At 35.0% G+C, this 144,179-nt stretch overlaps 1 protein-coding gene and 1 pseudogene across 1 annotated transcript; both read right to left on the bottom strand.

Annotated features, from left to right (window-relative positions):
- Positions 1-32,470: 32,470 nt before the first annotated feature.
- Positions 32,471-123,826, bottom strand: NDUFS4 (NADH:ubiquinone oxidoreductase subunit S4). Its single transcript, XM_019736232.3, has 5 exons — positions 123,672-123,826; positions 87,258-87,336; positions 59,915-60,087; positions 54,521-54,594; positions 32,471-32,687 (listed from the first exon to the last, which is right to left on the bottom strand). The coding sequence occupies exons 1-5, from the start codon at positions 123,767-123,769 to the stop codon at positions 32,584-32,586; spliced, it is 528 nt and encodes a 175-aa protein (XP_019591791.1). The 5' UTR covers positions 123,770-123,826; the 3' UTR covers positions 32,471-32,583.
- LOC141570710 (ragulator complex protein LAMTOR2 pseudogene) lies at positions 43,482-44,095 on the bottom strand (annotated as a pseudogene).
- Positions 123,827-144,179: the final 20,353 nt, after the last annotated feature.

The following is a 144,179-nucleotide window of genomic DNA, read 5'->3' as shown; positions in this document are numbered from 1 at the left end:
ATGAGATCAATACTCTTTACATAATAAAAATTAATTGGTATTTGTCTTTTTCACTGTGTCATTTGCACTGATGGTACAAAAACAATGATGGGAAATTGTTGTTTGACAAAGTGTTAAAATAGATTTCCAAAACAGTGAAGCATATTCAAATATTTTTCACAATTAACAATTTTTTAAACATGAGAAAACATTTTTAGTACCATTTGTAACTAAAATTATTTTTTAAGGAAGAGAAAAATTGCTGGTGTCTTAACATAGGTGAAGGTAGTAGCACCAAATATAATATTAATTATTGTAATTTTCACATACACTCAAAAAGAAAAGACAATAATTTTACTCAAAGATGAAGAGGTGAAAATTAACTTCATTTAAATAATTGCCTTGAGTACATGTATTTTTACTATTCTGTGTGATGAAGTGGGAAGCACATTTGTTGCAAAGTGAAGTATAATAGTTGTCTCAAGGAAAAGCACTTGTGTGGTTGTTGTGAGTTATTTGCTGAACTAGCCACTTTTTTTCAGGGAAACAATTTTTACTTGAAAGAACAACTGACTATAGATAAATTATAGTTATTTGAACTAGGATATTTGGCAAACCTTTTCTCAAAAGTGAATGAAGTGAGTTTGTCACGTCAAAGATACAACTGATAATATTTTAGTCAATGGCAAACTCTGAGCTTTCAAGTAAAATTTTGAATTTTGGAAAACGTTCCAATGTTGTAAGCTTAACAGTTTCCCAAATACTTAAAAGACATTTTTAATGAAACTGGTACTGATATTAATGAATGTGATTTTGGGGAATATTATATAATGCAGTGTGTCAAAATTTGGAAAATAATTCAGTGACCTAATATTTTACGAATGACCAATGTATAATGTTATAAAATCATGCAACTGTAAAAGATTCAAAGTACAAGATAAACCAATGGATTTTAATGCAACAGAAAAGTTCATTTTCTGTTGATTTCTGTGATAGGATTTCTAACTCCACATTGCAACTAACCTCTAAGCAAATGCCATGTGACAAATAATTATTTGAAAATGCTATTATAAATATCTTTTCCAACTACATATCTGCATAAGGCTGGATGTTCTTCATGTACTTCAATAAAAACAACATATTATTAAAGGGAACCCTTTTGCAGTGTTGGTGGGACTGTAAATTGGTGCCGTCACTATATGGAAAACAGTATGAAAGTTCCTCAAAAAATTAAAAATAGAGCTACTGTCTGATCCAGCAATTGCTCTTCTGGGTTTTTATCCAAAGAAAATGAAAATATTAATTCAAAAAGATACATGCAGGCCCATGTTCATTGCATCATTATTTACAATAGCCAAGATATGGAAGCAACCTAAGTTTCCATCAATGGATGAATAAATAAAGAAAATATAATATGCACACTCACACACAATGGAATATTATTCAGCCATAAAAAAGAAGGAAAATTTGCCATTTGCAACAACTTGGATGGACCTAGATGGTATTATGCTAAGTGAAATAAGTCAAACAGAAACAGACAAATACCATATGATCTCACTATATGTGGAATCTAAATATAAATAAATTCATAGATACAGAGAACAGATTGGTGGTTGCCAAGGGTGAGGAGCAGAAGAAATAGGTGAAGGGGGTCCACAGGCAAAAGTTAAAAGAAATTAAAAATAGAAGACTCACTGGCTTTTTAGTGTGTGTGTGTGAGGACAAAGTAAATGCAAAAACAGATATATGAATCCTATTGTATTCTATTAGGCTAGATAAAGAGATGTGTAAAAATGTAAAGCAATACCACTTTTCTCACTGAATATTTTTTTTGAAAATATAGTTCTTTCATAAAATGTTCTTTGTTAACATGTGATCGGTTTATTTTTATATATTAATAATTATATTAATAAAGTTAATTAATAAATTTAACATATTGATAATTTAAACTTACAGAGTAATTTTAAATTTACAGAAAAGCTGCAAGAATAACAGTACAACGAATATCTATATACTCGTTATGTAAATTCAACTTAACATTGTATCCCATTGGTTTATCATGTGCTCTCTCGCCTCACTTACGTCTTCCCCCTATAATGTACAAACACACATGCTCGCGTACGTAGAGAGAGAGAGAGAGAGAGAGAGAGAGAGACTGACTGCTTTTTAAAACTTTATCCTTAAATACTTCAATGTGTATTTCCAAAAATAGGGATACTCTCTTTCATAACCATAGAATATTTTTTATGTTAGTAAATTTAATCTTATTACAGTATTTTTACCTAATCTATTATCTGTAGATTAAGTTTAAATTGAAAGTAATCCCCTTTATAAAAATTTTCACATTTTTCTAGTTTCTCAAGGTAGAAGATTAAGTTAACGATTTGAGATTTTTTTTTTCTTTTGTAATGTAGCATTTATAGCTATAAATTTCTTATTTGGTATTGTGTTTTTATTTTTATTTAGCTCAAAATATTTTTTAATTTCCCTTGTTATTTCTTATTCCATCCATCGCTTATTAGATGTATATTGTTTAATTTCCACATATTTGTGGATTTCCCAAATTTCCTTGTGTTGTTGATTTGCAGTTCCACTGTGGTCAGAGAATATTCTTGGCATGTTTTCAGTCCTTTTAAATTGAGGCTTGTTTTATGGCCTAAAATATGGTCTATCTTGGATAATGTTCCATGTGCACTTAAAAAGAATTTGCATTCTATTGCTGTTGGTAAAGTGTTTTATAGATGTATAACACTGGATTGTTTTTGGGTGTGGGGGTATTTTGAGGGGGATTATATGTATTTTTTTAGATTCCACATACAGTGAAATCATATAGGTTTGTCTTTCTCTGTCTGACTTACTTAGCATAATGTCTTCAAGGTCCATCCATGTTGTTGCAAAAGGCAAGATAGTCTCTTTTTTATGGTTCAATAATATTCCATTGTATATATAGTCATGTGTTGCATAACAATGTTTTGGTCAACGATGGACCACATATATAACAATGGTCATGTAAGATTATAACGGAGTTGAAATTTCCTATCACCTAGTGATGGAGTGCAATGCATTAGCTACCTGTTTGTAGTGATGCTGCTGTAAACCTACTGCGCTGCCAGTTGTATAGAAGTACAGCACATACAAGTATGTACAGTACATAATACTTGATAATGATTGTAAACAACTATGTTACTGGCTTATGTATTTACGATACTATTCTTTTCATCATTAATTTAGAGTGTACTCTTTCTACTTATTTAAAAAAAACAACTATTTACTATAAAACAGTATGTCGTGTTACGCCGGCAGCAGCCTCATACATCTCGTGTTTACAGTCTCTTGATTGCATCATTTTCTCGTGTTTGATTTAATCTCATGTTGTTTCATTCAGTAACACGCTGCGCAGGTTTGTAGCATAGGAGCGGCAGGCTGTACCATCAGCCTAGGTGTGTAGCAGGCTGTATGGACCATCTAGGTTTGTGTGAGTGCATTTTCTGGTGTTCACACGACATTGACATCGCCTAATGACTCCTTTATCAAAACGAATCCCCATTGTCAAGCAGTGCATGACTTGTATATTCCACCATTTTTTATCCATTCATCTGTTATTAGACACTTCGTTTCTATGTCATGGCTATTATAAATAATGCTGTTATAAACATGGAGGTGCAGATCTCTCTTTGACATAGTGTTTTCATTACCTTCTAATATATTTCCAGAAGTGGAATTGCTGGATCCTATGGTAGTTCTATTATTCATTTTTTGAGGAAACTCAATACTGTTTTCCATTGTGGGGTACCAGTTCACAATCCCAACAACAGTGCACAAGATTTCACTTTTCTCCACATCCTCAGCAGCACTTATCGCTTGTCTTTTGGATGCTAGCTCTTCTAACAGATGCGAGATGATATCTCATTGTGGTTTTAATTTGCATTTCCTTAATCTTTAGTGATGTTATTTTTTCATGGGCCTGTTTGTATTATAATTTGTATATATTCTTTGGAAAAATGTCTGTTCAGGTCTGTCTTTGCCCACTTCTAATTGTATTATGTATTTTTGCAATTGTGTTGTATGAGTTCTTTAAGTATTTTGGATGTTAACCCTTTGTGAAATACAGTTGACCCTCAAACAACACGGGTTTGAACTCCACAGGTCCACTTACAGGTGGAGTTTTGTTTCAATTAACCTGCATAGTTCAATTGATTCGAGCAGTTCAAACCTGTGTTGTTCACATATCAATTCCACAACTGGGAATTCGAGGATGCAGAGGGCTGACTGTAATTATATGGGGATTTTCAACTCTGCAGGTCTGTGCCCCTATTACCCACATTGTACTAGGGTCAACTGTATATGGTTTTCAAATACTTTTTTCCATTCTGTAGGTTGTCTTTTCATTTGGTTGATCAATGCTTTTGCTATACAAAACTTTTTTCTTAGATATAATTCCACTTGTTTATTTTAAATTTGCTTGTGTTTTAGGTGTCATATCCAAAAAATATTTGCCAATATCCATGTCAAGGAGGTTTGTTCCTGTGTTTTCTTCTGGGCGTTTTATGGTGTCAGGTGTTACTTTTAAGTCTTTAATCCATTAATATTTGTGAATGGTATAAGATAGGGGCCTATTTTCATTCTTTTCCATGTGAATATACAATTTTCCCAGCACCATTTATTGAAGAGACAGTTTTTACACAATGGAGTATTCTTGACTCCCTCGTCAAATAGTAGCTGACCACATATGCATGGGTTTATTTTTGGGCTCTCAGTTCTGTTCCATTGGTCTATGTCTGTTTTCATGCCAGTACAACACTATTTTGGTAACTATAGCTTTATAATATAGCTTGAAATCAGGAAGTGTGATGCATCCCTCTTCTTTCTTAGGATTGCTTTGGTTACTGGAGTTCTTTTGTGGCTCCATGTTTATTTTAGAATTGTTTTTTCTACTTCTGTAAAAATGTCCTAGGGATCTTGATAGGGATTGCATGGAATCGTTTTGGGTAGTATGAACATTTTAACTAATTCTTCCAATCCACGAACAGGGGATATCTTTTCATTTATTTGTGTCATCTTTTTTCATTAACATCTTGTGCTTTTCAGTGTTCCTCCTTGGATCAGTTTATTCCTGAGTATTTTGTTTTTGATGCTATTGTTAATAGCATCTTTCATGTCATTTCTTTTACAAATATTCATTGTTAGTGTACAGAAATGCTGCTGAGTTTTGCATATTAATTTTGTACCCTGTAAATTTACTGGGTTTGTTGATTAAATCTCATGGTTTTTTGATGGAGATTTTAGGGTTTTCAATATATAAAATTCTGGTATCTATGAATAGAGAATTTTACTTTTTCCTTTACAATTTGATGTCTTTTACTTCTTCTTGCCTGACTGCTCTGGCTAGGACTTTCCAATACTGTGTTGAATAGGAGTAGTGACAGTAGGCACCCTTGTGTTGTTCCTGATCTTAGAAGAAAAGTTTACAACTTTTCACCATTGAGTATGATGTTAGCTGCGGGCCTGTCATATATGGTCTTTATCATATTGAGGTGTGTTCCTTCTATACTGAATTTGTAAAGAGGTGTTTTTTTTTTTTAATCTTGAACAGATTGAATTTTGTCAAATGCTTTTTCTGTATCTATTAAGATGATCACAATTTTTAAATTTTATCCTTTTAATGTGATACACCACATTGACTGATTTGCATATGCTGAAATATTTTTGCATCCCAGGGATAAATCCCATTTGATCATGGTGAATGGTCCTTTTAATTTGATAGTGAATTCAGTTTGCTAATATTTTGTTGAGAATTTTTGCATCTATATTCATCAGGGATATTGACCTGTAGTTTTCTTTTATGGGAGTGTCCTTTTCTGCCTTTGGTATCAGGGTAATGTTGGCCTCGTAAAATGAATTTGGGAGTGTTCCCTCTCCTTTGATTTCTTGAAAGAGTTAAGAAGGATTTTTTCAATTCTTTAAATATTTGGTAAAATTCACCAGTGTAACCACCTTGTCCTGAGCTTTTCTTCATTGGGAAATTTTTTATTGATCCAATCTCTTTACTATTAATTGGTCTGTTCAGATTTTCTATTTCTTCCTGATTCAATCTTGGTAGATTTTATGTTTCTAAGAATTTTTCCATTTCTTTTAGATTATCCAGTTTGTTGGAGTCCAAACTCTTTTGGTGTTTTGTATTTCTGTGGTATCAGTTATAATGTCTCCTTTTTTATTTATAATGTTGTTTATTTGGATATTTTCTCTTTTTTCCTTGGTTAGTGTAGCTAAATGTTTGTCAACTTTGTTTATCTTTTCAAAGAACCAGCTCTTAGTTTTGTTTATCTTTTCCTTTTTTTCCTGTTCTCTATTTTATTTATTTCTGCTCTAAACTTTATTATTTCCTGACTTCTGCTAACTTTGGGCTCAGTGTGTTCTTCTTTTTTTCAGTTCCCTCAGGGACAGTTAGATCATTTTTTTTGGTATGCTCAGTGTCTCACAGATCTCTCAGACTCTGTTCATGCTTTTTCATTATTTTTTTCTTTCAGTTCTTCAGATTGGATAATCTCTATTGATCTATGTTTAAGTTCACTGATCTTCTGCCAGCTAAAATCTATTGTTGAATCCCTCTAGTGAATTTTTTTATTTCACTGATTGTATTTTTCAACTCTAGTATTTTTGCTTGGTTCCTTTTTCTAAAACAAATAATTCTATCTCTTCATTATTATTCTTGAATTAGTGATTCATTGTTATTATACTTTAATGTATTAAATATAGATTTCTTTTTTCTTTTACCATATTTATAGTAGTTTATAATCTTTATTGACACCAATATCTTAGTGTCCCAAAGGCAGTTTCTATTCCCTGATTTTTTTTTTCCTCTGTAAGGGGTACACTTTTCTGTTTCTTTGCATGTCTCATAAATTTTTTGTTGATAACTAGATACTTTTAATAATATATTATAGCATCTCTCAGTTGTTATTCTGTATCACCACTCAAGGCTTGTTGTTGCTGTTTTTTGTATGTTTCTTTCTTTACTGACTTGATTTGATGAACTTTGTGAAGTCTGTCTCTGTAGTATGCAGTTTCTGATGTATGTTATTGCTCAGTTGTTTTTCTTCTTTATTTTTAGGGTTCCTAGGTGTTGTCGATATCCAAACTATGATCACATTAAATTTATAAATAAACTTCAGGAAACTGACATCTTCATGATGTTGAGGTGTCTTATCGAAACAACAAAGGATGTCTTCTCATTTGTTCGAGTCTATTTTTATGTCTTTCAGGAATATTTTAAAATTGTCTTCATAGAGGTTTTGGACAGTTCTTATCACATTTATTCTTAAGTATTTTATCTTTTACATTGTTTATTTTTGCTATTATAAATGAAATTCTCTCATCTTTTTTAACATCTAACTGATTCTTATTTCTGTATATGAATGCTATTGCTTTATTTGGTAAAAAAATACAAAAAAATTTGCCATCAAACATTTTTAATTGCATAGTTCAGTAGTGTTAAGTACATTCACATTGTTGTGAAACAGAAACAGATCCAGAACTTTTTCATTTTACAAAATTAGAAGTCTATATCCATTAAACAATAACTTCCCATCTACCAGCAACCACCATTTTACTTACTGTGTCTATGAGTTTGACTAGTCTAGATACTTCAAATAAGTGGAATCATGTAGTATTTGTCTTTTTTGTGACTGGCTTATTTCACTAAGCATGATGTCCTCAAGGTTCATCCATGCTGTAGCATGTGACAAGATTTCCTTCCTTTTTAAAGTTGAGTAATAGTCCACTGTAAGTCGTATACCACATTTTGTGTATCAGTTTAACTGTCAATGTACATGTTACTTCCATCTTGGGTTGCTTCCATCTCTTGTCTATTGGGAATAGTGATGCTATGAACATGGATATACAAATGTCTCTTCAAGACCCTGCTTTCAATTCTCTTGGAGGTATACTCAGAAGTGAAATTGCTAGATGATATGACAGCTCTATTTTCAATTTTTGAGGAACTTCCATACTGTTTTTCATAGCATGCACAATTTTACAGTCTCACCACCAATGTCTAAGGGTTTCAATTTCTCCATCTCCCCACCAACCCTTATTTTCTGGTGTTTTGACAGCAGTCATTCTAACACATGTAAGGTAACATCTCACTGTAGTTTTGATTTGCATTTCTCTGATGATTAACAATGTTGAGCATCTTTGCATATGTTTTTTGGCATTTTGTATATCATCTTGGTCATTTTTTTAATCACATTATTTGATTGAGTTGCTAAATTTTTTAATAAAACTTTTTAGTTGTTTCCCTAGAGTTTTCAATATGCATTTTTGCTAATCTAAATCCAACTTCAACTAACACTATACTGTTTCACATGCAGGGCAGATACCTTATAACAGAGTACAGTATTAACAATTTCACCCTCCTGTTCATTATAACATTGCTGTCATTCATTTTTTCATCCATATGCCATCATCACCCAGTACATTGTTGCCATTACCTTAAACAGTTATCTTTTAGCTCAATTAAGAAAAGACAAATGTTTTACTTTAATTTGTTCCTCCTCTAATGCTCTTCCTTTCTTTCTGTAGGTAAGAGTTTCTGATCAGTATTGTTTTCCTTTTCCGAGAAGAATTTCTTTTAACAGATGTGTTGGCAACAAATTCCCTCAGGTTTTCTTTGTGTGGGAAAGTTTTTATTTCTTCTTCACCCTTGAAAGGTAATTTCACTGGATACAGAATTTTAGTTTGCTGGGTTTTTTCACTGTCAATACTTTAAATAATTCCCTTCATTTTCTTCTTGCTTGCATGGTTTCGCACAAGAAGTGTGCCATCAATTTTATCCTTTTTCATCTATAGGGAAGGTGCTTTTCTTCCCTCTGGCTTCCTTCAAAATTTTCTCTGTGTTTAGTTTTCTGCAGTTGGAATGATATACGTTGGTGTAGAGTTTTCTTGGTATTTATCCTGCTCAGTGTCCCGAGCTTCCTGGATCTGTACTTTGGTGGCTAAAATTAATTTTGGACAATTTTTCAGCCATTATTACATCAAATATGTCTTCTGCTTCATTATTCTCCTTTGGTATTCCAAGTTCACATGTTATACATTTGAAATTATCCCCCAGGTCTTGGATGTTTTGTTTGGGGGTTTTTGTGTTTTGGCATTCAGTTTTTTGTTTTTGTTTCAGGTTGGGAAGTTTCTATTGACCTATCTTCATGCTCATTGCTTCATTCATCAGCTGTGTCAAAATGATGAGTCCATCAAAAGCATTTTTCATTTCTGTTTTTGGTTTCTGGTATTTCTTTTTGATTCTTTATTAGGGTTTCATCTATATACCGACTTATATTATCCATCTGTTCTTGCATGTTGTCTTTTTTCAGTTAGAGGCCTTCATATACTAATCATAGTTATTTTTAAAATTCTTTTATGATAATATAAACATATTATCTGAGTCTGGTTCTGATGCTTCATTTGTCTCTAGATTTTTGTTGTACCATTTGGCAAGCCTTGCAATGTTTTGTTGAAACCCAGACATGTTATGTCAGGTAATAGGAACTGAATGGCATACATCTTTAGTGTGAGGCTTTATGTAAATCTAAGTAGAAGTTGGGCTTTGTATAACATTTGCTGTAGCTATCTGTACCAGAAACTCAAGTTCCCCTAGTGTCCTTGCTTTTGCCTCTCGTTATTTTGGGGCTTGCCTAAGAACCCCTCATAAGCTAGCGTCTACATCTTTTAGCTCTTTCGGGTGTAATCCACTGTAACTATACTGAAGCTGTGCTGGTGTGGTGGTAAAGAGTCAGGAAGGGTAATTATAATCTTATGATTAAACCTCAGTTTTTTAGTGGACTTCTGTCCCAATTCTGTCACTTTCACATGTGTTTCTTAGATTTTTTTTTTCTCCTTTGCCATAGAGAGATGGGAAGCCTAGAGGGGGTTAGCGTTAGAGAAATGCCCTTACCCCAGATCGGATAAGGCTCGTTGGGCCTCTGTTAAGGATAACATTCTAAGTGTAATGCACAATGTTTACTCTTTCCGTCTCCCTGCCAGAGACATGAGGGACTCACTCTTGGCACTTCACCATAAGAGCTTTGTGGGATTCCTAGACATAAACCTATAAAACTGTGGTGGTCCCCCATAAAACTGTGGCGTTTAGGAAGTTCCAATTCTCAAGCTAGTCCATACTCAGTGTTCAGCTGAATTTTTGAAAATTAACATTTAAGTGTTCCTACCAGTTTATGACTCCAATAGCTTTTCCAGATGAGCTGATCTCAGCCATGACTCTTTAGATTATCCTTCTTTCCAGATTCTGGTGTGGATGTCTGTTCTGTGACCTTACTTCTCTGATGAGTAGGAGGACCTCAGTTCTCTGATGGGTCCAAGAATAGTTGTTGCTTTTCAGTTTGTCGAATTTTCTTTTGTAAGAAGGGGATTAATAACTTAACAAGCTCTTCACATGTTGGAACCAAAACCAAAAGTCACTCATAACTTTAAAAGTGTAAAGAGGACCTGAGACCTAAACATTAGAGAACCACTGTTTGAAGCCATCATTAAACTCTATACTGTAAGATTTTTCTTTTAATAAATAAACTCTTGAGCTCTGTACAGCACGGCACCTATACTCAATAATGTACCATATACTCATATACTTAAAGTTTGTTCAGAAGATAGATCTCAAGGTAAGTGTTCGTAACAAAATAGTTTTTTTAATTTATAAAAAGAGATGAGGAATAAAATACTTCAGAACTATTACAGCAGGAAGATTCTACAATGCTAAGGCCTCATTTCACATTCAGTATTTCAGACAAAGTTTTTCTGGATCAGATATATCTCTGGTGAAAGGAAGGTCAATTTCAGGCTTACTGAGATCTGATGATGTCCCATGTGTTTCTAATAGCTGCTCTAGGACCTGCCCCATACTTGCCCTACTGTGTTTCCCTGAAAATAAGACCTAGCCAGACAATCAGCTCTAATGGGTCTTGTGGAGCAAAAATTAATATAAGACCCGGTCTTATTTTACTACAATATAAGACTGGGTCTTATATAACATAATATAAGACCAGGTCTTATTTTACTATAAGACCTGGTATATAATATAATATAATATAATATATAATATAATTAATATAATTAATATAATATAATATAATATAATATAATATAATATAATATAATATAATATAATATAATATAATATAATATAATACTGGATCTTATATTAATTTTTGCTCCAAAAGACAATTAGAGCTGATTGTCCAGCTAGGTCTTATTTTTGGGGAAACATGGTAGTTGTCATTCAATTGATTAACAACTGAGGAAATATCCTTTTTGTGTCTGAGGACAAATCTCAAATTTTCAAGGGGTGCCCATTTAATTTATATTTTATTTATTATTTTTTTAAATTGATGTATAATTTACAACATTAGTTTCTGATGTACAACAAAATGATTCAATATTTGTATATATTGCAAAATGTTCACAATAAGACTAGTTAACCATACATAGTATGTTACATAGTTCACCATACATAGTAACAAATTCTTTTTTGTCTTGTGATGAGAACTTTGAAGATGTACTTTTAGCAACTTTCAAATATGCAATACAGTATTATTAACTATAATCGCCATGCTGTACATCACATCCTCATGGCTTATTTTATAACTGCAAGTTTGCACCTTTTGACTCCCTTCATCCATCTCACCCACCCCTATATGAGACTGGTAACCACCAATCTGTTCAATCTATGAACTCAGTTTTTTTGTTTTGTTTTGTTTTTCTTTAGAATTCCATCTACGTGAGTTCGTACAGTATTTGAATTTTCTATTTGACTTATTTCACTTAGCCAGTGCACTCTAAGTCCATCCATGTTGTTGCAAATTGCAAGATTTCCTTCCTTTTTATGGCTAAATAATATTTGTGAATGTGTGTGAGTGTGTGTGTGAGACGTTTTCTTTTCTTTCTGTTTTTTTTCGTGTACAAGTCATTTATTAAGGAAGTGCTCCCTGGAGAAACCAGCGAGGGAGTGGGAAGGTGGATAGGGAAGAGGAAGACCCCAGTGAGGGTGCTGTTTTGGCTGAGGTCCCTGGGTTAGGCTGATCCCTGCTGAGCACCGAAATGAAAACAACACTTCAGTGTTTGTTTGTTCCATCTTGAGGCAAAGTTGCTGGGCTTCCATTCTCCCACACAGGGCCTGCTCTTAGTTGTTCGCACCCAGCAGCAATCCTCTATGGGTCGCAGATGCCAGCATTAACAGCAAGGCATTGGAAAGCTGGGGGATGAGCTGACAAAGGATCCCAGGGGACTTAGGTGCAGTGGCAGCAGCAGTGTCTTTTACAGAAGGGAATTTGTAAAGGAGAAGGTGCTTCCTCTCCCCACCCCAGCACTTCAAGCCAAAAGGGGGGCCCCAAGGGAACCACTCATGGAGACTGGGGCTATCTGCATGCACGGAGCCTGGCTTCTCTCCCATCTGGCCATAGTTTAGTGGGATGATTGCCGTGTGCTTGGCAAATTGCTGGACCTTTCTAGATTAAAATAGTATTTCTTCTATTGAATTGTTACGGTTGGTTCAGGTAAAGTACATAGCAGAGCGCCTAGCACAGAGTAAGTACTCAATAAATTAATATTGTGTTATTTCCCAAGGCCTGATTCTTGCTCTTCTTCCTGTCGCTTAGTCATCCCTCAGTTTTGGTTTTCTGTCCATGTTGAGGAGTGGCAGGCTAGGGGTGCGGAGAAAGGGGAAAAGACCAAGGCAGCAAAGCCAGGCTAAGGAGGGCATCTCTCTGTGAGAGGGTCTAGGATAAAGAAAAGAGAGAGAGGAAAAGGAATTGGCAGTGATGGAAATGTTACTATGTATTGGTGCCTTGGGACTTTAAATATTAGTCATGTGACTTTCCTTTTGTGTTTTATTTTCTACATAGCATCATTAAGAACTGAATTAGATTGTTGGTTTTTTTTAATTAAAGTTTATTGGGGTGACAATTGTTAGTAAAGTTACATAGATTTCAGGTACACAATTCTGTAATACGTCATCTATAAATCCCATTGTGTGTTCACCACCCAGACTCAGTTCTCCTTCCATCACCATATATTTGATCCCCTTTACCCTCATTTCCCACCCCCAACCCCCCTTACCCTCTGGTAACCACTAAACTATTGTCTGTGCCTATGAGTTTTTGTTTCTCCTTTGTTTGTCTTGTTCTTTTGTTGTTTTTGGTTTATATACCACATATCAGTGAAATCATATGGTTCTCTGCTTTTTCTGTCTGACTTGTTTCGCTCAGCATTACTCTCTCAAGATCCATCCATGTTGTCACAAATGTTCCTATTTCATCTTTTCTTACCGCCAAACAGTATTCCATTGTGTATATATACCACAACTTCTTTATCCATTCATCTATTGAAGGACATTTTGGTTGTTTCCATGTCTTGGCCACCGTAAACAAAGCTGCAATGAACATTGGAGCACATGTCTTTATGGATAAATGTTCTCAGATTTTTTGGGTAGATATACAGGAGAGGAATTGCTGGGTCATATGGTAATTCTGTTCTTAATTTTTTGAGGAACCTCCACACTGCCTTCCATAGCAGCTGCACCAATCTGCATTTCCACCAACAGTGTATGAGGGTTCCTTTTTCTCCACAGTCTCGCCAACACTTGTTACTATTTGTCTTGTTGATGATAGCCATTCTGACTGGGGTGAGGTGATATCTCATTGTGGTTTTTATTTGCATTTCTCTGATGATTAGTGATGTTGAGCATTTTTTCATATGTCTATTTGTCATTTGTATGTCCTCTTTGGAGAAATGTCTCTTCAGGTCCTCTGCCCATTTTTCAATTGGGTTGTTGGTTTTTCTGTTGAGTTGTATGAGTTCCTTGTATATTTTGGATATTAACCGCTTATCGGAGACACTGTTTGCAAAAATCTTCTCCCATTCAGTTGGTTGCCTCTTTATTTCGTCGATGGTTTCTTTTGCTGTGCAGAAGCTTTTAAGTTTCATATAGTCCCATTCATTTATTTTAGCTTTTACTTCCCTTGCCTTTGGAGTCAAATTCATAAAATGCTCTTTGAACCCAAGGTCCATAAGTTTAGTACCTATGTTTTCTTGTATGCAGTTTATTGTTTCAGGTCTTATGCTTAGGTCTTTGATCCATTTTGGATTAATTTTGGTACAAGGTGACAGATAGCAGTCCAGTTTCATTCTTTTGCACACGGCTTTCCAATTCTCCCAGCACCATTTATTGAAGAGGCTGTATGTTCTGCATTGTATGTTTTTGGCTTCTTTGTCAAAGATTATCTGTCCATATTTATGGGGGTTTATTTCTGGGTTCTCAATTCTATTCCATTGGTCTGTGTATCTGTTTTTTCTGCCAATACCATGCTGTTTTGATTACTGTTGCCCTGTAGTACAAGATGAAGTCAGGGAGCGTGATACCTCCAGCATTGTTCTTTTTTCTTAGGATTGCTTTGGCTATTTGGGGTCTTTTGTGGTTCCAAACAAATCTGATGATTTTTTGTTTTATGTCTTTAAAAAATGCCAGTGGGATTCTGATGGGGATTGTATTAATCTGTATATTGCTTTGGGTAATACAGCCGTTTTAACTATGTTGATTCTTCCAATCCATGAGCACAGAATGTCTTTCCATGTCTTTGTGTCTTCTTCAATTTCTTTCTTTGAAAAATGTCTTATACTTTTCAGCATATAGGTCTTTCACAACCTTGGCTGAGTTTATTCCTAGGTATTTTATTCTTTTTGTTGCAATTGCAAAAGGAAGTGTTTTTATTTTTATGTTATTTCCTTGTCTGAGATTTCATTGTTAGTATATAGGAATGCAATGAACTTTTGTATGTTGATTTTTGTAGCTGGCAACATTACTGTATTTGTTTATTGTTTTTAATAGCTTTTTGGTGGAGTCTTTAGGGTTTTCTATATATAGCATCACGTCATCTGCAAGGGGTGACAATTTAGCTTCTTCATTCCCAATTTGGATGCCTTTTATTTCTTTGTCTTGCCTGATTGCTCTGGCGAGGACTTCCAACACTATGTTGAAAAGCAGAGCTGACAGGGGACAACCCTGTTGTGTTCCTGAATGTAGAGCAAAGGGCTTCAATTTTTCACTGTTAATTATGAGATTAGCTGAGGGTTTGTCATATATGGCCTTTATTATGTTAAGGTATTTTCCTTCTATACCTATTTTATTAAGTGTTTTAATATAAATGGATGTTGTATCTTGTCAAATGCTTTTTCTGCATCAATTGATGTAATCATATGATTTTTTGTCCTTTGTTTATGTGATGTTTCACATTGATGGATTTGCGTATGTTGAACCATCCTTGTGCCCTGGGATGAACCCCACTTGGTCGTGATGAATAATTTTTTTAATGCATTGTTGCATTCGATTTGCTAGAATTTTGTTTAGGATTTTTGCATCTGTATTCATTAGAGATATTGGTCCGTAGTTTTTCTTTTTTTGTGTTATCCTTACCAGGTTTTGGTATCAGGGCAATGTTGGCCTCATAAAATGAGTTAGGGAGTATTGTCTCTTCTTCAATTTTTTGGAAGAGTTTGAGTAGGACAATATTAGATCTTCTTTGAAGGTTTGGTAGAATTCACTAGTGAAGGCTGGTACTGGACTTTTGCTTTTGGGAACGTTTCGGATGACTGATTCAATTTCCTGACTGGTGATCGGTCTATTTAGATTTTCCAGTTCTTCGTGATTCAGCCTAGGAAGGCTATATGCTTCTAAGAACTCGTCCATTTCTTCTAGATTATTGAATTTTGTGGCATATAGTCCTTCATAGTATTCTTGGATGATCCTTTGTATTTCTGTGGCATCTGTGATGACTTCCCCTCTTTCATTTCTGATTTTGTTTATTAGTATCTTTTCTCTTTTTATCTTAGTGAGTCTAGCCAAGGGTTTGTCAATTGTATTAATCTTTTCAAAGAACCAGCTCTTTGTCACATAATTTTTTCTATTGTCTTTTTGTTCTCTATTTCATTTAGTTCTGCTCTGATTTTTATTATTTCCTTTCTTCTGCTGACCTTGGGTTTCATTTGTTCTTCTTTTTCTAGTTCTTGAAGGTGTAATGTGGGATTTTTCATGTTTCTTGAGATAGGCCTGTAATGATATAAATTTCCCTCTTAAAACTGCTTTCGCTGCATCCCAAAAATTTTGGTAGGATGTATTTTAATTCTCATTTGTTTCTATGTATCTTTTGATAGCTCCTCTTATTTCTTCTTTTACCCAGTCATTCTTTAAAAGGATGTTGTTTAATCTCCATATATTTGTGATTTGTTCTGTTTTCTTTTTGCAGTTGATATCCAATTTCAAAGCCTTGTGATCAGAGAATATGCTTGGTATGATTTCAATCTTCTTAAATTTGCTGAAGCTAGTTTTATGTCCCAATATATGGTCTATCCTTGAGAATGTTCCATGTACACAGAAAAAAATGTATAGTCTGATGTTCTAGGATGAAGTGCTCTATAAATGTCAATTATGTCCATTTCATCTAATGTGTCATTTAGGGTTGCTATTTCATTATTTATTTTCTGTTTGGATGATCTATCCATAGCTGTCAATGATGTATTTAGTTCCCCTACTATAATTGTGCTTTGGTCAATTTCTCCCTTTAGTTCTGTTAGTAGTTGCTTGGTATATTCTGGTGCTCCCTACTTGAGGGCATAAATATTGATGACTGTTGTCTTCTTGTTGTATAGTACCCTTTATCATTATGAAATGTCCCTTTGTCTCTTGTTACCTTTTTTATCCTGATCTGTTTCATCTGGTATCAGTATGGATACACCTGATTTTCTCTGGATACCATTCGCTTGGAGTGTCAATTTCCACCCTTTCACTTTGAGTCTATGTTTGTTCGTGTAGCTCAGATGTGTCTCTTGGAGGCAGCATATGGTTGGGTTTAGTTTTTAGATCCAATCTGCTCCTCTGTGCCTTTTTATTGGTGAATTCAGTCCATTTACATTTAGGGTCATTATTGATATGTGAGGATTTCCTATCATTCTATCTTTGGTTTTCTGGTAAGACTGTATCTCCATTGTTTGTCTTTTTGTTATTGTCTTATTCCTGTGTGGTGGTAGTCTATGATTTTCCCCTCTGTTTCTTCTTTTATTATGCTCTATAATTCAGTTCTGGATTTTTTTTGAGTGATTACCATTAAGTTTATGTAAAAGAAAGTTTCATATTTAGAGTATTCCATTTTCTTCAGCATGCTTACTTTCTCCAGTCCCATATTCTGGTTCAGGCCTTTACTCTCCCCCCTTTTATGTTTTGGTTGGTGTGTGATGTTTTCTTTATCTATTCATTCATTGATGATCATGTAGATTGTTTCCATATCTTGGCTACTGTAAATAATGCTGTAATGAACTCGGAGGTGCACATATCTTTTTGAGATAGTGTTTTTGTTTTCTTTGAGTAAACACCCAGAAGTGCAATAAACACCCAGAAGTGGAATTCCTGGATCATAGAGAGTTCTATTTTTAATTTATTTATGAACCTCCATAGTGTTTTTCATAGTGGCTTTACCTATTTACATTTCCACCAACAGTGAACAATGGTACCCTTTTTGCACATCCTCACCAGCATTTATTATCTCATCTTTTCTTATGCTGGACATTCTATCAGGTATGAAGTGATATTTCATTGTGGTTTTGATTAGCATTTCCCTGATGACTGGTGTTATTGAGCATTTTTTATGTACCTGTTGGCCATCTGTATGTCTTCTTTAGACAAATGTCTATTCAGATTGACTGTCCATTTGTAATCAAATTGTTTGCGTTTTGCAATTAAGTTGTATGAGTTCTTATATTTTGTGGATATTAACCCCGTATCAGATATATGGTTTGCAAATCTTTTCTCTCATTCAGTAGGTAGCCTTTTCATTTTGTTGATGATTTCTTTTGCTTACAGAGCTTTTAATTTTGATGTAGTCCCACTTGTTTGTTTTTGCTTTTCCTGCCTTTGCTTTTCATATCAAATCCAAAATAACATCGAGACCAATGTCAAGGAGCTTACTATGTTTTCCTTTGAGAATTTTATGGTTTCAGGTCTTAGATTCAAGTATCTAATCCATTTTGAGTTAATTTTTGTGCAGAATATAATGGTTCAATTTCATTCATTTGCATTTTGCTGTCCAGTTTTCCCAGCATTTATTGACGAGACTGTCCTTTTCCTACTTTGGGCTCATTTGTCATATATTAATTGACCATATATACATTTCTGGTTATTTCTGGTCTCTCCATGCTTTTCCATTAACATTTGTATCTGTTTTTATGCCAATGCCACACTGTTTTGATTATAATTATGACATAGTAATATAGTTTGAAATCGGGAGCATGATGTCTCCAGCTTTGTTCTTCCTTTTCAAGATTGCTTTGCCTATTGAAGTTCTTTTGTGATCCCATACAAATTTTAGGATTGTCTGCTCTATATCTGTGAAAAATGCCATTGGAATTCTGATAGGGATGCATTGAATCTGTAAATTGCTTTGGGTAGCATGAAATTTTTAGCAATATTAATTCTTCCAGTTCACGAGCACAAAATATCTTTTCACTTCTTGTGTCTTCTTCAATTTCTCTTATTAATGTCTTATAGTTTTCAAAATGCAGGTGTTTTACATCCTTGGTTAAATTTATTCCCAGGTATTTTATTCTATTTTTTTTTGTAATTGAAAGTGGGGTTGATTTTTTATTTTTTATTGCGGAATATTGGGGAACAGTGTGTTTCTCCAGGGCCCATCAGCAACAAGTCATTGTCCCTCAATCTGGTTGTGGAGGGTGCAGCTCAGCTCCAAGTCCAGTTGCCGTTTTCAATCTTAGTTGCAGGGGGTACAGCCCACCATCCCATGTGGGAATTGAACTGGCACCCTTGTTGTTAAGAGCTCACACTCTAACCAATTGAGACATCCGGCCATCCTGGGGTTGATTCTTAATTTATATTTTTAATAGTTTGTTACTAATATATATATATGTGTGTGTGTGTGTGTGTGTATAGGCAACAAAGTTTTGTATATTGATTTTGTGTCCTGCAACTTTACTGAATTAATCTATTCTAACAGTTTTTTGGTGGAGTGTGGAGGGTTTCTGTGTATGTCATTGCAAATAGTGACAGTTTTACTTCTTCCTTTCCAAATCAGATGCCTTTTATTTCTTGTTCTTGCCTAATTGCTCTGGCTAGGACTTCCAATAGTAGTTTAATAAAAGTGGTGAGAGTGGGCATCCTTGTCTTGTTCCCCATCTTAAAGGAAACACTTTCAGCTTTTCATCATTGAGTATGATGTTAGTCACGGCCTTTATTATATTGAAATACGCTCCTTATATGTCCACTTTGTTGAGTTTTTTTTAAAAAAACATAGATCAATGTTGAATTTTGTCAACTGTGTTTACTGTCTCTATTGAGATGATCACGTGATTTTTATCCCTAATTTTATTAATGTGTATCACATTAAAGATTTGCAGTTGTTGAACCATATTTGCATCTCTGGAATATATCCCATTTGATCAGAGTGTATGATCCTTTTAATATATTGTAGAATTTGGTTTGCTAATATTTTGTTGAGGATTTTTGCATCTATGTTCATCAGCGATATTGGCCTGTACTTTTCTTTCCTCGTGGTGAACTTGTCTGGTTTTTGTATCAGGGTAATACTGGCCTCGTAAAATGAGTGTGGAAGTGTTCCCATCTCTTTTATTTTTTTGGAAGAGTTTGAAAAGGATTGATATTAATTTTTCTTGAGTGTTTGGTAGAATTCACCAGGGAAAATGTTTGGCCCTTGACTTGTTTGTTGGAAGATTTTTGATTACTGACTCAATCTCCTTATTAATAGTCCTTCTGTTTAGATTTTCCATTTCTTCATGATTCAGTCTTGGTAGGCTATGTTTCTAGGAATTGATCCATTTCTTCCAGGTTGTCGAATTAGTTGGCATATAATTGTTCACAGTAGTCTCTTATAATCCTTTCTGTTTCTGTGGTATCAGTTGTAATATCTCCCTTTCATTTTTGTTTTACATATTCGAGTACTTTCTTGGTTTTGTTTTTTGTTTTTTGTTTTTTTTTGGTGAGTCCAGTAAAATTTGTCAATTTTATCGTCTCAAAAGAAGCAGCTGTTAGTTTCATTGATCTTTTCTATTGTCTTTTTAGTCTCAACTTCATTTATTTCTGCTTTGATCTTTGCTACTTACCTCCTTCTACTAACTTTGATCTTCATTTGTTCTTCTTTTTCTAGTTCCATGAGGTGTAAAGTTAGGTTATCTGAGAATTTTCTTGTTTCTTTATGTGGGCATTTATACCTATGAACTGTCATCTTAGAACTGCTTTGCTGCAGCCCACAAGATTTGGTATGTTGTATTTCCATTTTTATTTGTCTTAAGGTATTTTTTCATTTCTTTTTTGATTTCTTCTTTGCCCATTTGTTGTTCAATAACATATTGTTTAATATCCACATATTTGTGAATTTTCCAGTTTTCTTCTTGTAATTCATTTCTAGTTTCATAATATTATTGTTGGAAAAGGTGCTTGATATGATTTCAATCTTCTTAAATGTATTAAGACTTATTTTGTGGCATAACATATGATCTATCCTGGGAAATGTTCCGTTTGCACTTGTGAAGAATATGTATTCTGTTATCTTTGGATAGAATGTTCTGTGTTTATTTGTTAAATACATCTGCCTAATGTGTACTCTAAGGCAAATGTTTCATTGTCGATTTTCTGTCTGCATGATCTATCCATTTATGAAAGTGGGGTATTACTGTCCCAACTATTATTTATTACTATCTATTTCTCCATTTACTTTTGTTAATATTTTCTTTATATATTTAGGTGCTCCTATATTGGTTGTATATTTACAAAGGATGTATTCTATTGTTGGATTGACCTGATTTACCATTGTGTAACGCCCTTGTCCTCTTATTAGTCTTTGTTTCAAAGTCTACTTTGATTATAAGTATAGCGACCCCAGATTTCTTTTGGTTTATATTTGTATAGAATATCTTCATCCATCCCTTAAATTTCAGTCTGTGCGTGTCCTTACACCTTAAAAGAGACTTTTGTAGGCAACAAATAGATGAGTCTTCATTCAGCTACTGTGATTGGCAATCAGTCTTCATTCAGCTACTTCATTCAGCTACTGTAATCCATTCAGCTACTGTAATTGGAGTAGTTTATATTTAAAGTAATTATCAATAGGTATGTACTTATTGCCATCTTGTTAATTATATCCTGATTGTTTTATAGTTCCTATGTTCTTCTTCTCTTGCTTTCTACCTTTGTGGTTTGGTGACTTTATTTAGTGGTATACTTAGATTCTTTTCTCTTTATTTTTATTGTATCTATTATAGGTTTTTCCTTTGTGATACCATGAGGCTTACATATAACAACTTATATTTAGAACAGTCTTTTAATCTTCATACTAATTTTATAAGTGATTAATCTGCCACCTCTACTATATATTACCTTTACTAGTGAGGTTTATATTTCATGTTTTCCTATAACTAATCAGCACACTTTCTTTTTAGCTTAAAGAACTCCCTTTAAAATTTTTGTAAGGTGATTTAGTGGTGATGAATTCTTTCAGCTTTTGCCAGTCTGGAAAACTCTATCTCTCCTTTAATAGTTTTTTAAATTGATTTTTCAATTATAGTTGACATAAAATATTGTATTAGTTTTAGGTGTACAACATAATGATTACACAGTTATATACCTTATCAAGTGATTACCCCAATAAGTCTAGTATGCATCTCGCATCATACAGTTATTACAATATTATTTACTATATTCCCTATGATATACTTTACAACACCATGCCTTTTTTTTATAACTGACAATTTGTACTGCTTAGGTGCCTTTTCACCTTTTTCACCCATTTCCCCCAACCACCCTCCCATCTGGCTATTATCAATTTCTTCTCTATCTTTGAGTTTGTTTCTGTTTTGTTTTATGTTTTAGATTCCACATATAAGTGAAATCATATATTTCTCTTACTCTATGTAACTTACTTCACTTAGTTTAATACCCTCTAAGTCCATCCATGTTGTCACAAATGGCAAGATTTCAGTCTTTTTTATGGCTGAATATTATTCCATTGTACGTATTTACTTCTTTGTCTATTCATCTATCAGTGGTCACCGCCATTGCTTCCATATCTTGGCTACTGTAATTAAAGCTACAATGAACATAAAAGTGCATAACCTTTCCAAATTACTATTGTGGATTTCTTTGGATAAATACCAACAAGTGGAATTGCTGAGTCATTCGGTAGTTCTATTTTTAATTTTTGAGGAAACTCCATACTGTTTTCCATAGTGGCTGTACCAATTTACAATCCCACCGACAGTGCATGAGAGCTCTCTTTTCTCCATATCCTTGTCAACACTTGTTCATTGACTTATTGATGATAACCATTGTGACAGGTATGAGGTGATATCAATTTTCATTTCCATGGTGATTAGTGATGTTGAGCATCTTTTCATATCTACGTTGACAATATGTATGTCGTCTTTGAAGAAATGTTCATTAGGTCCTCTGCCCATTTTTTAAATTGGATTGTGGGTTTTTTGTTTTTGTTTTGGTGTTGCGTTGTACGAGAATGACTTCCTTATATATTATGGATATTAACCCATTATTGGATGTATCATTTGCGAATGTCTTCTTCCATTCAGTAGTTTGTCTTTTCATTTTGCTATACAAAATCTGTTTAGTTTGATGTAGTTCCATTTGTTTATTTTTTTCTTGTTTCCTTTACTCAAGGAGATATATGCAAAGAAATATTGCTAAGAGCAGTATCAAAGAGGTTACTGTCTATGTTACTTTCTCAGAGTTTTATGATTTCAGGTCTAACATTTAAGTCTTTCATTCATTTTAAGTTTATTTTGTATATGATGTAAGAAAGTGGTCTAGATACATTTTTTTTTGCATGTATCTGTCCAGTTTTCCCAACACCATTTATTGAAGAGACTGTTTACCCCATTGTGTATTCTTGCCTACTTTGTCATAGATTAATTGACCATATAGGTGTGGGTTTATTTCTGTTCTCTATTCTGTTCTATTGATCTATGTGTCTTTTTATGCCTGTACCATGCTGTTTTGATTGCTATAACCTTGTAGTATAGTTTGATAATCAGGTAGTGTGATACCTCCACATTGTTCTTTCTCAAGATTTCTTTGGCTATTCATGGTCTTTTGTGGTTCCATATAAATTTTAGGGTTATTTGTTCTATTTCTGTGAAAAATACCATTGGTATTTTGATAGGGATTGCATTGAATCTAGGGACTGCTTTGCAAAGTATAGAAATGTTAACGATGTTAACTCTTCCTATCCAAGAGAATGGTGTGGCCTTCCATTTACTTTTACCTACTTCAATTTCTTTCTTCAGTGTCTTATAGTTTTCCAAGTACAGGTCTTTTATCTCCTTGGTTAAATTTATTCCTAGGTATTTCTTTTGATGCAATTGTAATGGGATTGTTTTCTTAATTTCTGATAATTTGTTATTGGTGTATAAAAATGCAACTGATTTCTAAATGTTAATTTAGTATGCTACTTTCTTTATTTATTTAGTTCTAATAGTTTTTTTGGTGGATTCTTTATGGTTCTTTGGGAGGGGCTCCTGTGCAGGCCAAGGTCAGCCATTGCTTGTGCCAGTCTTGGGGCTGCTTGATAGGATCTATCAAGTTATCTGGGGTTAGTTGCCACTTTTGCTGGGTTTGGAAGTGCTTGGGAGAGGCTATGCTGTGAACCAAGGGCAGCTGTCATGTGTGCTGGGCGTGGGATCCTTTCCTGGGCATTGTGATGTGAGCTGATGCCAACCAGGCTTGTGACCACTTACTTGGAGCTATGTCACCAGACAAGACTGGCTGCCACTTTTTCCAGGCTTGGGGCCACATGATGGGAGTTACAACAAAGTTGAGGCCAGTCTTCAATATTGCTTTGCATGGGGCCACTTGGCAGGAGCTATAATGCATGCTATTATTTCTTCAAATAAGTTTTCTTCCCCTTTCTTGTGCTTCTCCTTCTGAATCCCTATAATGCAAATGTCGGTCCACTTGGTGTTGTCCCAAAAGTCTATGCTATCTTCACATTTTTTTTCATTCTTTTTCCTTTTTGCTGCTGTGATGGGGTGAGTTTCACTGCCTTGTCTTCAGGTTCATTGATCCTTACTTCTGCTCCAACTACTGTTGAAATCCTTTAGTGTATTTTTCATTTGAGTAATTGTACGTTTAAGGTCTGTGACTTCTATTTGTTACTTTCTTATATTTTCTTTGTTAAAGTTCTCATTTTGTTCATCCATTGTCTTCCGAGTTCAGTAAGCATTTTTATAACCATCATTTTGATACCTTTATCTGGTAATTCATTTAGGTCTGTTTCATTATGGATTTATTTATTCCTGAGGTTCTCTTCTTCATTTGGAAAATATTTTTTTGTTTCTTCCTTTTCCTGACTCTGAGTTGGTTTCTATGCCTTAGATAAAACAGCCACACTTCCAGTCTTGAAGAAGTGGTCTCAGAGATAATCCTTGTTTTAACTCTGCCCTAGCACTTGGTTGTCTCTCAACCCCTTGTCATTATCCAAGTAGTCTATTTTATTTTTAATGGTTCCCACTAACTGAGGGTATGTCAACACTTTATTTTTTTAATATGTTAACTACCTTTTGAAATGTGGCTGTTTTCTCATCTGGAATTCTCTCCGTAGCTCTTTGAGAGGTGTAACCTAGAACAATATGCAATGAGTACTTGAAATTTTAGCTGAAGTGATTCTTCACTTATTCCAAGTAATTCTTTGTTTGATGCAAGGTGAAAGTGTATTATCTGCTCCCATGGCCCTTTCATACTGTTACAGATTTACTTGATTCATATTCATCTTATGGTCCTCTGTGATTTTTCATCTTCTCCTTGTGAGCCATTTTCTTCCTTCTTATGTAAAGTTCAATCACTCCCTGTCTTGAATTTGTAAAATTTGTATTTCCCAAGTGTACTGTACTGTGGGCCCTTAGGTGAATTGCCAGTTGTAAGAACGAGTAAAGCATGCTTTAATTATGCCCTATATTACTTTAAACTCACATGTACCAGGTTTCCCCAAAAATAAGACATAGCCAAACAATCAGCTCTAATGCGTCTTTTGGGGCAAAAATTAGTGTAAGACCCGGTATATTATATTATTTATATTATGTTACATTAATTATATTATATTATATTATATTATATTATATTATATTATACCTGGTCTTATGTTAATATAAGACCGGGTCTTATATTAATTTTTGCTCCAAAAGACGCATTAGAGCTGACTGTCCGGCTTGGTCTTATTTTTAGGGAAACTCGGTATTTATGAACTAGGAGGTTGACTCTCACCAGAACCCAACCATGCTGACACCCTGATCTCAGACTTTCAGCCTCCACAACTGTGAGAAATAAATATTGTTTATAAGCAATCTAGCTTGTAGTAGTTTGTTACAGCAGCCCAAAGACAGAAATGTATAACACAAACCACTGACATCAATTATGCAAACTAAAATGCAACCATTCATGAATTTTATCATTGTTAAGAAAACCAAACAATAATGTATATCCTACAGATGTAACTAAGTTATAAAGATAAACTAAGTTCCATGTTGTGACCACCTTCTTTGATTTATGTAGATTTCCTTCATTGATACATACTTTATCATCTTGAGAATTATAAAATCTTCATTCTTAAATTTTTAGGAGCTGAATTACTGATAACTGAAAAATATCAGCAGATACACACTGTTAACCTATTGTTGGCAATTTTCTCTAGATATAAAGATTTCATTTAAAGGTAAATTTGAGTTAGATATTAAAAGCAAAATTAATTATGTCACTCTATACCCACACATTGTTTCCGCTGCTTACCCATAAACCATTAATTAATTCAAGTATTCACAACAGACCAGTTAAGTACTATTTATCCTAAATTATAAGCACAACTTTAAAAGTTAAACTGTTCATTATTTTACCTCAGTCCTTCTCATCTGTAGGCATCCTGCTTTATCTTAATGTCTCACATACTGATAAAGGTTTAAAACTTTACTTAAATGAGAAAACCTAGCAGGCATGCAGAACTTGTAGCCTACTGCCTGGCCACAAATATTTAATAAATGATGTCCATTTTCATGAAGGAAAGTGTCCAAAATTTATGAAGTATCTACTAAGTACTAATTAATGGAATGGCATTTGATAAGGACACTAAGACACAGAGAAGCATCAGTGGCACATCTGACATTTGATCTAAGGGTTGTCTTATTTAGGAATACTGTAATTTTGGTTCTTCTCTAAATGGGATATTAAATCTGATGAATTTATTTACTTTATTAATTTTTTATTTCCTTAAACTTTTCTTGGCTCAAGCAGGCCTAACTTCATCACAGTTAGGTCAAAATGGGCACGTGACCACTATAAGGAACTATTCAAAAGGAGGAGCCTGATGAAATAAAAAAATTGGTTTTGTGAACCTTGAATAAGCTCCTCCCTGTTCCACAACTAATTTAAATTAGATCTATTATCTTTGAAGGTATTCCTAAAATGTAATCAATATTTCACAAAAATACTGATAACTATGTACCATCAAACAAAATTGGCAGATAGACTGAGTTTAGAGTGAGGTGGTTCTGGGGCATTTTTCATGACCATTTTTCCATTATTTTGGATTAACTGAGTGAGTCGTAAATGTAGTCACAAGTGTATTTATAAGAGAGAGGCAGAGGGAAATTTGACCTTAAGGAAGGAAAGCAACCAGACCACAAAAGCAAGATGTTTTTGGCTTTGAAAATGGAGGAAAGGATCACCAGTCCTCGAGTCAACAAATGCAGCTCTAGAATCTGAAAAAGGCAAGGATATGGATTCTCCCCAGAACCACTAAAAGGAGGACCCTGCCAACAGGGCCTTGATTTTGGTCTAGCAAAATTGATTTTGGACTTCTAATCTCCAAAGTATAGAATAAATGCGTGTTGTTTTAGGCCACCAAGTTTGTGGTAATATGTTACAGCCACAAATAGGAACTAATATAAAAACTCAAGAGCCTCGTATACACTAGAAGAACCACATTTTCTTTATGAAATTGCATCCAGTTTTGTTCAATTTCCATTTCTGATATTCTAGTAATCTTGATCCTAAACACCTAGCAACCTAAAAAGAGATACGTGGCCTTTAAGCCTAAAGATAATCTTTTTTATTTAAAACATCCTTTATTGGCTTCTTCTGTTCCTTATTTACCACCTCTTCCTCTTCATTTACCAAAAATATTTTCCCCAAGGGATTTTCCTTGACCATTCCTTTCTCTTCGCCATTATGTTGTACTTCTTACTGTATTCATTGCCATACCTTTAATTATTACCATACTGCCCAATGCTCTTGGCCTGTAGGCTAAATTCCAGACCCACATTTCCAATGGTCTGATGTGAATCTTCAGTTGGGCAGCTTATTGGCATCTTGCATTCAGTGTAACTAGAAATGAATTCATCTTCCCATGCATAGATTTATAAACAAAAAGCCAAGTAACACCAGAAAATGAATGGTTCATCAAATAAGGTATGTTAAGAATTTTGTTTTGTTTCGTTTTACACAATAATGGAAAACTAGAGACATATCTTATTTTTTGGTTTTCACAGATGTCAATTTTGAGTAACATTTCTTTTAACATTTCCTCACTTTGTCATGTTCCACATGGACCATCCTAGTCATGGTGCAAATAACTGCAGGAATGGAAAATCTGACTTTTAGACTATCCTGTATATGAATTGTAACAACACAATCTTCCAAACCAAGTACCAAAAACATTATAGTTATTTTTCTGTTTATCCATTATAAGCCATACCAAATGCTCATTTATCATGCACATCACCCAAAGTGCTGCTTTGACATGAGGTTTGTTTAATGTTTAAATCAATTTCATTGACGTATAATTTCCAACATTAAAATGTACAAAAATTTTTAAAAGGTTTAAAAAATTTCAATTACAGTTGAGATACAGTATTATACTAGTTTGAGGTGTACAACATAGTAATTAGGCATCTATATATATCTTATGAAGTGAATACCCAGATAAGCCTGGTACCCATCTAACACCATATGTAGTTACACTATTATTGGCTATATTTCTTATGCTGTACATTACATCCCTGTGACTGTTTTTATAACTGGCCATTTGTACCTCTTAATCCCTTCACCTTTTTAACCTATATCCCCAATTGCCCTCCTATCTGGCAATTATCAATTTTTTTCTCGATAATTATGAGGGTGTTTCTAATTTTTAGATTTAACATCCTATGGTATTTGTCTTTCTCTCTCTGACTTTGTCACTATGCAAAATACCTTCTGGGTCCATCCATATTGTCACAAATGGCAAGATTTCATTCCTTTTTATAGCTAATAGTACATTTTCTGTGTGTGTGTGTATGTGTGTGCCATTTCTTTATTCATTTGTCTATCAGTGAACATTTAGGTTGCTTCCATAACTTGGCTATTATAAATAATGCTACTATGAACATATGGGTGCATATAGCTTTTCCAGTTGGTGTTCTGGGTTTCTTTGGATAAATACTCAGAACTGAAATTTCTGGGTCATATGGCAGTTCTATTTTCAATTGTTAGAAAAATCTCCATACTGTTTTCCATAGTGGCTGCACCAGTTTACAATCCCATCAAAAATGTACGAGGGTTCCCTTTTCTCCACATCTTCACCAACACTTGTTGTTTGTTGATAAATTGATAACCATTCTGACAGGTATAAGGTGATATCTCATTGTGGTTTTAATTTGCATATCCATGATGATAAGTGATGTTAAGCATCTACAAGAATGCCTATTGTCCATCTGTATGTCCTCTTTGGAGAAATATCCACTCAGGTCCTCTGCTCATTTTTTTAAATCTAAATGGATTGCTCTTTTTTTTTTTTTTTTTTTTTTTTTTGGTGCTAAGTTGTATGAGTTCCTTATATGTTTTGGATATTAACCCCTTATAGGGTGTATCATTGGCAAATATCTTCTCCCATTCAGTAGGCTGTCTTTCATTTTATTGATGGTTTCCTTCACTGTGCAAAACTGTTTTAGTTTGATGTAGTCCCATTTAGTTTTGCTTTGTTTCCTTTACTGGAGGAGTCATATCCAAAAAAATAAATGACTAAGAGTGGTCTCAAAGAGTTTACGGACTGTTTTCTTCTAGGAGTTTTATGGTTTTGGGTCTTACATTTAAGTCTTTAATCCATCTTGAGTTTATTCTTGTATATAGTGTAAGAAAGTGATTCAGTGTCATTCCTTTGTATGTATCCGTCCATTTTTCCCCAACATCATTTACTGAAAAGATGGTTTTTACCCCACTGTTTATTCTTGCCTCCTTTGTCAATAGATTGACCATATAGGGATGTTTATTGCTGGGCTCTCATTCTGTTCCACTGATCCAGTGTGTTTTTATGCTAGTACCATACTGCTTTGATTATTGTAGCCTTACAGTATACTTCAATATCAGGAGGCGTGGTATCTCCAACTTTGTTCTTCTTTCTCAAAATTGCTTTGGCGATTTGAGGTCTTTTGTGGTTCCATGTAAATTTTAGAATTTACATGGAATCACAAAAGTGAAAAATGCCATTGGTATTTTCATAGGGATTGCACTGAATCTGTGGATTGCTTTGGGTAGTATGGACAGTTTAACAATGTTAAGTCTTTCTATCCATTAGCATGGTATATATTTCCATCTATTTCTCTCCTTCAATTTCTTCAGTCTTAGTTTACTGAATACAAGTATTTTACATCCTTGATTAAATTTATTCCTCTGTATTTATTCTTTTTGATGCAATTGTAATGGGATTGCTTTCTTAATTTCTCTTTCTGATAGTTTGTTATTGGAGTATAAAAATGCAACCGATTTATGAATGGTAATTTGTATCCTGCTACTTCACTGGGTTTATTTTTTAGTTATAATAGTTTCTTGGTGGATTCTTTAAGGTTCTCTCTACATAGTATAAAGTCATCGGCAAGTAATAGCAGTTTTACTTCATGCTTTCCAATTCAGATACCTTTTCTTTTTCTTGTATGCTTGCTGTAGCTAGGACTTCCAACACTATGTTGAATAAAAGAGGTAAAGGTGGACTTCCATGTCTTGCTCCTGATCTTAGAGAAAAAGCTCTTAGCATATCACTGTTGAGTATGACTTTAGCTGTGGGTTTCTCATATATGGCCTTTATTATTGTCGAGGTATATTCCCTGTATCCCCACTTTGCTGAGTTTTCATCATAAATGGATGTTGGACTTTGTGAAATGCTTTTTCTGCATTTATTGATATGGTCATGTAATTTTAATCCTTCATTTTGTTTATGTGGTGTATCATGTTAATTCATTTGCAGATATTGAACCAGCCTGTATCCCAGGAAATCCCACTTAATCATGCTGTATGACTTTTTAAATGTATTGCTGATTTAGGTTTGCTAATATTCTGTTGAGGATTTTTACATCTATGTTCATCAGGGATGTTGTTCTATAATTTTCTTTTTTTGTACTATCTTTGTCTAGTTTTGGTATCAGGGTAATGCAGGCCTTGTAAAATGAGTTCAGGAGTCTTCCCTCTTCAGTTTTTTGGTACTGTTTTGAGAAAGACAGGGATTAATTGTTCTTTAAATGTTTGGTAAAATTCATCTGTGAAGTCATCTGATTTAGGGTTTTGTTTGTTAGGAGTTATTGATTACTGATTCAATTTCATTAGTAATTATTGGTTTGTTCAGACATTGTTTCTTCTGATTCAGTTTTGGAAGACTGTAGGAATTTATCCATTTCTTTCAGGTTGTCTAATTTGTCAGCATATAATTGCTCATAGTATCTCTGGATAATCCTTTGTATTTCTGTGGAGCTGGTTGTCTGTTTTCTTCTTTCATTTCTGATTTATTTGGGCTCTCTTTTTTCCTTGATGAGTTTGGCTAAAGGTTTATCAATTTTATTTTTCTTTTCAAAGAACCAGCTCTTGGTGTCATTGATCTTTTTTGTGGTTCTCTTATACTCTATTTTGTTGATTTCCACACTGATCTATGTCATTTGCTTCATTCTAGTCAAGTTGGGCTTTGCTTGTTCTTATTTTTCTAGTTCCTTTAAGAGTAAGGTTCGATTGTTTATAAGAAATTTTTCTTGTGTCTTGAGGTAGGCCTGTACTGCTACATATTTCCTTCTTAGAACTGTGAGGGCTGTGTCCCACAGATTTTGGGTCATCGTGTTTTCCTTTTCATTTTTCTAAAATATCTTTTGATTTCTTTCTTGATCTTCTTAACGCATTCACTGCTTACTAGCATGTCATTTAGCCTCCACGTTTTTCAGTTTTCTTCTTGTAATTGACTTCTAGTTTCATACCATTGCGATTGGAGAAGATGCTAGATATTTCAGTCTTCTTACATTTATTGTAGATTGTTTTGTGGCTTAACATGTGGTCTCTATCTTGGAAAATGTTCCATGTGTCCTTGAAAAGAATGTAGACTCTGCTGCTTTTGGATGAAATGTCCTAAAAATATCAACTAAGTCTATCTGGTCTAAGGTTTCATTAAGACCACTGTGTCCTTGTTGACTGTCTGGATAATCTATCCATTGATGTCAATGGGGCGCTAAAGTCCCCATCTGTATTACTATCAACCTCTCCCTTTATGTCTGTCAGTATTTGCTTTATATGTTTAAGTGCTCCTACATTGGGTGTGTAGATGTTTACAAGAGTTATATCCTCCTGTTAAACTGATCCCTTTATCAATATGAAATGCCCTACTTTTCTCTTGCTTTAAAGTACTTTATCTGATCTAAGTATTGCTACCCCAGCCTCTCTCTGGTTTCCATTTGTAAGAAATATGTTTCCATCTCTTTACTTTTGGTCCGTGTGTGTCTTTTGATCTTAAGTGAGTTTCTTGTAGAGAGCATATGTGTAGGTCTTTTCTAAATCTATGTCTTTTGATTGGAGCATTTAGTCCATTTACATTTATGGTAATTGATAGACATGTAGTTACTGCCTTTTTAAAAATTGTTTTCTGATTATTTTTGTAGTTCTTTGTTCCTTTCTTATTCTCTTGCTCTCTTCTCTTGTATGCTGATGACTTTCTTTAGTTTCATGTCTGGATTCCTTTCTCTCTATTTCTTGTATCTCTCTTGTAGATTCAAAGAAGCTTAGACAATATAAAGTTCTAATTAAAGACAAGAACTTCAATAATAAAATCTGGGTTTAAGTTTATCAGAATGCAATGGAATCATGAATTTCTCTACCCATAATAAAACAAACGAATTTCTAAGACAGCATTTTGATAATGATGGCTGGTTGTTTATAAACACCATTAATTTGAGAATAGCTATAAAAAGCAAGTGCAAAACTTCAATGTTGCAGCTGATTTCAAGTGTTCCTTTTTAATAGATTTTAAGTACTGAAATTTCCTAGAAGTATAATTGCCTCATCTCCTTTCTATGTAAGAAATTGTAACATGTTCAATTTGAGACATGAAAAAACATAACAGACTCCACAAAATGTATCTGTAGTTTAAAGGTCGTCTTTATTAGGAGATTAAGAGATGTATTATACATGGACTATAAATACTGCACAGCTGACCTTATTCAGTCAAGTACAGAGATACAGTCAGTGCCAATCTATTTTGTGGATACTCTTGTTCTTTTATTCCAAGAAAAGTTAGCGCCATAAGACTTGGACTTGGGTTTTGGAACCTTCCTCTCTTCAACGTCATAGCTCCATCCTAGAAAACAAAACACAAACCCACAGGAACAGAATTAAAGAACATACCTGAAGGACATAGTAAGCAGAGAATAATATTCATAAATTTAAAGTTCATTTATCATCAGGAGTACATGTCAACACATCTGAAATATAAATACTTACTTAGTAATTTGTTCTCTTATAATCCTATGTGACAAGAGGGCTCAAAATATTGCCTGACGATGATTTACTATCTCTCAAATTAAAGATGTAACCCATAATTTGATTTTGCCTGCTTGATATTCGTTGTTCAATTACTGATGGTTATATACTATATAAAATTTTCCATTCCTCTATGTGAATATGTGACTTCTTAAAAATTGCAATCAGGAGCACTGAACAATAGAATCCATCTCACTGTTTTCTAAAAGCTAGTGCCTTTATACCAGTTTGGAGCTCACTCAAAGCAATACAGAAAAACATATACATATTTATCTGTATAAATCAGAGTTGGAATAGACCACAAGAGATCACTTGGTTCAGCTCCCTAAACTTATACAGTCTAATTAAACTCAAAAGGTTTTTCAACATTTGTATCAAGGGCTATCTACATTAGAATCCCACAGAAGTACTTAATAATGCAAATTCTTAGGCTTAACCAAAGGACCATTGAATTAGAATCGCTGGTGGGGACCTGGTAATCTGCACTTTACTGATCTCAGGAAATTTTTATGCATCGAAGTTTGAGAATCATGGGTCTCAACTGTTCTCGTCTGACAGTTTCTATCTTCTCTCCAAAGCCTTTCACTGTGTTTTATAATTTTGGTAACTAGATTTATTCATGTCTTCTGTTTTAAGTTTAGTTCTTCAGTTCTCTTAAGGTACAGGGAACAACCAAATCAACATCTTCCTCCTTGAAAATATAATTTAGTTACCTTTCTAATTCCCTAGTCAAAGCAACCTCTATAACTTTCACTCTTCTTCATAAGATCCATTTTCCATCCCTATAATTGATCATTCTTCTCTCTCAGGACTTTCTTCAAATAGTTCATCTTGAAACATCTGATTCGTGACTGAACCATGTAATCTGAGTATTATATAATCTAAGTAAGCTTTTTTATCTTGCAAGTTGTCATGAGTTCTAGTGCTTCTTGGTGAATCTAGTATTCGCTGCCACAAAACTTATGTTTCAATAGCCTCTTAGAATTCAATTTTACCACAAAATTGAAGCCTATGAAATTCAAGTCATCAAAGTATACTGCTACTGTTGCCTATTTCAGTATCCAAAAAGAGGAAACAATTAATTAATTCCACTTCTGGAACTCCTCTTCATTTGCTATAAGGAAATGGAGAATCAGGAAAGCAAATGAAACAAATGATTAAAAAATACAAATGAAACATCAGAATCCATTGAGAGAAAATATTGATTCAATTCACTTGGTTAACATTACCTTACTTTCAGAGTAAATGTTTTGAGTACTTTTCTACCCATTAAAAAACGAAATCACAAAGCTATATTTTAAAAGGACCTGAACTTATAAGTACATTAACAGGTGGTTATTTGTGTTTCAAAAAATTGACTAAAAGGCATAAGTATAGTACCTACTTCAGAGGGTGTCATGAGGACTAAACAAGCTAACTCATGTTAAGTGCTCAGAAAGCACCTGGCACTTGATCACTTTTTGAGTACTATGAGAAAGATACTTTTTTCTAAGATCTTTATATGAATTAATAATTCCTTTATATACCTGAGAAAACAGGCGCAGAGTGGTTAGGTAACTAGCACAACGTCACTCAACTGGGAAGGGGCAGAATCATGATATAAACACAGCCTGATTCTGGGGCCTGTGTCTTAACTGTACTGTCCCTTGTGATTTATAGATGCACTAGGTAAATGATAAGCTATTATTTCTCCCTCATATGTAATTTGTAACTTCCTAACAATACATCTTCTATGTGAAGTATTAGTGTAAATAAAATTTCCATCACATTGGAACCCATTAATTTTGAATTTGTGATGCTCTGCGTCTAGTGAGGTATAATTTGGCGTAGTTATTAACTATAGAAAGGGGTCTGGGTAAGCAAATTAATACTGTAAACTGAGCAGAATAACTTTAACATTATAAACTTCTCAAGTACTTCCTTCATTAATCAACAAATGATACCGGTAACTATAAAAAATAATTCACAAAGCAGGTAAACAATAATAACATTTAATGAGCATTTGCTATTCATTTAATAAATAGTATTGTCTACTCCATGTCAGGGATTGTTTAGACTCTAGAGGTAAAGTAGTGAATAAAGCCGTTCCCAAACTTCAAGTCAGTAGGGAAGGAGAAAATAAGAAAACAAAATTAGGTGTTACACTAATACCTATGATTAAAAGTACGTATTATATGCTAATGAGTATTAAGGAGAAAACATGTTAGAGAGGATAGACAGGAAAGCCATCCTTCACTTAGAAGGTCATATATTTGAAGGTCAGAGAGTGAGTCATGAATATGTGGGGGGGGGGGGGGGAGAGCTTGCAGGCAAAGAGAACAACAAGTACAAAGTCCTGGAGGCAGGAATGCCTGGTATTCTATAGCCTATGTTTTTGGTCCTGTGTTAAGTACTTTAAATGTATTTTTATTGAGTTTTAAAATCGAGTTCATAGGTTGCCTGGCTTATGAGGTAGGCATTCTGTATACACCAATTTTACATTTAATTATGAAGAAAAATAAAGCATAGACAAGATAAACAACAAGCAGCCTAAAACCAACCTGGCTAATAAGTGGCAAAGCCAGGCTTTTAACCCAGGTTGACTTTAAAGCCATGCACCAAACCACCTCATAAATAAAAGTGCACTTCTTTAAAAATACCCTGTAATTGCAATTTTTACCTATTTCACCCATTTCCTTTCAAGCTGTGCAATTTCATAACTTTTTTCTATTTTTGTAAATGTGTTGAAAAGACTGTTTTTAAGAATCCCTGGAAAGTAAATCTACATCTCCCACGTGTTCCCCACCAGTTGTAGAGAAAGGAAATGGTTGCTAGCGTAAATTCTATGTCTGGTTATAACAATGGTCACTTACCCAAGACCTTCATGATCTTTTCTTACCAAACGATGAGTGAGAGAACCTATCTATGTTCCCTCTCCACTCTGCCTCCCTGCCTCCCAACACCTATTCTCCAGCCCAATAAAGATATTGCAAGAGGAACTGAAGAAATGAGACAGTACTTGGAAATATTTTGGAACTGGTATTGCATACAAACACATACCTGATAATCATGTTCTCATTTACATCGTTACTTAATCTGTCTTTCAACCACCAGAGAAAGAACCTTTTTTTTTTTTTTTTACTGAATCAGAATGCAGACATAGGTCTATTATCTGGTCAGTTCATAGAGTCTCAATGCTGTCAGGGTCACTGCAATGTGAAAAGACTGGGGTTTTGTACACATAAAAGAACAACTGGTTTGGGTTTTCTCCTGGTAACTAAGGAGTGAGCTGGCTCTTGAGAACTGTGAGCCAGATTATACTTGCTGTTGATGGTGATAACAACAATAAATAGAAGTATCATTCTAGGGATTGGAATGTGGATGAGCACAGCACCCTGTGAAGACAAACAGAAACACCCGTGGAAGGAACCTGTATTTGCTAGTGGTAGCCACGTCTACATTATTACTCTACCACAGCCAGCAGGACTGTTAGGATGAGTGGGGGGAAAGTTTCTTTCTCTCACACTTTTTTTGTAGAAAACAACTTTGTTTCCAAAGCTGCACAAGCAACTCTGCTTCTCTGATTTAGTGAAAGCAAAGAAAGGTACAAAGAAGTCTAATGACATTTCACAATAGAGACTGAAACTCAAGTCACGGTCTACGTATACCTCCCTTTGGATTTTCCAACCATTCAGAAAACTTTAATACGTAGGACTGATGTTACAATAAAAATTTGCTCTTTTCTGAAACTTGATTAAAAATCTAACCATATTTCCAAACATCGCTTTCCAGTGTTTATCTTACTTATAGTAAGTGGCTGGATGAACAAATGTATTGGTCCCACTGTACTTCACAGCATAATCTTCCTCAAATTATTTTTGTAATATTGTGGCAATATAAAGGCTTCCAGAGGAGCCAGCAACAAGTTTTAGACAAAAAAACTGTAACAATAACACTTGAAAAAAGATACCAAACATTTATACTTAATGGTAAGTTACATGAATTGTACTTATCTACTTCCCATTTGAAACAACTTCTTAAAAAGAAAGAACATAATATGACTTACAAGAAATAACATACAGAAATTTAAGAATGGAATCTTATTTGTGAAATGTTCAAATTTCTAGAAGAATTTCTTTTCAACCCTAAAATAAGGGTGTTTTTTGTTTTTAAGGAAATAAGTCAAACTTCATTTTCTGAAGATCACAGAGGTGAAAACACTTGCACTCCCTGAAGAATTCTATAAAATCAAGGTGTAGTCTACAACAGTGGTCCCATATGTTGTTCTATTAGGACACTGAAAACCAGCCCTTGCTCCTCCCAGCTGTGCAACAGAAGAAGATCAAAGCAACTGAGTCCAAGGCAGCTGCCCCAGGGATGGGGTAAAGCCCCTAAGCTGCCCTCACTTCCCACTGAGGAAAAGAGCCATATGGCATGGATTAACCACAAATCCAACCACCAGCACCTAACTGATGAGAAGCTGACTCCTTCACTGTTTCACACACTGGAATGCTTTCACAAAAACATTCTGAACTTTAAGCCCTAGTATCAGAGAAGTACTTCTGGCAAATGCTTTAGTAAACTTAAAATGTGATCTGTAATACTCTATACTCAAGTTTTTCCCCCAGAAATATACCCATTTATTTTGTTGATCTCCAGACTGGGGTTGGGATATTCTACTTCCTATGATATGAATGTTTGGTATAATCTTTTCAAATGCCACCAAAAAAGAAAAGCCTCTGCACGAAACCAGACCACAACAATTAACTTGTGAATTCCGTAAGAGACAGAAAAAAGAAAATTAATTCTATTCATTTTTATTTACAGAACTATGTTATATTTGGTTCAGTAATGCAAAAATACAGAGAAACATTTATCAGTTCTCTTATTGCTTGCGAATTATGTTACCTCTAGTAAACTTGATTCAAGTCCTGCAAAAGGTCTTGCTCCTCTAATAACCTAATCTCAGACCCTGACTTTAGTTTGGAAGTGAACAGTTAGTTTTAATGATTTTTCTACTGTCCATTTGTGTACAAAGCAAGAACTACCACATACTTTGGCACAAACTAATATAACTGGCAGTCAGTGCTAACAGAGGCATGGGATCAGAATAGCAAAGGTTTTGGGAGGCCAGAGCGAGGTATGTGGGAACTTGGAAGGTTTCAAGATTCCTCACGAGGCTATGTATCCATATTATGCCTCGATAAAAGCGAAGCATAAACCTAAAATATGACTTAAAGGGTAAGGAGGAGAAAAATTTTAGTAATTTCACTTAAAAAGTCCCTCTACTTTGGAATTCCCAAGTATCTTATATTTGGCGGGAGGGGTTCAGAATAATTTAAAACTATCTTAGATTTTAGTTTAGAAAATATTATGGAGGTGAAATAACAGTGTTTTGGATACATTGGCAAAGCAATTCGTACCACAAAAATTACATAAAATGATTTAAATAAGCAAATAAGGTGAAATGTCAGGCACCTGAAATATTAGATTAGAAACATCTCACACCTGCAACACTTCAAAAAAAGACCCCCCTTAAATTTTATCTTTTTAAATAATATAGTTGCTATACAGTATTAATATTTCCAAAGCAGTAATTGGAACCACATTATTCAGAATTTGCCACAAAACAAAATTGTTTGTGTTCCAAACGTATGTTTGAAAATCAGTCACTAGAAATTTAAAACACATTTCTCTAGAGAAAGAAACTATACAATTATAGATGTCCAAAAATCACTCTGAGCTTTTGATGTAATTGGTCTGTGCATAGGGATTTCCAAAATCCTATTTAACCCATAATATACTAGGAACCCCACTAAGCCACCAGGTAGAACACTATCTCTATGAGAAAAAAAAGATTTCACACTTCCAACAGGGAACCTAAGGAATTCATCTCTCTTTGTCAGAGCCTTAGCAGTCAAGTTGGAACACAAGACACAAGACAGCTAGTAAGTACCTGGGGCTGGGGATTAGGAAGAAAGGGGTATGTAGGAAAAAATGGAAAACTATGCATTGTCTATAGCAGGCAGATCTTAGCCTTAGTTCTATCCATTGTTTCTGAGTTATTTTGCAACTCTTAAGCTGTAGGTATAAATAAATAATCCTTGTTATTTGCGGATTCTGCCTATTTGAGAATTCACCTATTCACCGAAATGTTTTTGCAACTCCCAAATCAATATTCATGATGCTTCCATGGTCCACTCATGACATGCAGAGAGCGGTGATTGATCAATCTGAGTCACCCAACACACATGCTCCCAATGAGGTCAAGCAAGGCAATGCTCCACCGCCTTGTTTCACCTCATACTGTAAACAAGGGCCCTTTTCATGCTCTACTTACAGCCACATTTTTTGCATTTTTGTGCTTCCTGTTGGTGACTTAAAACAGTCTCCAAGTGTAGTGCGTTATGCGTTAGTACTTTTTAGTGTTCCTAAGTGCAAGAAGGCTGGGATGTGCCAGTGTGTGTTAGCTAAGCTTCGTTCAGGCAAAAGTTCTAGTGCTCTCAGTTGTGAGTTCAATGTTCATGAATCAACAATATACATTAAACGAGGTGTTTTTAAACAGAAATGCACATAAAAACAAGGTTACGTACTGACTGGTTGACAAAATTTTGTGACCAAGAGACTCACAGGAATCTAATCCTGTATTTTCCCAGGAGCAGTATTTCAGAATCTGCTACTTTAGTGTTTGTGGTGATTTTATAGAACATAACTACCGTGAATAACAAGGATCAACTCTAATTGATATAGATACATAAATTGTCTGGTCTCTCCACCAAAAACCAGTTTTGTCTCTGTTTGCAATTCATCATAACATCCCTTTACTTTATATAAATTTGAGCTGTACTATTCCTATGAACTGGTTATAACTTCTGCCTCACTCTCTTCTTTCATGCTTATTTACAGCTATATTAGAGTCATGATTTTATCTTAACAATTTTGGCAGGTCCACCAAAATGCCTAATCACCAACCAAAGCTGGGCAAACTTCACCAGAAGTAGTGCACCTTATTTTTACGCCTAGGTACACCTTTTCTTGGCTCCAAGAGGTGAACATAGAACTTCGCTGACTCTCCATTTTTCTAATTTTAATTTTGCTCTCTAGTATTCTTGGGAATTGGTTTTACAGTCTGATTATTTGATGATTTAAGTGGATTAATGGTTTTACAGATCTAGTCTCTGTTGAATAGAAAAGACAGAAAATCTGGTTTGTCTTTTCTGTCTACTTGAGCTCAAATAAGTGAAGAATCTGTACTCACTGAGACAAGAGCAGCTCTTTAGTATGGACCAGTGAACTTTCTAATTCTGTTTACTAATTAACCCAAAGCTAAAATTTTAGAATTGAAGTTATACGCTCTCTGGGTGACTATATGTCTGTCTGCAGGTCTGCCAATTAAAGGCCTTTACTTCTTATCATGTGTGTAGGTCATGTTTTTCTACCTCCAGATGGTATTGATGAATTATAAAATCTCTTTAAGGGGCTCTGTTCTGATTAGACTGTAGAGAAAAATAAGCAGTTACATAAGTGAAATAGTCCTAAAATTCTCAGAAAACAAAGAAACTGACCTTATTTGTAATGTGTTATATTTTTAAAATATTCTTACACGACCTGAAAAACGTTAAAGAATTCAAGTTCAGATAGCATAGGTAAATCTTTGGCAAACAAGACAAATTTAAAAATTTTGGTTTAATAAAAATAGCTGTTTTCTCTAATTTACCAGTTTAAATATAATACAAGTATTGATTTTTCTTTCTACTTGGATATGTTCTTTCTAAATTTATAGAAATTTACTGATCAAATAAGCTGGCATTATTCCTGTTTAATGTTTACAGTCCTGAAAAATATAAATTTGTGTTTATCCAAAATGATTAATTATTCTGACAATTTTACTTCAATAGTAATCATGTTTTGTAGTATATCACCATGAAATGAATTTCCAAGATCTCTGGGTAACTTAAAACCTTAGATGATATTAATGGATTTATTAGATACCTAGATTATTTCTAAAAGTACTGAACATTGATTACTAAGCAAAAATTTAAGTTTATATACTTTTGCTTCTTATTTTTACATGCTACAGAGTGGCTGTAGCTTTGGATTAGTTAGTGGACACATTCATTTTTGCAACGTGGAGAAGCTGGACTATAAAGAATGCCTATAGTTATAAAACGTTATGTGAATTTTTGAGTTTTGCTATTCTACTAAAATGCCTGTGTGTAACAGTTTTCAATCTGTTTATGAAATTGAGCAACTGTGATTAAAAGATAATATACAGATATCTGTATGATATAGATATCTATCTATATTATCTATATATCTATAGATATATCTATAAACACATAGATATATGTCAACTGGGAATCCATATCACTTACCTATGGAGTTTTAATTTTTATTGTTATTTAAGTATAGTTAGTATACACTATTATATTAGTTTCAGGTGTGCAATATAATAGTATATACTATTATATTAGTTTCAGATGTACAATAGTGATTTGGCATTTTTATAACTTACAATATGATCATCCCACTAATTCTAGTAATAATCTGTCACTGTAAAAACTTATCACAATATTATTCACTCTATTCCCTTTCACTTATCTATAAACACAGAGATGTATCTATAGATATATAAACATAAATCTCTATAGATACATCTATAGATATAGATACATGTATAGTAGAAATAGTGGCAAAAGTATATAACTTTGTTTACACAGGGAAAAATAGTAAGGTCATAAAGTAAGTGAGAAAAAGACTGATGAAGGACAAAACCTGAATGGATATAGAAAGTTATGTAAGATTTGCAAAAAGGAAATTTTGCCTTAGAGTATGTCTAAAAAAGTCTGGAAAACTATGGATGTGTTAAAATCTCAGCAAAGTTGACTCAATTTTGATGGGCTTGTTTCATTAGTTTTTGTTTACTGTTTTTACCTACAATATGAAGAATTCTTTTTATCTAATCTGCCTAGATTGCAAAGGTTCTGTGGCTTATCAGAATAACCTTACTTGCTTTATGCTAACTTAAGACCATGAAGACTTATGTAAGAGCTCAGGTTCTTTAGTTATATTACCTTCTATGTTTATAAGTTTTACTGTCACTTTGAAATGAGCAACCAAATACTGTTTCTTGGACACCCACGATCCTACTCCTACCCTAAGTGTTCAAATCTACTGACAATGGTTGATTTTTGTCTCCCCCAAATCACACCCTAAATTAAATGTAAAATGAAACATTCAGAATATCTTTGCACCTAAAACTATTTTTTTGAGATTACCCAAAGGGCCTCTGGAAATATCACAAAGATGCATTCTTTCAAACTTATAAAAAGGAAGGTGATAGACATACTATGTTTCCCTGAAAATAAGACCTAGCCGGACCATCAGCTCTAATGCGTCTTTTGGAGCAAAAATTAATATAAGGCCCGGTATTATATTATATTATACCCGGTAGTATATTATGTTATTTTATATTATACCCAGTCTTACATTATACCCGGTCTTATATAAGACCGGGTCTTTTATTAATTGTTGCTCCAAAAGATGCATTAGAGCTGATGGTCCAGCTAGGTCTTATTTTCGGGGAAACACAGTAATTAGGTGTATGTAGCATGTTACTATTGATGAGCTGCATGGGAAGAGTTGTCAAGTAAGAAGAGATGCTTAACCATTCCGGGGTAAAATGTTATTAACACAAGTATTTCAGAAATTGTATATCGTATGCTAAGTATAGAGAATCATCAATGCCCTTAGTGTCCATGATATGTTTTATTTATCAGAACCATGGTGCTGCTTTGCCTGATATTAGACAACAGTATAGGTTATTGGTCACAATTTCAGTTTTTTTACAACAACATCAACTTGGTTGTATCTTTACTTCTTTAGTTTGGATCTTGTATCTTTTTGGCCAGTGTATGTCAACTGGGAATCCGTATCACTTACCTATGGAGTTTTAATTTTTATTTTGTTATTTAAGTATAGTTAGTGTATACTATTATATTAGTTTCAGGTGTACAATATAGTGATTTGGCATTTTTATAACTTACAATATGATCACCCCACTAATTCTAGTAATAATCTGTCACTGTAAAAACTTATCACAATATTATTCACTATATTCCCTTTCACTTTTTTCACCCATCCTCCCATCCCCCTCTCCTTTGGCAACCATCTTTTGGGTCTCTCTGAGTCTGTTTTTGTTTTGTTTGTTCATTTGTTTTGACATTACACATATAAGTGAAATACGTACTTGTCTTTCTCTGACTTCTTTGACTTAGCATAATACTCTAGGACCATCCATGTTGTCGCAAATGGCAAGATTTACTGCTGCGTAATATATTCCATTGTATATGTATACCATACTTTTTTATCCATTCCCTATCGATGTACATCAAGGTTGCTTCTATATCTTGGCTATTGTAAATAATGCTGCAATGAACCTAGGGGTGTGTATATTTTTTTGAATTAGTGTTTTTGTTTTCTTCAGAAAAATAGCCAGGAGTGGTTCTATTTTTAGTTTTGAGGAATCTCCATACTGTTTTCCATACTAGTACACCAATTTGCAATCCTACCAACAGTGCACAAGGGTTCCCCTTTTTTTTTTTTTTAAGACAGGACTGAAATTTATTCTTGGAAAAAACAAAGTCCCTCCCTTCCCCCCACATTCCAGGAAGGATTCCCCAGGGGGCCCTGTCCCTCCAATGGTCATCTCTCTCGTCTGACTCCAGCTTCCACCAGTGCCCGTTACGACGCTGCTACCTGGGTAAGGGGTTCTTCCAGGTACTGCACCAAGGCTTGGGCCTTGGCCTTGAGCATCCCGAAGCCAACGGTCTCCTTGGCATACATACACAGCAGTAGGCTGGCCACTCGCGTGATGGCCACATGGCCCTCCATGCAGTCCATGAGGATGAATTTGAGATTGTCTTCATTAAACGCTTGGTTCCCGTTCTGGTCGTAGGCGGCCCAGATGTTACTGGCGATGGCGGCGGTGACCCAAGCGTCAGTATCTCCGTAACCAGAGTAGGCAAGCAGAGATCCCTCGTTATTCAGCAGCAGGGTGCTCTGGACACCGCCAGTGTTGGCTTGGTTCAGCACATGGGTCAAAGCCTGGGGACGTAGCATGCCTGCAGCTCCCAAACCTGGGTTTTTGCACCCAGACCTCCGAGTTGCCTCCTGCGGGCCTCTGGTTCCTTTTTCCACATCTTCACCAATATGACATTTGCTAACTTTCTGATAATAGCTGTCTGACTGTTGTGAGGTTATGGAGTTTTACTAATATACAAATGTTTAAGACCTCCCCCACACTTACTGAATCTCTTTACTTGATATTCTTGATGTATTTTTGGATTCATACCATATGTTCGGTATATTCATGGTATATTATGTCTCAGGATTATTAGATCAGATCTTAAGATTTTTTCTCTGTAAAGATTATGTTCATCCCTTTTTATAAATTAGATGAACATTTGCTGTCTTCTTTGAAAATAGGCTTAATGATTGTTTACAAATATATTTTTTAAAAAGATTCATGAATAGTTTAGTTTTTAGAAGAGAGATTTTCTTTCAGCAATTTTTTTTTTTTTTTAATTGGGGACTATTAGGGAACAGTGTGTTTTTTGTTTAGGACCCATCAGCTCCAATTCAAATAATTGTTTTTCAATCTAGTTGTGGAGGGTGCAGCTCACTGGCCCACGTGGGAATTGAACCGGCAACATTGGTGTTATGAGCCACCCGTCCACCCCTATAGATATTTTGTGTATATCATTTTTGGAATGACTTTAAGTTGCATTATTCTGGTTGTGAACTCATCACATATTTCATTTTTGAAATTTATCGTTCAGGTTAACTACATTTACAGATAGATTTTGTTTGTTTGTTTTACTCTGGTGCTTTCCTGAAACTCGTATAGTCAGCTATAGGCTTAGTGTTCAACAAAGACAGACTGTCAGCTCCATGGAGAAGGACTTCGTCTGATAATTTTCAGTGCAGGCTTCTGATGGCTTCACTTAAACAATTTTATGATCATACCACTAGGCAGAGTCAGAATTTCCAGAACTCTAGTTGAGAAGCAGATAAAGATATAATCCAGTGAAACAAGAAATAATTACCTAGGACTGGATGAACTGATGATGGATGACTATAGTTTCTGTTTGGAATATTTTAATATTGTTTTAATGTTCTATTCTGGACATATAAGGAAGTCCTTTATCTTTCCTCTGGAAGTATTTATATATAATTTATTACAATTTAGTAGACTTTGCTTTGTAAACTAAAATTTGTATTATTTGTAAATATCTTATTCTCCTTGCATGACCCCTACAGAATTCAGGAACTCTTGTCGAATATTCTCGTTTTCATGGTAAGTTATTTCTACATATTCAAAAAAAATGTCCACCTTTTTATTAGAATATAATTGGAAAAAATGGTTATGCAACCAAAGCTTTAACTGGAATGACATATTTGAGAATAATGCTCATTTAATCAAATATGACCAGACACTTTCAAGGAACTAAATAAAGTTGACTTTATGGAGCCAATGCTTACAAAGTCCTTCTAGGAAAAGGGGCCTGCCACTGGGCTTATAAAGTTCCCTAAGGTAGTAAGGAACCTTAGGATAGTTTGAGAACCTCAGTGAGATGGGGGGAGGGGGAGCAGGGCCTCAAAGAAAACTGTTAACCACCAGAGACAAAGAACTAGTAAATCAAGATGAGATAAGGAGACTAGCCAGAACTGGCCAAAACCAAGATGGTGACGAAAGTCACTTCCAAGTAACCTCCAGCCACATTATAGTCACTAGAATACATTCCATGCTGAACGACACTCCCATGAGCGCCATGACACCTGTGGAGAGGACCACAACAGGACAAAAAAGGGGTGCATCCCCAATGCCCAGAAAAAGCCACCCCGTCTGAGAACAAATAAGAACATTCCTCTCCTTTATTCCCATAATAAAGAGCTGAACTGACAAAACCCACAGCTGCTTGCAGGCAACGCATGCTGTCTATGGAGCAGATCTTTATTCTATAAACTACTTTCACTTTATTTCCTAATTCCCGCTTGAATTCTTTTCTGTGTAAAACCAAGGACACTCTTTCTTGCGACATCAGGATTTTTGGGGACTTGAGAAGGAAGGAATTTGCTGAAATTAATATGCACCGCAAAAGAAATCTGGTGGCAAGTTATTGGCTTCACTTCCCAATATCAAGAGGCTTTGAAAAGTCCAATTTGAGATTCCTTATGAAAATGTTCAGCAAAGAAAACTTACGTGGTAAAAGGGAACAGAATATGCCGCTTTGGTATAAGGAATATCTTGGGTCTGGTTATTTTTAAGACACAGGAAAACAGTAAACATGAAAATCTCTGAAAACAGAAGTTGCATTTTTGTGAAGGACATTTATAAGGGAAATCTCCATTTGTAAGTGTGTGTCCCACTCTGTACTGGAAAGAAGAGGATGACTAAAACTCTAGAAACTCTTATTAATGGAGAAGGCTTGGACTTAAATCTGCATAAAAACCATACCCTGTTTACAGTGTCTGATAACATCCCATAACTCATTCTCCCACCCCCACCATCTATTGTCATTAGCATGAGACAAAGCATTTAAGGTGGTGGCTAAGTCTATTTTGAAGAGTTATTCAGATATTCTGGGTATCTCTGATGTATACAGGAGATGTATGCATGTTATTAAATGTTTGTTTTGCCATGTTATTTTTATTACAGGGAGGGGGTCTAAGCCAAAAACTTAGAAGGATACAGGGAGATTTATTTTTCCTCCCCTATAGTGGTGTAGGGGAGGAGAAAATGTCCCCTTTCCCCTCACAGTTCTTCTAACAGGTCTAAGAATTAAATTGACATGAGACACATTAACAGCAGAAAACAGCTGAAGCCACCACCTTAAATACCATCTTTAGCTGAAGACAAAAGATGATGTTGAGGGTGGTAGAGTCAGTTATGAGAGGTTAACAGAAAACGCACAGTACTTGTTTCCCCTAGCCAGACCATCAGCTCTAATGCATCGTTTGGAGCAAAAATTAATGTAAAACCTGGTATTATATTGTATTATATTATATCTGGTATTATATTATACTTGGTAGTATTTATATGATATGATATATGATATGATATGATACCCAGTCTTATACTTTATTAAAATAATACCAGGTCTTACATTAATTTTTGCTCCAAAAGATGCATTAGAGCTGATGGTCCAGCTAGGTCTTATTTTTGGGGAAACACAGTAAACAAGGGTACGGCTGTTATGCAGATTTAAGTCTGTGCATTCTGCTTTGATACGTTTCTGGAGAAAAGGTTATCCCCCTCTTTGAGGTACAGTAAGGGACACACCTTTACAAATGGAGATTTCCCTTACAAATGTAAACACATTTTACAAAAGATAACTTCTACTTTGGTTTCCAGAGCTTCTCCGGTGTCTGATATTTCTTAAAATTAACCATCCAAAAATCATTTTTCTGCCAAAAGTTGTATTTTGGGGTGACAAATTCTGTTTTCCCTACACAGGCAAATTAACATTCTTGCTACAACTATGTAAATAATCAGGCCATATATTAGGCCAATTTTATTTTGTGACCTTGAAAAATCTTTCAGATATTTTTAAATCAAAAAACGGAGGAGCACAAAAACAAATTTTATTTCAATGGAAAACTGCATCATCTATAGCATGTCCTTCCCTTCCAGGTTATAGCACAAAATGTCAGCTAATTTATATCTTTTTAAAGTTGTATATATAACTGATAGATATGCAAATTACATCCTGTGTCCTACTGGTAGTGAATGACTCCCTCCACAACCCCAATTTCCATTCCTTTTTTCTACATCCCAGCATTCTTTTTTTCCACATAAATTTGTGCTGTTTTGACTTTTGCTTTGAACTGGTTATAATATCTACCTAGTTCCTTTATATCATGTGAGTAAAATAAATCCTTTAACACGTGTGTTACATCTGTATGAAAGTCATGTCTGTTACCTTTGTTCTAAAAGTTGTCTTTTAACAGATATATGGCTGTGAGGTTGAGCCCCTTAGTACAAGGGTTAAGTTAGGTGGAAGTGCACACCTTGCTATTGGTGTTCACTTCCGAGATAATTCCAAAATTCCTGCCTGAAACTCCAATTATCTCTGTTTCCCTAGATCAAGGACTCGACCTGTGTGCATCCTTCCCTCCTGTTACTTCAGAGGTGGGTTTTCCTTCCTAAATAGACCCACTAAGAACAGAGTGCAGTTTCACAGCTTACCCCTCTGTGAAAGAGTTTTTATAGCTTACAACAATGAGAAAAACACAGGGGGTGAAATGGCATACCAGGGAAAAGTCACCAAGTTTCAAATCAGATCAAACAGGGGAAAAAGTCATTTCTGGCTTCATTAGCATGTAAATGATAGTAGATCCTAGCCTTCAACCACTGAAATTTTCTACAGCTATCTTCCAAAAGATGCAGCTTCCTTCTCCTCCCCAACGTTCTACCTCATCAGGAAACACAAGACAAAAGCCACAAGGGTGGGAAAAGTGGGTCTTTTCAGTACACAAAGAACTAAAGGAAGATTCATCTACATTTCAGAGGAAACGCCAGATAACCTTTTTTTGTAAAAAGAGAAAAAGAGTATGCTTGAAGCGTTTCTCAGGAATACATGGTGAGGTCAAAGGAAGATCTTTAGGATGAGGACCTGGGGTTAAAGCCAAAACACAGGAGTATTTATATTTTCCTTACTTTGTTTGTAGGCTGGGAGAGGGAGAAGTAGGAATTGGTGCTTGGAAGGTGGGGAGCAGGAGGAAAAAGAAGCCAAGCGAGGGCATTTATTCTTTTCTTTTTTCCCACTCCCCAGTTTCACAGAACTCGCCTTCCACAGAATGCGAGGTATGGCGAGAAGACAGACCTGAGCAAAAGAGACAGAGGCAGGGGGTAAGTTGGAGAAATTATCAACAGCAGGAAGAAGAGAGCTTGTTTTAGTCTCAGAGATGAGGGCATTCTTATATAAAATGACAGACCTGCACAATACCTTACTGACTGGGTTAAGAAATTAAAAATAGGTGATTAACAGGGGATTTTGTGACAAGACTGTAGGTCTCTTTTAGTTCTTTTATTTCATTATTACATGTAACTTAAGAGTTCCCACTTGATTCATACTGGTAAGAGTGCCCGAAAAATAGATCTATTTCTTTAGTATAAAATGTGGACTTTTCAAAGTTGGATAAGGTTTTCCTATTTCTTATATTCACCATAGAATATGTATGTAGTGTATATCCTGTACATTGCTTTGTAGATAGTGTTGTCCAATAGAAACATAAATGAACTACACATACAATTTAATATTTTCTAGTAACCACATTAAAAAACCCTAAAAAAGAAACAGGTAAAATTAATTTTAATATATTTTCCTAACCAAATCTACATCCAAAATATCATTTCATTATGTAATCAATAAAAAAATTATTAGATATTTTATATGCTTTTTTAATACTAAGTCTTTGAAAACCTGTATATATTTAATACAATTATGGCACATCTCAATTTAAACTAGACACATTCCAACTGCTACATGGTCACAGGTGGCTACCATATTGGACAATACAGACCTAGATGATTAATTCTTAGGATCTACCAGCAGCAGAGTATTACAGAAAAAACACTGGACTTGGAATCTAGAACTTGGGCCCTATCACTTAGGAGCTATGTGACTGATCTTGTTTTAATAACTTAGTATCCTTAAAAAAGAGAACAAATAACATACAGCTTGGAAACAACTCTAAAATTATAAAATGATCATCTTAAGTACACTGAGATATACTTCAGGGTGCTAACCCTATAATTTTCTCTCTTCAGATTTCTAATTAGAGGGAATTAACAGTTCTCCTAAAAGACCGAACAAGTAGTCAAATTAAAGTGACTTGTACAAAAGTTTAAAACATGATCTGGAAAATAATTTATAACATCACTAAATGTACTGTTCAAGTTCACCAATATTTACTGAGCACATTAAAAGACGAAGAATCATCAGACTGGATGCTTTTCCTGGTAGGTGATTATAATCCAGTCGGCAGGATAAAATATTAGTCTGAGTACATGGACTTGCCTTATTTAACTACTGATCCCCAAAGCCTAACCACCACTGCTGGCATACGACAGTGTACTCAACATATGTCTTAGTGAATTCAATAACAAAAAAGTAAAGTACAAAAGCATACTATAAGAACAGAACAAATTACTATGGAAGTTAAAAGGAAGAGAGGGCACATCCAGTTGGGGATGTGGAAGGGGAATAAGAAAAGGGATCAGGAAGGAGATAACATTTAAAATGTATTTTGAAGACTAGGAGTTCACAGGCAGGGATGAGGATGAGAAAGGGAACATGAGTAAGGTTATAGACGGAGAAAGGACGTTTGAGGATAGGGCAGAAAGGGGAGTGAGGGTATAGTAAGATAAAGCTAGGGTAGTGCTTTAGTGATGTTACTGCTTATACCGAGAAGATCTTTGAATTATCAGTTGAGGAGTATATAATCACATGCCCTTTAAGATATTTGAATAAAAAGTATTTTTGGATTTATAAAAATGTCAGAGAAGAACAGGTCCTGGTATTGAGAAAGGATGTATAAAATAATGGTTTAGACTGGGGGTCAGTAAATATTTTCTGTAAATAACCAAATGGAAAATATTTTCGATTTTGGGGGGCCATATGGTCTCCATTACAACTATTTCATCCTACTATTGTAGTTGAAAAGGGGTCATAGACCATACATAAATGAATAAATATAGCTGCATTCAAATAAAACTTGCTCACCCACTTATAGGTATGTGACCTTGTCAGTTTATGTTACTTAATGTCTCTAAAACCTCAGTTTCCTTGAACTATAAACATGGGGATAACACGGGGAGTTGTAGTGAGGATTAAATCGGAATGCAAAGTACTCAGCACAGTAACTCGCTCCACTTAGTGTTTATGAATGTCAGCTTTGTGATGATGCTCATTACCTGAGTCTGACATATAATAAGAACACATGAAAAATGTTTTTTACAGACCAACTGAATCTGAAAATCTTGTTCCTCATGATACGGATTTTTACAGTACAATCTTTCATGTCAAAGGAAAGGATGGTCATGACTTTTTTAAGCATATAAAGGTAAGGGAAACGAGGAAACTAAGAAGGCAATGAAAGGTAGGTTGCTTATTTTCAGAGCAGTTTTTGAGTATACAAATTATCTTTTTTGTATATGGAAGTTTTACTCTAACCTCCTATTTCTAGACACTCTTGAAAGGCAAACACTTAATGCTCATAAATGGATAAACTTTGCCAAGTTTTACTATCAACACAGAATCATCTATAATGAATAAGACACTGGGTTAGACAGTAAAGAAATAAAGACATATCTGAGCTGGTCCTTGGGCTTAACATAAAATCTATAGTTTTCAAGCATTACCTAATCCAACGTCTCATTTCAAAGTGAGCAACATGTTTATCAAAAGCTTAGTGAAACATAACTTGCTTAGGCTCCCCTGTGAGGTAGACAATTATGGAATGAGAATCATATTAATTAGTAGCCTCTTAATCCAACAGTCTTCATGTAGAGGTTATGAGTGCTTCTAAGCCATTTCTTCTTAATGCCTCAACTTACCAGAACATTGGTTCACCAACCTTCAACAGTACTAGCTCACAACAAAATGATGCTAAGTGTGGGGGGAAGAGAGATCCATTTGTATGTCCCCCACAATTACCCACCTATCCAAGAGAGGCCAGTCAGACTGGAGGGGATGCTAGGCAACTTGGAAAAGATCTTCCACCCCATGATTCTGTACCATTCAATGGTGTTTGTTTAGACTTACTACCACAATAGCTAGAGAAAGAGAACTTATCTATTTAAAAATATATAATGCTAAATGTTAAATAAATGTGGCGGATCACAAGTACTATAGTGAATTCAAGGGTGAACTAATTGAAGACTGTCCCAAGAGATAAGAGTGGCTTCAAATTCTTCATAGAGAAATACATTTTAGAAAGTCAGTAATTTCACCAGATAGCGAGTGTCTACTATGTAGGTTTTGTGCTAAGTACCGGGAACAAAGCAGTGACTAAGGTAGCTACAATTCCTGCTACCTTGTACGTTAAAATTCCTGATCCACTCTTAGCCTACAGTTTTATAAAGTATTATACTATCCACTAAGCTTTTTCAAGTTATACTGTCTATTGAATTTGATAATGTTCCTCAATTTTCTTTCCTAGAGAGACAGAAATCAGATTGGAAAAGCACCCAATTTCAACACCTGCAATTCACACAGCAATAGCAGTCATGTGTCCTTGTGACCACTTAGACACTAATTAACCAGAGATTTAACAGTTCAGATTTCCTGTTATCAAACTCACATTACAGACCTCAAATAACTTTCAAGGTGTCAAGACATAAAATATGATAGGCTACAAATATGGAACACATTAATGAAGGGAAGTAAAATAGATGACCCCAAAATATGCCCCTTTGTTATGTGGATCATTTTGAGCTGAAGGCAATCAATTCCCAGCAGATACAGAAAACCTTTTACTTCCCCCTAACTACCTAAAAGAATTTAGATGGGGGCCTGGCCCAGAAATAGAGCTATTACCAGAAATAACTACTATTATTTGAATGACCTACCTGTATGGCAAGACAAACACCTGCTCTTATAGTCCTGTGAATTACCTTCCTCCCCTTTGAAGCCCCAGGTCCTAGCTCGTTCCTTAGCTCAGGAGAGCATATAAACCTCAACTGCACAACTTGTCCTTGGGTCTCATTCTTATGGGGCCCCTGTACAATGTTTACTCTGCTTTTCTCCTAATCTGTCTTATGTTAATTTGATTATTAGAACCTAGAAGAGTAGACAAAAAAATTTTCCTCCCCAACAAGCTTCATTAAAAAGAGAGCAATGTTAATTTTAAATCAAAAGTTTAAAGACTATGACCACTTTGAGAACAATTATGCAATTAAGAAATCTGAAAACTGCCAAGAAAGTATTAATAAGGAATTATACTTATGAAAATTTTTAAAAGTCTATTACTAACAGGATTTATGGACTATTCTATAGCTACTTAACTATGTTCTAAGTGCTTTATTAACTCATTCAATCCTGACAGCAATTCCCATTGTATATAGGAGAAAACAGAAGTACACTGTCATACAAATAGTAAGAGACTCAATCATGGATTCAAACCCAGGTGGTTTGCTTTCAGACTCTTGATCATAAGCTATACAACTCTAACTTGGGGTGAAAAGCAAATATTTAGATATTAGTAGTAATAATCTTTATAGTGCTTTCACACTTATATGTCAAATATGTTACATAACATTAATAATGTTTTACATTTATGTATTGTCTTATAGTAATACAACACTTAGAGATTTCATTCATGTAGATAACAACTAGATTAAATAAACATTTTATTCAAAAATAACTAAACTAGATTCAAATTCAATTTGACCAACTAGAACAACAGAATGCATTAGGTCAAATAGAAGGAAGAAAGGGTCAGAACTAAGAGCTACCAAGTGACTGTTACGTATTAGGTGTTGGACTAGGTACACCATGTAATAAGTGTCATTATTTCAACAATCAAAAAACATTAAGTTCATTATGAAAGGAATCCATAATCATGTAGCTTCAAAGTAGCAAAATTAGGATTAGAACTCAGACTGGTCTAACTCCAAAGCTTCTTTTCACTACTGTGTTGCATAGCTTAACAGCAGAAAACGAGGAAAAAAAGACATTTTGCATTTTTGTTGATAGCAAGATCAACATAAACTAATACAGTTTATGCGCTGCTTAACCATGGGGGCACTTTCTGAGAAATTTGTCATTAACTGATTTCCTCGTGCGAGCAGCCTACTACACAGCCAGGTTATACAGTACAGCCAACTGCTCCTAGGCAACAGCCTGTACAGCATGGTACTGAATATTGTTGACAATTATAACACAATGATATTTGTGTATCTAAACATACCTAAACATAGAAAGATACAATATAAATACGCTATAAAAGATAAAAAGTGGTACGCCTGTATAGGGCACTTACCATAAATGGAGCTTGCAGGACTGGAAGGTATTCTGGGTGAGTCAGCAAGCAAATGAGAAAGCCTGGGACATTCCTGTACACTACTGTAGACTTTATAAATGTACTACACTTAAGCTACACTTAATTTATAAAACATGAGGTTAAATCAAGCACATGATAAAATGATGCAATTGAGAGGGAATTACACATATGATAATAACTATTTTCAAATAACTGAAGAGCTATTAGATGGAATAACAAACATGGGATATTGGCTCAAAGTAAGAAAATAATAAAATGAGGTATCAAAACTGAAAGGTTCAATTAGAGTTTAAAAACCAAATGTTAGTGATTTTGTAGAGGGATTCATAAATAAGGCAGGAGTCGGACAAGTAGTTTTATTCCTGCCTCTACTTCAAATTAGAGCAGTTTGGCTTTTACATGTTATGTAGGCATTCGATTTTAGATGTTTTTTGGGGGAAGAGAGTTTTCTGATGCTGTAAAAACTCAAAAAACCACTGGGTTAGATACACTGAAAAATTTCTTCAAATTCAAATTTTATATCCTTGACTTATTTTGATTAACATTAAGAACAATCATATCTTGATTTTATGTTAAAGCAAAATAAAAACAGACCAAACATACCGTTTTTTTCTGCAAAGGCAACTGCATCTTCCTTAGTACTGAAGGTGAGAACCATGTTGGACAAGGGATCAGCCCTGTAAGAAACAATTTTTTTTTCCAGAATTTAATAGTTTTGGCTGAAAAAACACAATATTTAAAATAAGGTAAAATGTTTAGAAAATAAACAGCTGCTATAATATGAAATAAGTATGTCACTTATGAAATACTTTATTTCGAATAAACTCTTTAAAATTGTTAACTGTTTGAATATCTTTTTCTGTGTTAAATTGGGGAGATTTTCTGACATATATTGTCAAATTTAAAAATTTATAATTGACATCCAGCAACTTTTAGTCTTTAATAAAAACATTTATTCAACTCAAAAGAAAGATTAGAGTTGAATTAAAAAACCCCAAGAGGAATCTCAAACTCACTTTTATAAATTCAGTATCAAGAAAAATACTGAGTGCAAATGTCAGTACCCTCATTACCCACCCCCTTCCAGAAAAATAGGTGACAATAACACCCACTTTTCTTAATAACCTTTCCAACATTTTGGACAATACTTTTTACATTATTATGACAATAGTCTTTTAAGCATATAACCACTTAAAGCTCCAAGATCTGATATCTAAGTTCTTCAATTTACAATAGTGGTGATGTTTATACAACTACACAGACTCTTTACAAAATACCATAAACTTCAGAAATGTCACTTTTATAAAAAGCTAGAGCATTGTTTGCTACAAATGTTTATTACGAATCTCCAAAAGGTGAATATAGCATTCTATGAAACATCATTTAGAAATGTGGAAATAAAAAATATAGAAAAGGGGGTTCTGGAAGTAATTCAGATATTGGAAAGATATGAGATATACACAGGAGAGAATACATGGGAAGTAGCTTTCATTGAAGTGACGATCTATAAATTATTGCTACTGAAGTTCTGGTCATACACTGTGGTTACTATTCAGGGACTCTGAGATCCCTACAATGATATGTCTTCTTAGCAGTACACCCTCCTGCACCCACCCTTGAAGGCAAGAGCTTCGCATTAGCTGGCTATATTAGTATAAATAACAAATGATAATTTTTATATTAGTTCCTCCTTTGCAAAGGATATATGATTTCTCAGTTGATAGTTAAATAAAACTACACTGAGAACATAAGTGTCAACATAAATATGATCCAGTAATTTGATGAGTATTGACATAAACATTAGCTTGGGTGAGAATAAAAAACGATACAGAAAAAACTGAAGGAAAAATTCAGGAGCCAGGAGCTCTATTGCCTGCAAAGGATTGTGTAGCCTTCACCATTATCCTTACTTTATTTATGAAGAAGATACATCTATAGGTTAAATAGGTTGCATCAATAAAGCCACTATTCTATCTAACTAAAAAATTTGAAAACATTTATCCGTAAAGATATACGTATCCCTATGTTCACTGCAACATTATTAATGGTGGCCAAGACATGGAAACAACCAAAATGTCCTTCGATAGATGACTGGATAAAGACAACGGAATATAACTTTGCCATAAGAAAAAATGAAATACTGCCATTTGCGACAACATGGATAGATTTTAAGAATATCATGCTAAGCAAAATAAGTCAGACAGAAAAAGTTGAGAACCTTATGATTTCACTTATGTATGGGATATAAAACGGAAAGCAACAGATGAAGACGACAAACAAAAACTCATAGACACAAACAACAGTTCAGTGATTACCAGACGGAAACAGGGGGAGGGAGATAGAAAAAAGTAAAGGGGGTCAAATATATATATGGTGATGGAAGGAGATCTGACTTTGGGTGGTGAACACATAATGCAATATACAGATGATATAGAATTGTACACTTGAAATCTATATAATTTTATTAACCAACATAAACCCCAATTTAATAAAATGAAGCTGCAGAATGGTATAAATAAATAGATAAATAAAATAAGGCCACCATTCTTCTAGCCACTCAGTTTCTACCCTTCTTATTCTCCTTCATCTCCTATTATTTTGCAATTCTTTTTCTAGGTATGTTGCCACCACCAGTTTACACCACTTTCTATTCCCCAAATTACTATGATACTTTCCTAACTAATCTTTCTGCCTCCTTTCTTGACTCCAATCCACCCCTCACCAAGTTGCCAGGTTAACCTTCTTCAAGTTCAACTCCCAAACTCACTGTCCAACTCAAAAACTTGAAATAGTTTCCATGGTTTACCAAATTAATTTCAATCTCCTACCCCAGCATTCTAGCACTTCTATGATATGATCAGAACCCACTTTCCAGTCTATTCTTTATTTACTCCCCTTGGAAGTAACCAAGTACTCAGAGTAGATTGCTAACTGTTCCTCTAAAGTTAGCCTGTACGTTCTGACCGGGACCAAAAACTTTCGCCATCCCCAAAACTATGCCTTTTGGGATATTGATTTTAAGCAGGTTACTAAGGAACAAAATACTCAGAAAGAACCTCTGACCCTCCCCATTTCCTTCCTAAGAGATTCCGACAGAAAGGCCTGTTCCAGGGAGAAAATCTTAGGATGTTTGCCTTAGCCTAATTTCAATTGAGTATGGTGGATGGGAGGAATACGGGCAGGGGCCTGGTGGCTAAATCACCCACACCTCCTGTGTCCCACTGCTTCTGGCTTACCTGGCAAGAATTTGCCTGCCATGTTTGTTCTGTTCTTCCTCAATTACTTGTAAATCACCCATTTTCATTTTTGAAATCTAAGATCCTAGTTCCCCCTTTTCTCCTTTGTCCAAAATGAGACACACACACACACCCACACACACAATTTTTCCTCACTGTCTTTGGAATTTTCATGCTATGTGAATTCGCCTTGCACATATTAAAATTTGATTTTCTCTTCTTAACCTGTCTCTGTTAACTTATTAGCCTAGCTAGAACAACTTAGAAGGTGGGAAGAAAAGTTGTTTTATTTTTTTAACCCCTACAGTTCCCACCAGTTCAATCTGTTCCTTCCGCTTGGAATATACTGGGAGACCACTACTTCAGCGTACAGAAGTCCGTCCCAACGATTTCTCATGGTTCAAAGGACACCAATCTTTTCCCGAAAGTCTTTTGTACCCTCTGACTATACATCATCTCCTTTTACTAAATATAATTTGTGCCTATATTTTTAGACTTTATTTACAAAATTCTCAATTACTGAGGCTCTACTTTGGGTAATGGCAGATTTGCCTGCCATTAAAATCATTTTTACCTGCCTAACAATTATATAATAATTATAAACTCTGGACAAAACGGAAAAAAACAACTGTTTGAAGGGACCAGAGAGTGACCAAAAAGCAGGAAAGAAATGAAAGGATTCAACCTTTGAAAGAAAGGAACTGTACTGGAGTAGATCAAGTTTTGTACAGTTTTTCCTCTAAAGGTACCCTCTAGTCCAGATGGCTAGGAGCACCAAGAACTCAAGAGAAAGCCCTCGTCTTACCAGCACCAGGAGTCTGGAGTTGGAGTCTAGGATCACCAGAGCAGCTGGAAATTTAGGGGTGAAAACAGAGAAAAGGAGGAACCTGCAGAACTGTGAACTTTCAAATTGCACATGAATAGGCAAAGTTCTAACATAATAGCTGAGAAGGCTGAAAGAACTGAGCCGAGATTTCAGCAGCTGTCTACTTGCTACAGGGGAGGCTGAGTTTGGAATCCCACAGAGTTAGGAGGACTTGGTAAACACCTTGAGCTTTCTATCAAATCCTCAGAAAGGCCACGCCTTTTTATTTTTTAACTCTATGTTCCAGAACAAAGACCAGAGGTAAAACTGAAACAGACCCACCCTAACAAAGCATAAAATATATACTCCACAAGTTCAAGGTGATCTACCGGTAATTTGTCTGCTGGAACAAAACTCATCACATTGCCACAGCTATTAACTAGATAAGCATAAGGGGTAGAGAACTGATAGGGTGTTGATACTTCTTAATATACATAGGTTTGACAATTAACTGATAACTAATGTTTCAGGGGTTAACTGGCATATTAACAAGAAGTCAGACATTCACCAAAACATACCGTTTCCCCGAAAATAAGACCTAGACAGACCATCAGCTCTACTGCGTCTTTTGGAGCAAAAATTAATGTAAGACCCGGTATTCTATTGCATGATATCATATCATACCTGGTTTATATTGTATTTATATTACATTACATTACATTACATTAAAGACACAGTCTTTTTATATTATAGTAAAATAAGACGGGTCTTACATTCATTTTTGCTCCAAAAGATGCATTAGAGCTGATTGTCTGGCTAAGTCTTATGTTTGGGGAAACACGGTATGTACAAGAATCTTCCTTTTACTCTTATGCATAATAACCCCAACTGAAAACGAACCAAATGCCATCAATAAATAGTCCAATGGATGAATCTTGCGAAAAGATGAACACATTAAAATCTCAGGCGACTTAAAAAAGAGTAATCATAACATTTCAACCATTGGGTATGAAAAGTTGTTTCTTACAAATTTCATTGGTCTCTACAAACATGATTTACAACACTATATATTACATGAAATATAAAATCTAAAGATACAAAACACTAAAAAATTGTGCCTATGTATCATTTTGCCAAATAAAATATCATTCTATTTAAATTGCAACATGGCAGATATCTTTAACAAAATTTCTCCCAGGTACACAGACAGGGGAAAATGTTAAATATCACACTTTTCTAAAGTGAGACAATTTAAATTGATAACTATCTTCAACTGGCGACTGCACATACATAATTTTCTAGAAACCTCAATAAGAATGAAAATTTTCTAGCTAATCTGGCTGTTTTCTCTAGTAGCAGCTTCTTTTATTCAACTAGAGGCAGTCCTGGGCCATATTCCACCATAGAGATTTAGGTTACTGTTTTACTGGTGCCACAGAATTTATGAGCACTTTATTCCACTGCACTGTATGTTTATTAATCACAAATCTCAGCAAGTTACAAGTTTCCCTCAAAATAGCTCATATCTAAACTCAACTAGTCTCCTCCCTTACAAACAAAATAATACTTTATAAAGAAGTTTTAATTTTAAAATAAGTAAAAGTGTCACTGATTTGAACACTACTTACATAGTGTATCTTAAATTGACGTACATAGCTTGGGAAACATGCTAACAGTGCTCACAATGTGAGCCATTTTTATCCAATAAACAGTACGCTGAAAAAGACTGTTTCTATGGTTTACTGTGCTGAGCCACACTTATGTGAATATTAAATATATATGTAAATAAATGTAATATGTCTGCGTCATAGAACACGCTGATACACAAATGACCTCAAAAAGTACTGTCATAAAGCATACTGTACATGAAAGTTTGAAAATCAGTATATTTAAAAGGAAAATCAACATGGAAAAAGACAGCTGAAAACAATATTCAAATGAAACTAAAGTACTCACGTTGATGCCCAACCCATCAAAGGATTTTCCCATCGCTCCCTGGTATCAAACTCCATCTTCCATTTCTTCGTGTTGTTTACTCCAGACTGCATGTTATTGCGAGCAGGAACAAAAATCCTGACTTTTCGAGTTTTGATATGCTCTTCTGGAACGCCAGTTAAAGTAGTGATATCCTATAGAAAAACAAGCAAACAAATTTCTAACAGTCCATATACACTACACTGTACTTTGATGCTTTCTATATTCATGCAACTTTATTCAGATTTATTTGTAAATTGGGTTTTGTAAAAAGTTTTCTGGCTTATTTCACCATGCTGCTATTTTACCATATAAATTTCTATTTTGATATTTGGGAAAGTTCTATTGGAAGAGTGTTAGGATACAGTGGAAAGGGTTCATTAAAAAAAAAAAAAAAAATTAGGACCCTTTTGTCCAACGAAGTATTGGTAATTTCTGAAAAGTTTGCTGGCAGAATAGCCTGTAGTCAACAGACTCTTATTTCATAAGCAGGTGTTAACTGGTAAGCACAGAAAGAATGTAAAAGTAAGGGGAAATAAAAAGTGACTAAATTTCAAATTTAACAAAAATCTATTACCAGTGGTTTCTGTGTCAAACAGATTACAAAAAAGCATTCCCTTTGGAAGAAGGCCTAAACCTTTTCGTAAACAATTAAAACTTTTTGTAAAAAATTAAAATCAATTAACAACTTTAATTAGTATTTTTATTTATCTCCCTTTGGTGAAACCTACTAAAAAGAAAATGATACATCAAATCTATTCACAAAGGTAAGCTGAAAAAGTTGTACAATTTTTGCAGAAATGTGAGATAAAAACAAAGGTAACTTTCTTGACTCACTCAATAATTCTATCCAGTTACAAATGCTCAACTGATGAATGCATACAATTTTGAAGCCATTGGTTAGATATATTTGTCAAATTATAGTATCAATCAGAACACAAAATAGTAATTTGGAATTTAAGCCTCCATTTAGTAATGGAAAATACTTTATTCTATCAAAGTAAGATCACAACCATATCATACTTATAAATGAAGCATTTTAAAATCGTGGTTTGCTTACGGAAGTAAATTTTAAATAATTGGTTAAGACTTCCAGTCAACATGGCACAGTATGTAAACACTGTGCTCATTTCCTCCCACAACCACATCAAAATTACAACTAAATTATAGAACCACCATCACTGAGAACCACCTGAGGACTGGCTGAACAGAAGTCCTATAACTAAGGAGAGAGAGAGAGAGACACGAAGCCACGTCAGACTGGTAGGAGGGGTGTGGAGGGGTATCTTGGCTGTGTAGTCATTCCCCCTCCTCACTTCCAGGAGCAAGGAGTCCCAGCCCCACAGCAGGCTCCCTAGTCCATGGCTCCAGGGCCAGGAAGAGGAATTCGCCATAACATCTGGCTGTGAAAACAAGAGGGGATTGCATACTAGTGAGATGGAGGGCTGCTGGAGACCTAGGCGCTACAGGTCTTCAAGATCCCAAGCACAGACTCACTTCTCACAAACTTACTCGCTTTGGGCTCCAGCACAAAGGCAGCAGATCAAAACACACCAGGGACATACAGGGAGGAAGGGACTTACTAGCTTCAGTATGATGGCAGGAGGAGCAAAGATTGGGACAGCTCTTCCAGGACTGAAGTGCTGGCAGGTGTAATTGTTCCTTTCTTTAGCCTTTCCCCAACCCAGCTGGCACAGCGCAGGTGGTGCCAAATTTGAGCTCTCCGTTAACATGGCTCACACAGTCTGCCCAGCTCTGATTACCTGAGAGAGACCCCACCACACCCAACTCAAGGGCCCAGCCTAACCCCTTCCAGTGGCTCCTCCATACAAGCAGCCTCCCTTGGATCATGCTGCTGAATTTCCTAAAATCTCTCCAGGGTCCACAAACCCCAAACAAGCAGCAGGTGGCCTCAGAATACCCTGTACCTCTCTTGCTAAGCTACCAAAAACCCAGCACAAGTAGCAACCAGTCTCAACTTGCATTGTAACACCCATAAGGAGGCCCCAAAGCTGGCATAAGCTGCGGCCAGTGGTGACCTGGAATGTAGATTCAACTAAGCAGCCCGAAACCTGGCACAACAGGTGGCTGGCCTGAGCTCATATTGTGGTGCCCACTAACACACAAGGCTATAATAATCAAAATGGCATGGTGCTAGCATAAAAACAGACACTGGACCAAAGGAACAGAATAGAGAGGCCAGCAATAAACCCAGCCCTATATGATCAATTAGTCTATGACAAAGAAAGCAAGAATGTACAGTCGGATAAAGACAGTCTTTTCAATAAACGATGCTGGGAAAAATGGACAGATACATGCAAAGAAATGAAACTGGGTACTTTCTTACACTATATATGAGAATAAACTCGGGCAGCCGTATGGCTCAGTTGGTTAGAGCGCAGGCTCTGAACAACAGGGTTGCCAGTTCGATTCCCTCATGGGCCAGTGAGCTGCGCCCTCCACAACTAGCTGCCATTGAGCTTCCGAAGGAGCAGCCAGATGGCTCAGCTGGTTAGAGCACGAGCTCTCAACAACAAGGGTGCTGATTCAATTCCCGCAAAGGATGGTGGGCTGCACCCCTATAACTAAAGATTGAAAATGGTGACTGGACTTGGAGCTGAGCTGCACCCTCACAACTAGATTGAAGAACGGCTTGGAGCTGATGGGCCTTAGAGAAACACACTGTCCTCCAATATTCCCCAATAAAATTTATAAAATAAATAAATAAATAAACTCAAAATGGATTAAGGACTTCAATTTAAGAACTGAAACCACAAGACTCCTAGAAGAAAACATAGGCAGTAAATGCTGATAAGACAAGGGGGATTGTAATGGTGGCACTAAATCTTCTATTTTGAGATTGGATATCTGGTATAATTCAATTTAACAAGTGTAATTTAGCTTGGGACTTTTTGAAAGTTTTCTTTGTTTTCTTTGCCTTCCTCCCCTGCCAAACCTTAATGACTCTGTTTACTATACATTTACTATGCATACCAGTTTCAATGTTTCTGTTTATTTCGGCCAGTGATGGCCCAATGGTTTAGGAGAGGTTTTGCACCTGTATGGGATCCATTCCTGGCTCCAACATAAATCCACATAACATATGCAAAGGTTGCGATTAGCAGTTTAAGCACACCTTCTCCCACCCCAAGGGACAAAGCCAAACTCAACAGAAAATTCCACTACAAGCAGAAGCAATTTACATCCTGGTTAGAAAATGTAAAACTTCAGACAAAACAAAGACTCAAGGCAGTAGTTTCCAGCACTCTGCCCAGCCTACCCACCTCTTACTTTAATAAATCTTCCTTCTGTATTTCTACCTGCCTCATGAATCCTTTCACAACCCACAAGCAAGCAGCCACAACAAACTGACATCAATCTTAGTAATATAATTTTTGTGTGTGTCTCCTCAGACAAAGGAAAAAAAAAAAATAAAGAAGTAGGACTGCTTCAAATTAAAAAAGGTTTTGCACAGTAAAGGAAACCATCAACAAAACGAAAAGACAATCTCCTGAATGGGAGAAGATATTCACCAATGATACAACCTACAAGGGGTTAATATCCAAACTATATAAGGAAGTCGTGCAACTTAATACCAAAAACAAACATATTTTTAAAATGAGCAGACGACCTGAATGGACATTTCTCCAAAGAGGACATACAGATGGACAACAGGCATTTGAAAAGATGCTCAACATCACTAATCATCACAATGAGATATTACCTCACACCTGTCAGAATGGTTATCATAACTGTATCAACAAACAAGTGTTGGCGAAGATGTGGAGAAAAGGGAACCCTCGTACACTGTTGGTGGGATTGTAAACTGGTCCAGTTACTATAGAAAACAGTATGGAGGTTCCTCAAACAGTTGAAAATAGAACTACCATATGACCCAGAATATCAGTTTTGGATATTTATCCGAAGAAATCTAAAACACCAATTGGGAAAGATATACACATTGCTATGTTCATTGTAGCATTACTTACAATACCCAAGATATGGATGCTACATAAGTATTCATCGATAGATAAATGAATAAAGAAGTGGTGTATATATAGTATACAATTGAATATTACTCAGCCATTTAAAAGAATGAAAACTTGCCATTTGTGACAACGTGGACGGACACAGAAGGTATTTTGCAAAGTGAAATAAGTCAGAGAAAGACAAATGCAATATGATTTCATTTATATGTGGAATCTAAATTACAAACTAAATGAACAAACAAAATAGAAACGTTCATTGATAGAATAAATTGATGGTTGACAGGTGGGAGATTGGGGGTACAGGTGAAAATGGTGACGGAATTAAGAAGTACAAATTGGTAGTTATAAAGTTAGTCACAAGGATATAGAGCATAAGGAATATGGTCAACAATATTGTAATAACTGTGTATAGTGTCAGATGGGTACTAGACTTAGTGGGGTAATGACTTTGTAAGATATGTAAATATCTAATTGCTATATTGTATACATGAAACTAGGGTTTCCAGGCAGGAATTCCCACCTGTTCTCAGGAATTTTTTTCACTTTCCTGACCCGAATCCTGAGATATAAACTGTTTTCTGTTCTCCACGATGAATTGTTTCCACAAAGTGATGGCCGACTACCAAAACCACTTGGGTTCAAGGAGCAGATTTTCACAATTTCCCAACCAATTTTCTCGGGATTTGGGAATGGAAAAGCAAAAAATATTTCCTGAGAACAGGTGGGAATTCCTGCCTGGAAACCCTACCTGAAACTAATATATGTCAGCTGTAATTTAAAAAATTAAAAATTATTTTTAAAAGATAAAGAAATTGGTAAACACATAGATCAACAAATGTTGCCTTATAAAATTATTAAAATAATGTCTAACTCATGGCGTTTTAAAACAATTAAGATGCTAAACAACAGTAACAATATAAATGAATGAATGATGGATGAATGAATGAATTAGAAAGAACAAAGTTAATATGAAAATGATTATACCAAACTTGTAAAAACCAGAAAATTTAGTCCATTTTGTGTTTTAATTTCATTGTAACATATCCCCTAATTCTAAAGGCTAATCTTTATTTGTAGTTACATTCTAATCCATGTTGTGACGAACGAATTAGTCAGCGCTGTAGTATGTACTGGGAAAACTGTAAGTGTATTTCTGACTCCACTAGTCTTTCTACCCACTGATTAAAAGCATAGTTTTTAAAGTTATTTTAGTTGGCAACCAATCCTCTGCTTAACCCAATACCTTTCCATCTGTACCAATAATTAGATGTGTTTACTTTGTCAAAACTTGTCTGTTTGGAGAAACTATCAAAATGATCCATATATTTACACAAATATGTACTTCTACTATGTAATTACATTTTTTAAAAGTTTATTTTAATATAGGATAAAATAAAAGTGAGTACACTTGGTATATACCTTTTAAAGATATGAATGTAAGTTTTAATTGGTAATTTCCCCCCCCCCTCCCCACCCCAACTCCGATTCAAGCCATTGTTTTCAGTCTAGTTGTGGAGGACATAGCTCCTGGCCCATGTTGGTACCATGTTTCCCCGAAAATAAGATCGGGTCTCATATTAATCTTTGCTCCAAAAGACGCATTAGAGTGTATTCTCAGGGGATGTCTTATTTTTTCATGCACAGCAATCTACATTTATTCAAATACAGTCAAATCATCTTCTTCTGGGACATCGCCATAATGTACTAAATGCCTCGGTCTGGCTGACGATCTTAACTGGGGCTTATTTTGGGGGTAGGTCTTATTTTCGGGGAAACACAGTATTATGAGCCTTGTGCTCTACCCGGCTGAGGCAGTCGGTCCCAGCCTCAGTCGGCAGCTCACCGCGCCCAGCTCCAGGTCGAGCCGTTGGTAACAGTCTTAGCTGTAGAGGGCGCAGCTCACTGGCCCACGTGGGAATCCAACTGGCGACCTCTGCGTTAGGAGCACAGTGCTCCAATCACCTGAGCCACCCAACCACCCTAATTGGTCATTTTTAATTGTCAAGTTCAACTTCAAAGAAAGGTGATTTCCAGTATTATTACATTTAATGACTTTCTAAAGTATATTCTTCTACTCAAGAGCTTGAAAAAGACTTAACTCCTGGGGAGTCCTCAATACTTATTTCCTCCTTTGAATTCATTATAGCATTTGTAATCTGTCATATTAACTTATTACTTAACATTATATATCTTTATGTTAATATGTACTATTTCCTCAGCTATAGTTCAAGCAGGGAATAGACAATATAAGAGTGTTATAAAATTATGGGGGTGGAGGGCATAATTTCTAAATTCCACAGCAACCCATCCATCTGAGCTGAGCTCATGAAATCTAGAACTATATAAATTGGCTGCTCTTCAAATTAAGACCTATAGAAAACATTTAACACCAGTTACCTCAGGAAGATGAGATCATAGGAAAAAGACTTTTTCTTTGTAAACTTCAATTAAATGTGATGTATATATGCCAAAGTAATTAACAAACAAAGCTTTAAAAATGGAAAACATAGTGATTTGTATTATCAAAGTAGGAAGGGATAGAATGATTTTTCAGGATGGAAAACCTCTTTCAAGTAAGTAGCTACAAAATGTTGCTAAGCTCTTTATATTCTGAACTCTTAACTACCAGCTTCCAAAAATTATGGCAATTATTTGTTGACATCTCCCCCCAATTTAAAGCTGCATTCAAACAAATGAGTTTCTGAATTTTGAAGTCCACGTTGTTCTGACATAGAATCCCTGCATGTAAGGTACTGCAGCGGAACTGAGCTGCTGCCAAAGGCAGGGAATAAAAAGGTTTGGCATCTCTCACATATTTGACACCTAAAGGGCACAGAAGCTCTAAAATTCCTAGTCCCTGTAGGCACACTCTTAGTCTAGACAAACTGATTTCTCACACTTTTAAAATTTAAAATGCATTACGACACTCTATTGTTATCATTTCATCCACACAGCTTCAGCTAGTGACAGAAGAACCTGTCCTTTAAGCGACATTTCAATGGGCTAAAGTTCCCACTCCAAGATTCCATTAAAACAATGTAATACTTGAAAAGAACTATGAGGCACTATGTTGAACTCTTGTGTTGTTAATGCTTTGCTTTCCCTCAAAGTTCTCACTGAACTACCTGTGACTTAACTTTTGCAAAACAAAAATAAAACATCTGCAAATGACTTAAACTGCATTGAACTAATGATATTCTCTGTAGATTTCTACTTCTGTATTGCTATTGGAATCGTCTGCCATTTTTAAAAAAATCTATTTATAAAAGACACAAATGCTTTGATTATGTCATTATTGCCTTTTACAGATTTCTCATTTTATTGGTAAGATAGATAACATAAATAATCATTCATAATTTTTTATGATTACAAAAAGTTAAATCAGGTAAGGTATGAGAAGCTTTCAGATTGGCACCTGAGGAACCTCAAGACTCACCAGTTAATAATTATCTGTAAATTCTAATAAAGCAAGTTACTTTATAGATAATATACAGACTTACTGAATTTTAAAACTTCTAATTTTTAAGCAGTTGTGTCAAACAAGAAACCTATATTCCCATAATTAAAGAATGTCACTATCTTAAAGTTTCAGAAACACAATCTTATGTACAATATGCCATTTTAAAAAATAATTATGATTCACAGATTAAATGGCATTCAAATAAAAATTTGCTACTGAAAAAATGCATATCATAATTCCAAAGTTCTACTCTTTCAGCAGAAAGCGTAGATAAATGGGAGAGAAATTCAAAAAATCATTAAGAAAGTATATGTCAGTATATATAAATGAACGCTATTCTTTCCAATACCAATTTCCATTATAAAATATTAGTTTTCTGCATAAAAACTGTATGATTCGGTTATCAACTGTCCCTATTTATCTTGTGTGAATTCAACTTTTTTTTTTTTTTTTTTTAACAAAGGAAGCAGGGAACAAGTAATGGGAAGTTGGTGTCAAAATGCAGAAAAACCTCCCAGCAAGCTTCTTGCAACCACCCAGGATTTAGAGTCTTGCTGGCCGATCTCTTTTCAATACCAGAATTTCACACATTTCAATGACTATTATGACTTCAAAGAATCAAATTTTCATCATTGTCCGTCATCTGCCGGTTGATTTGTATAAAGGAGTTCTTCTGCATGCACTCCAAACAAAAGCCTCCTTACTTTTGTGGCTATATATCAAGTTTAAAAGTTTTGTTTGTGACAGTTGTGTGTTTGGTAAATTAGGGTAACACTGAAGGAGTGCAGCTGCTCTGCAGGAACCTCCTTTTTGGCACCATTTCACTTAAATAAAAACTGAATAATTAGCTTCTGCCTTTATTAAACCACAAAAATGCCACTGGCCTTAGTAATTACTTCCGGTTGCCCCACCCACTTAACCTTAATAGTTTACACTTGTCATAAAGAGAAATAAACGAAAAAGGTTTTCGCCACATTAGATAAGTTTTTGATAGATCTCTCAGTACACTCAGAAAAGCCAAAATTTTCACCAGGCTTTTTTGGTAATAAGTGCACTAAATTGCTTGTTATTATGGATCAATGTTGAAAAGTTTTAATAACACATACTGAAACACTAAGTACAAATATTGCTTATAGAAACTTGTTCTATTGGTGGCTCTTGCTTACCAAGTATGTGTTTAAATTTATTTTAAGAGCTAAAGTGATCTAAATTTGATGATTACATGTGTATTCTACATTAATCATGAAAGATGTTAAGAAAGGAAAATAATCTTAGATCTGTAATAAAAATTTCAAGTACCCCAGATACCTAACACAGGAAACTCATTATATGGTCTCATAAATAATGAAGAACATTTTATAAATTTTACAATTTGAAAAATATAAATTAAGAGTTGGCAGATAGCATAACCATATCTATTATATTTACTTACCACATAAGAACTTTAAACACCTAAAAAGTTAGTGTCCACAGCGATTCAAACACTTTCAAAACTGAAAATAAGAGGTGTGCCAGTAGAACCAATTTTTGTTTGTTAAAGCAACACACTAATGTGGGAGTCCAACCAGGTAATGAAACAAGTGTTGGAATGTAACTTTCATTATATTTTGCATATTGGGCAAAGCTATCATGGAACCAATAGTTAAATTTTAAATGGAATGTTGTTAAGATGAAATACATCATACAAATTATACTGCTAATTATATAATGAGTAAAAAACTAAATAATTACAGACACGTGTCTCAATCTCAAACTATTTTCATTACTCCTAGATCCTTCTGCACAGGATGAGGTAGAGCAATTGGTAAAAGCAAATGGCTGAGTCAAAACTGGGTTAGAATCCCAACTCACAATTTTGGGCAAATTAAGACGTTCTAATTCATCATCTATAAAATCAATTAAATACAGTATAATAAGGACTAAATAATGCTTGTCTTATGCAATAAAAAAATGTTTCTCCTTTATTCAACCATTTTTCCGCACCTACCACAACTGTATAGACATGATCTCCATTCTCATGAAAATTACAATTGAACTTTTTTTAAAAAGGACAGTGAACAAGTAATGAAATATTGGTGTCAAGATGCACCAAACCTCCCATCTTCCTTGAAAAATATGAGTTAGCAGTTAAAAGACAACAAAGGATTTTGCAAATAGAGTAAGGTGTTTCAAATCTGGAGGAGAGAAAAACCTAGCTTTTCTTTGTAAATAAGAGCTGAATATTCCATTTCTTGTATATGTCAAAAACACTGAGTACAATATATGTTAAATTTGTTTTACTAAATATACAACCATATATTGAAAAGCCTATGGACACTAATGAAATTGAAGGACTAAGGTATAATTTACCTTTGTTCATTTCAATTCAAATTGTAAGATGCTACTATGCCAAGTTATCTACGCCAGGGGCTGCAGGGAGTAACTAAATAATTATATATGAAATACAATATTGGCTAAGAACAAGGAATTTATGATTCAGATAAATCTGGAGGAACCCAAACTCCACCATTTGCTACCTGTGCGGTATTGACAAGTTGCTTAAACCCTCTGTATGTCAGTGTCCTCCTTTAAAAAATGTACAAGAAAACCTATATTATGGCACTGTTTGGAAGGATTAAATCAGGATATGAAGTGAAATATGATAAAAGCCATCGGGATCATGGCACTTGGTTTTAAAGGTGAGAAAGTACCAGAAAATACCTGACCAAAGAGGGAGACAGAGATGATTTTTTTCAGGATACTTATTATTTTAAAAAGAAACTATTAAAACATTATAACAACATTAAAGAGAAATTTTTAAAAATATATCCATATGCTTCACACGCTAGCAACTGTTTTCTTATCTGTATTATCTACCATTAATTATCCATATTCACATCCATTTTATACATTTATACATTTATTTGGCACTGATTATTTTTAAGTATCACATCACTAACTTTAATCCATGTAGTTAACCAATGTTTCTTGTTTTAATGGCCTTCTTAATAATCAATTAAGTTGATGTGCCACAATTTCTTAGTCCATTCGTTATTGAAAAATCAAATTGTTTTATTATTAATGCTTTTAAGTATAGATTACTGCAATAAAAATCAGTAACCTAATTCTTTTAAGGTTAGTCATTGAGGATAGAATTAACTTAGTCAAAGGTTATAAGAATTCCCATGGTCCCTGAGATGTTATCAAATTGCTTTCCAAATCGGTGGTAAAATTTTATACTGCCACCCACCACGTAGGCCCATTTCCCTTTATCCTCTCCTCTCAAGGCACAGAGAAGCAGGCATATACATTAAGAATTATGAGAACAAAAGCCAGAGAAATAAATATGAAATAATTGTTGAATAAATATCAGGGCAAAGGAACAGATGGCAAATGAACTTCCTAAAATCAAGTGATGGTTTAAGCAGTAAGTGAAATTAATTAAATCTGGAAAGGAAGCTGAAAATAAAAGAAAATAAGGTATCCAAAGCTCATGTTTCTGGTTTAATAAAGCAGTATCCAAGAGGCAATGCTGTGGAAGTCAAACTGGATTGCAGGGAGGCACACAAAAAGAATAAGTCAATACCTTGTTAATTTAAGAATAAAAGTTAAACTATGCAATAGAGGTTTCCTTTCTGACTTAAGAACTGATGTTGGTCAGCGAACTGAAAACACTAGTGAAAATGGGATCACTAACTAAGGAAATACACACAGGCATCTGTGCATCCGTGTGCACACATATCCACCACACTTTCAACATTTTATAACTCGAAAAGCATACATGTACATTCTTTTAATAATCTTCAGAGACAAGGCCATACCTTCTCTTTCAGTACAGATCCAGTGATTAGAATTTCAAGTGTTGTTTCTTCCATAAACTACCAAGAAAATACACCACCTACAATTTATAGTTTTTTTAGATGTGAAATAAGAATATAAAGACATTTGTGAAGCAATCTGAATATAAAATCTGCCTAGATTTTATGATTTCCTTTTATATTACAACCTTTTATAATTGTTTCACCTAATTTGACAAAAATTGTCAGAAATTCACCTTTATTGTCTTTTCAAAGTATTCAATAGAATTGTCATAGAATGAACTCTGTCTCCATATAGCATTCCGATTATAGTATTCATTTAAATTATGTAATTACAATGTCAAGTAAAATTGGCATAGAAAGGTGTGGAAAAAAGCACAACTGAGTTTTGGTAAGCATATGACTCAATTACTGAGAGCTGAAGTCTGGTAGTACACTAAAATGAAACCTAAATTAAACCATAGTATGTAGTATGTCCAAGTGTTAGTAAGTCTGTTTTATAGAAAGAATTGAGAGCATCAATAACTGAGCAAATCATTAAAGATTGGTTTAACAAAGAAAGATTCATTAACAAAGCCATTATTGTAAAAGAACTGTCACAATGTAGTACGTGGCCTTTCACTGCCATCCATGATAGAGTAACAGGTACCAGACTTACTGTTCGACATATAAAACTGGAAAAGTTAGGTTAAGCAACTATTTTCAGATAGTGGACAACTGGAAAACAAGCAGCATCATAATATACTCCCTGAAAAAAGGAAAACTCATGGTGTAGTCCTACAATTGTCCCAGCTTTATGCCTAGAGGCACATTCCAGATGATGGTGGAGCCGGGCAGAACACAGTAGTCTCACTGAACAGAGAAGGTAGGAGAAATCAGAGTTCAGAGCTGCTGAGGTACACTAACATTTGTGAGGCAGAGTTCTGAAGAGAAACAATTAGGTAAGTAAAAGAAGTAAAAGGCATCCAAATTGGAAAGGAAGAAATAAAATTATCTCTGTTTGCAGATTTATAGGATTCCACACACACTCAAAACCTGTTAGAGCTAATGAACAAGATCAGCAAAGTGACAGGATTAAAAAAATAAAAGACACCCAACACAAAAATCAGTTGTGTTTCTACCTGTTAACGATGAATAATATGAAAAGGAAATTAAGGAAACAATGCCATGTACAACAGCATCAAAAATAATAAAATACTTAGGAGTAAACTTTAAGAAGGTGAAAGACACAATAAAAACTACAAAACACTGCTTAAAGAAATTAAAACAAATAAATGGAAAAACATTATGTGTTCCTAGATCATAAGTCTTAATATTAAGATGACAATATTACCCAATTCAATCTACAGACTGAATGCAATTCCTATCAAAATCCCAATGATTTTTTTTTTTTTTGCAGAAACAAAAATTCATCACAAAATTAATACGGAAGCTTTGCTTCAAAACAATCTTGAAAAAGAACAAAGTTGGAGGACTCGTATATCTTGATTTCAAAATTCACTACGAACCTACAGTATTTGAAACAGTGTGGTACTGGCATAAAAAGACAGACATATAAATCAATCAAAAGAGAATAGAAGGTCCAGAAATAAACTCCTGCACACACAGTCAACTGATTTTTAACAAGAGTGCCAAGACCCTTCAATGGGGAGAACACTATGCTGGGAAAACTGCATGTCCAAAAGCCAAAGAATAAAACAGAATCCCTACCTCATAACATATAGAAAAGTTAACTCAAAATGGACCAAAGAACTAAATGTTAAGAGCTCAAACTAAAAAACTCTTAGAAGAAAACATAGGGGGAAGTCTTGACATTTGGTGAGAATTTCTAGAATTCTTGACATTTGGTGACAATAAAGGTACATGCAACAAAAGAAAAAACAATTTGGACTTCATCAAAATTAAAATTTTTGTGCACCAAAGGACATATACTTGATAAAGGATTAATATCCAGAATACACAAAGAACTCCTACAACTCAACAAAAAGCAAACAACCCAAATCAAAACTATAAAGTACCATATTTTGCCATGTATAATGTGCGCCCACGTTTTTGGCCCAAACTTTCAGGGAAAAATCTTTCGTTTTTATTTATTCAAATTTTTATTTGCTTACATTTAGGTACTTGTTTTTTGTATTATAAAGGAATTTTAGCATTTATTTTTTAACATATTATGTCACAATAATTTTATGTAACAAATAATTCCAAAACACAAGAACAGATAAAGTTACAAGAAATTTTATGTACTGGTAACAAATTTTCAATATTTACGCTATCATAGAAGGCTAAGAACTCTCATCATTTCAAGTTCATCAAAACCGATTATCACATTCCAGGGTATTATTTTGCATATGGATATCGTTATTGATTCCTCTAGTTACACTTTTAACTCATAAGCATAAATAAAAGAATTATAAACATTTATATAGATACGGAATTAGTACTACACATGTATAATGGGCATCCTTATTTTTCTTTCACAAATTTGGGCAAAAAAGTGTGTATCATAAATGGTAAATATGGTACTTGAATAAACATTTCTCCAAAGAAGATATATAAATGGCCAATGAGCATACGAAAAGATGCTCAATATCAACAGTTGTAAGAATATGAACATCAAAACCACAATGAGATACCACTTCACACCCATTAGGGTGGCTATTGTATAAAACAAAGAGATTAAATGTGGGTGAGGATGTGGAGAAATTGGAAAACTTGTGCATTACTGGTGGGAATATGAACATGGTACAGCTGCTGTGGAAGACAGTATGGTAGTTCCTCAAAAAGTTAAATACAGAATATAAATTAAACATACAATGCAGTAATTCCACTTCTGGGTATATACCCAGAAGAACTCAAAGCAGGGCCTGGGACAGACATCTGTACATCCACGTTCACAGCAGCATTATTTACAACAGCCAAAAAGTACCAACAACCCATATGCCCACATGAATGGATGAACAAAATGTGGCATTTACATATAATAGACTATTATATAACCTTAAAAAAGATTAAAATTCTGACACATGCTACGACATGGATGAACCTTGAAAATATGCTAAGTGAATTAAGTCAGTTATAAAAAGGACAAAAATAGTACGATTCTGCTTATATGAGATACCTATAGTGGGCAAATTCATAGATAGGAAGTATAATAAAGGTTACCAGGGATTGGGGGTAGAAGGACATAGGGAGTTATTGTTTGATGGGTTCAGTTTCTGTTTGGGATCATGAAAAACTTCTGAAGATGGATAGTGATGATGGTTGTACAACATTATGAATGTGCTTGATACCACTGAATTATGCACTCAAAAATGTTTAAAATGGTGAATTTTGTTACATACACTTACCACATTTAAAAAAAGAAAATGTGATGACATCTTTAAAATGCTAAAATAAAAAATTTCAACCTAGAATTCTACATCCAATGAGAAGGTTGCTATGGACTAAATATCCATAACATTGAGTGCCACCTCACCCACACCACCCCAAGTTCATATATGGAAGACAACCACCAATATAATGGTATTTGGACATACATCGTGATGGGATTAGTGCCTTTATAATACAAGACAGCAGAGCACTTGTGCACTCACTCTCTGTCTCTTGCTCTCTCTCCTAGCCATTTGAAGACACGGTGATAGGGCAGGCAGAGAGGGCAAGGGAGCCAGGGAGCCAGTCCTAACCAAAAAACCACCCATGCTGACATCTGGAGCTTGGACTTCTAGCCTCCAGACCATGAGAAAATAAATTTGTTAAGCCACTCAGTCTATGGCATTTTGTTATGGCAGCCTGAGCAAGTCAAGAGCTTTCAAAAGCAGAGGCAAAATCAAGGCGTTTCCAGATAAACAGAAGCTGATTTTGTCCCAACAGGTCTGCACTACAAAATATGTTCAATTAAGTTCTTCAGGCTGAAGGAAGATACCAGATGGATATCTGTATCTATATGGAGGAATTAACAGCATCGAAAATGGTAAATTTGGTGCAGCCAGTTGGCTCAGTGGTTGGAGCACGGTGCTCATAACACCAAGGTCGCCAGTTTGGTTCCCACATGGGCCAGTGAGCTGCGCCCTCTACAACTAGATTGAGGACGACAACTTGACTTAGAGCTGAGCTGTGCCCCCCACAACTAGATTGAGGGCGACTTGACATGGAGCTCGTGGATCCTGGAAGAACACACTTCTCCCCAATATTCCCCAATAAAAAAAAAAAAGGTAAATTTGTGGGAAAATATGAAAGATTTTTCTTCTACCTTCTTAATTTCTTTAACAGATAACACTGTTTAAAGCAATATTAATAATTACTGTGGGATTTATAACACGTGGAAGTAAACTGTATGTCAACATTAACACAAAAGATTACAGGGATAGATTAGGAGCATTGTTTTAAGGTTATGTTACAGGTAAAGTGACATATTATTAGTTCAGGGTAGACTGTAAAAAATTAAGGATGTACATTGTAATCCCTAACAGAACCACTAAGAAAAGAGGTACAGCTAAAATATCAACAGAGGGGATAAAATGGGTTTCTAAAAATGTACTCAATCCAAAATGAAGATGGGAAATGTGAGGGGAAGAGCAAGAGAGAAAAGAAATCAGATAGGAATTAAAAGGCAGAGATTATCAAACTAGATAAAATAAAAGCAAGAGCCAAATACATGTGCAAGGGACACACTTTAAATACAAACTCACGGATAGGTTAAAAGTGTGGAGTAAGATGTGCCCTGCAAAACTAAGAGTAAGAAAATGGGAGCAACTGTATTACTGGCATCACAGTAGACTTCAGAACAAAGATTAGCACCAGGATAAAGAGGGATGTTACGTAAGAATAAAAACATCAGTTCATCAAGAACACATATCAATCTTCAATGTTTATACACATAATAGCAGAGCTTCAAAAGTAATGAAGTAAAAAAGTGATGCCACTAATGGAAGAAACAAATTATAGTTTGAGATGTCAACACTCCTCTCCAACAGATAGAAGATGTAGACAAAAATATAAGGGTAAAGAAAATTTGAACAATACTGTTAACCAACTTAAAGCTTAATCAAAATTTATAAAACACCAAACCCCCAAACTGGAAAATGCACATTCTTTCTAAATGTACGTGGAACATTAATTAAGATAGACCATATTCCGGGCCATTAAAAAAGTCTCAAGAAATTTCAAAATTGAAATCATTAAGAGTGTGTTGTTGACTACAATGAAATTAAACTAGAAATCAATAACAACACAGTTCACCGAATAAATGTTGAGAGTAATTACTGTAGATATTTTAGGGCATGATCACCTTGCGTTGCTCTGGAAAGGCTGTGTAACAAGAATGTAGACGGCCACATAAAACAGAATGTTTCCTAACTTCCTCAGATAAATTCTTTATATTACAAACTGTTACAGTGCATAAAATAATAGTAATAACAGTAGTGGTACTAATTGTTATTCAATGGCCTAATATTTTATAAATATTTATGATAGAAATCCCATCGACCTACATATCCACAAACTGACAGTACAATGATAGCTAAGTTCATGATAATGATACAGCATTGAATTAGAAAGTACTTCAAAGCTTAGTATTGTTGATCCTAAGGATGTATAATACTAAGCTGTGAAGTACTTTCTAATTCAATGCTGTGTCAGTTCAGTATTATGTGTTTCTATTGTTTTCTAAGTCTTAGATGTACAGTATTTATCTATTAGATAGAATTTGTTACACCTATGTGTCAGAGTCTGAAAGGCATCCACAGAAATGGACCATGTATACTAGAAAAAAACACAAGCTATGAAGAGCCATATCGCTCAAGTTATATGGAGCTAATGAATAAAAAACCTTTCTAAAAGTATAACTTATCAATTGTCTCTAGGGATCAAAAATATTTAAAATATTAATGTGAACCCATTGATTTAGTAATCCCACTTCAAAGAATCAATCCCAGAACAAAGATATTAGCAAAGATTTGACTTAGGTATAAAGATGTTTATACTCACATTGTGTATAATTATGAAAAATTGTTAAGCATTCTGCTGTAAAACAATAGATGTTATGGTATAGCCATACAATGGGAAATTATATATCCATGTACATTTTTCACTTTTGAATAATTTTAAAGACAAAAAGATATTCACAATATAATGCAAATAAAGTGAAAAACAGGACATCAAACTATAAAGCATGATTTGTGTTACATATAAATATATTGGATGTTGGTGTGTTTAAATATTCATATAAAAAAGAAGTAAATTCAGCAAGGCTATGAGATTACAGGTGATTTTATTTTCTTTATACTTTAACATTTCCAAGTTAATGTTTCTACAATGTTCATGTTTTACTATCAAAATCTATATATATAAAAAATTTCAATTACATAGTTTAATGACCAAATCTAACATATAATATGAACAAGGCCTTCAGAAACTTCTTTAAGCAATACAGTTTAAAAATTCCTACCATTAAAAATAGGTTATGAGTGACTAAAAAAATTTCCTATTGGAATGTTAATTACATAGCAATACCTCTACACAACTGATTGTCAAAATCTATGTAAATAGAGTAAGACAGATGGTTTAGTAAAATGCCGTAGGCTGTTAGAAAAGGCAAGTTACGTGATGAAAATTGTTAAATATCAACTGTCCATACATGTACATACACAAATGAACACACTTAATTTAACACTACTGTAATTAGGGCCAATATTTTGCTCCGAGATCCCCTTGAACTCAGCACCTCAATAACAAAGATGAGTCAGAACAGTAGACTTCTCCATTAATTCTGATTCAATAATTTATACAATTATAATGTACAAATCATGACATTTGTTTTGCCAATTTCGTAAATGTCTTCAAAAGTCCTATATATTCCCGAGGGTTTATATAAGACCCTTAGGGTAAGGCCATCTCTGTCTATCCTTTCTATAGATCTGATGTAGCTCTCTCATGATTTTGGGAGGAGAGGAAGAAAGAAGAAAGAAGAAAAAGGACAAAAGGGACAGACGAGTGGGAAAAAGGAGAGAAGGGGAGGAGAACAACAAGAGGATTCGAAGAGAGGAATGAAAAAAAAGAAAAGAATGGTAATAACCAAAAAGAACTGGCCAGAGCCAACCGCCCATCAGACAGGCAAAAGGGGCAGAGGAAGAGAAAGAGCTAGCTGCTAGAAGGGGGAGGCCTGCAGGTGGTGGGCTGCAACACAAGTAGCCAGAAAGGGAGAGATGACCATCAGCTACATTGTCAGCAAGAGAACAGAGTCACAAAGTCAGAGAGACAAATTCCAAGCAACAGAGACAAAGAGGGAAAAAGGAGTGGCAGGGAGAGTCAAAGTAGAATCAAAATTAAGATAAGGATGCAGCCATCACCACCAGTCCATGACACCACCTTAAGCAGGGTGCAGAAGCTTAAACATATTTCTGGCTTTGTCAGCACCAACATGATGGACAGCAGCTCAGTCAATTTGTCTTTCTTTACCTTGATGAAGAAACTCCACTACCTTTTTCCCCCATTTTGGGGTATGGGGGTAGGAGTGGTGGTGGTGGTATGAGGGCCATGGAGAGTGGGAGATTAGAGGAAGGAAATGAATTCAGTATTCCAGATCCCAACATGACCTTTATCAAAAAGCAGTTTCAAATTCAAAAAGATTCTTTAATAGAAGAATCAATGAACTGGTAAACTGTATGTAAGATTTTAAATGCAAAGATAAAAACTGGAATCCTTTTAAAAAAGTAGTTGTTAAAAAATGTAATCATTTGTAGAAAACTTTATAAAAACTATAAAAATTATTTCATGAACATCAAAAACAGGCATATGAGTAAAAATCTTACCTGATCCCGCCCCTGCCTACCACTCTGATCTCATTTTGTATCACTCTCCCCCTTTCTCATTATGTCATAGCTTTCCTTCTTTTCTCTACTACCAGCTGTTTTGCACTTTGTAGCATTACTTTTTTCCTCTACCTAGTATGCTCTTACCTGGGATTCTCACATTACTACCTCCTTCTCATCATTCAGATCTTAGTTCATATATCACATCTTCTGCACATGGCTTTCCTTGATTGCCATATAAATAATACCTATGACATCCAACCCCACCAGCTACTCTCTATTCTATCACTCTGCCTGATTTTCTTCCATAGCATTCACAAATCTATGAAAGTATCTTAATGATTTACAAATAAAGTTGGCATATGTTTACACGTAAGAAATATGAGCTCTCAACAATGTTTTCCTTATTTACTGCTATATCCCCAGGGCCTAGAATGTGGTACATAGCAGGTGCTCAACTAATTGAATCAACAAATGAAAAAGTTTAGTAATATTCTATATTATAAGTAAGGGATGATTAAAACACACACACACACACACACACACACACACACACACACACACACACACATATGCATGATCTACACAAACTAGATTGCCATAGTTGAAAACTCCCAGCACTGGAAGAGTTCTAATTTCTAAACACTCAAAGTGTAGGCCACACCAGCCATATTTGAATGTTTAACACATTATAATGCTAACTAAACCAGGAACCTTATTTTAATGTTTTGGGTGTCATATCTCAAACTACTCAATTAGGTTCAAAAATCTTTTTAATTGATAGATTTTAATTATAACAATATAGACTCAGCAGTCATTCTAAAGATGCAAATCAGTACACTAATCAGATCCTCTGTTCTTAAATTTAAAATAGCACTTTCAGCCCAACATTTTGCTATATCTGTGTCTTATATGTTGCTCAGAGAAAGCCAAAATCATCTTTTAATACCTATTTTATTTGGAGGCATTAAAAAAATTGTTTAAAACCTTCATTAATTAATGTGCAATATACTCAAAACTGAAAGAAGTATTAAAAATGAAACAGAAACTGAACACAAAGTCTATTCACACATTTCTTGAAAAGTATGCCTTATAGGGAGTGGCCGGTTAGCTCAGCTGGTTAGAGCATGGTGCGAATAACATCAAGGTTGCCAGTTCAATCCCTGCATGGGCCACTGTGAGTTGTGCCCTCCTTAAAAAAGTTAAGAAGTATGCCTTATGAAGACGCAGAGTTTTGTGGAGACACAGGACATTGCATACAGTCAAGCTTCCATATCAGTACCCTATTTTTTAAACTTCCTCATCTTGTTAAACAAATGATACTTGCAAGCTTACAAGTGGTATTTTGAAGAGTAGAATCAGAGCACAGACTGAAGTCAAGTATAATTAGAGAGCCTAAAAACAGAAATAAAATTGAAGTTTGCTAGTCTCAAATTCTGAGATCTGAATTCTCCTTTCCTTTACTTTGCTTTAATTCTATTCCCAAAGATACATAATATAAAGAGAAAAAGTAATTGCCACCGGAAGATGTTTCTCCTATTTTCTTCACTTCCTCCCACCCATCCCTTCACTTAGAACTTACTATAAGATGATGGACACGAGGCTTTAACAAGTTTAAGGTGGGTATTTGGATGAACTCTTCCGTTGTGAAATTATCTGACAAGCTAGCCAATTAAAAAAGCTATATAACTAAAAACAAAATTCCTTCTTTTCACTAACAAAGAAACAACAATAAAAACCAACCTATATTGAAATACAGTATAAAATGAAGCATCAGGTTATCTACATACTCTGATATAAAGTTTTATGATTAGTTTATAATTATATTCAGTCAAACGAACAAAATTAAGCAACCAATTTTCAAGGAGCTAATAATATACAGCTTATGTACATTGAAGAAAAATAATGAATTTTCACATATAAATCGTATAATCGCTAAAATATGACAAAAAACTTAATATTAACATCCAAATAAATAAAATATTATCAAACCTACTTTATGAAGAGCCAAAGCCCTACATAATAACATGCAAGAATTTTAAATCTTGAAAGCGAGTGTCAAGTATTATACACAATTTCCATACACAGCAGGTAGTAAAGCAAGAAAAGAACTGACACAGTTCCTCTCCTTAAGAGAGACATACAATGGAGAACTGTTACACAGCACTAGTAGACTACAGATCTATGCATTAAAGATGTTGTGGCTATTAACAGCTTAAACCTTTACTGTATTTTGCTAATTGGTACATAGAACTTTAAAGCTTTTGAAAGATAAAACATTCCAGTCAGTTCAATTCTCCAGCATTGTTCAAGTATTCCAAGTAGCAACAAAGAGGAAAATAAATCTGCTTTAATTGCTGAAGAATCACAGATAATAGAGATGGCTGAATACTGTAGAGGAAAAATCTTTTGTTCCTTAAACAATATTAATATAGAAAGATCATTCTCTATTTTAAGTTTCAATGGTCCCTGTCTGCATATAAAACCCATTATTACATTCATTTCCTTTATAAGTATTTAGTAAGTACAAGTTTTATACAGCATGATAATATGTGAAAATAACTTATTTTAATTGGGAGTATACTTTAGAAAACAAAGTTCTGTATTCATCAATGTAATTTTATGTTAAATAATTGTATATAATAAACGATCTGACTAGTTTTAATCAATGTTAAATGCAAAAGTTATCTGAAGTTGTTTTACTAATGACATGTCATTAATGAGAGTAGAAATATTTCTATTTTAAATGATCAATGAATTCTATTTAGATAAATTTTCAGTAATGTAAGAGCATGTTTACCCATAAATATAAAAACAAGCTATTTTAATATTAGTTCATATATTTAGGTATATATGTCATGTAATAGGAATGATAAATACAATTTAATCTTCTAAACATATAAGCAGCCGCTTATTGTGTGATTACTGTTATTAGTTCATAATACATTTGTTAACTTATCCCAGAGGTGTAGAAAGAACATTTACTTCTAGCTACACGAAGTCTTAACATTTTTCATTGAGTTTTTGCTATTTTTCAAAATCAGTATCTCACCTCCTCTCCTACCTCCTATGCATTCTTGAAAAAGGCCAATAAAAGGCCATGTAACGATAAAATTTACACTTCCAAAATCATTAGTATTACTTCTTCCTTAAAATTGTAAGCAATAGTATTGCTACAATCATAAAGGCTAGTCACCAATTTTTTTTTTTTTTTCTGGTAGCTTGGGGATAATGTGTAAAACCAACAGAAGTACGTAAGTTTAAAAAAAAAAAACTGTATTTCAAACTAACATTTATATTTAGTCAATACTTTTTCTCTTTTTAACAGTCTCATAAATGCAAGGATATAAATAAGCATTCGCGGACTGAAAAACACGAAGAAACATCATTCCATATTTAGTGAAAGTCTTAAAAGAAACCCACATGCTAAACTGCCACCATGGATGGTTCTTAAAGGCTACTTGCTATTCTTTGATGTAAAATGAAATACTACTTAGTGAATAAAACATAAAAAACTCCTGTCTACCCTTCAAAGAGACATATCCTCTGACCCAGTGCTCCAGACTAAAGCCTTGAAATTTTTGCACAAGAATGCTGCATGTGGAAAGTCCAGACAAAACAGACACTTGAGATGTTAGAAGGCTGTATAACCCCAATCACAGACACTACTCTTTCCAATAATCTAGGAGAGATAGCGCTGCCATACACCAAAAGAAAGTAATCTCACCAAAAGAAAACTGACCCCTTTAAAAAAAAAAAAAAAATAGCAAGCAGTCAAAGCAAATGTAAGCCTTTAACTTAGGTTTATCTTTTTGTGCAGGTCACCTCTTAATGACCGATTTTTAATTCAAGTTTGCAAACTTATAAAAAGTTTTCATCTATAAACTTTTAGTATGGTAGGAGGTAAAAACAACATAAAACCAATACTGTGTAGCAAATATATATGCTTTATTTTGGAAAGCTTGCAAAAATCATTCATTTTTACAAATTTCTTAGAGCAAGTTCAAGCAATGAAAAAATTTAAAAACTACCCATTAGAGTGACAAAAAGGTTTCTATGCAATAACTTGTTGCTGCTTGTATACATTCTAAAACAGCAATATTATCACCCAGTTGACTGAGTGTGCTACTAATACCATGTGCTTAGCTTAATCAAATAGCAATTACTTATTGCAAGTATCAGCAAGTAACAAAGCTTTAACTACTGTGTTATTGCTATCTGAAAGAAATTGTCAAGCAGCAAAACACAACAGATTGGCAACATTCGGAACACTGACTATATTTAATATTTTACATGCACACCTAATTTTTAAATAAAGATATTAATATTAATATCCTAATAGGATTTTTAAATAGTGTGTACTATAAATTTCACAAAAAAGCGCTTTGAAATAATTGCCATCCTTCCCAACCCCACCTCACAGATTTGAGATTTACAGATTGCTAAATAAAGTTTTATTTTTCATATGCATTTATGTTGAGGATGTACATATAACTACAGTAATTTAAAACAGGTGGCACTTAATAGTTTTTAAACAAAATAACTGAGCACCTAAATGAAAATAAACCACTGAAAGTGTCAATATAAACATTAAAGCATGTTGCCTGGCACACATTAGTGCTCAATAAGGATATATTGAATAAATAAATGAAGAATGAAGGAAAAACGGCAGCCAATATAATTTGACAAAAGTAATATACTAATGTCCAAACTATTACGGCTTATTTCACATTATTAATAAGTTAAAACAATTTTTATATTTTATGAGGGGATGTTTCTATCTTTCGTATTTAAATTTCTATAGCAATAGATAGTTAATATAAGGTATTTGTGACAAACAGAAATTAGTGTTTAAAAACTAGGTAATAAAAATGGTTAAAATGCATTCCAAAAATATAGTTATCTAGGTCTAATTCATGCTTTGGTTGTTTTGTGAGGGAGTATCTACAAAAATTTTTAAAGAGTACTGAAAATTTAACTTCCCTATTTTGTGTAGTCCAAGTGAATATAAATAGACATAATGTTCATTGGACTTGAGTAGTCATTGAATGTATTGACAGGAGATTGGGGTGGGGTGGCATAAAGGGAAAAAAGTTACTCTTAATAAAGCACAAAGGCAAACACATTCTTCACCCAACACCCACAGCACAGCAACTCCTGCAACAAAAACCAAGGGCCAAGCAAACAATCATTTGTAAGCTTGCCTGATTATCTGTAGGCAGTATCACATATTTGGAAATAATAATGGTGCAACCCACAAAACGTTGGCTATTTTTTTTAAACGCTGTGCTTCTACATAAATTGACAAGATCATTTTAAAATACTGTCATCTATTCTTTTGATATTTAAAATTTTATTAATTCCAAGAGGAAATGAAAAGGATAGCAGTTTATAGAGAACAGAGAAGAAAACTGATTAGAAATTTTCCACATGCTCTGCTATAAAATTCATTAACAGTAATGCATGAAATATTACAATGTTATTCTCTGGAGATCTGTTCTCTAACAATGTCAATACTGTATTTAGTTCTAAAATGAGAGAATAGATTCTTTACACTAGAAAATGCCAGGCAGACTTTTCCCCTCTACGTTCTATGCCAAAAAAAAAAAAAGATAGGATACACGTCAATACACAATCAATACACAAAACAAAACATCTTTTTCTTTGTACTTATAATGGTACTGCCATCCATGAAACAATGTAATAAAAATTCCTTTAATTTCTTATGTTCCATATATTAAATTCTGCCGGTCAGATACAACATTAAAAAAATTATTCACTTGATAACATGCCCTTTGAACTAATCTGAGCATAACAGTTAAAAACAATAAACAGCATATAGTTAAGATGGAAGAAATGAAATGACTTCGTAACAGTACAAATAAAAAATGATCTGAGGTTTTAGCTCTCTCCATGAAATCGACATAAGGAAGAAGTATGAAAACCTAAATTTTAAGTTGCCTTGCTAGAACTGCTGAGACTAGAAGGAATAGAGGTAATAATTGCCACCATACCCTGCACCATACATCTAGAGTATCGCGAGAAATCCTGGCAACACTTTAAAAGCGATTCAGTCAAACTGCAATCAAGATCATGAATTAACTAGAATTCATGTAAAATGATTCAAAGCTCTAGGAACATTGAACCCCCAAAAAGAGAAGACTTAGAGAATGATTTCAAACATTTTGGTCTCAGGACTCCATTACAATCTTGAAAATTATTGGGACCCAAAAGAGGTTTTGTTTATATGAAACATGTCTATAGATATTTGCCATACAAAAAATTAAAATGGAGAATAATTTAAATAAACCAACTATATATTAATATAAAATAATTGGTTTAAAATAATAAACCAATTATATATTAACATACATTATGAAAAATAAATGTTTCCAAAACTAAAAAATTAAGTGAGAAGAGTGGCAATGATTTGCATTTTTGAAAATCTCTAATGTCTACCTTAACAGAAGACAGCTTAATTCTAACATCTGTTTTTGCATTCCAACTGTTGGGCTAAGTTGCCTTGGTTGTAATATATGAAAAAAAAGTCATCCTCACAGATATATAATTGGAAAAGGGAGCAATATTTTAATAGCTTTAATATTTTCATACTCACATTAAATGCATTGTTCTCTCTTGCACTTTAAATGAAAGTTTTACCCATGCATGATTTTATAACATCATATGAAAAATACTGGTTCACAGAGGTATGCAGATCTTCCAAATGTTAACATAGCTCACTACGCAATATTGTAAATCACATTCATTAATATCACCACCAATACCATCAGAACAGTCTTTAAGTACTGGGAAGATGTCGAGCTCAATGAGATCAGTAGCAGAATCGAGTTCTAAAAATTATAATTTTTACTTGAAAGCTTGACGTTTACCACAGGCAACACCTCCCTTAAGTGAGAAGTTTATTTTCTAGAAAATGACTGCCATGTACTGGAGACTAAATAACCATAGTTTGTCCATCACCTGTTATTGTTTTTTTCAATTAAAAAATGTTTCGTGAAAAAAGTGGCTAGGGTCAGTGTGCAACAGCAAACAATTTGAGCGCTTCTCCTCGACACATCAGTGGTACTTTGGTATAGAGCAGAAGTGCTTTATGCATACTTCTATTTTGCTACACGGAACACAAAAAGATGGGCATGCAGGGTAGAGATTTTTAAAAATTAATAATTTTTGCTGCTTCATCAAAGACGTGAAGAGAAACTGGCTTTTCTTTTTTTAAAAACCTTGAATGCTAGGATGTGAAGGATACAATGACTAGTAGCAGTTTGGGCCCACTGTCTTAATTTGTGCTTCGATGCTCCCAGTTTCACCATAATTGCTTTTTGTAACAGCAGTGTCAGTGTCAATACAGAGAAAAGGGCAAATAACGTCTTTGTCTTTGTATAATTGTGAAAATAATTTGACTCTGTTAGTTAATTACAAGGGTCTTGGGCTCCCCCAGCCCAGGCAGCCGACTCTCTGAGAACCACTATCTTGAGAAAGGCTCACAGATCTTCCCTCTGCTCCAACCCTCAACCTCCAGCAATTCAGCTTTTATCTAGTTTATTACTTTTGAGATTCCCACATAAGATTTCTCTTAAATATATAAATTTCTCACATTTTTACTGGAAGTCTTAAAAACTTTACAAAATTTGTGCTATTGTACAACATAAGCACAAATAAAAGTTGCATCTAAAGTAACCCACACATTAAAAATTTTTGTAAGTTATGGTCACCAAAATTCTATCTGCTACTGATTAACAGAAAAATATTATATATTTGTTGCTAGTTGTAACCTCTCAAGCATAATATAGAAATGAGATGTGTACATTTGTGTGTGCATACACACATATATTCAGTCACAAGAACAATAACTGATTCCAGAAAAACGCAATATACTTAATGTTAGAAAGTAATGGTATTTTACAACTTAATTAAATAAGAGTTAACTGAGAAAATAAAAAGGAATACATGCATTACAAAAATAAAAATGTTCTAATTGCTACTTATAAACACCACAAAAATGGAAGCCTTTCGTAATTTTAATTGCTTAATATTTGTATACGACTTAACATTTGTATGTAATGCTTAACACGTCATCTTTATACTTTTGTGACAAACATTGCAAAAAATAAATTTTTTTAAATTTATGAACAATCTAGAAATTCAAATCACTTTCCTAGAAGAACCCAAAATACCATTCTGAAAATCTACTGTATAAAAATAACCCTGAAGGCAGAAACCTAGCAGTGTATAAAAGAAAATTCTTACCAATTTTTCATCAACTGTTATGAGTTGCTTGTCTCGAGTTTGGTCCTGTGCCAATCTCCATGTGGAAGCGCTCAACGACCTGCATTGCAAGATTTTAAATTAAAAAATGATCCATGCAATGAAAAAAGAGAGGCAGACAATTCTTATATTGACAAGGTACTTTAACAACATCTGTCTTATAAAACAAAAAGAATAGAAAGAAAGAGGTACAAAAATCCTTTTTCCTCCCCAATCAGTTCTGTCTACTAAGTTTTTGTCAGATTCTCACTTGTCAGTTCACCACAGGATGCACTTTATGTCAGTCTATATAGGCTCTCTGTCACAGAAAGGCTGCCAGTGACAACTACTATACTGCTCTCCATGAGTGGACAGTGGCTAGTTTGTCACTACCAGGAAGAAAAATGCAAAGCTATATCAACCCTTCTGGAATGCTGATTCCTAAATGACATTCAGAATGAAAAAGAGAAATCTCAATCATATTCTTAATAGCCTAAAGTAAAAGTCATAGAATTATTTAATGTTAACAAATATAATTTCTTCACTCTAATTTCAAAACAAAAGCAGTTTAAATAGGAATCATTTGTATGATCATTTTAATAATTCTGTATTCCATTCACAGAATTGAAGTCTGAATAGTTAAAATGGAAATATTAAGTCAGAAATAAAAGGGGCACAGAATCTAGCTCCTTTCTATTACCATCGTCCCACATTCACCCCAAAGAAATTACTTAATTCTAACAGATTTTTTAATTTCATGTATACATTAATGAAAGTCATGGCTATCACTGAATGCTACAATTCCCATTTTAGAGTTTTCCAAAATATTAAGCCATCTTATGCAGACTTCTCTTTCAAAAGTAAGTTAGTATATAGAATTATGACTCAAATTTCCAAACCAACTAAATATATAGTACTCAGTTTTTTAAAATTCCATATAATCACCATCATTATTTTGATGCAACATAATCACTAATAATTGATGAAAACTTCTATGCCAAAGGTTCAGCTCTGAACAGCTACGGTGTACAGTAGTCCCCTCCTTATCCCCTCCTTATCCAGTCTCACTGTCTACGGTTTACCATGCAGTCAGCCGCAGTGAACCATGGTCCAAAAATATTAAATGGAAAATTCCAGAAATAAACAATTCATAAGTGAAATATTGCACACCATTCTAAGTAGCGTGATAAAAATCTCATGCCATCCAGCCCAAGACATGAATCATCCCTTTGTCCAGGATATCCACCTCACTTCATCTCATCACATAAGCATCGTTATCATCTCGTATCATCACAAGAAGCACAACAAGATATTTTGAGAGACCACATTCACATGACTTTTATTATTATAGTATGCTGTTATTACTGTTCTATTTTATTATTATTCTTGTTAATTTCTTTCTGTTCCTAATTTATAAATTAAACTTTATCATAGGTATGTATGAATAGGGAAAAAAACAGGATTTGGTACTATTTAAAGTCTCAGGCATCTACTGGGAGGTATCAGAATGTATCTCCCATGGATAAGGAGAGGACTACTGTACACAGCTTTACAGAAAGTCTAGTTATTAATAACATAACTTAAAGATAATTCATAATACAAACATATGTTTTTTAAAAATCTGTCATTTCCCAAAATAAATATAATTCTTGATCACTGTCAATTCCCTGCTCAGAAATATATCTACACAAAATACTCTTAAATAAAACTTATTTTCAATTACTTACACATACAGTTAAAATACAGGTTCTGGTTGTTATAAGATTTAAAAAGTATAATTAAGGACCTTTTAAAATCTATGTACTCTGGAAATCATTAAGAACAAAAATATAACAATAAAACCATTTTGAATACTTTTAACCAAATCCATAGAGTGCAAGAAAAAACCTTAGGCAATGATCAGAAAACTAAGGGAAATTGCAATATTAGAAAATGTAGCTACTTTCAATAAAATGAAGCCACTCAGTTCCTCTAATATAAAGAACTGTTAGATCAAAATAGTGCAAATTAATAGAACAAATTATTAGATCCATGAACTGTGCGATTTTGCAGTAACGTCAGATTTAACTTAAACAAGTTTCTCTTAGTTATATAATAAACTCTTACTGTACATTAGTCATAACACAAATTTTTAAAAAATTTAAAATATGTATTTTAAAGATACTTTTATAATTTTAGATTAATCTCCAATCATAAAATGAAGCTACCATATCATTTTCCATAAACAGATAACAATTATAAACAAATACCCAGACAAAATATTACCTCTTTTACTTTTATCAGGCTGTATTTAAAAGGTAACACAAACACAATAAAAGATATTAAGTAAAATAATCCTACCTGAAAGAGTTAAAAATCACAATTAAAACTTTCTATAGGAAAAAACTTAAACTAGGCTAGCGTGCAAAGAGATCATAAACAGGAATTATTATTTAAAACAATATATTCATAATTTGTTTCAGAAAAAAACTGCCTAAGTAAAAAAGCACACATAATGTGTGTGTGTATGTATTTATGTATAGATGTGTTTGTAAGTTATTTAGGACATGTGCTAAGGAACTACTCCCTAAACATGGAGATACAATTATTTTTAAAAGTCAAATCTCAATGTAGAAAAAAAATTCCCTCCAATTCTAAATAGTTACGGTAGCAACAAAAATCCAGTTAATTATAAACATAACTTTTAATTTATTATACCTACAAAATATAATCTACGATTAATTTTAGATTAAATGAATTAAATAGCAAATATAAATTTGCTGATTAGCTTGTAAAAAATGTTGTATTAATGAAATGGTAGGAGTAAAGACAATATTTTTAATAATATTAGAGTATAAGAACACTATTCAACAAGATACAAATCCTAGAGTATAAAGGAAAATTTAATAGAAGCTGTTACATAAAAACTTCTAAACCAAAGATATTGTAAATGAATAAAACAGATAACAAAAAGAAAATATTACAAAATAAGACAGTAACAAATCAATATACAAAACAGGTAAAAGAGCTCCTACAAGTCAATAAGTAGGTATGATTCTTAAGTTTCAAAAGAGGGAGTCAAACAACAACAAAAATCAACCAATTAAAAATAGGGAAAAGACTAGAACTGACATGTATCCAAAGACATACAAATAGCCAACAAGCATATGAAGACATGATCAACATAACTAACCATTAGGGAACTGCAAATCAAAACCTCACTGAGATAACTACGCTAAGGATGGCTATCAAATGCATAAGGAGGGCTATCAGAAAAACAAGGGTTGGTGGGATATGGAGAAATTAGAACCCTTGTGTGTTTCTGGTGGGAATATAAAATCATGCAGTTGCTATGGAAAACAGTATGGCAGCTCCTAAAAAAGTAAACATAATTACCATAAGATTCAGCAATTCCACTTCTGGGTATATACCCAAAAGAACTGAAAGCAGAACTCAAACAGATATTTGTACACCAATGTTCCTACCAGCATTGATCACAACAGCCAAAGCAAAAATTGCCAAAATATTAACAATCATATTTTACTAGGCAATGTATCGTAACACTAGAAAGTTAAGTGTACATATAGGGATGACTAATATGTAATCATTTGTAAATAAATGGTAATTTTACTTTGTTATTTAGTACCCATTTTTGAGAAATTTAGAAATTTTATTTGCCTCCTGAGCTTACCTTTCCACCTACTTGTTTTATTTGGGGGCCTGTTCACATTTCCAGGTTTCCTAAGTGTCAACCTTAATTCTAAATTAAGGATAAATAAGCCCAAAGGATAAATAAACTGAGGGCTGTGACTGTTATTATCAATTATCATTATTACAGTGTACAAGCCATTTACCATATTTATTTCTGTAAAGTTTCCCGTAAGAAAATGAGACATCCTAGAAATGGATATCAAGAGATCTTATTTCTAATTCTGGTTTTACTACTTACTAGTTGTGTCTATGAGCAAATCACTTAACCTTTCTGCATCTCAATTTCATTCTTTGTAAATTTGTAAAATGAGAACTTGTTGCTCTAAAATTTCACCTAGTGATGAGTCTATGTGATTCTAATAAGTAGAACTGAGTATGCGTATAGTTCTAGCTTAATAATCCCCTATGGAAATTCTAATGATTTCCATAATAATTACTCAACTCATAATCTGTTTTTCTCTAAACATCAAAGGAGTTAAAACTTACACACACACACACACACACACACACACACACGTTTGTTTATCCATTCATTTGCTGATGGACATTTGGGTTGTTTCTGCTAAAGACATTCATATGCAGGTTTTTGTGTGAGGTCATAGGTTTGCAACTCATTTCAGTAAATCCCTATGAACACAATTGCTGGATTGTATGTTAAGACTTTGTTTAGCTTTGTTAAGAAACTGCCAAACTGTCTTCCAAAGTAGTTATACCATTTTTGCATTCCCACCAGCATAAGACTTATTGTTCTCCTCACTCTTGCCAGTGTTTGGTGGTGTCACTATTTGGGATTTTACTTATTTTAATAGGTGTGTAGTGGCATCTCGTTTGCATTTTCAATTCCCTGATAATATATGATGTTGAGCACCTTTTCATATACTTACTTTCCATCTATATATCTTCTTTGGTGGGATATCTGTTCAGATCTTCTGCCTATTCTTTAATAGTTTGTTTTCTTATTTTGAAGTGTAAGGGTTCTTTGTGTATTGTGGATACAAGTTCTTTACTGGATCTGTGTTTTGCAAATACTGTCTCCCAATCTGTGTATATCTTTTCATTCTCTTAGTGTCTTTCACTGAGAAGCGTTTAATTTTAATAAAGTCTAATTCGTGTATTTTCTTTCATGGATAGTGTTTTTGATGTACTCCTACGTAAAAATTCAGCACCAAAATCACCTATATGTTCTCTTATGTTATCTTCTAGAAGTTTGATAGTTTTGCTTCTTACATTTAGGTCTATGATCCATTTTGAGTTAATTTTTGTGAAAGGGTATAGTCAGTATACAGATTCATTTTTCTTGCATATGGATAATTTCTAGTTCCACTTCTTAAAAATATTATCTTTCTTCACTGGATTGCCTTTGCTTCTTTCTCAAAGATCAGTTGATTATACTTAAGTGTCTATTTCTGGGCTACCAATTCTGTCCACTGATCTATTAGTTAGTCTATTCCTTTGATCATTCCACACTGTCTTGGTAACTGTGGCTGCGTACTAAATATTGAAATTAGTGTCAGTCCTCTGACTTTGTTATTCTTCTTTAACATCATATTGAATATTTGGGTCTTTTGACTTTCTATATAAACTTTGAGTAAGTTTCTTGATATCCACAAAGCAGCTTGCTGAGGTTCTGACTGGGATTGTGTTGAACTATAGATCAAGTTGGGAATAACTGACATCTTAACAATATTGAATCTTCCTATCCATATATTTATTAGGATCTTTTTAAAATATCTTTCATCAGTTTTCTAGTTTTCCTCATATACACTTTGCAGACACTGTTTTTAATACTTCAGGTATACTACTCTTCAAAAAGTCTTAATGGTGAAAAAATTAAAAAAAACATTTGCACTGCAAAATAGTATCTGAATAAAAATAATAGTACTGCCTCAAAGTTCCAACACTATTCTCCCTTTGAAGTAAATGAACCTTATCAAACTAAGGATAGCAAAATTCTCATATCATTATAGCAATTGGAAACCATGGCTCCAAATTTCTGACACTTCTCCTTCCCATCAAGAGCTAGAAGTCTATGTTCCTTAATCCTAAAACTGGAGCCCTATTAATGCTTGATCAATATAATACAAAAGTGAGGCAATGAGTAGTTCCAGGCTCCGGACTTAAAAACGGGAAGTTTCCACTTCCTGTCTCTTACAACATTGTTTCTTGGGATATTCACTCTTATTAACCATCCACCATGTTATGATGAGGTGCAAGGTGCCCCACAGAGAGATATGTGAAGAGAAATCAACAGCCAATACCACTTTGCCTGCTATGTGAGTAAGCTGTTGGAAATGGATCACTAGCCCAAGTGAAGCCATCCCAGCAGACACCACATGGAACAGAGACAAGCTTCCCTGCCAAACCCTGCCCCAACTGCCGTTTTGTGAGCAAAACAAATGATTGCTGTTGTTTTAAACAATTGAGTATTGGGGTAATTTAAGTCCAACAAGAGATAGCAAAATCATCCCTACAAATAACTGAATATGGTTTTATAAACATTAAAACTGAACCAGCAACTTCAAAGGACAAGATACAATTTGCTGGATTTTTAGACAAATTAAAATTTCTAATTCTATAGGAATTATTAAGAAATCAATTAATTCTAAACCTTTTGATTAAAGTCAATTATGTTTGCTGTCAACTATTGCAGTCAACCCAAATTCACATTAAATCAGAAAGTGTTCAGTTCCATACTAAACCATAGAAAATATTACTAAGAGTTCTAATTGAAATAACATAAATATATATATATATATATATATATATATATATATATATATATATATAAATATATATACTATGTAGCCTCTATATCACAATAATTATCTCATTTAAAATATGTTTGGGTCAATCACCTTTAAGTTAATGATCTTGAAGCTTTTCAAGATATTGCAACAATAGAGAAAACTGAAACTGTCTTCCTCATACTGTACTCACTAGAAAGAAGCAAGAAAGAACTAATTGTTAATGGAAAAAATAAACATGAGGGGTCAAGGGACCACCTAATATTCTGGAAAATATGTGAAGTAAAAAGAAAGGACAAGATCCTACAAATGCTTGAGTGCAATAACAGTGAAGATACTTTCTATAATCTATTCACAAATAAGTTCTTTGATTCTAATTCAGATGTATCGCAATAATTTCTAATCTTTACCAACAATACTTATTATCTTTAAATGTTCAACTGATCAAGTCAATAAAAATTAGTAATTTCCTGCTCATAGATGTCCTTTTTCCCGTTTTTCTGAGCCAGGTGGAACTTGTAGCAGGAACTAATAGCAGTTGTGCCTCTGGACACAACTCAAGCCAAAAACTTAAACTAATCCTTTGAAAGTCATCCAACAGACTAAGGAAAGATTTGTGCAAGAGGGATAAGGGTAATTATGTTCACATACCAGACTTTGAAATGATATTGAGGAGTAATAAGAAGGAGAATGTGAGCAAGGTTTCCGAAGGTAGTAATGAAGAAACTGGAGGGCATGATGGAAAATGTCAAGTAAAGGAAAAAGAAACACATCCAAGTTTATAGCACCAGGTTATCAAAATAAATAGAAATGAGATAAAAATAAAGAGAATAAGAAATACAGACGTCATGGTGATGATAGTATTATTACAAAACACAACACATCTATGAAAAGTTCGTATTTAGGACAGTGAAGTTATTGAGCTGTATTGGTCATTAAAGAATAAGTCTAGTGTTTGGAAAGCCTTGAAGGAAGGAATTCAGTTGCTTGTTCTCTGTCGTGTCTCGTAAATAACTGGAAGCAAGTTTACCACAAAGATGTCAATGAATAATCTACAAAATAATTATAACAAAAATTATAATAGAATTTTTATAAAATTAAATGACTGTCATAGGGAAGAAAAATTCACAAAAATAACCAAGAAAATTTGAAAAACAACTATAAGGTAGGATTCGCCTTGCAGCTAATATGCTACAGTAATTAAAATATGGTATTAGCACAGGCACAGACACATATATCAAATACACACTATAGGTCAGAATACAAAATCAGACTATGTAGATCTGTATGTACATTTATTATACAATAGAAGTACAATTTTCAAATCAGCAGTGAAAGGCTAGGCTTTCAATAAATGATACTGAGACAACTGGCAATCCTTTCATGGAAGAAAAATGTTTGACTCCTCATAAAATAGTTACTTCACATACCAAAGAACATTAGATGGATTAATATACATACAAATATTCATTGTGTTGTGCGTGTAAAATACTGGAATATAAGAATTTTTTATAACTTTTAGATAGAAAAGTTTTCTTAATACACAATACCCAACTATAAAAGAAAAATAACTTGTAAATAACAAACAGCACTACAAACTAAATTTTAAAAAGGAATTACTAGAGATAACAGTGTTACACACATAACAGATAAAAGACTAATATTCAGAATATATAAAGGACTCCAACCAAGACAAAAATCCCTCCAAAAAGGAAGAAAAGCAGATACAAACATGGAATATCAGTTACATGAATAATCACTTTCATCAAGAATAGTCTAAATACACCACTGAAGAATGTGTCAAAGATAAAAACAAAAACAAAACCTGGACCCAACTACAAGTTGCTTTAAAGAAACCCACTTTAAATATAAAGACACAGATAGATTAAAAGTAAAGAGACAGAGAAAGATATACCATGCTAACGGTAATCAAATCTTACTATAGTAGCTACATTAATCTCAGACAAAGCAGACTTCAACATAAAGAAAATTATCAGGAATAAAGAGCAGCATTACGTCATGATAAAAGAGTCAATTTTTCAAGAAAACATTGACGATCCTTAAGGTATATACACCAAACAAGAGAATGTCAACATATGTGAGGCAAAAACTGAAAGAACTGCAAGGAGAAACAAACAAATCCATTATCATAGTTGGAAATTTCAACACACTTCTGACAGTAATTGACAGAACCAGCGGGCAGGGAGGACACAGTTGAACTGAACGGCCCCATCAATTAATTGGATTTAATTGACATTTACGGAATACTTCATCCAACAACAGAATGCATATTCTTCTAAAGTTCACATGGAACATTCACCAAGATAAGCCATAAAATACCTTGGGCCATAAAACACACCTTAACAATTTAAAAGATAGCAATTTAAAAAATAGAATTCACAAAATGCATGCCCCCTGTCAACAATGGAATTAAACTATAAATCAATAACAGAGAATTGGAAGACTCCCAATTATTTAGAAATTAAACAACATACTTCTAAATAATGTATGGGTCAAAGAAGCCTCAAGAGAAATTTAAAAATATTTTGAACTAAGTGAAAATACAACTTTTCAAAATTTGTGAGATGCATCAAATGTAGCATTTAGAAATATATAGCATTTAATACACATGTTAGAAAAGAAGTAAAGTCTAAATTCAATAATCTAAATTTCCATCATGGAAAACTATAGAAACCTAAGACAAGCAAGAAAAAATAAAAATTATAGCAGAAATGAAACTGTAAAAAAGAAATTGGTAAAGGAACATCAACAAAACCAAAACCTGTTCTTTGAGAAAACAGTAGAGCTGATAAATCCCTCGCCAGACTAACCAAGTTACCAGTATCAAAAATGAAAGCAGGGTCAGCACTTCTTATACCAGACATTAAAAGGTTAATAAAGAAATATTATGAACTAACTCTATGCCTACAAATGTGATAGATGACATGGATTAATTATTTGAAAAACACAAACTACCAAAACGTATACAAGAAGAAATCATCTGAATATGTCTACAGTAAAGAAATTGAATAATAACCTTCCAAAAAAGAAAGTATCAGGTCCAAATGGTTTCCTGATGAATTCTACCAACCTTTTAAGAAATACTAATTCTCTACAATCTGGATTGTAGAGATTTTCTACAATCGCTTCCAGACAACAGAAGCAACGGAATACATCCTAATTTATTTCATGACACCAGCATTATTTTATACCAAAACCAGATTTAAAAATTAAAAAAAGGAAAACTACAAACCGATATTTCTTATGAACACAGATGCAAAAATCCTCAACAAAATTTTAGCACATCAAATCCAACAATATATAAAAGATGTATATGCCATGACCAAATGGGATTTAATTCCGGGTATGCAAGGGTGGTTCAATCTTCAAAAATAAATTAATGTAATCCAGCACATCAACAGGTGAAAAAAGAAAAATCACATGATCATATTGTCACATAAAAGGTATGTGACAAAATCCAACACCTATTCATGCTAAAAACACACAGTAAACTAGGAATAGAGGGGAATTTCCGTATCTGGATAAAGAATATATACATTAAATCTACAACTAATATACATAATGGTGAGTAACTAGATGCTACCCCTAAGACTATGAAAAAGGCAAGGATTCCCCTCTCACTACTCCTACTCAACATTTTACTGGAAGTCCTAGCTAATGCAATAAGGCAAGAAAATGAGAAGTATGCATATTGGGAAGGAAAATATACAACTGTCCTAGTTTGCAGATGACATCATTATATACAGAAAAATCCCAAAGAATCAACAAAACCCTCCTGGAACTAAAAAGTAATTATAATAGCAATTTGCAGGGTACAACTTTAAAACACAAAGGTCAGTTGTGAGGATGTAATGTATAGCACAGGGAAAATAGTTAATATTATTATAATAACTTTGATGACAGACGGTTGCTAGCCTTACTATGGTGATCACATTATAAGGAACATAAATGTGGAATCACTATGTTGTACACCTGAAACTAATATAATGTTCTATGTCAACTATATTTTAAAAATATAGATAAACCTAAGGATATGCTTGTCAGCCAGCTTGTGATTACCCACATTAATGTTATTATATACATATTTGCATGAATGTTAGTAAGCATAAATTTATGGAACCTGAAAAAAAAAAAAAGGCAATGCTTTCCATATAACCATCAATGAATGACTGGAATTTGATATTAAAAATACAATACCATTTACATTAGCACCAAACCACCAAAAAATAAATAAATACTCAGGGGTAAAGCTAACAAAATACATAAAAGATCTATATGATGAAACGTAGAAAACTCTGAAAACTCACAAAACATCTACATGTTTATGGATAAAAAGACTCAATATAGTTAAGATGTCAGTACTCCCCAACTTGATCTATCAATCCAACAAAACAAAATTCCAGCAAGTTATTTTATAGATATCAGCAAGATGATTATAAATTCATATGAAAAGACAAAAGACCCCAAATTGTCAATAGTAAAAAAAAAATTACAAAGCGAGGGGTTTGTCACTAACAGATTTCATTCACTACACGTACCAGTAATCAAGTGTGGTATTGGTGATAGAAGAGACAAATATATCAATGAAACAGAATCAACAGACCAGAAATAGATACTTAAATATAGTCAACTGATCTTTGGGAAAGGAGCAAAGGCAATCCAAAGGACAAAAGATAACCTAATGGAACTGGAACTTATCCACATGCAAAAAAATGAATCTACTGACCATACACCTTTCACAAAAATTAACTCAAAATGGAGCATAGGCCTACTTGTAAGAAGCAAAAACCATCAAACTTCTAGAACATAGAAGTCTAGGTGGCCTTGGTTTCATGCTGAGTTTTTAGATACAACACCAAAAGCATGATCCATGAAAGAAAAAATACATGAACTGCACTTTATTACAATTAAAAGCTTCTCCTCGATGAAAGACACTTTAAGAGAATGAACAGACATGCACAGACTGGGAGAAAATATTTGCAAAACATATACCTGATAAAGAACTTATATTCACAATATGCAAGGAACCCTTAAAATTCAACAATAAGAAAACAACCTGAGTAAAAAGTGGGCAAGAGATCTAATCACACTTCACCAAAGATGATATGTAGATGGGAAATAAGCACATAAAAAGGTGCTCAACATCATGTCATTAGGAAATTGAAAATTAAAAAAGACAACGAGATGCCACTACACACGTACTAAGATGGCTAAAACACAAAAACAAAAACGAAAACCTGACATTACCAAATACTGGTGAGCATGTGGAAGAACAAGAAGTCTTGTTCAGGCTGATGGAAATGCAAAATGGTCGAGCCTCTTGGGAAGACAGTTTGGCAATTTCTTACAAAGCTAAACAGTTTTAACATACAATCAATCCAGCAATTGTCTTATCAGGTATTCACCCAGTTGAACTGAAACCATGTGTTCACACAAAAATCTGCACAAGAATGTTTATTACAGCTTTACAATTGCAGAAAACTGCAAGCTACCAAGATGTCCTTCAACAGGTGAATTGATAAACTGTGGTAGAGCCATACAATGGAATAGAATTCATTAAAAAAAAAATGGGCTGGAGAAAGTATTTGCACATTACGTATGTGACAAGGAATTTATATCCAGAATATGCATATGTGTGTGTGTGTGGGTGGGTGTGTAAAATTACTAAAACTCAACAACAAAGCAACAAACACCACAAGTCAAAAATGAGCAAAGGCCTTGAATAGACATTTCTCCAAAGGAGATATACAAATGGCCAATAAGCACATGAAAAACTGTTCACCATTACTACCAGGGAAATGCAAACCAAAACCAAGAGATAACATATGATAGTCATCAGGAGGGAGGGAGGGTGAGGAAAGCAAGTGCAGGCAAGAATGTGGAAAAATTGGAAACACTGGTGGGAATGTAAAATGGTGTAGGTGCCATGGAAAACAGTATGATGATTCCTCAAAAAATTAAAATAGGGGTGGCCCGTTGGCTCAGTTGGTTAGAGTGCAGTGCTCATAACACCAAGATCGCCGGTTCAGTTCCCACGTGGGCTAGTGAGCTGCACCCTCCACAACTAGACTGAAAACAATGTCTTGACTTAGAGCTGATGGGTCCTGGAAAAATACACTGTTCCCCAATAAAAAAATTTTTTTAAAAATTAAAAATAGAATTACCATATGGTCCAGCAAGTCTACTTCTGGATATATACCCAAAAGAATTAAAATCAGAGATTCAGCTAGATATTTGTTCACCAATGTTTACAGTAGCATTATTCACAGTAGCCAAAAGGTAGAAGAAACCCAAGTGTCCACAGGTGGATAAATGGATTAAAAACAACGTGGTATATACAGAAAATGAAATATTCAGCCTTAAAAAGAAGGAAATTCTGACACATGCTACAACAGGGATGAACCCTGAAGAAATGCTAAATGAAATAAGCCAGCTGCAAAAGGACAGAGTGTATGATTCCATACATATGAAGTACATACAGTCGTCAAATTTATAGAGACGGAAAGTAGAATGCTGGTTGCCAGGGGCTGGGTAGAGAGGAGAATGGAGAGTTATTGTTTAACAGGTACAGAGGTTTCATTTAGGAAGATGAAAGAAAGTTCTGGACATGGATGGTGGTGATGGTTGAACGAGATCAATGTACTTAATGTGACACGAAAAGGAAGCCCAGGTGAACCAGTCTACTCCTCTGGTCAAATAAGTAACTACTGGACATTTTCAGTTTTCTACCAGGTTCACCTTTCAGCATTAAGACACGTAATTTAATCACAGGAGGATAACTTCAGAGGTACTTAGTATCTTGTTTAAAAAAGATAATTCCACTGATCAACCATGCATAATTCTCTATGTTCCTCATAAGGCTTGTGTGATCGTCATTATGGCTGTGCCCCAATATTCCAGTGTTCCTACCAAGCATATGGTGAGGTCTCACTTCACTGCTATCACTGAAGTTAGGTGTGGGCATGTGACTTACCACAGCCAATGAAATGTAAGAGGAAGGGACACTAATAGCAGAAACTTTAAAATTCAGTGCATAATTACCTATTTCTTTTCCTCTGTCAGAGTAACCAACAATGGTTACTCTGGGTCCCCGAGTATCATGCGGGGTCTCTGGTCCCACTCCCCGCACAAGAACGCAGGACATGGTGAGGCCAAAAAGGAACACCCAGGGAGCCACGGATAGGGGAGTCATACCCCTATGGTCTCGCTGGTGGCTGGGCTGGAGACACAGGAAGCAGGAGGCACATGATTCACAATACGCCGTCCACTTCTGTGCCAACCAACATTTCCAGCACCTTTCCACATGAGGCTGAGAGCTTGGAAACCACTCTCTGGGACTCTGTTCCTACACCAAGTTAGGGCAAAGGGTGGGGAAGAGCTCCCAGCAAGGGACATGCAGCATGAACAAGAAATAAATTTTTGTTATTTTAAGTCACAGATATTTGGGGGTTTATATCCTGATTGACATAGCCTGATAAGCAATTCTCTATCCATGTACTTCTCTAGGGAATGCCACATGAGAACTTAAGTTGTATGATGTTTGTTTCACATTGACCAGTTAAGGTTGGGAATGTTACAGATTGAGAGTTTACTATTTTCAAGTGAATCAAGATGTCACTTTTAAAAAGCTCCATTTTTGGTCTTTAAGGGCAATTAATTTATTTTCTTAGGACTCCAAAGCTTAGAATGTATCAAAAAGCCATTGGACAATTTACTTCACACCAGCTTTAGTGCTACTGTTTCATCTTGGACAGCTCACCTAATTTAAACCTATGTTTTTTCCTTCACTTTAAAGTTCCCAACTTGTTGCTTATTTGCTTCAGTTTCGGAATCTTTTGGCTTGAAACTTCTAACTGCCATAAAACCATGGGGATTATGCTTGTATCATAAATATATTTAAAATAAATTCGATCACAGAAAATATGTCGAATTTACAAGACAAGATAGTTGAACAGACTGGCATTCATCATGAAGCAATGTTACATCAAAGAGAAAGCTAGCTGGTATGTGTTGCTTACTCTTCACTTCAAAGATGAAGAATCTGTCCATTGGCAAATCTGGCACTCTTGGGCACACTATTTTTCAAAGGCTGATGATTACATGATTTAAAATAATTACCAATATATTTAGAAGAAAAAAATCACTAACATTCATGTATATTTTTTTGACTTCATGAAACAATTTGGAAAACGGTCACACAGTGACTTCAGTTAGTCAGACCCATGTTAAAATTCCGGACCTGCCACTTAAGAGCAATGTGATCTTGAACAAATTACTTCACAACTCTGCACTTCAATTTCCTCATCTGCAAAAATAAGGATAATAATACCTCATAGAATGTCTGGCAGAATTAAATAACATGTTAAGTAATAGGCACGGAGTGCTTGATGTAAACAGAAATAAAAATTCATTTCTTTCCCTCTAGTAAGGACCAGTTCATTTAGTGGCAAGAGAGGAAAGGAAACCCTACAAAAGACTAACAAATACTTCTTTTCCAGATTTTCTCTAAAAAAATGTGAACAGCTAACTTTTCTTTATCTGTCCAATTACCCACAAAGTACTACCAAATCCACTGCTCTGCTTTTGTCCTCCTTCCCTTTCACCTGGATTGCTATAACAATCACTAAACTGGCCTCCCTACCTCTCGTCTTATCTTCCATCTTCCACATCACCAAGTAATTACAACCAATCATGCCATTCCTTTGCTTAAAATCCTTTAGTGGCTGGTGGTACCTTACCTCAAAAAAAATGGAAGTATTTAGGGATCAAGTACCATATTTATAATTTACTTTCAAATAGCTCAGGTAAAAAAAGAATATATGTATATGTGCATTTTGCTCATATACACATATATGCATATAAATTCATATGTATGCATTTTGCTTATCTATATACATATAATACATAAATGCAAAATAAGCAAAACACAGCAAAATATTAACAACGTGCTGGGTTTATGGATTCATTGTACTCTTTTTTGCATGTGTAAAGATTTTAAAAAGACGCTGTAAATTTGAAAGCAAAATAATAAATATTAGTATGCTTTACCTGTGGAAAATGGAAAATAAGAATGTACTTGCTTGAATATGTATAGAAAAACTCCAAGCATAGAAAACTATTAACAATCATTTCTTAGGGGCTGGGGAGAGGAGCGGTAAATGAGCAGATGGGGGCAAAGATGAAAGGAAGACTCTTACATATAACTTACTTATATACATAGAACTCTACTGACTACATTATCTATTCAAAATATTACACTGAAACGTAATGTTGACCATATTTTTACTTACTGCATATGGTTACTGTGAGGATTAAATGAAACAACAAATATAAAGCTTTAGTAAGTGTTTGGCACTTGGTCAAGTCTCAATAAATGTTAGCTAGTCCAGCTATTGAAGAAAAAAAAATCTTCAGTATTAATAGTACCATCTAATGTGTACAAGTTCATTTTAATTTATACCCTTGGGATGGTTAGTCACACTCTCCAGAAGAGACTACTTACGGATATGAATTTTAAATACCTCTGTCAAAATTTATATCCTAGGATTTTTTTGATTGGCATAATCAAGACTGAAATTGTTCTTCCTTGATAAAATGAGTGCTATTTAAAATATGTAATTGGCTAGAAAAACTGCATGGGCACCACTGAACACATTTAACATCTGAGCAAGCTCAGCAGCCTAGACTCTCAGAACAGTACTCGAGGTCTAGAGCTCCATGTGGGCCTACAATCTCCCACTTCAAGAAAGACACCGTTGCCTGACTTGACCAGACTACTGCTATTGTTTACTTTCCCATTATAGGGCCTGTGAACCGGCTCTTAGTGGAGGCCCCTGCTATCTGAGCTGACCGTAGACCACTCCTATCAGCGGCATTTATCATCTGTCTTTTTAGTTTACTCCTCATAGAGCTTCTGAGATTACAGAGATAGCAATGATAAGCACTTAGCACTGTTCATGATGTATTCCAAGTAAAATTATTAGCAATCATTATTATTTTTAAGAAAGTAATGTTATCAAATTAACAATTAAATTCCATTTATAAGTTTTAAATTTTTATTAGCTTCACTCTGAAATTCATGTCAATTCTAAGACATGAATTCAACTACAAAAAGTTCAGATTAAAAATAACTAAACAATAATTCATTTCCCTAAACAGCTACAGTAGAGGTTTGCTACCTATGACCTATTTTAGAGCATCATTTTTTGAAATAAGGCACAAATCAAGGATTTAGTAATAAGTTTGTGTAACTAGAGATGAGTTCTTAATAAAACAAAACTAAAAATATCCTGTACTAGTTAGCAAAGCAGTAGCACTCTGAAATAAACTATATTTTTAAATAATGCATGTCTATAAACTTGAAAGACCTATTAATTTGTTTGATCAAATTCAAATAGAATTTCAAAAACACAAAAGTGTAAAACATAATCTAGACTATCACTTCATAAATGTAACACGACAAAATATACATGCATGAGTACACAAAAGGCCACATAAAAATAAAGACACACACACTGAACTTCATGAAGAAAACAGCCTGCTTCTTATTCAACTAATAGTTTCACAGGCCTTTATATCATTCAAGAAAAACTCAACAATAACTACAAGATTTATCCAAATACAGTCATAAAACTGCAGACTACTAGACCTGAACAGAGTAATTAAAACTCCACCTGACTTCCCTACTTAACGTACTTAACTACTTAACTAAACACCTAAGTCTATGACTTTTACATAGGAATTGTCAGAATTGTACATGCAATTTGATTTCAATCACAATACAAATATAACCAATAACAAAATGAGACATGAAACCAGTACTTTTTCCATTGACTGTCCATAACATCTTTTAAAACTATTCACCTAAAGATTTTTTTTTTAATTAAAGTACAATTGACATATAACAGTATATTGGTTTTAGGTGTATAACATAATGATTCAACATTTGTATATATTGTGAAAAGATCACCACAGTAAGTCTAGTTACCATCTGTCACCATACATTGTTTCAAGTTTTTTTCTTGTGATAGGAACTTTTAAGATCCACTCTTAGCAACTTTTACATATGCGATAACAGTATTATTAACTATCATCACTATGCTGTACCTAAAGACGTTTTAACTTTAAAATATTTTTGGTTATCTTGATGAATATCCAGGCAATAAAATATTCTTTGAAGTTTGAAAGATCTGGCGAGAGTTAATACTTATCAACTACAAAATTGTGTACGTCCAAAAAGCTCAGCTGAACTCAGCTGACCATATATATTTAAGAATGTATCCAAGATTCTAATTCCTCTTCTCAATTCATCAAACATCTATTGAAATATCTACTAATGTCTTCTGCACAGTGCTACACCCAGTAGCTGACTTTAAAGATGTGATTGGGGCAAGACAGACATACCAACAATAACTTCAATGTCACTGCTTTGAACGCTATTGGTCATTTCGATGATAAAGGTATATACAAGGTGCTGTTCTATGCGTGGAGGAACAACCGTGCATGGGGGAGTGGGGGGCGTGGGGGGATGTGGCAGACAGGCAGGAAACACTTCCTTAACAAAGCTGCCTGTGCTGTCCAGATACTTTGTTTTCATTGAACATCCAATGCTGCACAATTGAGAAGGGAATTAAAAAAACATTTAGCATATTACTTCACATGTTTAGTGCCTAGTAAGTATGGTATAATCTTGACAAACATGTTCATAGTTTATTTTTAAATCAGGTATAATACCACAAAACAAGTAGTTTAAATTTTGGTTGAAAAGTCATGAATTCTTTATTTTCCAAAAAATGCTTATTTTTTCACCAATGCATTATTATTTTGCCTCCTCCCAACTTCCTTCCAATAAATGAAATGGTAACATTTAACAGTATCTACAATATTCCAAAAGGCCTTATATCCCTAATAGATTCCATTTTTTATTTGCTTTTATTTATAAAATAAACAAAACTGAACAAATTTAAGTAAAATCATGTGGTTTGTTTAATGTGGACTACTAATAGCAAATATGTAATTCTCAATCTCAAATGTCAGGCTTTATCCTGTATACACAGCACTCTGTCATTCCAAAATCTGTAGTATAATAGCTACACAGCTATTACAGAAAAAAAAATTTTCTTTGCTATTGGCAATTATTTAAATTTGCAATACATTTCCATGTTTTCCATTATTTCTTTGATGGAAAACTTTGGAGTCTTAGTAAAAACCCAAATCACACAAAAAGCTGTGTGACAGAATTCCACTTACATATTTTAATAAATATTGTTTTAAGATAAAGTGTGCAATATTATTTATTGTTCAATATAAGAAAGAGGCAAGATGCATCATAAAACTGTAAGTCATCATTTTTCAATAATCTGTAACATCATTGTCTATGACAGTTACATTTAAAACCCACAGTTGTCATAAGGAAAACAAACATCTAAAATGCTACCCTGCTTAAGATGCTGCTATGAAATATTTCTAAAATTTCTATACTACCATAATCAAATGAGCACACAGATGTTTACTGAGTATCCATTACACGCTAATCATTGTGTTGTGCTATGAAAACACAAAGGTGAAGAAAAAACAGTTGCTGCTCTCAAAGAACTTTAATGGGAAACACAAACAAGGAAATAGGCAATCACAATGAATCATAATAAGTACTAGAAAGAGGTAAGAGGTAAGGACAGGGAGCTCTAAGATCACAACCTAAGCTTGTGAATTCAAATAATGCTACTTACAGAAAGTGAGGCTTAAAGTGCCACCTGAAGGATGAACAGAACTGAAATAGGCAAATGGTGTTGAGGCGATGTAGGGGCAAGGAAGACAGAGGGGAAAGCAGAAGAAAGTCTACGCGGACAGAACCTTAATTATGACAAAGAGAGCAAGCATGAGAGCTCAAGAAGTCCAGGATTGCAAGTAGCTCAAGATCACTAAAATATAGTTTGTGAACGGCTGGAGGTTGGGCCAGAAGGGAACTGATGAGAGGATGAATGCCAAGGATTGAACAAATGTGAGCAGGGAATATGAAGGACTGACCACGTGGCATGCTGAGAAGTCAGGACGTTAACCTACAGGCAATATGGAGAACAAACTAAGACTGAGGACATGGAGACCAGTTTGGAAGCAGGAGGACAGTAACTATAGTTGCAGTAAGGATAGAAATTGAATGGGAGTTAAGAAAATGAGTACTACGATTCAATGGCTAATTGATAGAAGGCCTACGAGAAAGAAGAGATAAAAATGATATGTACTCGTAGGTTTCTGGCTTAGATAACGGGCTCGGTGTTGGTGACAGTTACTAACAGGGAAAATGAGTGGAGTGGTGGAGACGATCAGCATCAAATTATTTCAGATATGCTGTGATCAAGACGCCTGTGAAAAATCCAAGTGGAGATGTCCTGGTTAGTTCAAAGGGTCTAAAATTCAAGAAAACGATGCAGTCATATCGGACCTGGAGTCTGTGTGTTAGGCAAAAACTGTAAACAGTAAAATTATCTTTGAAAATCCTTTAGGAAGCTCCCTGATCCACCCATGGAGACCCACACACCATTTCTTAATAAGCCAGCCCTCGGGCACTGGAATAAACTGTTATTTCTTTGCTTGAGGACTAAATGATCACTAAGTAAAATAATGAGAGAATTAACTTGAATTTTTAAAATATTATCTACTCTTTCTTAGTTGCCATATATGCAAGTTGACTTGCTGGAGTGAAAAGTGTATGTGATGCAAATGAACGATATACAATTAGGCTTTCGTGTAAATAGATGGTACCTGAAGTCATGAGATGCAAAGAGAGTATTAGTTTCCTACTGCTGCTGTAACAAATTACCAAAAAGTTGGTGGATTAAAACAACACAATTTGGGGTGGCCAGTTAGCTCAGTTGGTTAGAGCACGGTGCAAATAACACCGAGGTTGCTGGTTTGATCCCCACATGGGCCACTGTGAGCTGTGCCCTCCTTAAAAAAAAACACACACAATTTATTCTCTTACAGTTCTTGAGGTCATAAATCCAAAATGAATCTCACAGGGCTAATATCAATGTGTCAGCAAGGCTGGTTCCTTCTGGAGGCTCCAAGGGAGAATCTGTTCCTTGTCTTTCCCAACTTTTAGAGGTTGCTGGCATTCCTGCACATGTGGTCACATCACTCCAGTCTCTGCTCCCACGGTGACATTTCCTTTTTCTCTGACTCCTCCTGCGTCCTTCTTATAAGAACCATTGTGATTACATCGTTGGGGCCACCACGATAATCTCCCATTTCAAGATCCTCAACTTACTCATATCTGCAAAATCCCTTTTGCCATCGAAGGTAACAGTCACAGGTCCTGGGGATTAGGAGGAGCGTATGGGGGGGCGGGGGGAGAACTATTCAGCTTACCAGACAGTATGCAAAAAATAAGGTACTGTTAATTCTCTAGTTCTTAAGTTAGATGGTGGGTCCACACAAATTCATTTTGCCATTATGCTTCCTAACATATACATGTTACATACATTCATGTATATGTAAAATATTACATAATGTAAAACATTTTTAAAAAAATAAAAAGCTACAACTCAAACTATGAGAAACACTGGTAGTTTAAGGAATGGATAAAAGATGATGGGCATTCAAAGGGAACTGAGAGGGAGGAAATACAAAATAGAAGTCAAAGGAAAAACCTTTCAAGAAAGAGAAAGTCATTTTTCTGGATAGCAATGGTCAGGTAAGATAAGGACTGAGAAGAGTCTATTCATTTAGCAACAGGGTTACTGCTGACCTTGATGAAAACTATTTCAGTGAAATGAGGGATGCCAAAAACAGATCGCACTGAGCTGAGGAGGGCATGGGAGGTCACAGGCTGGAAAAAGGCAGGTGCAGATAATAATTTCATATACTCATGCATAAAATACTGTGAGTAAAAAGACAAAATCCAAGACGCTCTCATAATCCAGAAAGAGGAACTAGAACCTAGGAAAGATTTATGAAAGGATTTTAAAAAATAAACAAAAATGGGGAAAGTAACAAAGGAACAAAAAGAAAAAAGGAAGCCATTAAAGAAAGAATAATGATGATGTTACAATTTATTAGACACTTAGCATATGCCAGGCACTGCCCTAAGCACTTTATAGACTTTATGAAATAGAAAGTATGATGTCCATTTTATAGGACAGAAAAGACACAAAATAGACATAGAGCTAGGAAGTGTCAGAGCTAGGACTCAAATGCTGGTCAAGCTGACTTCAAAATGTGTGCCCCTAACCACGATGCTACACTGAAGTGATGGATCCAACAGAGTAGCTCCAGCGTGAGACAGCCAGTGTAGCCTGGCCACATGGCTAACATCAGGAGATAACAGGAAATCTCTGGGAGGCAGTTTTCCCCAAAGCTCCAGTCACGGGCAATGGCAAGAGACGATGAAGGGAGCTGGGCACATCAACAGTCTGAACTCAAAGCCAAAAGATTCAATTTGGGACCCAAATTAAAACATGGGCTCTAATGAGGGGCGACTTACAAGAGTAACTGAGACACACTTAAACCGTGAACTTCATCAGCAACAGATAACAGATTTAAGTCTCACCTAAGGGAAAAAGAAGCAAATTTGTGAAATAACCTCCCATGCATGTTGTATTCATCCCAGTGCTAACTATACAATGAAAGATACGCCAAAGCACATTAAGAAGATGAGAGACAAGGCCACCACCACATAATCAGTAAGACGACAGTGGTGTAGAACCAAGAGCCTAAAAGGCACCTGTACAAAAAAAATCTCTATTTTGAAGAATTTAGGCAACATCAGTGAAGAGAAAATATATGTTCACCCAAACAATGAGGTCAGCTAGGTTACTAGCCACTAGCCTTGTCTGTTATGTTCTCAAAGAAAACTCTGTAGGCTGATCTGTGTTGGGATATTATACACAGTCTCTGGCCAACTACCTGGTACTCAGCACTGGAGTATTCTGCTATCATGAATTCTTTACTTCTCCCCCAAGGTACTATTAGTACTAACAGTTAAGGGAGTTGTAAGACCTCAGTGTCCCAATCCTTTGTCATGGCCTTCAGAATATTGGTGAATAAAGCAAATTCCAATAAGTATGAGTTATCCACAACCCCAGAAATAGATTAACCTATAACTGTCAATAAACCATCTAAAATGAGATCATTCACTTTAATAAAATAATATATATAAAACAAATACCTCAGTGCCCAAGTGCTCAATAAATGATATATTAGAATTATTAATCAAATATATGGTGATGGAAGGAGAACTGACTCTGGGTGGTGAACATACAATGTGAAATACAGATGATGTATTACAGGATTGTACACCTGAAAAACCTATGTAACTTCACTAATAATTGTCACCCCGATATACTTTAATAAATAAAAAAAAAGAATTATTAGCACCATCCCAAGAAACAGGTTACAGAGACTGTTGACGTGTATGGAAGCCTGTTAATTGACACCTTTGGTATTTACGTCACATCTTTTGGCTCATGTATCACGTCAGCCGTAGCTCTAGGAGACTCAGGTTGTCCTCCAGTCTCCCACCTCAGGTGACCCTATTATGCCTGAGCATCTTCGGGACACAGTATATAGCTCAGAGTACAGAAGGAGTTACCACCTTCTGAACCAAAGGGGAATAAGAACCGGTGGATAAACGTTCAAGCCTTCCAGCTTTCAAACCAACAATAATGAAAGGCATTCTGCATGTTTCTCAGGGAGTTCCAGTGGAACTGAGCCTCTAAGGGCTCACAGAAACAATCTCAGTTTCACATTTTTCTCTTCTTCCTTCCCTATCTTACGCCTGGGCTCCTCACTTCTAGTTCTAGGTCAACTCTAAAATAAACCACCTACACCCATATCCTTGAGTTAGACTCTGCTTAAGGAAATGCCAATCTAAGACAAAGCCCATCCACAAGACCCTAAGAACCCATCAGCTAGCCTTTCCTTGAATATTTCTGCCCTCCCCATTCATATTCAAAGCAGATGTTCCAAGGACATACCTCCTAGTAATGTCTGTAGAAATGTAGTCTTTTGAGACTAAAAAATATAAATATTTGATGAATGACTGAACAAACTTTAACAAGCTAAGTCTTAGAGTTCATTAGGAAAAAATTAAGAGGATAGCCTACACAACATATACAAACGTTATTTGTTCCCTAAAGGTATCTCAATATAAAATATTCCTGTTCTTAATATTTGCTCAGGGGAGTTCACCTGTTATTACATCTGACTTCCAGGGTCTCTATGATCTACATGCATAAGATAAAGCAGTATAATTAGCATTACAAGTAATGACTACATTATAGTCTCTTTCATCTGACTCAACTGAGTATTTCTCCGAGATTTTTTTAAAGTTGGTACCAAAGAAAGATATTTTTTTGGTTCCCTCCCTGGTGATTAAGCTGAGATGTAAGCCTGAAAAAAACTTCCATCAGCTATGGTATCTGCCATATTGGAAAAAAACAATCCAAAGTAGTAGCTGTCATTCAGAATGTCAGAGACAAATTAGAAAGAGCCTGGTAGCTTTCTTGCTGTGGTCCCTGAGACCAGTTAGCTGTACCCTTGCCCTTTCCATTGGTTGGTAAGATAAACCAACTCCCTCTTCTTGCCTAAGCCAGTCTTTGAGTTTCTAGGTTTCTGTCACTTGTAACTGAAACGTCTAACACAAGAGCTAGTATAGACAAAATGTAGAAGACCTAATGCTCTCAATGGAAGGGATCCATGAATCCCCTAGAAATGTAACTCTGATTTTTTATGAGTGCACATATTTCTAGAGAGAAGTCACCAAACCTTCCATCAGTTACTCAAAATAAATCTGACTCCCACACCCTCTCAAAGTAGTTAAGATTTATTGGTTGATGGTCTAAACCAATTACTCAATGCATTTTTGTACCCACTTATATGTGCAACAAACTTCCATCTTTAACTAAATGCCATGATTTTCAACTAAAGACACATGTATTTTGACATCCTTTCTCTGCCCCATTTCTAAGACTCTGGTATGTTAACTCCTCCCTTCCTTCCACCACAGTTGAGAATCAATGGTTTAGAATCTGATCATATGAAGAAATTTTCTGAGTCATCTTTAGATCTTTCAAATCTTGCTAAATGCAAGATGTATTAGAATTTAGCTTTAAAAATAATTCAGCGTAGGATGGTTGGTCCTAATAAGATGTAGTAAACACACTCTATCCTGTCTCACCCACTAAACACAACCATGGACTCCAAACAGGATGCATGGAACAGCTATTTGAAAACTATGAGAAGTAAATGAGTAGATCAGGGAAGATCACCAGAATTCAAAGCACCACTCAACCAGCAATTAGTTTTCCCTCCCCATCCCTTGCCTGAACTTCATGCAGCGGGAAATCCACAAGTGAGCATTTCTCCAGGAGAAGCACTCTGCCCCCAAGGAGCTAGAAAGGGAACTAGTAGAAATGGGCAAGTGTGAAAATCACCCTTTTCTCTTCTGTGTTATCTCATGCACCATATATGAGCCAGAGGTAATCCCGTGGCCACAAGGAAACCTGCTAGAGCCAAAACTCTGAGGGAAGGTAACCTTCCTCTCCATTCACTGCAGTTGTGATTCTAAAAAGGTAGGATCAACACTTGTTGCATTTTGTTTTTTTCCTCTCTCTGTCCTTCTGTCCCCTAGTCACTAATACACGTGCAACTGCAGGACTTCACTAACAGGAATTCCAGGTTTCTGGTCAGAGCCCCAGGGAACAGGGTTTTCAGAACATAATGGAATTAAACCAGAAATCAGTAACAGAACAATAAGGAAATTTCCAAATACTTGAAAATCAAACAAAACATCTCTAAATAATCTATGCATCAAATAGAAAGTTTCAAGGGAAATAAAAAAAATATTTTGAGCCAAATGAAAATAAAATACAACATATCAAAATTTGGGAGATAAAACTAAAGCAATTCAAGAGAAAACAGAAGATGAGGAAACACTTCTAAGCTCATTTTATCAATTCAGCATTACCCTGATACCAAGTCTAAACAAAAAGAGTACAAAAAAAGAATACAGACCAATATCCTTCATAAACATAGACTAACAATTCTCAACAAAATATTAGCAAATCAAATATGGTAATATATAAAAGGAATTAAAAAACACAACTAAGTGGGTTTATCCTGAGAATGCAAGGCTGGTTCAATATTTGAAAAATCAATCAGTATAATTAAACTATTAGTAAACTAGGAGTAGAAAAAAATTTCCTGGATCTGAATAAAGGTACTTTTAAAAAAAAATCTTTAGGTACCATTTTAGTTAATGGTGAAAAACTGAGTACTTTCCCCTAAAATTGGTAAATGGCAAGAATGTCTAAAGTCATCACTCTTATAACATTTTGGAAAACAAAAAGAAACAAAAGGCTTAAAGATTGGAACAGCAGAAATAAACTGTCCCTATTCACAGAATACATGATAACCTACTTAAAACTCCCAAAGAGGATGGCTCAGTCGGTTAGAGCGCGAGCTCTGAACAATAGGGTTGCCGGTTCAATTCCCACATGGGCCAGTGAGCTGCGCCCTCCACAACTAGATTGAAGACAATTAGCTGCCACTGAGTGGCTGGAGGGGTGGCTGGATGGCTCAGTTGGTTAGAGCGCGAGCTCTCAACAACAAGGTTGCTGGTTCAAGTTCCACATGGGATGGTGGGCTGCACCCCCTGCAACTAAAGATTGAAAATGGCAACTGGACTTGGAGCTGGGCCGTGCCTTCCACAACTAGATTGAAGAACAATGACTTGGAGCTGATTGGCCCTGGAGAAACACACTGTTCCTCAATAAAAAATTAAAAAAAAAAAACAACTCCCAAAGAACCTACAAAATACTTATGGAACTAACCAGTGAGTTTAGCAAGGTTACAGGATACAAAGTCAACACAAAAATCTATCCTATTTCTATACTCAGTACAATGAGAAACTAAAATTTTTAAACAACGCTATTTACCATAGCACCTCAGAATTGAGATATTCAGGCATAAATCTAACAAAACATATACAAGCTCTGTACATTTAAAACTATGAAACACTGATAAAATAAATCAATAAATAATTGAAGAGACATACTATGTTTATGTACTGGAAGACTCCACCTAGTAAAAATGAAAACTCTCCTCAAATTAATCTACAGATTTCAAGCAATACCAAAGTCCTGCCTAGATTTTTCATAGATATACATAAGCTGATTCTAAAATTTAAATAGATATAAAGGCACTAGTTAGAAAGGAAGTAGAATAGCTGAAACAAAATTGAAAATGAAGGAGATTGTTAGAATCACAGCTACTTAATTACAGTACACATTTCCTATAAAGCTACAGTAATCAAGACCGTGTGGTATTGGCAAAGGGATTTAGATCAATGGAACAGAATACAGACTAAAACACCAGACCTAGACAAATATAGACAACGGATTGTTGACAAAGGTGCAAAAGCAATTTAATGAAAAAAGGATAGTTACAATTAATGGTGGTGGAACAAGTGTACATCTATATGCAAAAAAATTAACCTCAACTTAAATCTTGCACCTTATATAAAAATTCACTTGAAATGGATCACAGATCGGAATGTAAAACATAATACATCAAAACTTCAAGAACATAGGGAAAAATCTTCATGGTCCAAGGTTATGCAAAGAATTCTTAGATATGAAAACAAAAGTACAATTCATAAAAGAAAAAAACTGGTAAACTGGACTTTATCAAAATTAAGAACTTTTACTCTGTGAAACACTGTTAAAAGAATGGAATGAAATGAAAAAACAGGTTGGCAGAATATATTTGCAAACCTCATATATGACAAAGGACTTGTATCCAGAATATGCTAAGAACTCTCAAAGCTCAACAATTAGAAAATAATATATAGTTCAAAGAAAGATACTAGAGAAATGGAATATATTCTAAGGTCTACCAAGAGGTAGTAAAGCATTAAGAAATATGGTCATTAATAAAGGGTAAACAAACTGAAAATGTTAAGCCAGGAGCACAGATTTGGAGGGAGAATGAGTGATGATAAATGTCTTCAATTGTCTGAAGGGCTGACATGGGCGGGGGGGGGGGGGGTAGAATTTTTGTATAGAGTACTAAAAGGAAACATCATTTCCCAACTAGTCAAAATTATAGATGGTTTTCTAGGGCTACTAGAAATTCACCATATATGACGGTTCGACAATTAAGTTCGTGAACTCATCCTAGAAAAAGTGCTACGTACCTCATTGCTGAATATCACAATGGTCACCTTTGAAATACTCCCCTTGGGAAGCTGTGCACTGATGCCAGCACCTAGTCCACCCTTCAAAGCAGTTTTGGAACTTTTTCTAGAATGGCTATCAGAGCTCTTGTCATAGTACCCTTGATGTCCTGAATGTCATCAAAATGTCTTCCTTTCAATATTTCCTTTATCTTCAGGTAAAGAAAGAAGTCATTGGGGACCAGAGCAGGTGAGTAGGGAGGGTGTTCCAATACAGTTATTTGTTTACTGGCTAAAAACTCCCTCACAGACAGTGCCGTGTGAGCTGGTGTGTTGTCAAGAGCCACGAATTGTTGGCGAAAAGTTCAGGTCATTTTCATCTAACTTTTTCATGCAGCCTTTTCAGCACTTCCGAATAGTAAACTTGGTTAACTGTCCACTTAGTATAAATTCATAATAAACAATCCCACTGATATCAAACAAGGTTAGCAAAATCATTCCAAGAAGTTCACAAACTTAATTGTCAGACCTTGTATTTCTCAACTGCTAGACAATCAAGGAACAGGAAGGTTCTAGAGATTTTTATATTAAATAAAAGGTCAAACAAGATGATCATAGAGTATTCTTCCAACTCAAACATTGCATGCATCTATGAACTACAACTTCTAGAGTTAACCTACCAAAGTAGAAGGCACTGAATATCAAAAAAGGTATCCCTTCCACCCAAAATATCACCTTTCATTCGACAAAACATTATAAAGCACTTTAAGTTCCAAATTTTTAAAAAAGACTAAATAAATAACATTTTAACAAAAGCCATAGAGACCTGTTTGATTCTCTAAATCTCATTTGTACCAGGATATTAAAATTAAATTCAAATTACTAACGTCTAATTAAATCTAATTTCATTAGACTTAAAAGACAAAAGGTATAAATATACATTTCTACTAAGTATTTTGAAGAAATCTCTTGAAAAAGAAGTGCTCTTTCCACACAAAGAGTGGTAGTCCTCAAAAGAGCCAAAACATCTGTATTCACTTTAAAGCTCATCAAGACAGACTGACATTTTTAGGAGAAGCATATGGCTTGCTGAACAGTCATCTAGAACAGAATCTTTTGTCTAGTAAACCCTATTCAAGGTCTATTTACTTATGTATGGAGTGGCTGAATAAAGGAAAGAACATATTTTTGAGTCCTAGAAAACACAAAGAAATGAATTCTTCATCTAGCTTTGTTAAGGATATAGCAAATCATATTACAAAAGCAGCCAGATCTTTCCTCTCAGAGACAGTTCTCTCAACACCTGAAACAGTCTAAGAAATCACTGAAACAAAAGAACTCTAGAAAAGCATGAAACTCTCTTAGAGAACTATATCCACCAAAGGCCACCTCCCTAAAAAAAAGGCATTTCCATTTTAAAGGATAAAACACTTTCTTCTTAAAACTTTGAGGGGCAGAGTTCAACAGCTGCGCTATATTAAACCTGAGCCCTTCCAAAAGGAAGAACAAGAGTCTCCAGAGAGCGAGTAACATGGCCTGCTTTCTCCAAAATTATCAAAATGCCTGCTTTGCCTCAAAGGAAAGTTTCTCCAAGAAAAAGCCTCTATACAGTGCATGAGTGAATAACATAAAATTTAATTTAAATTAGGAAAATACACAAAAATTGAAGCACTTCTGTTTGTTTCTGGAAATCTCCATCCCTCCCTCAAGGAAAAATGCATTTTGAAGTCTTTCAAGATATAACATGGAAACTATTTTAAAAAACAAACAAAAAAAAAACACAGTAGTTTTTCAGCCCTAGCTTCCCATCAGAATCACCATAAAGCTAAGTCTCAACCTAAACTTACTGAACCAATATTTATTGGGGCCACGGCATCTCAATTTTTTATGCACGCCACAGGTGATTTTGATGCACAACAAGGGTTTAAAAATCACTTAACTGAATGGAGCATGAGCCCATAAAGGAAAAATTAAGTCTAGTGAGCAAAGGCAAGAAGAAAAGGTCACATTTGAGCAACTAACTAATTCTAAAGAACCTAAGGTTGTATGTATTCACCTATCAAAATACTCAATGACAGACAGGAGAAGGAGAATTTGATATAGAAATTCTGAATTGCTCTTATCACTACCTAAAGGACAAAAGACTTGGAACAGTTTGCTAAAATAACCAAATATGTAGATAAAAGTCGTTATGAAGAATGGGGCCACTGCATCATAATTCAGGTACAATACGGTTCCATCAGAATCTTTGGACACTGAAAACTAAATAAGAAAAGCTGCAAAAGAGCCCACGTATTATATGTAATTATCTGTCAACTTTAAAAAAAGTTCAAGGCTTTAATCACAACAAAGTAAATTTCAGCCATCATCAGAGCTTCATTAATCCTACTTTATTTTACACAAAATTCTAACAGGTTTACTTGCTTGATATTCAAACCCATGATAAACGAAAAGGGGTAGTGAAACTGCTAAAGGGAAGCAGACCAGTCAAGGAAGGATACAAAAACACTATTAAATAGCAGACACCAGAACTCAGAAAGCGTAACAGACACTTGATAGTTTTTAAAGGCAGCAGAATACAATAACTGTTTTTCCTAATGATCAGTGGAGTAAGAAAACAGAAAAATATGCAGTATACCTTAATGCATACATTATATGTATTTTGTTTAAGAGGGTAAGAAAGTATAAAAATCAAGTCACCTGTATAAAGTCTATCACAAAAAAAACCACACAAAAAAAAACAAAAAAACAATTTAGGGAGAAAAAATCCTTACTGAAAAACAAACAAAAACCCTAATTTCTCAATTGGAGACTCTCATTGTACAAAAAGGACAGTAGAGTGAAAGTAAAGAGCATTAGATAGTCTCTCAAGTAAAGAACGTACCTTACTAAAAGGAAAAGAAAACAAGATACTGAGGTTTTAATTTACTATTATCAGACATAATATTTCTCACTGTGAAAGTCAACATATTCCTTTAGACTGCTAAATCTATTTCCTAGTAATGTACAGGCAGGTATACCTCGGAGATATTGCACGTTCCGTACCAGACCACCACAATAAAGCAAACTGTAATCTTTTTGCTGGTGGAGGAGGATCCTTCCTCCAATTTGTAAAAAACACATCTGTGAAGCACAATAAAACCATATGCAATAAAATGAGGTATACCTATATAACTGAGAAAAATCTGTTTCCTAATCTGAAAAATGAAGAGACTAAGAACACCTGAGTTCACAGGATTACTACATGAGATAATGTAGGTAACGTCCTTGGCACAGGCTAATACACAGTAAGTGAGAATTAAATGTTAGCTGCTATTATTCATTTGTGCTGAGAATAACCATAAAAATTATTCTCTTACCGTATGACCCAACAATCCCTCTCCTGGGTATCTACCCAAAAAAATCTGAAAACATTTATCCATAAAGACATGTGAGCTCCAATGTTCATTGCAGCTTTGTTTACAGTGGCCAAGATATGGAAACAACCAAAATGTCCTTCGATAGATGAATGGATAAAGAAGTTGTGATATATATACACAATGGAATACTATTCGGCGGTAAGAAAAGATGAAATAGGACCATTTGGGACAACATGGATGGATCTTGACAATATAATGCTAAGCGAAATAAGTCAGACAGAAAAAGCAGAAAACCATATGATTTCACTGATATGTGGTGTATAAACCAAAAACAACAAAAGAACAAGACAAACAAATGAGAAACAAAAACTCAGACACAGACAATAGTTTCGTGGTTACCAGAGGATAAGAGGGAAGGGGGGTGGGAGATGAGGGTAAAGGGGATCAAATACATGGTGATGGGAGGAGAACTGACTGGGTGGTGAACACACAATGGGATTTATAGATGACACAATACAGAATTGTACACCTGAAATCTATGTAACTTTACTAACAATTGTAACCCCAATAAACTTTAATTAAAAAAAATTATTCTCAACGTTCACCAAGGGATGTATTTTAGAAGCTTTTCCATTTGAAATTGTCTTATTCTGTGTTCACCCCACACCAAAACAGAGACCTCTTCTAACATGGATTACACAATGTCATGCAGGGTCTCAGCTCCCCAATGCAGTACATAGTGAGGCCAAAAAGGAACACCCACAGAGCCATAGATAGAGGAGTCATACCACTATAGTCTCGCTGGAGGCTGGGTTGGAGATACAGGAAGCAGGAGCCACACGATGCACAACCTGCCGTCCGCTTCTCTGCCAACCGACCCCACTTGCTAACTGCAATCCGCACTTGGTAGCTCAGCCATGGCAGTTATATCAGTGGCTAATGGTTGACCGGTAACAGCTGATGACCAACTACTCACAGCTGAGGGCCATCTACTACCCGAGCCAGCACCTTTCCACATGAGGCCCAGGGCCTGGAAACTGCTCTCTAGGACTCTGTCCCCACACACAGGAACTAAGTTGCTCCATCTTTCTCCCTTAAGCCCCATGTATTTAACTTTTTTAAATGTCATGTTAAGTAGCTTACAGAGAGCAAGTCTCATAATCACATTTAGTTACCACTATTACAAAAAAAGCTCTCATGTTCCATGAATACCCTTTCCCAAATAAATTCATTTTCACCTCTTTTAATTTGAACACAAAAGAGGAATCTTGCCAAGGAAATGTATGAGTACAAAAAACTTATTTATAAGACAACTTCAATCCAGAAGTAAACAGTTTTAGGTGAATATCCTACACTCAGACCATTGCAAATAATTAGAAAAGCGTAAGTCTGGTAGATACTTATGTAGGTTAGTGCCTAATTGGCTTTCACTGTGACTATTAACAGACATACAGCTTATGGCTTCCTGCTTTTCCTTACAATCACACAACACTAGGTGCCATGAAACATACAAAAGTAAAGTTTTTTTCTAACCTTCCAAAAGCATGTGACCTCACTACTGATACATCAGTCCATGTGTTAATCTCTGCTCTGCGTGTGTGTGTGTGTGTGTGTGTGTGTGTGTGTAAAAGTCAGCATAGGTTGTTAGTAACCAACAATCCAAACATCTTTGTGATTTACAACAAAGGTTTACTGCTTAATCACTTTGTACGTTATGTAACCTACAAGATTCAGATTCTGCTTTGCTCCGTGTTATCTTCATTCCAGGATCTGGCTAAAATAAAAGACCCAACCCAGGATACATCCATCTCACAGCAGAGGGAAAAGGTACATGGCAAAACATGGGACAGCTCTTAAAACTTCGGCTTAACAATGCATATCATTTCCAGTTAACGCTTAATTGGCCAAAACAAAGTCCCTTAACCAATGGGGCAGTAATGTATAATCTTGTCACAGGGAATGGAAGCGAATATTTTAAACAATAATTCCATCTATCAAATATCTATCACCAAGATTAAAGAAAAATATTCAGGTTATTCAAACCAATAATAAAATGAACATTTAATAGGTAAGGTTTACTATGTGTCAGACACCATTCCAATATTTATTAATATTAAAATATTTAATTCTCCTAAGAAGACTCCAACAAAAATGACTGCTACTGATGAAACAGACCAACTAATTATGGGGTTTTTTAATGAGGAAAAAAAGTAAAAAATGAAACCTATTAGAAGGCACTTTCGAAACAATTCAAGCTCACAAAACGTGGCTTTGATATGTTCCAAAGATAGTAAAAGTAGCTGCCCTTTAGAGAGGAATTTGTTTATGCAGCTTTTCTGAAGTAGAAGCCAACCTACTGGTTTTAAATGCCTTAAATGTTTCTCAAATTTGGGCTGAGACAGCTTCTCAGTAAGGTATCATACACAGAATTCTTGTCAACCTTAGTACCTCTTACTCATTGGAGGTCCTAAGACTCATAATTTCTACTTATATAATGCTGAAAAAGGAAATAAAAGCAACAGAATAGGGTCAGAGATTGGAGTGCAAAAACAGACCTCAAATAAAGGTCCCACATACTCAGTCCCCACCACAGTTATTAACACCTGTTGCAGACCCTAAGGAGTTATGTTTGAGGTAAACACAAGATTCAATCCAAATTGACAAGTCATGAAACAGAAGTAGGTGAGATGTGTACATGAATAGGTTAAAGAAAACAAAAACCCTTGCATCAAATGTTTTGAGTCCTAAGTACTGCTATTTTGAAAGAGAGTGCCATTTTATCTGGCTTTTATATTAATATCCTAAATAGTTAAACTAACTCTGGACAATCCCTTAGGAAAGTCAGAGCAAGTAAAGATAAATGTAGGCCATTTATCAGGTTTTCCCCCCTTCTCTTCAGTTCAGAGAAATAAGAAGCACGTGGAAACTGAGACTCTAGGGCATGAGCTTAGTAACTAGATCAGCTGAATCATCTATACTGTTTAAGTAATTTTTTTTCTCTCGTGCATATGTTGTTGGATTTTTTGATTGGTCTTTTTTTGTTTGTTTGTTTGTTTTTTTACTGATCCATTAATGTAGCTGTTAACTTCTTTCCTTCTGCTAGTTTCTTTTCTCCAATACTTATATTTTTTCACTACTCCCCTCCTTATCAAGTGCCTTACTGATTCCACCCTCCCTCATTTTACTCAAGCTATCTGAACCACTGCATCATTTGCAAATGTTTTCTAAACATTACAATAAAATGAATTTTAGATGTTAATTTCCCCATTAATTGATTCTTTTTCCACACTCAGTTTTTTCAGGTCCTCCTTACTCTGAAATCATAAGGGGAAAAGAGTGCTTAAGGATGAAGAGCAAATAATATATAAGGGAGATGGATCACAGATTTCCCTTAAAGTGAGATGAATATCATAAGCTCTTTGGGTAAAAAAAGGTGGTACAGAAAGCAAACAAATGTGTCATTTGACCTGTGTTTAAAATCTGTTTTCCTTGTCTTTTAAGTTTTTTAAAATGTGAAACAAGTCATATGCAGCAAGGCAGCTGGTTAGCTCAGTTGGTTATAGTGCGGTGCTCTTAACAACAAGGTTGCAGGTTCGATCCCCACATGGGCCACTGTGAGCTGTGGCCTCCACAACTAGATTGAAATAACTACTTGATTGGGAGCTGATAGGTCCTGGAAAAACACACTTAAAATAAATAATAGTTTGGGGAAAAAAAAAGTCATACACAGCACAGCGAGCTTTATTTGGAAAACAAGGAAATAAAGGTTTACTTCTCTTTTAAAAAGTCATCTTATATGATTTAAAATTTTATTTTCAAATCTCTCCTAACACTTTTGCAAGCAGAAACTCTTTAAATTACTACTATTTCTAAGTAGTAGTAATTATAATCAAAATTTCCAAAATGTAGTATCTTAATTGTAACTACTTTAATTGCTGACAAAATGGCTGTTGACTTAGATATACAGCCATATTTTGATTAGCCATACACCAGTGGACCCTTCAAATCTGTTTTCAGTTCTAGGCAACTGTGAATACATTATTATTTGGGAATGCAAAATTAATCTCTATAATGTCTAGGAGAACAAGAACTAACCTGAGTCACCTCTATTCTAGCCCCAAGTCAACCAGTGGAATACTTTACCTTAGAGAAATACTTTCTGTTCTTCAAGTTCACCATATGAAGAAGCATTAACTACAAACTTATTTACCTTTCCCCAATCTTAGCATCCTTATTTTCCAATAACTCTGTATTATGTATATATTTCTCAACTACTGTCTTCAAGCCTTTTCGTAACCAACTGACCCTACCCAGGACCCCCTCTTCTTTCCCACTCAAAATTCACTTAAAACCTTAATAAAACTTATCTCCAAAAATCCTTTCTAATTAACCCTAGTTCTTGATATTTAATATAACACTGAATTAATTAGCATTTGACTAGACCCTCTTCAATTTTTAACCACTCCCACTCCTCCCACCCACTTCACATCAGTCCATCCAGTCTTTCCATCCTTGTTCTAAGCATTTAGTGTGGTCTCAACACAATGCATAAGACACTCAATATAAGGCCTGGTTTATATTTATATCAACAAACTGTGAAAATAGCGATGAAACATAACAAGTATTCGCAGATAAAAATGTATGTGTGTGTGTGCGCGCGCGCTGTCGTGTTGGTACTATAAAGTCTGGGAAATTATGGAAAATAGGGAAATGGAGGATTAAGTAATGGAGTCGAACAAATACCACCATCACAAAAATGCTTCAAGGCAAAACAGTAACGACAAACAATAACAAAAGTTTCTGAATTACTGTGAGGTTTACTAAAATTCTGGATGGGAAGCCTCCCAGCATTACCACCAGCCTTTTATAAATTTTAACTTCCAACAGCACACTAGCTGTGATATTTTTATTAACATTGAATTCCAACCAACTTTTCCTCCCAATCAGACTGATAAATAAAGCTATCTTTATGCTCAGAAACCCGATCAGTACCACTTAAAGCAAAGAGGAATATATCCCCCAAGTAAGCACTGCAGTGATGGGCAAACAGGTGAAAAACGGAGAGGTGCAGAAACAGGGGCGAAAAACGGGGCGAAACATCAGTGAGGCTCCTCCCATTCTCTGGGGACTAGATAGGACTCAGCTCGCAGCTCCGGAGACAACCCGACCCCACAGACCCTCTCTCACAGCAACAGGGCAAAAGTTTCCAAGAAACCGGAGGTCCTCCTCCCACCTCCCCGCGTTCACGTCCGCCTCGCCGGGCCAGCGCCCCTCGATCGCAGCTCGTCCCAAGTCCGCCCGCCCTCTCCCGGGGAAAGGGTCAGCAGAGGACGCCTTCCCCGAGGCCTGCTCAGGGACCCAGCCAGCAGAGACCTCCGCGAAAGTGAGGAGACCCAAGAACCTTGAAGAAGAAGCCTAACGACCGTGTTACCTTGTCGGAACCCTGGAAACGGAAATGGCAGCTACAGCCGCTGCCCTTCTCCCCCACAACGCTTGCCTCAGCGCCACTGACATTGAGACCGCCGCCATCTTTCTGCAGGAAAACACCAGGACGGATCGCCGCGAGGGACAAACTTCCTTCGTTTGCAAGACTGTGTAACTGCAATGTAATAGAGAGGGGGTTTTGTTTATTTTATTTTTATTTGGTCTTTTGTTAAATACTGGAGTTTAGAGGTGAAAAGTTTGGTTGAAATAGATAAGAAGGCAAGTGGATGGGAGAAAAATGCAGAACTACATTAATTGCAAATATTATCCCCATAAAGTGTAATCCTTGTTTGTTGTTAGGACTGGTTATTCACTGGTTATTTAATGAAAAGACCAAAAGAAAATACTTGAAAATGTAAACACCTGCAACTCATAATTTTTTCAAAGGACTCAGAATATTTAGGGCTGAGCCCACTGGAAGAGCCAGAGGGCTCTTTTGGTTCTTGAGAACCTAAAGTAGTACTTTTCCAAAGTGTTGCCAGATTCAGTTCGCAAGCCCTCAGGAAAAGGCTGTATTCTGTTTGATGTTCTGTAGTTGTAATGATCATAGTTTCCAAACGAAAACTCTGGACACATGGCCTGGCAAAGGTTTGTTTTTTTGACGTGTGAATTTATATAAAAAACTAATGGAACATACTATTTGATACCAGTTTTCCCAGTAATTCCTGAATGTGTGATCATAATCCACAGACACCAAGAATATTATTAAAGCTCCATACATATAAAACAAAAATTACCTTCTGAGACAAATGTTGAAAACATGTTTGTATTGTGGGCTACTACCTTAAGAAAAATGATTAACTGTGGATTATGTAAAATAAAAAGTAGTTTAGTTTTGGGGGTTTGTTTTTAAAGGGATTTTTAAAAAGAGAACATTGCTCCTTTTAAAATTAAGCATGTGCAAACGTAAACCTTTATTTAAAGAATAGGATTAACAGGAGGATGGGAAATGACTTGGTTCTGCATTATGACCAATTAAAAGAAAACTTAAGGAAAAGGAGGAAAGAAAGAGATTCAGCACCATATCACCTAGCACCAAAGAGAGAAAGCCATATCCAGGGAAAGAAAATACACAGAAAGATGAAGGAAGGTGAGAGAGAGATGTCTCTGAAAATTTTCCTTAAAACTTTTTATTTTGAAATAATTATAGATTTCATAGGAAGTTGCAAAAATAGTACCAAGTGGTGTCCTTTACCTGTCACCCAGTTTCTCCCATTGATTACATCTTTAATAACTCTAGTACAATATCAAAGCCAGGAATCTGACATTAAAATAAAGTGTTTGTATAGTCCTATGTCATTCTGTCACTTGTCAATTCATGAAAGTACTACCACAATCAAGATATAGAATTATTCCATCACCACAAAGATCTCCCCAGTGCTACCCTTTCATAGTGATACAGAAGAGTTAGCATGTCCCTAGGTAGACAGGGAGGTCCCTGGTGGAATAAAGAGACAGTCATATCCTAAAACTTCAGGTTTTGAAATCACTCCTTCGCTCCGGGACATAATGTAACAAGGCCTTGAGATTAATTATAAAATTCATTTTGGCCTGACAAATGGAGCAGATCTGATAGATAAAGAGTGGGTTACTTTCCTAATTCCTTTAGGATGGGCAAGCAGAACAAACCTGGTAGATGAATTTCATTAGAAGGCAACAGTTCTCTTCTTCAAACAAGTTCCCTTCTTCAAACAGCTCCCCTTCCCCAAGCAGGCAAGGGAAAGTATAAAAGTAAGAGCTTTTGCCTCAGTCATGGGGCACCCCCGATTCAGGACCCCCTCCCGCTCAGGAGCTGCAACCTCTTCTCCTGCGTCTAATAAACGATCCTGTTTTTAAAACTTTTTGTCTCTCCCTGGCCCGTGTTTCCATTCTTCGGCTTCACGAGACATGATCCCAGTCCGCACTCAGAAACTGCTAGCAGATCCAACATCACCTACATCAATAATAACACCCGCCCCCTAACACTGGCCACCACTACTCTGTTTCCATTTTTATAATTTTGACATTTCAAGAATGTTTGTAACTGGACTTATACAGTATAGGACTTTTTGAGATTGGCTTTTATCATTCAATGTAATGTCCTTGAGATCCATCCAAGTTATTGCATGTATCAATAGTATGCATCAAAGGAATATTCATTCCTTTTTATTGCTGAGTAGCATTCCATGATGTATTAATCAGGGTTTTCCAGAAAAACAGAACCAATGTATATGAACGTACCAGTTTGTTTAACCACTCAACTATTGCAGAACATTTGGGTTGTTTCCCATTTTTGGCTATTACAAATAAAACTGCTATGAACGATCATGTACAGGGTTTTGTGTGGACATAAATTTTCATTTCTCTGGGATAAATGCTCTAAAATTTCAACCCCACCCCAACACTTTCTATACATCTTCCCTGCTTTATTTTTCTACCTTAGAATTTTTGTAAATTTCAATATCTTATGAACTTTCTATAATATATATGAATTATAACATAATGGAGGAAAATATCCTGTTAACTAAGGTCACTCTCTCCCCCAGCTATGAACATAAAGTTCTCCTTACCTTCACAGTAATTCCTCCAGGAAGAATTGTTCTAATTCTGAAATAAGTAGAGATAAAATGAAGAAATTTTTACTTACAATAATTAGTAAACTATATAATTTTACTCCCACTTGTAACTGGAGATCTGCAATGGCTCTTACTGGGCCCTTACCACATTCATTCTGGCCTCCAATTTATATTCCACTCTGGAAATGAACATATGATCACGTCACCTTTGTGAATCCCTCCAATGGCTTACCATTGCCCTCAGGATAAAGACAAAGTCCCTTAATCTGATCTGACAGGCTCTACATGGTCTCTCTCTCACCTTCCTCTCTAGCCACTGACTGTCTTTTTCTCCTGCCCTAGAGCCTTTCACAAGTTGTTGCCTTCTAGAATGATCTACCTTGTGTCTTATCTAGTCATCCTCCTTGCCCTGCAGAGCACAGCTGAGAGTCACTCCTGATAGTAGAAACTGGAGGTATCTTACAGGCATTTCCCACCTCTCTCTTCCTTGCTGGCAGACAGCCTGACTGACTCCTACCATAGGGGCTAAAAAATGCGTGCTTGCTTTCCCAACAGCTCTTGCAGCTAGCACATGGACATACCCAAGACCAAGGGGATCTGAAATCTCTTCTGAGAAAAAAGGCTCCTGAAAAAAAGGTCATACAAAAAGAAATGCCTCTTTTCCTGCCTTTGGATGCCGTTGGATGACGGCATAATGCCTAGAGCTGTGACATCTTCTCAGCATGAGGGGACAAGCCAAAGAACTTAGCCAACAAGAAAGAATGGGAGAGTAGACAGAGGGAAGAGCCTAGGTCTTTGATGGCACCATTGAGCTTCTGAATCAACCCTGATCAAAATACCTTCAGACTTTGTTATATGAAATAATAAGTGGCTTAATTGTTTAACCCCTCCATTTGTTAGATATCATGCAGCAAGCACATCTTTACCAACACTCTTACACAAGGAATACTTCTCTGACTTCTCTGACCATATCAGCTCTTTTTGTAGACTCGCCTAGCACCACATCTTCCTCCTTCAGAGCACCTCCCATGCTACAGTTTTAATGCAATGTAATCATCTCTTTCTCCAGAATGTACAGTAAGTTTTCTGAGGACAGGGATCATATCTGTTGTTGCTGATCATTTTCCCAGTACCTAGCCAAGTCTCTAACACGTAATAGCTCAAAAGAAGTTACAGAATGAATGAATGAATGAATGAATGAATGAAACTGAAACTTTTAAAATGTCAAAAATAAGTTGGGTAAAGTGCCTTTTTGTTATTTTTGCTTAGAAGAAATTTGTACAAATTATTTTTAATTTTTTTTTCAATTACCGTTGACATTCAATATTATATTAGTTTCAGGTGTACAGCATAGCGGTTAGACATTTATATAACTTACGAAATCATACTCTCGATAAGTCTAGTACCCACCTGTCACTATACATAGTCATTACAATATTATTGACTATATTCCCTAAGCTGTGCTTTACATACCTATCACTATTTTGTAACTGCCAATTTGTTGTACAAATTAATTTTACTGTGATTGTTCTCTCAGGTCTACAGATAGTATTGGTTTCTAATATTTTGTCTTTGATCAAGTTCCATTTCCTGAAGACCTTGGTGGTATGTTGGGAATAGGGGCCCAGTGTTGCTGGCAAGTGACCCAACACCATGAATCTACCTTTTATTAGGCTTACATTTTTAAAAAGTTAATAACCACTTTCATTTCCTTATTTCTCACATTTCAAATACAGGATATATGCTTTTCAGGGACAGAAATAATTTGCTATGTGCATTTATTTTTTTACTAGTTCACCCAAACCATAGATTCTACCACTAGGCTTACTAGATGCTTAGGTCCAAATACCATTTTATTATTTCAAATAGGAGTATTAAAATGTAAATTGATTTTACTTTTTATTTTCATTTCAAGCATGGTGGCCAAAAGAAACATTTAGTTTAGTCTTTCTGATGGCATGTGACATTTATAATGGATCTGAAGTTGTCTGGTTTTAATTTTTTTTCCCCTTGCACATGGGTCTTCAATAAAGCATCCAGAAGAAAATAAATTCAAACCAGACATTTCTATCAGAAGTTTCACATGCAATCGTTATAGACATAAAAATTTTCACTATCACTTATTGAATGCAAATTAATATTTTAAATCACATCTATTTTTCACTGCTAAGTTAATTGAAAACCTTGAATTAATACATTATCATCTTATAAAATTATCATGACTTCTGGCAAGACTGCTGAGTCTTTGGCAACAAGTGAAATAATTTCTACCTATAGCGAAAAACTGCCACTTGAAATTATTTTTGGAAAACAAATGTGCAAACAATCAAAATTTCTAAGAACTCAAGGAATTTTCTCACATAAATTTGATCACATGTCCCATCACAATCTGGAGTTCCAATCCCAAATTTTCAACTGCTAATAAATAAGTCAGTCTCAACTTAACATGTGAAAAAGCAAACTAATCATATTCCTTCCCTTTCTCTCACCCGAAGCAAATGTGTTTCTCCCATCCAGTATTCTCTGTCTCAGTAAAATATTACCATCTTTCTTCCAATATAAGATGTCATCAACTATAAAATGCATCGCTATTTTCTATAGTATTAAGAACAAACAATGCAGTAATTAAACCATCACACACTACCAACTATATTACATATCCTGATTTCAGAGAGGTAAAATGTGGGGAACTGCACATTTTAGAAGCAAAAAAATATAGTAATTGCCTAACCCAATATATTTTCTTTCCTTTGTCCTTAGTAATAGAAGCCATTAGTTATTGATCTCTGGAATAAAGACTTTATTTTTCAGCCTCTCTTTTGCTAGTAATAGTCATGTAACAAGTTCTGGCCAATTAAATATAACAAAAAAGTACCATGTGACAACTCCTAGGAAACCTCCTTTAAACACAGAGAGTAGTTGCACCTCCTTTCCAGAAGCTCCCTTTTATTCATTTCTTCTATCATCTGGATACCTAGACATAAATGGGAAGACTCAGATCTTGAAGACAAGATGTTTATCATAAGCAAATAATGAGGCAGAAGGAGACTGGATACTCCAACCATCCTTTGATTCCGTAAGAACTGCCAATCCATTGACCCTGCTGTCATTTCCATGTTCTACACTCTCTTGACAAGGATTCTCTCCCCTTATCCAGATTAAATACCCAGGCCAATTATTATCTTTTTTTTTTTTTTTTACACTCACAACTCCCTTGCCCCTCTCTCACTTTCTTGTACTCAGCAAAACTTTCCCCTAAGTCAAATCCAACTCTTTCTATGTTACACCTGTACCCATGCAGCTGAACACAACTGGGGAAAAGCACCAAACCATACTGATTTGGCTCACTTGACCATGAACCATAAATTGGTCCTCAATTCTACTTGGCAATCATATTAAACTTTATTATATTCTATATTCATATATTCTTATCCCATTCATTTTCTTACTTTATTAGATGACTCTTTCACACTTTCTTCTCTCTCCTCAAACCTCTGTTGCCTCTTCCCCTATCTTCACTTCTTGCTGATGATTTATTTTCCTACTTCACTGAGAAAATTGAATTACTTAAAGGAACACTTTTTCAGACACACACCACAGCACTTACCAGAAATTGCACTTACATACTCTGTCTTCCCTTGGTTACTATTGATGAACCATGCATGCCCCTATCTAAAGTGACTCTCTCCACTTGTACATGAGATCCCATCCCATCCTGAACCACCTACCTGAGAACGTTGTTCCTGTAATTCTGCCCCTTCTTTTCTACACCATAAATCTTTCACTATTTCCTGGGACATTCTCCTCAGTTCACAAGCATGTTGTCATTTCTCTCATTTAAAGAAATTCAACTTATCTAGACTCAATTGATCACACCAACTATTGCACCATCTCTTTGCAACAACTATCTTCTAAAGAGTTGTTTATATACTCTGTGTTCAATTCTTCTCCCATTTTTTCTTCAACACACCCCAGGCATGATTTCCCTCCCACCACTCCACTGAAACTGCTCTTTCAAGGTCACCAATGTCCTCACTGTTGCTAAAGCCAATCATCAATTCTCAGACTTCATGTTATTTGACCTATCATTTGACACAGTTGATTACTTAGTTCACAATACACTTGTTTCACTTGGTTTCCAGGCCACCATACTGCCCTGGTTTTCCTCCCACTTCATTTATATGCTCCTTCTCAGACTCCACTGCTTGTTCCTCCTTCTCTCCCAAAATGTTAATGTTGAAGGGTCCCAGGACTCAGTCTTTGGTCCGCTTTTCTTCTCCCTTGACAATCTCATTCTGTCTCTTGGCTTTTAAATTTCATCTATTTACCAACAGCTCCCAAACTTTTATCTCTAACTCATTCTTTTCTCATGAATGAAATACTTGTATTTCCACTGGTTTACTAGATTTCCTCACTTGGATATTTACTAGATATCACAAACTTAACATGTCCAAAACTAAATTCCTGATGTCCTCAAAATCTGTTCAAATCACAGCCTTCCTCATCCTAACTACTGGCAACTTTATCCGTTCAGTTGTTAGAGCTAGAAATTTTGGAGTTATCCTTGACTCCTCCCTCCTTGGTAAACTAGTTCTAAAACATGCTGAGGTGTTTCTGAAAAATTATTCCATAGTACAGAGTAGCCACAAAGTCCCTATACATGCGATTAAACAACAGTCAGTTAAAGACCTAAAAACAGTTACCAGAACTACTTTAATGACTTTCAACCATTAATATTGGAAGATGTCCAGAAGGACATAAGGAAAAACAAATAAAATTTTTGCAGATAATAGAGGAAAACATCCAGGTAACTTCTTACTACCATGCTTAAAGATTTTTGGCCACTTTGCATATTCCTAGTTAGATATTCACAACATCACTGGAGTCCTCCTTAACTCCTTTCTTACCATGTTTACCCGAAAATAAGACCTAGCCAGACAATCAGTTCTAATGCATCTTTTGGAGCAAAAATTAATATAAGACCAATCTTATTTTACTATACTATAAGATCGGGTCTTATATAATGTAATATAAAATATAATATAATATAATACTGGGTCTTATATTAATTTTTGCTCCAAAAGACGCATTAGACCTGATTGTCCAGCTAGGTCTTATTTTCAAGGAAACGTGATATCTCTCACCTCAATAAATTCCTTTGGCTCTACCTTCAAAGTTTAACTATCATATGAGCACTTCTCACTACCTCTATTGCTAGCTCACAGGTCCAAGCTATTAGTAAGTAATTGTGGTTTGAAGGTTAAAAATAAATGCAAAAACCTTGATTACATTTGCACCAACCTAATACCATCATCTCTAGCCTAGAATACCATTAGAGTCTTCTAACGTTCCTTCCGTCATCTTTACCCCTACAGTATATTCTCAACACAGCTGTCACTATCATCCTTTTAAAATATAAAGCAATACATATCATCCCCTTATTCAAAACCCTCTAATGGGTCCCCACATCAGAGATAATTTGGCTACAGTACCTCTCTTACCTCAGCCGCTATTGTCTCCTTCCTCACTCTGTGGTTTTCTTCAACACGCCAGGCATTTTCTCATCATGGGCCTTTGCGTTGATTGTTCCCTCTGCCTGGAACACATTTCCCCCCAGATATCACCATAGCTAACTCCCTTCTCTCTTAAGTCTTTGATCAAATGTCACGTTTTCAATGAGACTTTCCCTGACATCCATATCAATGTCCTACCAGGGAAACAGAAACCCCTTTAGATATTTCATATAGCAAGGAAATTTAATTCAGGGAATTGTTTACACAGGTGATGGAATTGCTGAGGAGCCAAACTAGGGAGATCAGGAGACAACTCAGATAACAGAATCAGCAGGAGCTGCTGTCACCCCCAGGACTAAGCACCACAGGGAATAAGTGGTGTTACCAGAGCTCCAAAGCTCAGATCTTCCAATGGTATCTGAAACCATAGCAAAGGATGCGGAGTGGGGGCTGGGGCCAGAAAGTGAGGGGCAAATAAGTAGACTAGAATCATTGAAAAAGTGCCAAAGACCACCTCTAACCTGGACAGGGAGAGCAGATAAATACCCCCCAAAGAGATATAGGTCTTATTTTTCTCCTGAAACCACAAAAAATAAAAACTTTTGAATATCTATTGACAATGAATACAATGGGGTTTACTGATGTCAAACAAGACTGACCGTATACTAATTTATGAATCAGATCATGTTTCTCTCTGGTCCATTTAATTTCCTTGTATTCGTTAAGGTAATGCTAACTGCTTTAATAAATAAACCCTAATTTTTCAGTGGCTCATAAAAATAAAAGTTTATTTCTCATATCAGTAAATTAAGGGTGTTCCCAGAGGGAACCAAGCCAAGGACGCAGGCTCCACCATTCTCCAGGTCCTTGGGGATCTTTCATTCTGTAAGTGAATGAGAAAAGATAGCATACAGATGATAAGGAAAGTTTTTAAGGGATTATAATTGGAAGTGGCATACATCACTTCTATCCACATTCCATTGGCCATAATTCAGTCACATAGTCACACTTAACTACAGGAGGAATTCTGGGAAAAGAAGCATATCTATGTGCTTTGGAGGAAAAGGAAATGGACTTTGGTTAACACATATAGGTCTCTGCCACAGTCTGCTCCTCTGATCACCAAATATCTTTTTTCTCTTTTCTCCCTATATATACTGTGTTTTCCCCCAAATTATACCAGGTCTTATATCAATTTTTGCTCCAAAAGACTCATTAGGGCTTATGTTCAGGGGATGTCATCCTGAAAAATCATGCTAGGGCTTATTTACCGGTTAGGTCTTATTTTCAGGGAAACACGGTAGAAAACAGTCATTCCCTTCCCAAAGAAAACAGATCAAAGTTTCATGCAGACACTGCATCCAGATGAAGTCCATATTGATGTACCAACTTGAGCTTACCAGCAAGAACTAAAAAGACAAGTTTTATGTCCCCCCATTGCCATCAACATAAACACTCAAATTACAATAGTGGAATAGGGGCAGATAATTGTAATAAACACTCATATTAAGAAATGCAAAGAATTAGAGATACACAGCCATTATTGGTCATCAGGATTTTGAAATTTTGTTGAACAGGCATTATGAAGGCCTTTACCTGATTCTTCTCTCTGGAAGTCCCTTGTCCATTGTTCTCTATGGTTCCTAGACCCTACCCTCTGGAAGTACTTCCATGTTCAATATCCTCCACAGATACATCTGAAGTATCCGCTTCTTGGGAGCTGCCCAGTTTTTACTACTTGCTCCTGATATTCAAGTTTGGACTTGTAATCATGTTGCTAGGTCATATCCTTCAAAATTGTAATAGATTTCTGATTTATGTGCTTTTCAGTCAGTTGTATGAATCAGAAACCACACGTAAGGGTCCTTCTTTGACAAAACTGTCAAGCCTCATTTATTTCTTTGCCTCCTTGCCTCTTCTGATGAATAGTGTGCCAGCTAAATGCAGCTACTGAGTGACAATTGATTTCTTGCAGAGCAGAGACAAGACATCTCCACTGACCTATTTCTCAATTGCACAATAATGAGTGGATAAATGGTTGTGTTTTTAGCTACTAAGTTTCGGGTTGTTTGTTACACAGCAATAGGTACCTATATTATGCTATGCCTTTTTCTCTTCTTCTAACTAGCTAGCTACCTTGAGGGCCCCTGGACCTTGGGTTGAAAGACCATGACTGTAATCTGATTTTTGCCTCAGAATGAGTCATATCAACACTATTAATATTTAGGCAGAAGCAACAAGCGTAAACCATGACTCTTCTGGGCAAACTAGAATGTACAATTGCTCTATGGCCCTTTATTGCTCAAAACCTTTTCTTTCTTTTTCTTTTTTTTTTTTTTTCAGTCTTCTTTCCTATTCTGTGGGATTTAAAAGCAGTTTACTTTGTCAGTCCTTCAAAGAACTACATTTTTGGACTCTCTTTATCCCCTTTCATTTCTGAGCACATCAGTTTCTTGTGATAGCTTGCTGAAAGCAGTCACTCTTACTTTTTCTAGTCATTTCCACTAATGTTACAGGTTCAGTGGTTTTATGGTCTTCCTTTGAGCTATCATTGGAGACAGTTTTACCACATGTTTTGCGTCTACATACTGTGTTTCCCCGAAAATAAGACCTATCCCGAAAATAAGCCCCAGTTAAAGATCGTCAGCCAGATGGACACATTTAGTACGTTATGACGACGTTCCAGAAGAAGATGACATGACTGTATTTGAGTAAATGTAGATTGTTGTACATGAAAAAATAAGACATCCCTTGAAAATACGCCCCAAGGCATCTTTTGGAGCAAAAATTAACATAAGACCCGGTCTTATTTTGGGGGAAACACGGTATTATGATTCTCTATCTTTCCTGCCTCTGGTATCAGTTTCTTCCTTGCTTGGTGATCAACCACTAAGCCAATGTCACAAAATTTGGCGTTATTATTTTCAGCATTTCTCCATTTCCAAGAAGTGTTCAATGGCTCAAAAATGGTAGACGTTTATTTCTCAATTACATGAAGTCCAAAATAAGTATTCCTGATTATTGGGCAGTTCTCCTCTAAGCAGTGTTTCTGGAATGGAGAAGCTAGCTCTGTCTTGTGGCTCTGCCCTCTTTATCATAATTTTTCAAAGTCACCATGTTTCTACTCAGGCTGGCCGGTGGAGAAATGGCATAGAAGATCAGAGGCGGGAGACTTTTATGAGCTAGGCCTGGTAGTGAAGCATATTCTATTAGCTAAATACATCCTCAGTCACAGAATCACACCTAACTGCAAGGAAGGCAGGGGTGTGTGGTCTAGCTATGTGACCAGGGGAAAAAAATAAGAAAAGAAGTTTTCTGACAAGCTAGGCAGTCTCTGCTGTACTACGTCACAGAATGACATGATAGCCTTTGTTTTCAGTTTTTTGCCCATAAGGAATAAAGGCAAGTTTATGGATAATGTAAATGTTAATAATCTAAAAAACATTGGGCTTTGAACTTTGGTAGGTATTTGCTCTCTGCATTTGAATATGTAGGTAGCTGATATTCTTGGAATACTCCTCTAACTAAACAACATGTGCTACATTCCTGCAAGGCAGGGAAATTGATCAGTTTTGTCATCTAGTCTCCCCTGGCCAGCTCTTCCTTTGGTACCATTGGCAGACAAATCTAAAGCCTACCAACTTTCAAATCTTCTCTGGAGCTAAATGTGCTATTTCAATACACTTCCTTATCAATTTGCCGGCTAAATGTAGAATAAGACATGATAAATAAGTAACTGGTCAATATAGAGTCAGAAATCATCTGGTTCACTTTCTACAATTTTCAGATTTGTTTTGTGCTTATTCTACTACACTATGGATTCCAGCAGTTAATAACCATGAAAAGAATATTTTCAAGAAATGCAGAAGAAATACCGTGTTTCCCCGAAAATAAGACCTAGCCGGACAATCAACTCTAATGCGTCTTTTTGAGCAAAAATTAATGTAAGACCCTTTCTTATTTTACTATAATATAAGAACGGATCTTATAATATAATATAATATAATATAATATAATATAATATAATATAATATAATATAATATAATATAATATAATATAATATATATAATATAATACCAGGTCTTACATTAATTTTTGCTCCAAAAGACGCATTAGAGCTGATTGTCCAGCTAGGTCTTATTTTTGGGGAAACACAGCATCAGTGCAGGGTAATAAAAAGTTGACTACATACACACACTGAAAGAGAATTACTATAAACATTTTTATAGTTAATTCAGTTTTGAAAAAATTGCTTTCAAAGTCTGTCACCATTCTTTGTAGAATTTATTATAATGAAGAACACGATAAAAGCTGTCAACAGTTTTTCCAAAAAGATTTAGACTTGCCTTTTCAAATTCTTAAAACCTAATCATGAGAAAAACTAGCTGAGTCTTCTCTTTTCTCATCGCTCAGAAACTGTACCTCTTTTCAGGCATTGAAGAATTGAACAAGAGGAGTCAATAGATTATATTACCAGAAGGAATATTAATTTCTGGAAGACATCAAGATTCCAAAGCTTGCCTTGAAATCATCAGTTAGTCACGTGGTCCAATTGCAACAATTGAGGAAAGCAGGATGGAGCTATCCCATGCCACTAAAAGGCTTAGCATACTAATGGCCCTTTGACACTACCAGCCATTCAGAAATCAGACTTTGTCATGCTGAAGAATAGACCACTCACCCCCAACAGGAAGCATTGGGGAGGCAAACGTGACAGTAATTCCCTGTCAGATAAAACTGAGGTATTGTTTTGGATTCCATCATATGTGAAAAGAATTACCCAGTCATAAATTTAAAATATTCTTTGTTTACCTGTTAGTCTCTCCATGTTAGTGTCAAGTAGTTGCAACAGGTTAAGGTTAACAATTTTGAGAGTCTAGGTGTTTCCAAACAGGTTATAGAAATTGGGATATAGCCACATGCTATATTTTGATAATCTATATGTATCACTGAAGATTACAAATATGCAATCAAAGAGAAAACCTAATTAAGATTCCTACCTTTTCTTAGATAGTAGAAGACAGAATATAAGAAAATAAAGCAAAGCGGAAAGTAATTTGCTTTAGAGTTATTTTTATCCATATTTACATAGCTTTAAATGACCTTGTGTTAACAATCAACAAAACACTAGAAACAATTCAGTGAAAAGCCAGCATGAAAATCCAGTAATGGTCCATGGAAATTTGGGGAGGTAGGGAACTCACACATTAACACATCAAAACTAATTTGAAGAGGGTTTAATTGATCCGTGGGCTGTCAAAGGAAGACTTCAGTTTATAAATTACAAGTGATTGCCTTTGCCTATTCATTACCTTTTTTCTTTTGAAAAATAGTGGAGAGATAAAATCTTAGTGTTTTATCTGTTTATATTTATTTATTATTTCCCAACTTAACTATGTATTTGGTAACTTACTTTGCGCAATTATCTTTTGTTTGAATCATTTTTCAAAGGGGGAAATATTTATTTCAAGGAGATTATCTCTTCCATGAAAGAGGAAGAAACAGGTTCAAATCGGGGAGACTTCATCAAAGAGACTTGTAATCCCTATTGTATCTGTATATTCTTCCCATCAGTTTAGAAAATGTGATAAATATCTCTTTGAATCAAGCATTGGCATTTACTTTTTCAGGCTCCAACAATTTAAATGTGATGCAAACTAGGATATTCAGATACAGTAATTTACTACATGGACTTGCTTTTTAACGTAAAAACTAGTTGGAGTTCTTTTCAAAACACCCCTTTTTGCTAGAAGTTGATCAATTTTTTTTCTCTAATTTTTATTTTGTAACACTATGTTTTATAAGGAAAAGAAAAATAAAATAAGATCATTTTTTGTGACCCAACACGTTTCACTGAACCCAAGAAATGAATAATTGCAAATGAAAAATAATCCTTTCAAAGTTTCATTTAACACTGAAAACATTCTCCAGACTGTCGGTTACACCTTCATTCTCTTGCAAAAGATATTATTATTTTAGAGTTTTTGAACAGTTAAGTGGTTTGCAACAACATAGAATTTATTTTTCTTGATTGCTCAGTTACCAAAAAACTCAAAAAAGTTTAATTTTTAAATTGCAATTTGGTCGTCCTGATCCTCTTGCCAAGTTTCCACATGGTATTAATTTAATGTTCATCAATTTGTATCATTATTATTCCATGCCTCCCTCTTATTGAGAAATACTGGGTAATTATATTTTTTATTTCTAAACAAAAAGAGTGATAAAAGTCATGAATAGGTTATTAAAAAGTTATTTTTCTAATTTCAAGGATTATGAGAACAGTTTTCTTAAGAGAGAAAATTGCATATTTTAAAGGATATCTGCAGGACAGATACATATTATAAATTTTGTTTTGTCATCTGGAAGAGGAGGAAATAACACCTTATTTTAAAATTAAATTTGATATTGTGGGTGATTTATGAACATCTGGGGCTTTTCACTTTCTAATAAGCATCTGTAAACATTTTATAAAGCATCTGTAGTAAAGGTGTAATATTGTCAGAATACCAGCAAGATTATAACACACACTGTCTTTTTGAAATAAAAATTATTTCAGCTTTATCCCTGATTTTTTGATATGCCAAAATGAATACTTAGTAACTATGTTTTACTTATGATACCAGTCTATATTTTACTTTTTTAAATATTATTATAATTTTTAGGATTTGAATGTTGACGAGAACAGGTAAAATGAACAACATTTTTGAAAGTAACAGTAAGTATGATGGAATACATTCTATGACATTCTTATCACGTGTTTTCCTTCCCTGTTCTGTGATTTCCATTAGGTGCTGAGACATGCTGGCCAAAGTTGAAGCCTTATTCCACAAGAGTAATTGGTCTGTCAGTGATACTGATTTTACTTTCTTCTTTATTGAGATGAGTTACCCTGCCCCCTCAGTCCACCAGACACTCAAACCACAAGGAAAATGTGGCCAGCTTTTTCTTGGAGCATTAATTTTACTCTAGGATAAATAAATTAAAACCTCATTTTGCGTTGAAATTTCAGATATATTACAAAATAAAATGCAAAATTTTCATAATTTTTTAGCTCAAACATAAGAGTTTAAAGAAATTTTAAGATTGTGGAAGTCTTCCAGATTCTTCTTTCTACAGTTAGAGTGCCCAAGTAGAAAAGCGTGAAAAATGCTGCATTAACGTAACAATGTGTAGTCTATTTTTTTTTCATTTCTTTACTTTATGGTATATATATACCATATATATATATATATATATATGCATATATACCATTATCTTCAGTGAGTTTTCCTCATCCAAATTCTTCTATCTCTGAAAAACCCGAGGTTCTGAAGCCAGGGCTTTTGAACGAGACAAGACCTGGAACAGCAGAATGAACTCTATTGAAATTCAAATTGAGTGATGAATGGTATTTCTAAGATATTGCATTACTGAGTCACATGCAAGGAAGTAATAATGTTATTATCTTTTTGCTTTTTATCCTTTTCACAAAAAAATGAAAATGTTTTCCTACTTTTAAATATGTTTGTTTATTTGGAAAAAATAAAACAATATAGAAAAAGGAGAAGGACCTAAAATTCACCCCAGGTATTATTACTCTGAGATTAACTCTGTTCATTTAACAAAATATTATCTGATGTTGACTGTATGACAGAGACCTCTTTCTACACACACAGACACTTGTACATAAAAAGAGATATACCATAATGCTTGTCTATTACTTCCTTTGCTATAATAAAAAATGTCACAGACAACAAATATGTCTATGTCGTCATTCTGATAATGGTCTAGTATTTATTTATGCAGTGCTAGACTATTTACTTAGCCATTGTTGTTATGGCCTTTCTTAATTTCTTATACCCACACCAATCTCTTAAGACAGAAATGTTCTCAAGTTTACTCCAGAAATGACTACTTCTGTCATATGACTTTTCCACTGAAGAAAGCAAAAGACAGTCCTTGTACATATTTATGAGTTTATATATCCATATATGTATGTGTGTTTGAAATGTGTGTGTATGCTTGACATCATGTATTTCTTTTTGCCTCATTATTTAAAATTATTCCCCCCATAGGTTATGATAACAAAATACAAATATCTTTACCAGCTCCATCAAATAATAGGTTATTTGCAAATCAAAGCTACATAAATTCTCTGTTTATAACATAGCAACTTCTTTTGAAAGATGACTTTCAGAACTATAACCACTGTCGTGAGGATGAATACACCTAACTGGATCTTAATTGTCAGTGTAACAGCACAACTTCAGTATGTCTTCCTTGTTTTCTTTTCTTGTCCCTTTCTTTGTGCTTCATCTTCTCCCGGAGTTAGTCACCCAAACTGAACCTCCTCTCGGGAACTGTATGCACATTTTCTGCATAATCTCTTGAGGTTAAAGGCTTTGAGGATCTTTGTACATAATGGAAGAGGAGAGTTCTTTGACTACAATTGTCTTAATCCTTAAGAAGTTTTGTGTGCCATGAATGGGGAAGCCATCATTTCTTCTAAGGCTTCCTGAGACAGGATCTGCAAGATATTTGCTTCTCGGTGATTATTGAGTAAGGCATTGAATAGATGAAGTTAATAATTACTAAATAAGCACATGCTAAATAAACTCTCTCTCTCTCTCTCTCTCTCTCTCTCTCTCTCTCTCTCTCTCTTTTTTTTTTCCTTACGGAAGGCACAGCTCACAGTGACCCATGTGTGGATCGAACTGGCAAATTTGGTGTTATTAACACCGTGCTCTAACCAACTGAGCTAACCGGCCACTCCTCTTTAACTATATTTTAAGGTACCCTTAGGTTATATCTGACCATATGTGACATCATTTCATGATAGAAAAAAAGCATTTGCCTTGTTGAACTAAATTATTTCTCCAGTTGATGATGCGGTTGAACACATTACTCCTAGATGGATTTGGCAAATTTAAAATTTTTCTTATTGTAGGGGGATTTTTCCCCCCACAATATTTTACAAAGAGATAGCCTTTTGCTTAATAATTATTTTGCTACCTTGTGGGGACAGAGCCCCGGAGAGTAATTTACAGGCTCTCGGCCTCGCGTGAGGGGGTGCTGGCTCGGGTGGTGAATGGCCGTTGGCTGTGGCCGGTTGGCCAATTGGCCGCTGGTATAACTGCTGCAGCTACGAAGGATTGCCGAGCAGAGCCAAGCAGAGCCGAAGAGAGCGGAAGAGGAGGGCCGAGGAGAGCGGAAGAGGAGAGCCGAGAGAGAGGAACAGAGTCGAGAGAGTGGAGAAGAGTCGTCTGTCGGTCGGTTGGCGGAAAGGCGGACGGCAGGTCACGCGTCCGGTGGGCCCAGCCTCCAGTGAGACCATAGTGGTATGGCTCCCCTACCTATGGCTTCGTGGGTGTTCCTTTTTGGCCTCACCATATCCTGCGTTCTTGTGTGGGGAGCGGGAGCAGAGACCCCGCAGGCCGCCCCGCCTGAAAGATGGCGCAGCGAGAAGGCCTCTGCGCACGACAAATGGCGCAGCAAGCAGGGTCTCCCGCACGACATACCTACATCTTGATTTTAAACTAGAATTCATACAGGAGTCTGTTATAAAATAGCTTTATGCTGTATGCAGCTAGGTTTAACATAGAATCAAAGGAACAATTTCTTCTTTGTTTCTTTAATTGTTCCCAAAAGAAAACTCATAGACTCACATCTCTCCTCCAGTTACTTGACCAGCAGAACATTGTCAAATATTAATGGTATATTTAAGAATATAGAAACCCAATGGAAATCTTGAATTTCTTTTTCTAGAACACATTTTTTTTTGTTTTTTAAAGAGACTTTTACATTTCTCTAGAGTGAAGCAGCTAACCTTTAGGTAATGAAATGAACAAGGTGACTTCTTGGATCCCCTTTAGCTTCATAACAGGGTGATCTTAGCAAGCTATACCAACTTCACTTATCTTTCTCTTTTAATTTTCTTCAGAGATAGATGAACCTTGGCACACTTGGGCGTTTAATCACAAATCCCAGAAGTTAGATTTCCAAAATCTATTATTTTATTCTGTCTTACTTTGACCCTGGAGATATAGCCAAATAAGATTTTAAATATTTTGGAAAGTTATTTGCAAATCTCTGACTAGTCATTCATTCCTTCATTGTGAGTCAAACTCCCATCCACATTTCATATGATTACACTTGAAAACAGACTTAAATGATTATTAAAGTAATGCATGCTCATCAAAAAATACTTAAAAACTATCAACAAGTATAAATAAGAATGTCCATGTTTTATCAGAGATAACCACGATAACCATTTTGATGCATTTTTTCCTAGTCTTTTCTCCACATGTATAGAAATTTTTATACATATAAATATGAATATTCTATTTGTCCATATTGAAATATATTTGTCTAAGACAGATTTCTAGATGTGAGATTACTAGATAAAAGTATGAATATTTTTAATGGTCTTATTCATGCCATCACATTGTTTTGAACAGAGTTGTACCAATTTATCACCTCACTAGGTATGAATGTGTATGCACCCTATTTTTTGACTCTCTTGTCTGCATTGAATATTTGTTCTATTTAAAGCTTTGCTAATTTGATAGGGGTAATGGGCTGAATGGTGGCCCCTCTGAAGATAAATCTATATCCTAATATCCAGAGTCTATGACTATTACCTTACATGGCAAATATGTGATTAAGTTAAACATTTTGAGAGGAGGGTTTATCCTGGATTATCCAGGTAGGCCCTAAATGTAGTCACATGTATTTTTATGAGAGAGACAGAGGAAGTTTTGAGGCAGACATACAGAGAAGAAGACAATGCGAAGACGGAGGCAGAGATTGAAGTGAGAGAGACACAAGCCCAGGGATGCCATGTCAGCAGTTCCCAAAAGATGGAAATTGTAAGAAACAGGTTTTCCCCAAAGCCTTCAGAGGAGACGTAGCCCTGCCAATATCTCGATTTCAGACTTTAAGCCTCCAGAACTGTGACAGAATAAATTTCTATTGCTTTAAGCTAGCAAGTTGTGGTGGTTTATTATAGTAGCCACAGGAAACAAATACAAGTAAAAATTTTATCTCAATGTTACTTTAATCTGCATTTCCCTCACCAGAAACATGGTTATTTTAAATTTTATTTATTTAATTAATAATAAGTTTGAGGGCTGGTCCCGGTGGCTCAGGTGCTTGGAGTGCAGTGCTCCTAACTCCGAGTTTGCCGGTTCGATTCCCACATGGGCCAGTAAGCTGCGCCCTCTACAGCTAAGATTGTGAACAACAGCTCTCCCTGGAGCTGGGCTGCTGTGAGCAGCCGTAGGTTGGTGTGAGCTGTCGTGGGCTGCCGGGTGCTGCCGCTGGCTACCGTGTGCTGCCATGAGCAGCCGGTGGCCAGCATGAGTGGCTGGCAGCTATTGTCAGTGGCCGGCAGCCAGCGAGAGCTGCCGTGAGTTGCTGTGAGTGGCCAACAAAGACCATGACCGGCAACCCACTGCCTCAGCGGGGGGGGGGGGGGGGGGGGGGGGAATGCAAGGCTCATAATACCAGCATGGGCCAGGGAGCCGTGCCCTACACAACCAGACTGAGAAACAATCGCTTCAACAGGAGTGGGAGGGGGAGTCAGAAGAAGGAGGAAAAAAAATAATAATAAGTTTGAATGCAGATAAGACACAAAGCAAAAAGGTGAAAAATCAGTTTGGAGGCTGCTGCAATATTTTAGAAAAAAAAATACTATGGGTTGAAATAAGATAGGGGAGTGAGAATGAAAAAAACAGATTGGCGAGATGGCTGAAGTTTAAAAAGACAAAACTTAGTGACTGACTGCATAAGGTTGTGGGGAGGAGGGAGATGAGGATAATGGACAACTGGGTGGATGACTGAGCCATTTATTAAGATAGAAAATATTAAAGGCGAAGAAGCAGGTTTGGAGGGAAAATAAAGGATTCAATTAGTATAGGTCAAGGTGTCTATGAGACATGCAAGTGAAATGTCTAGAGAGCTGTTTGCTATATGGGTCTAGAGGTTAGGTCTGGGATCTTGGCTAGAGCCAGACATTGTAACTCATCAGCATTTTGAAGCTATCCACATGTATGAGACTTTTTTTAGATAAATTGTTCCAGGGACAAAATGTACAAGGCCTCAGAAAGAACCCTGAGGAACAACACAAGAGAATCTTTCAAATGTGAGCATTATAGGGGAGAATCAGAGAATAATGGTTTTTAAGTACAGAGTGATCAACACCATTGAGCTGACAGAGTTCAGCTTTTAGCACTTTCAGAATCTGCCTCAGCTTTCAGACTGAGACCAAACTCTTCCCAGACAGCCCGCAGCCGACCAAGGACCACGACAAGGGCATGGAGTAAGTAAGGATGCTCCTGCCCAGCACAGGGCTCCTTTAAGGAGCAATTTTTGCCCCAGAGTTTCCTTTTTAGATTAACCAAGAATTT

Source organism: Rhinolophus sinicus, chromosome 3 (genome assembly GCF_057876585.1).
Source record: "Rhinolophus sinicus isolate RSI-liver-muscle chromosome 3, RSI-T2T, whole genome shotgun sequence".
NCBI classification, from domain to species: Eukaryota; Metazoa; Chordata; class Mammalia; order Chiroptera; family Rhinolophidae; genus Rhinolophus; species Rhinolophus sinicus.
Note: the sequence above shows the minus strand (reverse complement) of the source record. Positions and strands in the feature narration are given on the sequence as shown.

What these genes read in the sequence shown, in the direction of transcription:
- NDUFS4 (XM_019736232.3), bottom strand. Translation starts at nt 123,769, where the DNA reads ATGGCGGCGGTCTCAATGTCAGTGGCGCTGAGGCAAGCGTTGTGGGGG. An exon ending in TAACAGTTGATGAAAAATTG is followed by an intron (nt 60,088 to 87,257) that starts GTAAGAATTTTC and finishes GTTTTTCTATAG; the next exon opens with GATATCACTACTTTAACTGG. An exon ending in TTGATGGGTTGGGCATCAAC is followed by an intron (nt 54,595 to 59,914) that starts GTGAGTACTTTA and finishes TGTTTCTTACAG; the next exon opens with GGCTGATCCCTTGTCCAACA.